The 102,444-nt window shown below is 25.9% G+C and overlaps 12 protein-coding genes and 1 pseudogene across 27 annotated transcripts; 7 read left to right on the top strand and 6 right to left on the bottom strand.

Moving 5' to 3' along the window:
• Window positions 1–1,560: 1,560 nt before the first annotated feature.
• LOC122861190 lies at window positions 1,561–6,444 on the bottom strand. 4 transcript variants are annotated; one of them, XM_044165415.1, is made up of 10 exons: window positions 6,313–6,444; window positions 5,956–6,103; window positions 5,363–5,479; window positions 4,975–5,174; window positions 4,476–4,685; window positions 3,092–3,336; window positions 2,863–3,022; window positions 2,638–2,778; window positions 2,439–2,552; window positions 1,561–2,352 (listed from the first exon to the last, which is right to left on the bottom strand). In XM_044165415.1, exons 1-10 carry the CDS (start codon window positions 6,384–6,386, stop codon window positions 2,127–2,129), a joined length of 1,635 nt encoding a protein of 544 aa, XP_044021350.1. In that variant the 5' UTR covers window positions 6,387–6,444; the 3' UTR covers window positions 1,561–2,126. The 4 variants fall into 4 exon arrangements, with proteins under 4 accessions (XP_044021350.1, XP_044021353.1, XP_044021351.1 ...); XM_044165418.1 differs by lacking the exon at window positions 4,476–4,685; XM_044165416.1 differs by lacking the exon at window positions 5,363–5,479.
• A 421-nt stretch (window positions 6,445–6,865) lies between these two features.
• Window positions 6,866–8,153, bottom strand: LOC122861189 (HIG1 domain family member 1A, mitochondrial-like). Its single transcript, XM_044165414.1, has 3 exons — window positions 7,885–8,153; window positions 7,393–7,524; window positions 6,866–7,329 (listed from the first exon to the last, which is right to left on the bottom strand). Exons 2-3 carry the CDS (start codon window positions 7,484–7,486, stop codon window positions 7,136–7,138), a joined length of 288 nt encoding a protein of 95 aa, XP_044021349.1. The 5' UTR covers window positions 7,487–7,524; window positions 7,885–8,153; the 3' UTR covers window positions 6,866–7,135.
• Window positions 8,154–8,259: 106 nt separating this feature from the next.
• LOC122861188 (protein transport protein Sec24A) lies at window positions 8,260–14,360 on the top strand. 4 transcript variants are annotated; one of them, XM_044165413.1, is made up of 5 exons: window positions 8,260–8,279; window positions 9,253–9,443; window positions 9,672–12,946; window positions 13,022–13,125; window positions 13,219–14,360. In XM_044165413.1, exons 2-5 carry the CDS (start codon window positions 9,275–9,277, stop codon window positions 13,328–13,330), a joined length of 3,660 nt encoding a protein of 1,219 aa, XP_044021348.1. In that variant the 5' UTR covers window positions 8,260–8,279; window positions 9,253–9,274; the 3' UTR covers window positions 13,331–14,360. The 4 variants fall into 4 exon arrangements, with proteins under 4 accessions (XP_044021348.1, XP_044021345.1, XP_044021346.1 ...); XM_044165410.1 differs by lacking the exon at window positions 8,260–8,279 and adding an exon at window positions 8,346–8,598; XM_044165411.1 differs by lacking the exon at window positions 8,260–8,279 and adding an exon at window positions 8,707–8,899.
• Window positions 14,361–15,039: 679 nt separating this feature from the next.
• On the top strand, window positions 15,040–39,128 carry LOC122861186. Its single transcript, XM_044165407.1, has 9 exons — window positions 15,040–15,111; window positions 31,850–33,116; window positions 33,256–33,335; window positions 33,616–33,738; window positions 33,960–34,102; window positions 34,228–34,388; window positions 34,529–37,913; window positions 38,007–38,980; window positions 39,060–39,128. The coding sequence occupies exons 2-9, from the start codon at window positions 33,008–33,010 to the stop codon at window positions 39,071–39,073; spliced, it is 4,989 nt and encodes a 1,662-aa protein (XP_044021342.1). The 5' UTR covers window positions 15,040–15,111; window positions 31,850–33,007; the 3' UTR covers window positions 39,074–39,128.
• On the bottom strand, window positions 39,087–42,010 carry LOC122861187 (annotated as a pseudogene).
• A 1,304-nt stretch (window positions 42,011–43,314) lies between these two features.
• LOC122861185 (sulfotransferase 1C4-like) lies at window positions 43,315–44,893 on the top strand. Its single transcript, XM_044165406.1, has 6 exons — window positions 43,315–43,580; window positions 43,657–43,756; window positions 43,898–44,096; window positions 44,176–44,302; window positions 44,387–44,481; window positions 44,549–44,893. Exons 1-6 carry the CDS (start codon window positions 43,457–43,459, stop codon window positions 44,825–44,827), a joined length of 924 nt encoding a protein of 307 aa, XP_044021341.1. The 5' UTR covers window positions 43,315–43,456; the 3' UTR covers window positions 44,828–44,893.
• Window positions 44,894–46,470: 1,577 nt separating this feature from the next.
• On the top strand, window positions 46,471–59,026 carry LOC122861183 (serine-rich adhesin for platelets-like). Of its 7 annotated transcripts, none has more exons than XM_044165400.1 (10): window positions 46,476–46,667; window positions 48,150–48,294; window positions 48,433–48,561; window positions 48,659–48,825; window positions 48,939–52,191; window positions 52,275–53,687; window positions 53,779–56,160; window positions 56,253–56,382; window positions 56,455–56,771; window positions 56,938–59,026. In XM_044165400.1, exons 2-10 carry the CDS (start codon window positions 48,288–48,290, stop codon window positions 56,994–56,996), a joined length of 7,857 nt encoding a protein of 2,618 aa, XP_044021335.1. In that variant the 5' UTR covers window positions 46,476–46,667; window positions 48,150–48,287; the 3' UTR covers window positions 56,997–59,026. The 7 variants fall into 7 exon arrangements, with proteins under 7 accessions (XP_044021340.1, XP_044021335.1, XP_044021334.1 ...); XM_044165399.1 differs by having other exon boundaries at window positions 46,476–46,848; XM_044165404.1 differs by having other exon boundaries at window positions 46,476–46,848; window positions 56,874–56,989.
• Window positions 59,027–61,241: 2,215 nt separating this feature from the next.
• LOC122861180 (1-acyl-sn-glycerol-3-phosphate acyltransferase gamma-like) lies at window positions 61,242–65,563 on the top strand. 2 transcript variants are annotated; one of them, XM_044165394.1, is made up of 7 exons: window positions 61,242–61,583; window positions 62,824–63,061; window positions 63,131–63,303; window positions 63,388–63,549; window positions 63,633–63,971; window positions 64,058–64,277; window positions 64,364–65,563. In XM_044165394.1, the coding sequence occupies exons 2-7, from the start codon at window positions 62,881–62,883 to the stop codon at window positions 64,447–64,449; spliced, it is 1,161 nt and encodes a 386-aa protein (XP_044021329.1). In that variant the 5' UTR covers window positions 61,242–61,583; window positions 62,824–62,880; the 3' UTR covers window positions 64,450–65,563. The 2 variants fall into 2 exon arrangements, with proteins under 2 accessions (XP_044021329.1, XP_044021331.1); XM_044165396.1 differs by lacking the exon at window positions 61,242–61,583 and adding an exon at window positions 62,579–62,744 and having other exon boundaries at window positions 64,364–64,851.
• Window positions 65,552–67,165, top strand: LOC122861181 (1-acyl-sn-glycerol-3-phosphate acyltransferase delta-like). The gene is made up of 6 exons (XM_044165397.1): window positions 65,552–65,710; window positions 65,781–65,953; window positions 66,022–66,183; window positions 66,263–66,598; window positions 66,742–66,961; window positions 67,053–67,165. Exons 1-6 carry the CDS (start codon window positions 65,572–65,574, stop codon window positions 67,088–67,090), a joined length of 1,068 nt encoding a protein of 355 aa, XP_044021332.1. The 5' UTR covers window positions 65,552–65,571; the 3' UTR covers window positions 67,091–67,165.
• Window positions 67,160–68,149, bottom strand: LOC122861182. Its single transcript, XM_044165398.1, has 4 exons — window positions 68,126–68,149; window positions 67,626–68,057; window positions 67,410–67,549; window positions 67,160–67,325 (listed from the first exon to the last, which is right to left on the bottom strand). The coding sequence occupies exons 1-4, from the start codon at window positions 68,141–68,143 to the stop codon at window positions 67,160–67,162; spliced, it is 756 nt and encodes a 251-aa protein (XP_044021333.1). The 5' UTR covers window positions 68,144–68,149.
• A 544-nt stretch (window positions 68,150–68,693) lies between these two features.
• LOC122847883 (probable serine/threonine-protein kinase dyrk1) lies at window positions 68,694–69,878 on the top strand. Its single transcript, XM_044145741.1, has 4 exons — window positions 68,694–68,756; window positions 68,859–69,106; window positions 69,184–69,361; window positions 69,570–69,878. Exons 1-4 carry the CDS (start codon window positions 68,700–68,702, stop codon window positions 69,876–69,878), a joined length of 792 nt encoding a protein of 263 aa, XP_044001676.1. The 5' UTR covers window positions 68,694–68,699.
• LOC122861179 (IST1 homolog) lies at window positions 69,802–71,933 on the bottom strand. 3 transcript variants are annotated; one of them, XM_044165391.1, is made up of 6 exons: window positions 71,835–71,933; window positions 71,407–71,722; window positions 70,868–71,321; window positions 70,646–70,789; window positions 70,495–70,548; window positions 69,802–70,369 (listed from the first exon to the last, which is right to left on the bottom strand). In XM_044165391.1, the coding sequence occupies exons 2-6, from the start codon at window positions 71,673–71,675 to the stop codon at window positions 70,193–70,195; spliced, it is 1,098 nt and encodes a 365-aa protein (XP_044021326.1). In that variant the 5' UTR covers window positions 71,676–71,722; window positions 71,835–71,933; the 3' UTR covers window positions 69,802–70,192. The 3 variants fall into 3 exon arrangements, with proteins under 3 accessions (XP_044021326.1, XP_044021327.1, XP_044021328.1); XM_044165392.1 differs by lacking the exon at window positions 71,835–71,933 and having other exon boundaries at window positions 71,407–71,834; XM_044165393.1 differs by lacking the exon at window positions 70,495–70,548 and having other exon boundaries at window positions 69,808–70,369; window positions 71,407–71,835.
• Window positions 71,934–77,383: 5,450 nt separating this feature from the next.
• Window positions 77,384–80,044, bottom strand: LOC122847882. Its single transcript, XM_044145740.1, has 8 exons — window positions 79,763–80,044; window positions 79,278–79,434; window positions 78,836–79,000; window positions 78,513–78,668; window positions 78,249–78,353; window positions 78,002–78,103; window positions 77,654–77,833; window positions 77,384–77,492 (listed from the first exon to the last, which is right to left on the bottom strand). The coding sequence occupies exons 1-8, from the start codon at window positions 79,938–79,940 to the stop codon at window positions 77,384–77,386; spliced, it is 1,152 nt and encodes a 383-aa protein (XP_044001675.1). The 5' UTR covers window positions 79,941–80,044.
• Window positions 80,045–102,444: the final 22,400 nt, after the last annotated feature.

The raw sequence follows: 102,444 nt of genomic DNA, 5'->3' as shown, positions 1-102,444 counted from the left end.
TCTCTATTTTTTTTTCTGAATTTTCTACGCTATTCAAAAATTTCTGTGCCTAAAAAAACATACAAAACCCGGAGAATATGATAAATCATGGGAGAAATTTCTATGGCTTGGTGCGAAAAAAAGTCGGAGAAATATGTCTTCTACCAAAGAACACTTTCTTTCACAAAATATCTATTGTTATACATGATAATTTTTTATGTGATATTTATTAAATATATCTGCATGAGTGCAGAAAAAGCATATTTATTTTTTAAAAATTAATTGTCTGCAAAAATTACTATTCAAGTAATATTGTCAACGTTTAAATTAATCTGGCACCTGGCATATTGTTTGGCATATCTAAATACTGTTAAAAATAATGTGATACTTTATATTAATTAATTAAGAATATTTTTGAGACTAAATTAATTTACAAATTTTCAAGAATTTATACTTACAAAAAATATCATAAAACAACATACGCAAATGAAATTTATTAATCCAAATTATTTATCTCTTAATATAAAACTAAGGTATATTTTTATTGTTGAATAATTTTACCAAAAAAAAAAAAAAAAACTATTGTTTTTATTAATCCTGATAATTTTGCTTTAATAATACCTTAATATTCTACCATAAAAAAATGGTCCCTTTTCTAATAATTTTCGAACGTCATTGTCCAGTCAAAATTATTGTGAATAATTTTAATATACCCAAGTTTTTATCAAAAGAAAAGTAATTGGATTTATTTGTCGATTAGATAAATTGATATTTGCTAACTACATGATAGTCTTAATACTCGAAAAAGTGTATCTCACACGATATAAAAAAAAAACATTTTTGGCCTTTTGGAATTTTTTTTCTAAAAATTGATTTTCATTTAAAAACAGCTCCTGCTATTATCTATACAAATCTAATTTCTTTATTTTTTACAAAAGTTAAAGTTTATGGAAGATACGATTCTGATGGGAAATACTTTAGCTTTAATTAATTAATTTTTTTAAATATTATTTAGCTCAAGGCTGCTAACAGAAATTTATTTTTTTTATTTAAAAATTGATTAATAAACTACGAGATGTGCATCTATCTCAAGAAAAATGATTGTTCTGGACAAGTTAATTTGGTATATTTAATTTATTACATTTTAATAATGAGCAATGATTTTATGTTGTGATTTTTTTTTTTTAAATTTAACTATTGGTAAATTTATAGTCAAATAAAAAAAAAAATTGCTACAAGTTTAATACTAGTATTTATTATTATGCACTTAATGTGCTTATTTAAATTAATACCCAAAATATATTATTATCTCTCTTTCTTTTTCTTATTGAATTTCATTACTTTTTTTTTTGTCAGTTGCAGAAAGCTATCTTAATACATTTTTTTCAGCCACAGCCCATCGTTTATTACTTTTTATTGAAATACATTGATTTTATTTTTCATTTTTTTTCTTATTAAAAGGCAGGAATATTATTAACACGATTAACTAGCCCTATTAAATTTACTTTTTTTTTTTTTCTTGATGATACTATATGAAAATACTGCATTTGTACATACATCAATATGAAATACTTATTTATAATGTACAATTCTTTTTTTTCTTTTCATTCGTTTTCTTTTTTTTTTTTTTATCGTGCATACCATAAGGACGTATTGTTAAGTATGGACGTACGAGATTGATTTTTATCTTTTCCCGATAAAATTATTTCTACTTAAATCAACAAACACACTAGTTTCTTTTGTTTTTTTTTCTCGGGATAACGATTCAACTAATAACCTGAACAATTAACTAATTAATGAAAAAGACAATTATTTTGTTTTTTAAATTCTTAAAATATTAGATATCCGAGATATGTTCAAGATACCTGACTTTAAATTGCACATTAAACATTTATTTTCTTGTTTTTTTTTTTACTATTTAAACTAATGAAAAACGACAAATTTGTTTAAACACATAATAATAAAATTATTTATCTACATTAATGTAGATTTTAAAACAAGAAATTAATCAACAATAATGAGCATTTTTTAAAACGAATAATATAAAGAAAAAAAAATAATATAACTTTTAAATTTTGTTTAAAACATTTAGTTGTATTAATTTGTTTTTTGAAATAAATTCAAAAATAAAAACAATAACACATATCTCATTTACCACGACTTTCAGTATTAGCTGCATTTCTTTGCGAGTATATAGAGCCTTCAGCAAGTCCACGAAGTGGTCCTTTACGAAGTGAAGAGTCTGGGCCTTTAGCTAAACTTTTTCTTTCGTATATTATTGATGGATTTTTACCATTTCCAAGACATTTTGATGAATATTCTTTTTTTGTTAATATACTTGGATCTGGTCCTGCCCATGGTGCATAATCTGGTCTGTAAAATAATTTTTTAATTTAAAACAATTTATTAAATAACAAAAATATATTTCATTTGTTTTATAAATTAATAGATAAACTTACAAAAGTAATTCATTATTTGGACCTTTTGCATTATCAAAATTTGGCCCTAGAGGTTTTTGCACATAAAAAGATTTATATTCACTGTCTTCTGTTGTACTTGTTCCACGTGATGTTCTGAAAACACAAGAAGTCATTTTAAATGAAATTTGAAATACTAAAAGTAATAAATAATCACGTAATGTAATTTTATGTTTCTTACTTTGGAATTCCATTTTTATTTTTTGGCCGTTTAACTCTATCAACTTCATCTTTGGTAATTTTTTTGATTGGTGATGATGTTAATTTAATAGGCTCTGTTATTGGTGGACTATCTTTACGATCGTCAATTCGACTGCTACTACTGTAGAGAAAAAAAATTAATTTATTTAGATTATACAGTTATTATTAAATACTTATTGATAGATTCAAAAAATAATTATATTACCTGCGACAGCTTAAATCACGTTCTGGTGGTGTACTCTCTTCAGCAACCATTATATCTAAAATATGAGCAGCTTTGTCTTCATCATAATCAACACTTTCCATTGCCAAAGTAATAACACGCTCAGGTACTGATTTATATTTTTCCATTAAACGTGATTTCACTGAAATATAAAATACATTAATAAAATATTTATAATAATCAAATTTATTTAAATATAAAAAAAACTTACTTTTCTTTTTTTCTTCTAAACTTTTCATTCGTGGTGGTTGTGCAGGCGTAATTATAGCATTTTTTAAACGTATTTCTTCATCTTCTTTAGCTCTGGCAATTGTTTTACTTGGTGGAACAGGATTTCTTTTTTCATATCCCTGTTCAATAAGTGTCTCTGATGCTTTTTGTACATTGTTATCACTCTGTTCTAAAATATCAAGTAGCAGGGTTTCTTCAACTTTTGGAAAGACATTTTTCAGGTACCTGCATTAATAATTATCATTATATTAATATCGATATAATCAAGTCAGTATTTGCATGTGACTAGTGCATTTATATATGGATGTACATATATATTATTTTGCATGATTCACATAAAATATTTACTTGCAATATGTAATCAAAAATAAAATATTATTGGTAACATTTAATAAATATTATTGATAAATATCTACGTTTCTATTTATCGAGCTATATAAATAATTTATTTTCTAAATTATTTCAGGGTATTTTCATGCTTTATAATAACAACAAACTATCTTCTTCAAAATCAAAATTTATGATAAAAAAAAAATTAATAATCATAGTATCAGTAATATAATTTTTCAATAAATCATTCATCGAATTAACGAGCATTCAATTGTTAACATGTTAATAAAACCGAGCCATTTGTTCATGCATTTTTTTATTTATAAATTATAATAAATCATGCCAATATTCTCATCCAAATAAAAAATTTTATTAGAAAAAAAAATTGTAAATTAAACTCCCCTTGTTTTTTCTTTTAAAATCAAACGTAAAAATCAAATAAAAAATCGAAAAACAATAAAATCAAATGAAACTGACCTATACTATTAATTTCCGAAATATTATTATTTTCGATAATTGAGAAAGAAATCAATTGATAACTGAAATTAAAAAAAATAAAATACATAAATGAAAAAATAATAATTAAATAAAAGTGTTGAGTCTGTTAAAATAAAAATAGGCTTGCAGGTGTTTTTGCAAGTGAAAAATAATAATAATTATCTTGAATAATAATAAATTTATAAAAATAAATAATCAATGAATTAATGTGTAAAATATCCAAGTAATGCAAGTTCATGTATATTTTTTTTATGTTATTTTAAGAATAAAAAAAAAGATATTTTCATTCTAAAGAAAAATTCTAAGAAATTTTTATGTTGTAAATTTTGAAAAATTAAAAATATACTTGAGCTTATAAACAATTTAACAACAACAAATTATTCTACATCTATGCAGCATTGGAATAAAAATTAATCTGCATTTGATATTAAATAATTTTTTAAAAAATAATAAATGAATAACATCACAAATTACAAATGGAACAAATTGACATCTAGCATCCAGGGTTGCTTGTGTAACTGAATATTAAAATAGACCTAAGTTTCATTTTTGGGGAGTTTGGGGCAGGCTTCGATGAACGTGGTGGACTGAGTGTTATTGCAGCATGTATTGCATGACTTGCCATACGCCATCTGGGCACAGCATAATTTGAATGCACACCAACTGGTGTGCATGGACCTGGTGCACACAATAGATTCTTCTCAACTTGTAGAGCACTCACAACAAGTGCTGAACTATTATGATATCTGAAAGAAATTTATCTAAAACCTCTGAAGACAAATTGTCTTGTAATTTTGCCCTCCCAATTAAAATGTACAGAAATTTTTGTTAATTTTGTTAAACATATATGTTAAATTTTGCCCCAACTTGTCCAGATAAGTAGAAAAGAAAAACATACTTATATTTCTTATTAATATATCAAAATAAATTAGTTTAATATTTTCTTTTTTAAATTATTATTTTAATAAACCTGCCAATTGATTTTTTCTATTTTTAAATTTCATTTTTTAAAAAAAGGAAAATGTTTTTACTTACTTTTTTAATAATAGACGAATATGAGTTTCAGATACTGTTGGAAACATTGCATTAATTTTGGCAACTTGTATTTCAGTATCACCACTTTGTGTAAAACTTGTTTCTACATTTCTAATTGGTGTTGGTGATCCAATAGTTACATCACCAAAACGATTTGTCATGCCACTTAATGATCTTTCTGACATTGGTGTTTTCATGTCCTATTAAATTTTTGAACAAAAAAGAACAATGAATAAATAAATAAATAACAATTAATAATTTAAATATTATTTACATGTGTGTATAAACAAATAGCAAGACAAATTTTTAACAACAACAATGGACATTAATGTGTTAGAATAGAAAAGTTGCATATAGTTATAAATGATTGAGACATTAAGTATCATACCTGTAAACTTGGGGGCAAAAATGCTGGTTGTGGATTATTATAGGGTGATGGATAAACTTGGGGTGCTCTGTGGGCTCCAGCATATACTGAATGTCCTCCACTTAAACTTCCTCCAGTCTGGATTATTTCCATTTACATATTTTATCATATTTTTTTGTTTTTATTTGCATTTTGTATTTAATCAATGTTTTACAACGATTTATCCACACGCAGCATGTATTCACGTATTTAAAAGTATCTTTTGGGTTATTTGTACATTTAATTAATTAAATAAATTATTTTTTTTTTAAATCATTTGTTGTGATTCATCATGCAGGTCACTGAGCGTACAATGATGTTTTGTTATTACGTGTGACCAATTTCTAACAAACAACAACCATAAAAAAAAGGATGATAGAAAATAATAAATAATGAAATTAATAAAATAAAATAAAGGTTTGATAAATAGTAGTTGGAATTGAGATAAAAAGAAAAATAACAAGTTAATGTTGATGAATTTAAATCATGACAATAATGGTTTTGGAATAATTAATCATTAACAGCAAACAAATACTAGGAATTTAAAATATTTGTTTTTTTTTTAATAAACTGACCTGCATAGGTATAGCTTCCTGTGAAGTACCAGTTGATGGTGAACTTCCAGCGACAGAATTTTGTCCCTGGGTATATTGTGAATATGGCCAGTATTTTGTTCTTGGATCTTCCCATGATGTAACTCGTTTTAAGTGATTTATAAAATACCTAATTAAAAATTAATAATATTATTTTCATTGATGAAATAAAAATATTGTATATGTGATTGTTTATGCATGCACAAAATATGTCAAAATAACAATGGAGGTAAGTCAAAGTATAAAATGTCGAACTTGTAAAATATTATTTTCAACATTTATTAAAACTTTGTTATTAAAAGTAAATTTATTATTCATTTTATTGAATATTTCACTCACGCACGACCACTTTTAACATCATATCTGCATTCCCAACCAGGCGGTAATTGGTTTCTATCACTTTCATCCACCATTTTTGTGATTCTTTTCAATTCTTTTGATGTTTCTTGTTGAGATTTTAGCGATTTTGGAGCAAAGTGCAAACGTAAATTCAAGCTGAAGTTGGCTGCTGATTGTTTCTCTATTTTTTACCAATCGATATCTCGATTAGTTTTCTTTACAAAATTGTACAAAATTATTAAAAAATACATTTTGTAAATATAATTATCAATAATTATTAATTAAACTTTTTTTTGCAACGTGATTGTACGTTGGAATCGACTTGTCAATCAATAATTGATTGACCATAAGAGTAGAATATTTCCAACAATTCCATAACAAGTTGTTTGTTTTATTTTTTTAAATATTTAAACTGCTCTTAAAAATACATATTCATTATTTTCTAATTATGATAATAATGATAATTAAATAAAATAGGTTCATGTAATAATAACATCATCATTTAAAAGCTTTTTCTTTAATAATTTTTTTTTATTTCTAAAAAAAAAGACGAGTTTAATAAAATAATTTTTATCATTCATTACATTGTTTAATTTCTCAAAATAATTTACTATTACAATATCATTTTCTCAACTGTTCATTATTGCTTTCTTTGCAATATTAATACTGCAAAAAAAAAAAAGAAAAAAATAATATCTCGATTAGACCAGCCATCGAGTCTAGTCAGTCTTACCAAAATATTAATTTCCTTTTAATAAATTATTTTTTGATTTAATATTTATTACTGGTTAATTATTTTGATTCCTAATGATGATATTTAATTTTATGTTTCTGGTTTCTTTTTTAAAACATATTCTTGAAACATCCCCCATGCCATTCCAACAGTTAGGGTACCAATAACAGCTGTTTGTGCAGCAACACGAAGTTGAACAAGAAATAAACCTGTTGACATTCCCTTTGGTCGACTTTTGTATTTATATGCACCAACTGCTGCTGTTACCAAAAATCCAGTCATACCTGAAAAACAATGGCTTGTATTAGCTCCTCTACATTTTCATCAATTTATTTAATTTTATTTACCAATAGCTAAGAAAGGATTATTTTTTATTCTACGTAGTGCAGCACTGGATCCAGACTCATCAAGAAACTCAATATCATCTCTTCTTTTATTCATTGTTAATGCTGGAAATTGTTCTTTCACACTCGGCTAATCTAAAACAAATAAATGACATAATTATTGAGCTTGTTTTCCACTCGATTGCATCATGTTACTTCACAAAGTATTAAAGTCTTTTCATATTATTTAATTCAACAACTAATTAACGAATCAATTTACAAAATAATTAATTTACCAAAATTAATAATTTATTTATCTCAAATAACAATTAAAAAAAAACAAAAAGCATGTGTTTTTTCGAAGGTCAAGCATGAACAAAAATTCCAATCTGACTTTGACCTTTTACTCCAAAAATTTTCCACAAATTTCCACTCAAAATATATTTATAAATATAATTTCAAGGACAATTGTTACTCATTGTTATGATATAGGTATTTATTAAAAATAAAACTTACATGATTTGTCAATAGCAGATTAATTAAACAATTTTTTTTAAATATACCTATAACAATTATTCAAGATGACAATGATCACAATTCACAAGACACTTGAATTATTACAGTTCTTTTTTTCAAAAAAAAAAATAAATAAATAAAACAAGGGCTTAGTAATTTGTACTGTCAGGTCATGAGCAATGACTGATCAGTAATACAATGTACGTCAATGCACGTGTGTTAAAATTCTCTTCTATTATTATTATTTTTTTTTTATTGCAAATTATATAAATGTTTTTTTTTTTTTATTATTATTTTTAAGACAGCACTGTCATGGCGGCCAGTATTTTTATCAACATGGCGACATAAACATTGTCAATTTTACAACACAGATGGCAATTTTTAAATCACAGTCGGTATGTCTATTTTATCAACAATGTTGACATAAAGTTGTTTTTTTTTTTTTTGACGTTTCCGGATTTATCCGTACGTGGAACTATAATGGCGCTAATAAACGTCACAACCACAAGGCTGCCACGTAATGCTGCATGCCGTTTTTAACAAGTTTATTTTATATTAAAAAAATTGATATTTTAATTAATTTTTTCAGTTCGTTATAACAATGTTTAAAAGTTTAATAGTTTTAGCAAATTGTTAAAATTCATATTATCTTGTTTTTTTTTTTTTTTTTATTTTATTTTTTTTTTTAAATTTATTTTACGTAAACAATTATAGGTAAGTTTGTTGGTTTTTTTTTTTTATGTGTTAATAATTTTTGTGGGGAGTTTTCCTTGATGATTGGCAAATGAATGAATTGGTTATTGGTGTGTCATGTGTGTTGTATGTGATACTGACTCTTGGACCAACAATATTCTGACTGTCGTCAGAAACTGTTTGACATAATGATGACGTTTTAACCTTTTATTTGTCGGTTCAATTACTGTGATTTTGCATTAATTTTTTGTTTTTTTTTTATTTATTCTTATTTTCCATTAGTTTTTTTAATTTTTGTAAAATATAGGATATAGATATTTTGGTGAGTTGGTTGTGATTTATGTCCGGCTATTAAATTTAGGTCATTTTCATTAATGACTGACACAGTTAATTGAATTTACAAAAATTCGTATCAATTGTTATTTGTGGTATTATTTAAAATAGTTTGACGTGTTTATCAGTGATGTGGCAGCAATATTATTATTGAGTTATTATTTTTTATTTTTTTAAATTTTTTTAATATATACCTACTATTTTTGTTTTCATGTTGTTGTTTTTCTTTTTTAAATATCTTTATTTATTTTTGTGTTGTTTACTCAAATGTATAAGTGAGTGTTTTTTTTTATTTTGTTATATTTATTAAATATATAAATCGGTTTGAAATTGTTATTACAGTAAAAATTAGAGTTTTTGTACGATGTCTCAACCGACAAGCAGTTATCAACAGCCACCTTATCCTGATGGTTTCAAGGCTAATAATCAATCAATGCCACCACCATCTTCTGGAGGATTTGTTAATGGTCAAATAATGGGAATGCAAAATATACAAAATGGAACACAGCTTCCGTCATCTTTTAATCAAACAGGTATGTTAAAAAAAAAATTAAAAATATATAGGTAGACATGTAGAACATAAACATGCATAAATAATTTTCCAACTTTACTCGAATTTATAATATGATATCTACTTGTTTCGTTAGTATTATTATTTGCGAATTTTTTAAATTAAACTTTTTAGTTATTTCGATATTTAAAATTGTTTATTTTGGAGTAAAATTAGATTTTAGAAAAAAACAAAAAATCAAATGTTCTAGGCACTCCTTCGTCCCAATCGTCACGTGATCCCTCAAGAGAACCATCAAGAGATCCATCACCTACTCAATATCTCCACAATCAATATAGACCTCAACTTCAGCGACCGCCAATGCCACCAATTAATGGTCAACAACCTCAACCACCCCAACAGCAACGATTGCCTTTGCAATCTCAACAGCAGCAATTGTCTCAACAACCTCAACAACAACAACAACAACAATTGCCTCAATCACCGCAAAGACAGCAATTGCCTCCACCAATTCAGCAACAACTGCCACCTCAGTCATCTCAAAAGCAGCAGATGTTTCAGCAACCCCAACAACAACAACAACAATCATCTCAAATGATGCCACCAAGACAATTTACTTCTCAAGGTCCACCACCTCGAATTGGAGCAGTTCCTCCACAAACTAGACCTGTTTTAAATGATACCAAAACAATTACACCTCAACCATCACAAAATATTAATAATCGACCACAAATGGCACCTCTTCAGTCAATGCCAAATGCCAATCAAACATGGTCGAATCAAGCAACTAAAGAAACTAATCAGACTACATTGGAGAATAGTGGTATTAATTCTAATACAAATGCAGCTTCACCACAATTTTTTCAACAGTTGAATCAACAACAAACACAACAGCCTGTACGACAATTACAAACATCTCCACCATTTCAACAAACTCCACCAATTGGAATTCAAAGGCCATATCCAGGTCCACCGATAGCACAAAATATATCACAACCTCCCATGCAAACTCAGAGTAATCAATTTAGGCCTCAACAACAACCACAACAACAACAAAAACCTGACTCTGTTGGTCAACCACCAAGACAAAATTATCCAACAAATATAAATGGACCACCAACACAACCAGCACCACCAACTGGTGGTAGTCAAGTAAATTTAACTAGTCCACAAATGTATAGACCACCACCACCCAATGTAAATTCATTAAAAAATAATCTTGAATCAGTGCCATTAATGCAAACACCATCAAATCAACAAACACAAATGCAATATCCACCTGGATCAGTATCATCATCATCATTACCACCACCACCAATGCAAAAAAATAATAATTTACCACCACAACAAAATTATCAAAAACCAATGTCAAATATACCATTGGATAATATACCAAAAAGATATCCAACTACATATCCAAATGCTTATCCAAATGATATGAATCAAATGACAAATCAAATGAAAACAATGAGTGTAACACAAAGTGGTTTTAATGAAATTTGGGGTAATCAAACAGTTGATTTATTACAATGTAGAAATTTATTACCAGCTGAAAAAGTTGAACCACCAAAAATTAAATTTAATCAAGATTTTTTTGATAATAGTAATTGTAGTCCAGATATATTTCGTTGTACATTAACTAAAATACCAGAATCAAATGCATTATTACAAAAATCAAGATTACCACTTGGTATATTAATACATCCATTTAAAGATTTAAATCATTTACCAGTAATACAATGTACTACAATTGTACGTTGTCGTGCATGTAGAACATATATTAATCCATTTGTATCATTTGTTGATGTTAAAAGATGGAAATGTAATTTATGTTATCGTGTTAATGAATTACCTCAAGAATTTTTATTTGATCCAGTGACAAAAATGTCTGGTGATCCATCAAGAAGACCAGAAGTTAAAACAAGTACAATTGAATTTATAGCACCAAGTGAATATATGCTCCGTCCACCACAACCAGCTGTATATTTATTTATATTTGATGTATCACGTCTTGCTGTTGAAAGTGGATATTTAAAAACAGTATGTAAAACAATTAGTGATGAATTATCAAAATTTCCAGGTGATGCTAGAACACAAATTGGTTTTATGGCTATTGATTCATCTGTACATTTTTTTAGTATGCCAGAAAATGTATCACAACCACATGAATTAATAATGCTTGATATTGATGATGTATTTTTACCATGTCCAGAAAATCTTATTGTTAATTTACATGAAAGAAATGAGTTGGTACTTGATTTATTAAATCAATTATCAACAAAATTTATTGGTACAAATGATACAAATTCAGCACTTGGTGCTGGTTTAGAAGCAGCGCTAAAAATTATGTCTGCAACTGGTGGACGTATTAGTGTATTTCAAACATGTTTACCAAATGTTGGACCAGGTAAATTAGAACCACGTGAAGATCCAAATACACGTGCTAGTAAAGATATACCACATCTTAATCCATCAACTGATTTTTATAAACGTTTTGCACTTGATTGTAGTGCACAACAAATTGCTGTTGATTTATTTTTAATAAATAGTCAATATAGTGATTTAGCAACGCTATCTGGTATGTGTAAATTTTCTGGTGGTTGTATTTATCATTTACCATTATTTCGTTATGATAAACCACAATGTAATATAACATTAGATAGAATGTTACGTCGTTATATTACAAGAAAAATTGGTTTTGAAGCTGTTATGAGAACAAGATGTAGTCGTGGTTTGAGTATACATACATTCCATGGTAATTTTTTTGTTAGATCAATGGATTTATTAACATTACCAAATGTTAATCCAGATGCTGGTTTTGGTATGCAAGTATCAATTGAAGAAAATTTATCAGATGTATCAAGTGTTTGTTTTCAAGCTGCATTATTATATACATCAAGTAAAGGTGAAAGAAGAATACGTGTACATACATTATGTTTACCAGTAACATCAAATTTAAATGACATAATATATTCAGCTGATCAACAATGTATTGTTGGTTTAATAGCTAAAATGGCTGTTGATCGTGCTGGACAATATTCATTATCTGATGCAAGAGATGCACTTATTAATGTTGCTATTGATGTATTAACAATATTTAAATTATCATCATCAGCAATGGTTGGTGGTTTAATGGCACCTGGTAATCTTAAATTATTACCATTATATATTATGGCATTACTTAAATGTATTGCATTTAGAACTGGTACAAGTACACGTCTTGATGATAGATTATATTCAATGTGCCAAATGAAATCATTACCATTAACACAAATGATACAAACTATTTATCCAGATTTATATCCAATTCATATGCTTGATGATAGAGGTGCTAAAATTATTGATTCTAAAAAATGTCCACAACCACCAAGAATTCATGTTACTGCTGAAAAACTTGATTTTAGAGGAGCATTTTTAATGGATGCATATGACAAAATATTTATTTATATTGGCAAAAATATTGATCCTATTTTTTGTGCAAATATACTTGGAGTACCTAATTATTCATCTATACCTGAAGAAATGGTGAGTCTATCATTTATTATTTTTTATTGTCATTAATTTATAATTGTTATTATTACATTTTTTATTATTTCACAGTATCAATTGCCAGAATTGGATAATGAAGATAGTGAACGTTTAAGAAACTTTGTTTTCTTTCTTCAAGAAGAAAAGCCTTATTATGCTCCAATGCAAATTATACGGTAATTTTATTTTATTTATTCTTGAATTTAATTACTTAAAGTTATTTGATGATGATAGATAATATTAATCATCATTTGTATTATTATTTTCAGAGATGACAGTCCATATAGAAATATATTTACTGAACGCCTAGTTGAAGATCGATTTGAATCAGCATTGAGTTACTATGAATTTTTACAACATCTTAAAACACAGATTAAATAAATTTTGACAATGGTGAAAATAAAAAAGAAAAAATAGTTATTCTACAAACATTAAATTAAAAGTGTCAGTTGAGTGTTTATTTAGTCTACTCAGTGTTTGATATTGATAACAAGTAATACGACACAAAGGTGTACTTGAGCATTGACCAAACATTATATATTTATTAGTGTAAATTGGCATTCACATTCGATAATTCTTGTGGTATTTGCAGAGCTATTCATAATGATTTAACACATAAAAGACAATTAATTAAAAAATAACACAACAAAGAAAATAGAAAAAAAAAAAAAAACAAGTAAATAATTCAAGTTTACAAGTATGAATCAAAGACAAGGTATATTCTTTAATTAATTTTAAAAATGTAATTATTATTATTACTGTTGTTAAACCTTGGTCATGTGTTGATTTATTATTATTTTTTTTTTTTCTTTTTTTTTCTTCAAATGCAAGACGTATAAATATTTGTAGGTATAGTATGTTTAGTCTATGAAAAAAAATGGACAATTGTTAAATTAAATAATCGTATTATCAATATGAGAATGTACATTTTCATTTAATAAAATTCATTGTATTGAATGATTTAAAAAAACAAAAATAATAATAATTATGCTATGAAATAGCTTCAATTCTGATTTATTGAAAAAAATAATAAATAATTTGTTGACACTCATTGTGGATTTGAAAAAAATTTAATCTTTTTTTTTTTCGTTTTAAACGAGATCTTTTCTTCTTTTTGTAGTAAAAAAAAAATAATTATGAGACAATTTTTTTATCGTCGGCAATAACAATGACAACTGCCTCGTGTTTTCACGAAAATCAATAAATAAAATATTTGTAATTAACCAATTAAATTGGTTAATATAGAAACATAATTTTGTATGTTTTTTTTTTTATTTATTTATTTGAAAAATAACGTTTTAGTCTCTAATGGAATATACGAAATATCTTTTTTCAAAACAATGTAAAAAAGAAGAAAATTAGGAAACGAAAAAAAAGTAATAATAAATTAAATCTATGAGAAAAAAAAAAATGAATAAAGTTTCATTGCAAGTTAAAAATGCATGAAATCAAATAGATAAATTTATATCTAGCTGAAATATTAATAAATAAATTATTAATTTAATTCTTAAATTAGATGTTGGTCGATAAGCGGCTTAGCGAATCAAGGGCTGTTTATTTTATGTTATTTAACAATTTAACAATTATTCTCAGTGACTTTATTACCATATTGTCCGCACAGCGGCAATTATGTATGTAAATTATATCAAATATATAAACTGGGTTAAACAAATATTTAAATGATTCAAATGATTTTCTATTTGAAAATAAAAAAAAAAAAAATATTCTCTAATTAATTATCAATGTCAAGTGTTTACTCGATAATTTTGCTAATTTTTTTTTGAAAGTAAAAAAAACAAGAATAATAATTGATTGCAAGCTTGACGGAGTTAGTACTTGACGTGCAAAAAAATTAATTGAAAATAATTAAATAAAATAAAATGAAGAAAATATAGATTTAAAAAAATCGAAATATTTGCATTTTTTTATCCGCTCGAGGGCGCTGACCCAGTCTCTCTATTCTCTATTATATATTTATTATGATTTTTCTCTTTTCTCTATTCAACCCCTTGATATGATTGGGGAGCTTTTTTTTTTCTTGTTAATTGCGCATGCGGTAATACGCAAGGCGGGCTTGAGCTTGCTTGAGCTTCTGTTGTGAATTGACAGTAGTGCCGAAGTCACCAGGGGTAGGTGATCGTCATCGGAGGCAACCCTGTTCGGTAAGAATTTTTAAAAATATTTCACTTATATTATTAACATTCAAAAAAATAAACTTTAAACCTTTTTAATATTTAATTTTTTACCATTTTATATGAAAAAAAAAAAAATAAGAGTTTTCATAGAAATCTAAAATTTATTTACAAAAAAACCCTCGAAATTTATTTATAAATTCATTAAATTTTTGTTATTATAAATTTAAAATTATATTAAATACAAAGTTGATGAAATTAATTCATAAAAAAATTAAAATTCTATATATTATTATCATATAAATTAAATTGAAGAATATTACTTGTAAAAATTATTATTGAATATATAAAAATTTAATTTATAAACTAGTGTATTTTACATCTGTCATGATTTAAGATAAAAATATATAAAACAAATAGAATATATTATTTTACCCTCGTAAAATAAAAATAATAATATGTCGATGCACTTGATTTTTCTTCATGGGCAAAATGATATGTCTTATTTAGAATTTTCCCTTTTCTAACTGTCCATTAACGTCTACAGACGTGACAGGTTCGAACCCTCGTCTGATCTACGCATCAATATATGCTTTCAAGGATCCAATAAAGTCTCAACCTATATATATATTATTAGAAATAAAAAATGACATATATATTTAACAACAAGTATAACTACTAAATGATTATTTTTTTTTTATTTTCTCATTTTGTTCATCAAAACAAAAAAAGTATATTATATTAATTTATATACATTTCTTTTTTATTTATTACTATTATTACCGTAATTATTTTATTGTTTTGACAGTAAACAACTAAGTCTAAAATAATGGCCTTCAACTTGCCAACCCCTTTCACTGTAAGAATGATAAATCAAACCATTGTGGCACCTACAAGCCTCGGGTAACATGGCTTTTTTTTATTTTTTAAATATTTTTTTTTTTTTTTACTATTTTCTTTTACGTTCTATTGTTTTTTTTTATTTTTTTCATCAACGGGCGTGGTCTCTCCCCTGAGTAATCAATTTTTAGCGATCTAAGACATGTGATTTCATTGTGTAATATTGACAATCTCATATCTGTTGATTTTTAAAATTTATTAACTTTGATTATTTTTTTTTTTTGTTTGTTGAAAAAGAGGAAAAAAAAAGCTTTCATTTAATTATACATAAATTTTTTTTTCTTCAAATGATTTTAAGTTGTATAAATCTGAAAATATGAAATCATATAAGCTTTTATTTTTTTCCTAATATTGACCTTTAAATATTGACACGAAGAATTGAATTTTATTGCTGACTTTTTTGGGTGTTTTTATATATAATCCTCCACATGCCTTTGTAAACAAGATCATTTTTTTTTTCATCTTTTATTTGAAAGGAAAATAAAAAAATATGTTCAAATAAATTGTGTAGGGTTGTGTAGGAAATTTAAAAAACTTACTTTGCAATTTGTCTTTTACATATAAAAAAATACAAGTAAATAAATAAAAATATATAATTTATAAAAAAATAAAAAGAAAATACTTGGATTGTTTAACTTTGACAATGACATGTTGCTACAAACTTTGAATTTCTATGTGATTCATTAATTTTGTCTATTTTTATTCAACTTTTTATCAAAAGTATCAAACAAAGTTTTCACAATATAGTTACAGTGACGGATTTGTATTTCGTTTAAATTCCAGCCAAGAATCATCTGGATTTTCTTCATCTTACGTTGCATGTTTACATTGTGTATAAACATCGCACGTAGCTTAACTCGTTAATGCTTCATTAACCCGTTGAAAAAAAAATCAACTTACTAAACAAAATAAAAAAAAAAAGTATGAAAAAATAAATTGAAAAGTTTTAGTAAAAAAAGTTTCACTTTGTGGTAGCAACATAATCATCAATATTGAGTTTCAATTTAAAATTTGTTTATAACTGAATTTGTTATTGATCAAATTAAATTAAAAACAAATAAATAAAAAAATATTTCATCACATTAAATAATTTAATTATAAAATTATATACGAAAATTTAATTATCAATAAATTTTTTTATCATTTTAAATACAATTGTCCTTCATAATATTATCTTTAAATATTAAATCGATAATAATCACTTTTTATATCAATTTAATTAAATAACTTTAAATATTAAATTCACAAAAAATTTATAAATTTTAATTTAAATAATAAACTTGAATTTCATTATATTCAATTTATAATTTTTGTGAGCTTTTTTTTTTGAGCTTTTTTTTTCGTTCTTTAATACTTTTTATAACTTTTCATAACAAAAAGTTTTAAACTTTTTATAAAGCACAGTATTTCAAAGTGTATAAAAACAAAACCATTGGGCTTTAAACTTTATTTGGTGTATCAATTCAACCTTACTGAGTGTTAATGCATACATGCAGGAATCGTGTAAGCAAACATGACACTGCAACATCAAATCTAATTATCATTAGACAACTAAATTTAACTACTTTTGAAAATACCATGTCCACATTAAAATACTTTTACCAAATTAAAAATAATATTTAAACTTTTTATAAAATAGTTTATTTTTATTTGTTTGACTATTGAATGCTGAATTCACATTTATTAATTGCTCGGGTATATAGAAAATAACAAGCATTGAATTTCCAGCTCGTAGAACTGAAAAAAAATATTAAATTAAATTAAAAGAAATAAAAAAACACTGATTGAATACGAGCAGATTGCATTTCCCGAATTCTATTTTTTCCATATCTAAAATAAAATTTAAAAAAGGTATAAAATAATTCAGGTTCATATATTTTTTTTCAATTATTACTTTTAATTAAAATAAAAATTAATAAAAAAAAAATATTCAAAATAACAAAGAACTATATAAAACCATGAAATACAATACTGGACAAGATAAAGTAATAACAATAATGAAAAAAAAAGAAAATAAAGTTGAAATAGTTTATCGATCAATTGGATAACATAGAAAAACTTTGGCATGTAATAGTCTAGTCATCCGCCCTAGACCAATATTATATAGTTTAAAAGGGTCGATGGAAATGACAACAAATAGCATGTGGTTATGTTCTGACCAAACCGCTTTGTTAAATTGTTTTAAAATAAATAAAAATATAAAAATTATATTATAAAATAAATATAAATAATAATAGTTGAATAGTTATTTAAAAATTCTAATGTAAGTAATATAAATATCCTCAAAGTTATGTTCAACCAATTAATTAATTAAAATTAATGCATTGAATAGCCGATGAAATCCGATTGAAAATCATCGAGGCATAAGCATTCACGATAATCACAATAAAACAAAAGATAATTTAACACAAAATTTTCACTCTAGAATGTATGCATTATACAAACATTTATGCATGTTCGTATTAACTATTAATGCATATATTTAATCACTTATACATTACCATGACGTGTTGAAATAATTTTCGTTTCTCGAGGCTGAATAATTGACAACGTATAATGCAATTATAAAAGTTGGCAGTTCATTGTGCACAATCTCTATACACATAAAAAACAAATAAAAATATATACTGGTTTTATTTTATTTATTTATTTTTAATTCAATGTGTCGAGAATAAAATAAAACAATAAATGGACAACAAAATTTGATGGTTCATTGGTTAAAAAAAAAAAAAAAAAAGATAATATCCATTGAAATAGTTGAATAAAAAAAAAATTCCCGGGATTTCAACGACAAGAGCTTTTTGAATTGACAAGGGGATTTATCAGGGATTTGTAAAAGCCTTTTTTTTTTTTTATTTATATTTTTTTTTTGTCTCTGTTCATTGGTGGGTATAGCATGCAACATGGGAGATATTGCAATTGGCAACATTTCATTTTATGTACTAACCATCTATGCGCTTCAGTCGCTATCTAAACTTTAATCTTCCTTGGAAACCTCAAATACGATGCAACTGGTAAATACAAATTTTCTCGGTCGTCTCTCTAGATTATTCAATTTTTTTTTTTATTTTTATTATTATGATTTTTATGATGATCGTTTCAATCTACTTACTGTACCTGTTACTGAGTGCTAAATTGATGGACTGATAATAATTCAATAATCTGATAAGGCTTTAATGTCGACAAGTGTTTTATTTATTTATCAAAGTACATAAATACTCAATTATTACTTTTAATTAAATTATTATTATATTGTATATTAAATTTACTAACGTATTATAATTTTTTTTTACATTTATATTTTATATATTGAAATTATTTTAATAAAAGTTTTTTGCGTATTAAGAGAATTGTAAATTTTAAGAATTGAGTCAAATCCAAGTTTAAAATATTCATATTTTATAAAAGTTTTAAGCACAGCTTAAATATATTATTATTTTTCATGAAATATTTTCAATATTATATTATAATAATAATAGTTTAAGTAAAGTTAAATTATGAAAATAAATGGGATTGTGAAGAGTAAGAAGTAATAGGGGTAGTCGTAAAAGAGTGACTAAGCTATATAGTAACGTGATATATATTATAGAAGATAGTAGAAAGGTTGATAGGTACATAAGATAAACGTACTTAAGGATCACTGTGTATAGGGGCCAAGTCATTCTGCTCTTTGGCTGACCAAACCTCAACCTACACTACTTGTTCCTGTCTAACTACCTAACTTGGATACTTTTTATTTACTTTTTCAAGTTTTTTAAAATACTAAAGCAACAAAAATAAATAAATAAATAAAAGATTAATATTAAAGAATAAATAAAATTTTAAATAAACATAAAAAATGAATTTTTTAAAAATTAAAAAAGAGGGATTATCGCAACCCGGTATAAATGTTTGCTAATAAAAAATTAAAATTGCTTATTAATGATGCACCACACCATTAACTGTTTAATTTATGAATTAATTACTTAAAGTTTTTCAATATTATTTGCCAAGTCATATGCATTCTCTACACTTGAAATATAAAAGATATAAATTTCAATTAACGGATATTTTAATTAATTAATTAAAGTTTTTTATTTAATAATATATTTATTTTTATATATGAGTTTTTTAATATGATAGATAATATTGTTTTGTAAATATTTAATTAATTATTATTAATTGAATTTTGGTCTTTGTTGTTTAATAGTTAGTATGCAGTTTAAATCTCGTATCCAGACTGGACCGTGTTTTTATAATATAATAACACAGAGTTCGTGTACAGCATGTAATCTCCAATAAAAATCTTATCTCTTCACATTCAGTTTATCGATAAATTATTGAAATATATTCTGGTGACAGCTCGATTTATCTGCACTTTTGAGGTCATCATGAGATGAATTATTGACGACAAAATGTGCATTGGAAAATCACGTAGATAAAAAAATTATACTTTGATTTAATTTACAAAAAATATTTATGTATTTAAATAATTTTATATATATAAAGAAAAAAAAAATTATACATCGCCTCAAAAGCTTTATTTCATTTTATTTTTTTATAATCTTAATTCTGTGCACGCAATGTAAAGCTATTTTTTTTTTTTTTTTATAAAAACTGCAGTCACATTTGAAAAAATAAAAAAAAATATTTAAAAGTTAAATACTTTTAAAACGCAAATAACAATAACAATAAAAACAAAAAAAAAAAAAAACTAATACAGATTATAATTTTTTAAATATCATCTAGCATAAAATATTATTTTCTGTTATCCTTTCAAGTCAGTAAAAAAATTTTTATTATTATATCTCGTTAAGATAATTTTTTTATATAACATTTTACAATGAGCAAGATATTACGTCTCACTTTATATCATTTTTTTTAATATTCAACTATCTTGCAAACTTTTTTATCATTGAAAATAAAAAAAGAAAATAAAAAAAAATATTTTCTTTTTATCTGCGTAATATTTAAAAATACATTTATATTTATATTTTTAGTTAATTAATTTATAATTGAAATAATTGATACAGATATATATTTTTTTAATTTATAAAAATAAATGTATTGTCATATTGACGAGTTAATTAATATAATTGCTGTAAATATTAATTAAATTGTAAAACTGTTATTAACGATACCAAATATAACAGAATATTAAAACCATTTACGTCAATATAATATCGTGATAGTTCGGTTCATTTAATTGAACCAGAGAGAGGGAGAGAAATCACTCAGCATACATACATTGTCCATCGTGTTTATTTGCATGCTGGTCTCTCTGCTCTTGCTTACCAACAAGCTCCGAGAATTGCCATTTCTGTACCAGTAATTTGCTGCTCCCTTTACTCCTCTTATTGAAAATTTCACCTCTAAGTTTCTCTCTTCCTCTCTCTTCCTCTCTTTGTATATATAACATAGCATCTTTTGTCCTTCTTGTCATTTTGTTGTACACTGTTTTCCAACTATTCGGTGTACAAGATAGGTAGGACAAGCAACCACGATCGAATATATTCAGCTTGGTCTTGCCCCACGTTGCAGGTTAGCCGGTGAACTTTTGACCTTACGCTGCCACGACCTTTTGCGCACCAAAACTGTCAGCAACAGCCCTTTATCACCCACATATATGTTATATACATTTCATTTAAAAGATCCCTCAATTTCCAAATTCAATGGCTTCAACTTTCATCTTGATTTTTCAATCATATATATATTTTTTTCTTATTTATCGATTTTAAGATTTTTGACTTTTTTTTAAAATGCCACTTTTTTTTATTTTATATGTATATTTTTGAATTTTTTTTCAACAAGTTTTTATTTTTTTTATTTTTTAAGGAGTTATTCAAGAGGAATTTTGTATTTTATATATATTTTTTTTCATTCTTTTCATTTTTCTCACTCTCACTTGCCAGAGGGCTTTTTTGTTTTTTGCATATTTTTAGACTTTTGGAAAGCAGATATTACTTTCATCAGTTATTTCAGTGTAAATTATTCAGTCATATGTACTCTATGTTTGCTAGCTTCACGTCATCCCTGTTGAATATTCAAAGAATTTTTTTTATTTTTATTATTACGCATTGACATGAGAAAATCTCATTTATAGTTTGGTTCAAATGAAAATTTTATACAATTAGATATATATACTGGTATCGATGAATTTAAAAATGTATGCATAGCCAGAAAAACTTTCTTTCATATATAATTTGTTGTATATCTATTTTTAAAATTCAATATATTCTCTGTCAATTTTTTTTTATGATAAAATCTTTAGAGCTATTTTTTTATATTTCATTTAGTCTTTTTTTGGTAAAATTGTGTATATATTTTTAGTATGGAGTAAAAGCTCTTGTAAAATCGATATTCAGGACGATAAGAGCACCTTATGTTGTGCAATATATGAAACAAGAACTTAATATTCGAGATGTAAAAGTGCTTCATGTATGAAATGACATGAAGCTTTAATATTTTGGACCTATCGATTTTATTTAAACATCACATGTGTGATGGAAAATTTAAGCTTGTAATATTTTTCATACATAAAAAATATTAGCTTTTTAAATATAAAAATCATTTTTAACTGTCAAGATAGTAGATTTAAATATCCAGTTAAAAATTTGAATAAAGTTTATGTGATAAATATTTTGTGAAACGTGCTGGTATAAATCTTTAAGCCACAAACGTGATCCAATTATTTGTGAACAAAGGCACACTATACCACTTAACTATTTTAAATTTATATTTTATTGTTCATCACAGCTGATAAATAAGACGGCATGAAATCTTGATAATTCTTCTTTTTCCTTTTTTTTCCATACCATATATTTTATTCAAAAAATAATTTATTTTTCTACTCTATTTTTTTCTTTTAAAAAAAAGAAAAATCTTCTTTTAAAAAAGGAAAAATTTCCATTGAATATATAAGCATGAAGTTTATCTCTGACATAAAAGTATATATATACATTTCGAAATAATTTTCTCTTTAAAGGATCAGCTTTCACCAACTTGAAGTTTTGAAAAAAAAATAATATCCCCAGGGTAAAAAAATACAAGTAATACAAGAAAGTCGTACAAGATACGTCTTTAGTTGCTCCTAAGAGAATTCCAACCATCAACTGAAATGTCAATATAAAAGCTTTCATTTAGCTATACATAAATATCATTAAACTTGGATTTCTACAAATTTAATACTCTAAGTAATGAAACAAGTATTTCAACCATGTAAATTAAAATACAAAATTCAAAATTTATATAATCATTAATCTAACAACAAAAAAATATTGAAGAAAAATTCAAGTAGATTTTTATTTAACTCAAATTAACAGTATAATTAATAAATTTATTTTTCTAAATAAACATTAAAAGTTTTAAAGACACGATGAAATTATCAAGATGAAAGCAAAAAACAAAATAAGTAAATAAAACACCTAGCTTTTTGCTGACCATAAATTGACTTTAAAGTAGATAAATTTATCCTTTGACCAAGAATATTATACAAAAAAAAATATATATATTTTTTTTGAGCTATAGATAATAACTCACTTATTACCTTTTTTTTTTTTTTCTTATATTTATGTACTCTAGTTATTTAACAACCAACAAGGTAAATAACATTTTTAATTTTTTATAAATTTAAAAAGTAAACTTTATCATTAAGTAATTTTTTTCATTATATAATTTAAAACTCCATTATTATTATACATTTTTAATGTAGTATATTATTCAACACTCGTGACAAAGTAACAATACTTTATCCAGCATTTTACAAACTTATTCGCAAACACGTAATAATTCCGAATAACTAAAACTTTCTAAAAATACCAACAACATTACTCGAAAACAATCCTTGATAATTAATAATTTTAAAAATAAATATTAAACAATTAAAATAACAATAAAAAATAAATAAAAATAAATATTAAATTATTTTTTTCAAGGTACTTGATTCAATAAAGATTTAAAGATAAATGATAAATATAATTTCGAAACAAACAAGAAAAAAAATTTACGATTTAATTGAAAGATAAAAAAAAAAAAAATTAATCAATAAATAAAATAAAAATATATGACCGATAAAATAATCAGTAAATTGAATGGCGATAATAATATATCATCTTGAGTTAGTGTAATTTCTGCACAGATGCATTTATAATTAATTCCATTGAAAGCCATTTTGTGGTGAACCATATTATCCTCATGTCTAACACGAACAATTATCATCATCCAAAGTATTCAAGTTATGATAATATAATAATGATAATGTCACCACTCATACACACATATATAACCATTTACAAATTGAATAAAAATTAATAATTCATATATAATGTTGATTTTTCTATCAAATAAATTCAATAGCATGATGTAAAATAATTATCATGTGTGTAGCTCTATAATCATAATTTAAAATGGCATATATATCTTGTCTATTATTGAAGACAATGAAAGGTATAATTACCTCATTATAAAATATATCTGATGTATAAATAATACGGTGTTCTATAAATTTTACAAATGCGTATATAATTTAGTATATATGACATAATCTACCCCGCATGTTAATCCAGCTAGTTTTAAAGATAAGTGTTCTTTTGTCTCTTGAATTTTCAACAACCCTTGTTGGATATATATTACACAAAAATATTTTTATTTACCCGCAATATATTTTGAATGTATAAATTTTTTTTTTTTCATAATGACTTGAAAGCTGTTCTTGAAAATATTTTACAACTCTTATTCAATGAATATAAATCATTTATTTACTTTTTATTTTTATTTAAATTTTTTGAAAAAAGATACAGTAGCTTTCAGTTATATTCTTGAGTAAAATGATGGAGAAATAAAAAATCTGTTTCACGTTGAATTGAATTGTCAATTCACAGGAGGTCGATAAAAGAAAAAAAAAAAAATGAATAAATAAGAAATGTTTCTCGGTTAGATGAAATATTATATATGATATTAGATAATACATATTCGAGATATTTTATTTCTAGAATTTTTCACTCGGTTGAAATTTTTCTTCAGCTTAAAATTTGGCCTAGATTCAAAAGTGATTAAGACAGCAAGAACGCCATTGTCTGGTCGACTTTTTTTTTTTTTTTTAAATTATTTTTACCTGGCTATATTACAAAACTATATTTATTTTTCTAATTTTTTTTTTTTATTTCTTTCGCTTATTTATTTCTTTACAATTTTATTTTTATTTTATTTTTTTGTATATATATTTTTTTTTCCGTCTAATTAATTAACAAAATTTATGATTATTATTTTTAATAATTAAATATATTTTTAGCATGACGTCATGATTGATTTAAAAATAAATAATTTAATTAAATTTTCAATAATAATTATATTTCGAATTTCGTCATCATCTTAATTGACCTATTTATTTTTTCATATATATTCTTACTTTTGACATTGTTGCCATGTTAAGACTTTGCTTGTATTTTCAATCTGTAGGGGGTGATAAAAATATGAAACTAAATTATCGTCAATTGAATTAAGTCAAGCATGTCATCTATAAGGCAACTTGTCTACGGTCAAAGGAAAAGTTTGTGTCTTTTTGTTTTTGTTGTTGTATATCCACTGCATTATACATTTATGCATAAAATTTGTATTTTAAATATAGCTTTGAAATATGTATTAACAAGTCAAATTGTGTTTATATATAAGCAACTTGACATACAATTAAACATATATACAATGTCATTATGGAATACTCTTGAGCTTTCAATTGAATTTTATAGGTTTGTGTGTATACTCGGGGTTCTAGTCCCCTTATATTTTGCAATATACAAAGATACATAGTTGACTGAAATTCAATGGATTTTATATATGTAACACATTCTGTTACATTCCACTCACGTTTCTCATATAAAATTTCAATTTACGACGACATTGAAGATCATCTTGCTATGAGATTTCTTTTGAAATTTTTGCTTTATAGTTTGAGAAAATAAAAAAACATTGAATACAAAGTAGAACATAATTTTATTTGATGAAATGAAAATTTTATTTTTGTAATTTTAGTATTAGTGATACCAAGGAGTTGTTCTTTTAATAATTGCTCCAAGCTTTTATTAAAATTTAAAAAAGTAATTTATTTATTTGTAGAAAAAAGAAAAAAGTCAAACCTATAATTGGTAAATTTTAAAGGGGCCCGATCCTTAACTCCTATATATAATCAATTATTATTAAAATAAAGCTATCCTCGTAATTTTTTTTTTATTAAATTGTTTAGGATCTAAGCTAGTTGAAGAAAAAAAATGGGAATTTTTGAAATGGTCAAAGAGGGGTAGGGGGTTGATTTTAATTGTTTTTAATTTTTTTGACTATGACGGGGTTGAGCTATCCTCGTAATTTTTTTTTTAATTAATTGTCTAAGATCTCAGCTAGTTTAAGAAAAAAAATGAAAATTTTTGAAGTGGTCAAAGAGGGGTAAAAAAATTAAAAACAATTAAAATCCACTCCCTACCCCTCTTTGACCATTTCAAAAATTTCTATTTTTTTTTCTAAACTAGCTTACAATCTAGACAATTTATTAAAAAAAAAATTACGAGGATAGCTCAACTCTATCATAGTCAGAAAAATTAAAAACCCTTAAAATCCACCCCTACCCCCATTTGACCATTTCAAAAATTCTCATTTTTTTTTCTAAACTAGCTTAGATCCTAGACAATTTATTTAAAAAAAAATTACGAGGATAGCTCAACTCTATCATAGTTAAAAAAATTATTTAGCCAACAACGCTAACTTAGACGCTATATAGCTTCAGCGTTATAATTTTAAAACGAACAATTGAGGTCAGTGAAATGAAATAAACCTATTTTAATAATATATACGTATATAACAAGATCTAAAGTTAATAGAGCAAAAATTTTCTTGAATTTTAAATTCTAAAATGATCAAAGAAAAAATACAAATTGTCATTGATCTTTGTGATAAATTTTTTCTTATATTATCCAATTGAATAGACATTAGAGTTGATATAAAAAAAGCATCACAATTTTCTTCTTTATATTTTCCAATACATATATTTCACTTTGATTTTTCAATTTTTTCTTGAGTAAAATTTGTTTTTTATATTTTATTTATTTACAACTTGTTATAAATTAAATTAACTAAAGTATAAAATTTTTTTCTTTTTATCCGGCTGACTAGATACTGACATTTCCACTGATTCATATTTATTTATATAATTTTTTTTCATCTAAAAAAATTTATTTTAAAACTTTCATTACGCGAAAGTTGAGATTAACTTTATATATATTTTGATGGAACTCATTAACCGAGATTAAATGTGAAAAAATAATAATAATAAAATAAAAACTACCTGAAAACGAGATGAAATAATGATGATAATATTTTAAGAGGGATATATGAATTGATGAAATTCAGTGATATATAATGTCATATGGGATAAAGACATGAGGATTGGCTCACGTGGTATTCGCTACTTTTTATGACAATTTTTACAGCTGAATATAAAAAAACCAAACATATGTATAAAGCATGACCATATTTTCTAGGACATATAAACACACGGTCCAGTCATAAACCAAAGCTCATAAAATTTTTTTTTAAAAAAGAAAAAAAATAATATTTATTATTAAACCAATCGAGTTTAAAAATATACATAAAATTTTTTTTTATTTAAATTTTTAATATGAATTATTTTGAGATTATTTCAATAGTATTTTCACCTCAAAATTTAAATTCATAAAATATTCTGAATATACACCTGAAGCATAGAACCAATTCAACATTCATGAATTAAAAATAGAATTAAAAAAAAAATAAAATAAGGAAAATAAATGAAAAAAAATTGTTGCAATTTAGGTGATATTAAATATTTTATATTCAATTTTTTTTTACAAGTCAAGAATTTTAAAACCGACTTGTGTTTTTTTTTTTTTTTCTTTTTATAAACTTGAAAAGTGGTTTGTTAAATTCGTATCCACTTATCTTTAACATCGTTAAAGTGATGCCCCAAGCAATGTCAAACTTTGGTCTATCTTTTTCGACCCTCTAAATTGACTTTTGGTAGAATATGTATATACCAAGTGTTGTTAAAAACTAAAAAAAAAAAAAGGCAAAATAAAAGATAAAAAAAAAATAAAAGCCTCCAGAAGTTGTAGAACGACTGTAATCCCTCGTTTTCCTTAGGGATTTCTTAACTTTATTTCCTCGACACGTATAGTCAGTTTGGCAATGGTTATGTTAAGCCAGTTGCACATATTTTATTTTATTTGTATCTCACTATTTTTTATTTTTGACCCTCTCCTATATTATAAATTACAAAATATTCATGGTTAAATTTAATACTACTATTCTATAATTAAAAATAAATAAAGAATAACTTCAAAAAAAAATACGTTAAGCTTTATAAAGCTGCATTTTTCTTTGGCATTTTATTTTTGTTTATTTTTTTGTTCTACTTTAACAAATAATAATAATAATACCATTGATTTATTGTTATTATTATTTATTTCAGCAATCAATTCTAACTTTTTTTTTTTTTTTTTGGTTTTTTAGTTTTATAAAGGCATAAAGTTTTTCCATCAATGAAAAAAACTATTGCAATATTTTCCAATAAATTTAAAATTCTCACAATACTTAAACACACATAATATAAAACCCATAGTAAAAAAAAATAAAAAATACAATTGCACCTATTGAATATGAAAAATATTTGTAATATATTTTTTGAAAAAAAATAAATATAAAATTTAATACAACAAATATTTCATATGTTGACCCATATTTTTATATTGGTACAATTCTATTATTATTACAAAAATAAAATAAAAAAAAAAAAAGCTCTATAATAGAAAATAAAATGTGGAAAAAAATTAATAAATAAATTTGACACATTTCAAGATAGCATTCTATATCGGTTTGACATCAGTGCATATATGTGGAATAAAATTTGATGTATGACATTCAAGTATGATCGTCAACGAGTATGTTGGTGATATATAACATTTATGAATGTATGTTTCTGATGGAGGAAATTAATCAGACATTATATATTTCGAGCATTTAATTTTAATCAATAATTTAAACTTTTTAATTTAATTATTATACAAGTACCACAAATTTTTTTTAATTATAAAAATTTTTAAATTAAATTATTAAACGATGTATTTAAGCTTGATAAATATATTTTTTTATTTTTCTAAATTTCTCAGTACATGGAAAATTAAAAATATACAGTCAAAAAAGAAAAATGATTATTAACTATTTTTTATTTTAGTATTTTTATTTTTTTTTAAATTTACTCGTGTCAATTAAGTTTTAAATCTTCAGGGTGTTAATGAAATTCTATAGAAAGCTAAAAATAAAAAGAAGCTTTTTCACTTTTGTATTTAAAAAAAAAAAAATTCATTTTTTTAACAAGTTAAGTGACGTCAAAATGATGTGCATTACGTAAATTAAATATGCTGTTGAAAGCCACTTGCGCTTGATTAAAAAAAATATATATATATTTTTCATCAGAGTCGGCTTCTAATACATTTTTTTTTTTTTTATCTTTATAACCTATTTACATATAATATTTGTGATATTCATGTGTACATGTTATCATGTACGCATATACATCAAACACAAAAATAAACTCAAAAATCAATAGTTTATGAATAAAATATATTACAGTGAAAAAATTTTTTTTATTTAAAACAAAGTAATTATATTAAGTATGATTTTGTCTGATTAATGAAACATAAATTTATGAGATACGAATCGAGATTGAATTTTGAAAAATGGTTTATCATATCCATAACTGTTCTTACTCGTGAAAACGTCGATAATAGCTGGGTATGAGAACTCATTTTGCGACACCCTCTTCCCTCATTTTCTCAGCATTTTTTTTTTATTTTTAGTTTTTTTTTTTTTTTCTTTACTTCTGCTTCGCTTATTTTTTGTTATTGAAGATAAAGAAAAATCCCAAGTTCCAGGGACGTTGATGATATAACCGATGAGAATTTTCTTTTTTTAAAAAAATGTCAAAGTAAATTGTGACCATTCTTCAAATTCCATTCTATTCATTTTTTTTTTTTCATAAAATTGTCATGCTGATAGTATCGAATCAATTTTTCATCTATACATTTTTTGAATGAACAAACTTTCAATTTAATTTTTTTTTTTTCTAATAAATATTGCAAATAATAGTATGGAAATTTTTTATTATTTTTTAATTTACAGGAAAAAATTGACTATGATAATTTTTATAAATTATAGAAATAAATTGAAAATTATTATAAAGCCATAAAGTATAAATCAATGACAGTGTAAGACTAAAAATTTAATGATAAAAAAAATTAAAAATAAACACACCACGTATTTCAGTAGTACAAGTCAAGCACTGTCAGACTAGCATATTTTTTTTTTCTATTTTTCATATATAATTAACAAAAAATTATTGCATGATAAAAATAATAAACTAAATTATTTATTAATTTTGCTTTTAATTATATTTAATAGCTTTTCTTGGAAAAAATTGATTGTTATTATTTAACTTGATAAAATTAAAATAATAATTTAATTAAATTATTAATAAAGTAGTTGGTAATCACAAAATAAATTTAAAGTGACTCTTGATTGACACAATTTCTCAAATAATACATAAAAAAAAAACGGTTGAGTAATGTATGTCATTGTCTTTTATAATGGTAATAAAATAATTGATTAAAAGGCTGAATAATTTCATGAACTGTGCTAGATTGTTAAGATAAAATAAGAAAATAAGAAGGGTGGCAAGTTGAGGGTCGTCATTGTGATCGTTACAATTTCCATCTTGTGACTTAAACATTTTTGGTAGGAGGATTTGATTTAATGTCTCACTATAATCCGTGAGATTAAGAAAATAAATTTATTCTTGATGAGAAATTAAAGTTATTATTTTATATTAAAATAACTCTTGAAATATTTTTCATTTTTAAATTATTATCATGATAGTTTTTTAACTTTATTAAAACAATGTGTTGTATGATGTAAGGCATTGAAATTTTGTCTGTTCAACAATGTGAAAGACGAGATGACATGGTTTTCCAACAACAATAGCATGTTATCCTAGGTCAAGGGTTTTTTTTTTTTTTTTTCGTTATAAAATTGCGCATCAGTTGCTTTTACAATTTTATATTCAATTTTATATTTTAACGAGAATCTACAATTGTTATTTTACATTTAAAAAAAAAAAGCATATGTATATGTCGTTAAAAATAATTACAACTTTATTCATAAGAGATAATTTATTCCATAAATTTGAATATATATTATTTTTTGATGGTAATAAAATATTTTATTCCAAGGTAATTTTATAAAATCAATTAATAATACATACATGACAACGAATAATAATTTCAAAATATTATATAAAATATTTTTCAATTGGAATCAATTTAAATTACTAATAAAATAAAAATAAATGCATTTATATTAGTATAATTATATTAAAACTTTATCGCATTCACGATGCATATCAGAAAATTTCTATTGCAATTTGAATTTAATTTATCCAGTATGAGGAATCTTTGAGTACCCATTTAATAGTACAGAGAAGAGATCGGTTATCCTCGTTTTGCTCGTGTGCTCAATATCAGTAAAAATATATATATCATATATACATAAAAAGCGTGGTTTGAGATAGATATAAAAATGGTAAAGTAGAATTGATGGGGAGCTTGAGAAAAGAGCGGGATAGAAAATGAAAAAAGTAAAGATTTCAAGGGTGACTCTTATCAGTTAAACTACAACCACCAGCAATCTCATTCACCTTATTTTTTATTAGACCTTGTAACTGTATAAATATATATACGACTAACATGCATTACCACATTGTTATACTTGTTAAAAGTTTTAAAAAAAAATACCTCTTGCATTTTTATTTTTTCAGGCAAAAAAAAAACCCGAGAAATGATTTCAATTTACAACAATCACAATCAACATCTACATCAACTGAATAAAACATAAAAAAAAAAGGAATATTATTAAAAATACAACAATAATATTAAAGAATTTTTAAGCAACGAAATTTATTTATAAAGAAAAAACAAATGTTTCAAATGTTAAATGTTTAATTAATATAGCAATGTTATTATTCGTATTTAGAATTACAGATAGAATTAATTAAAACGAATAGATAAGAATGAAACATATGAGATTAAAAAATAAAACGAAATAATAATTAATTAATTAAAATTATAGATAAAATATAATTAATATTTATTGTTACTATACACTTTATGTGAAGACAATCCCAGTTACCAAGTTACCTAATTAGAATAATAAGAGTAATATAATTCAGGTATTCTGTACAATAAAATTTCAATTGGAAATAATTTAAATGCAAAAAAAAAAAATAGTAACTTTCAAAAATTGTTGATTATAAATAGATAAAAGTTTTTTGGAGTACAATAAGAATCTATAAATGTAAAAGGTTAACATATCTTGAAGAAAATTTTATGTGTGAAGCTGGTATCCATCAATCAATGTTGAACCAGGAAACCTCTGAATAATCGTTAAAAAAATATATAAAAATTCGTGTTGATATTGTTACTTGGATGTTAACTTGTGTGAACAAAAAAAAAAATAACATATGCGACATTTTTATGTACTTTTTCTTCTTATAAAAAAAATAATAATAATAGAAATAACGACAATTATAAATTGCATAGTCTTTGTCTGAAGTATAAGTCTCTTCTTGGTCAGACAACCGTAAAAACTTCTGAACCATTCTACATTCAATCTTTATATCTTCCGTTGAAAATAAAAGAAAAATAAAAGCGAAAAAAAAAAAAATACAAAGTATAAAATAAATATGTAAAAAAATACTGATAGCATTTTGCAGCATTATTAAAAAAAATAAATATTTAAAAAGAAAAGCAGTTAAAAAAAAAAAACAAAATACATAAATAAAATTTACGAGAAATATTTTTATGCTAAATTGGGAATATAAAAAAAATTATTATTTATCTATTTTATTGTAATATTATTCTTTCTTTTTTGTTATCATTAAACATTGAAGTAAAAAAATTTACTAAATTATAATAAAATGAATCTCGAAGTTGAACTGATTGCTAGTGTTGTTAAGGGTCGACCACCCCCAGCTCATTTGCCAGCACCAAGACTCATTAAAATTTTTATTGCAAGCGAACGTGATGGTGAGTCAGGTGTTTTCATACTTGAATAAATATTTTTTTTTATTTTTAAACAATGTCAAGTTAATTAAGCATAAATTTACAATTTTTTTTATTTTATAAATTTGTCATTTTAATGTTTTAAAAAAATATATTATTTCAGAATTTTTTGAGGAGCGTAAACAGCTTCTTGAGTCAGTTGGTCCAGAACTCCAGTCAATTTATGATGACATGGGAATTGAGGTTTAATATTATTTTTAAAATAACAAAAAAAAATAATTTTAATTAAATATTTCATATTAAATTGTAGTTACATGGAATAATATTATGAAAAAGTTTCGACAAAAAATAAAAATAAACACAGTATTTAATTGCAAGGAATAAACATTATAATTTATTATGACAAAAGCATAAGTGGCTTTTCAGATAGCTTATTAATGCCACATGATAACACAAAATGTTTGAAATTAATTAAGTTATTTAATTAGTAATAATTATTATTTAACTATATTAAATATTTTAGGTGCTTTTGGTGGATATGCAATATGGAACAATTAAAAATCCTGATGATGATCCCAGACTTGCTGAATTATTTATTGAAGAAATAAATGCTTCATATGGACACTCAAGAGGATGTTTTCTCATTGTAAATATATATTATTCACAATATGATTGTAGCATTCATTATTTATTTTAATTGGTTTATTATAACTACTTCTACTTTGATATTCATTGCTCAGTGTTGGTAATTTATTATCTCTTGAATTTTATTTAATTTCAATGACACATGTTGAATCTTTATTTATCTTTTTTTTTTTGCCAACAAAATGATATATATATATTACAGTGTTTATTTTTTTATTTTAGCTTTTGGTAGGAAATGAGTACAATGCTGGATGGATACCAACAAAATTTTCAGAAAGTACATTTATCTCTTTGGCCACCCACTGCTCGTCGCTCAATGAATTTTATGAACACAAAGGCCATTGTTATATTTTGAAAGCGACCAGGTATAGAATCACAATTACATTAATAATCAAAAAAAAAAAATAGTGTCTCTAATTTAAGCTAAAAAAAGCAAGCTTTTGAAGTATTTTTAAGAATAGATATTTTTATAATTTATTTGTAATTTCAGTGAAGAGACAGCACAAGATGATTGGCAAAAAACAAATGGAATAAAAATACGTGGATTATTAAAAACAGCTGCTGAAAATGCAGTGAAAAATAATCAAAATGACAATGATATTTTAAATGTATTAAAAAGTACATCTGAAAGACAATTTGAATACGGTTTGAGTAAGTAATAATTTTTCGAAATTGATATTCAATTGGATATCAAATATCTCAATTTATTTTACTCCAGAAATAATAATAAAAAAACTCTCAAACGAAAATATTATTTTTATTATTCCAATATGCTTTTATACTTTTTTTAGACCTTGACCCTGAGGGATGTGGAATAATTTCCATAATTCGTGAATGGAAAAATGCTGAACAAATTGGTATCAAAGACCAATGCCAAAGTTTAAAGAAAAAAATATTATCATCACTACCAAATGCAAATATAATAAATTTCAATGTTGAATTTAAAAACAATAATAATAATTCAGAAATCAATGAATCATATGAATTATATTTAGCTGATTTACGTAATCAAGTTGTTGAAAGAATTCAACAACTTGTTAATTCATCTGTTGAAAAAAATCCAGAAATAAAAAGTCGTAAAAAAATGGTACAAGAAATATATTCTGAAAGTTTAACACATTTGTCATTACTTCGTGAAATAAAACCATTAGAACAAACAGATGAAATAGTACAACGTATTAAAAAATTAATAACAGTTGGAACAAAAAATAAACATGGTCCAATATTTATACGTGGTGGTAGATTATCTGGTAAATCATCAATATTATCAACAATATATAATAACATTGATAATTGGTTGGATAAAACAACATTAAAAATTGTAAGATTATGTACATCAACACCGCGATCAGCTTACAGTGTTGAATTATTACGTATTCTTTGTCAACATATTGGTTTTTTGAGTGGTAATAATGATGGTAATTTACCACGTGAAGCATCATTTAATCCATTACATTTAAATAATTGGTTTACACAAATATTACGTGGTATTGAAGAACAAGATAATAGTAATAACGGACAAAATATTGTAATATTAATTGATGATCTTCATCGTTTACATACACTTGAAAGTGAAATAATTGTTGCATTATCATGGTTACCATTACAATTACCACCTGGTATACATTTTATTGTTACAACAAGTGTAACACTTGATACACTTAAATTAACACCATTACAAAAAGAAAGATTTAAAAGTCATGATATATTAATTGACATTGGTGATACAAGAAGACGTAGTAGTGCATGTAGTCCAGGTGTTTATGCTGAGTATGGTGAATATGGTGATACTGCTATTAAAAAAAATACAAAAATTGATGAAAATACAATTGAAGAATTTGAAAATGCATTTGATTATATGGAAAAACTAATTGGTAAAAAATCAGCAACAAGAATTGGTTCAATACTTGCTGTAACTGAATATGGTTTATCAGAAACAGAAATATTAGAATTAATAATGCCAACATGTGATGATGGACCATTATTATTAAAAAATGGACAATTTAATTTTTCAACATGGTGTTTAATTAAAAGAAATTTAATTAATTATTTAAAAATACGTGTATTAAGTGGTAAATTATTATTTTCATGGAGATGGATATGTAAAGATTTAGCAAGAAAAAGATATTTAACAACACTTGCACAATCACGTGCTTGTCATATAGAAATAGCAACAACATTATTTTTTTTTGATGGTGAAAATGAAAAATGTGAAAGTGAAGAAGATAATAAATCAACACCAAAAAAATCAATGTCAATCATATTGGTACAAGATGATAATGAAAAAGAAAAAGAAATAAAACAAAACAAAGACAAAGAAAAACAAGAAGGAGAAAAAGAAGAAGAAGAAGAAAATGATAATTTTATTGATCCAAATTTAGAAGCAATAAAAAGTACACCATTTCAAAGTATTCCACAATCACAAGATATAACATACACAATAAGACATGTTGAAGAAGCATGGTTACATTTATTACGTGCTGGTGATGTTGAAAAATTAAAAAGACTTGCTGTTTGTGCATTTGATTTTTTATTAGCAGCTGTACAAATGATATCTGTTAGTTATTTACGATGTGTACTTGAACATTCACGACAATATTTACTTGAACGTGATTTAGAGCTTGTTTATTATGCTATAAGAAATTCAAGTGATGCATTAACACGTGATCCATTACAATTAGGTGGACAATTAATATCATGGTTAAGACCAGTTGTTGAAGATGGTGGTGATTTAGTTAGTATAATGATAACAGCAGCAATGGCATGGTGTGATGGTTATGCTGCACCATTATTAGTACCACTTAATGGATGGTTACAATCACCATTACCACTACAAATAAGAGCATTAACATGTCCACAAGGTGTTAAATTAATTGAAATAGCACCATCTGGACAACATATTGTTATTGTACCATCAGAGCTATCAGCACAATGTGATGCACAACTTTGGCATGTTATGTCAGGACAACTTGTACATACATTTAAAGGACATTCAAATCCAATATCATGTCTTGCTGTTACACAACAAAGTCAATATCTTTTAACTGGTTCTGATGATACAACAATTATTGTATGGGATATGAAAGAATTTAGTATGAAAAGACGTATTTGTGAACATATTGCACCAGTATTATCTTTAACACCAGCATTAAATAATTCAGTTATTGTTAGTGGTGGTGAAGATTCAAGAATAATTGCAACAAGTTTATTAACTGGACAAGTATTAATGAAAGTTGATCATCATCGTGGTCCAGTAACATCATTAAAAATTGATTCAGCTGGTGAGGTACTTGTATCAGGATCAGTTGATGGTAATGTTTGTTTATGGTCATTGGAAAATTTTAAATTATTAAATACAATTGTATTATCATCATCAGTTAATACACTTGATATATCAGGTGATTCAGTATTTTTACTTGCTGCATGTGATGATGAAAAATTATATTTACGTTCACTTGCAACTGGAACTGAAATTCATACACTACGTGGTCATCAAGGACCAATTAAAAGTATATGTTTAGCAAAAGATTGTCGTCGTGCTGTTGCTGGTGGTATTGATGGTTCAATATCTGTATTTGATATGCATTCTGGTAAATTAATAAGATCATTATCAGCAAATTTAACAGCAGATGTAACATCAGTTAAAGTTACTGAAAAAGATGATTTTCTTGTAACAGCAAGTGGTAATCGTGTTATTTATTGGAGTTTTAGAGATGAAGAATTAAATAAAACAAGAAATCATAAAAAAGAACAAACAATACAACAACATACTGCATCAATAACTTGTATTGATATTTCACGTGATGGTGCAATGGCTGTTACTGGTGGTGTTGATTCACTTGTTAATCTTTGGCAATTAAATACACATGAATTAATGCTAAGTCTTGAGGGACATATTGCAAGTGTTACTTGTGTTACATTTTCAGCATCTGGTTTATTTGCTGCTTCTGGATCAGAGGATAAAACTGTTAGAGTTTGGGGTTTAACATTGGGTTTTGTTGTTGCAACATTTCGTCATCAATCACCAGTATTGGCAGTTATTGCAATGTTAGATGGCAGAAGAGTTGTCAGTTCAGATAGAGGTGGTAATATTAGAGTTTGGGCTGCTGATACTGGAACTATGATACAATCTGTATGTGGTCCAGGAAGATGTTTTGCTGTTACATCTGATATGAGGTTTATTTTTTAAATTTATATTCTATTATTATCATCATTATTATTATTTTATTATTAATTTAATTTTTAATTTTTAATTTTTAATTTTTTAAGATATACTGTATGTGGAGCTGGAGATAATCAAGTACAAATTGTTAGTCTTGGTGCTGGACCTGAAGAAAAATATAAAATATCACATTCACAAGAAATAACATGTCTTGTTGTAACACCAGATTCACAATCTTTAATAACTGGTTCAAGAGATATGAGTCTTAAAGTATGGCAATTAACTGGTGGTAAACTTTCACAAGTACTTGTTGGTCACAGTGATCATGTAACATGTGTTGCTGTAGCTGTATTAGATAAAAGTATTGTTATATCAGGTTCACGTGATGCAAATTTAATTGTATGGGATATAAATACTGGTGATGATTTACACACATTGACTGGACATTTGGGATATGTAACATGTGTTAAATTAAGTGGTGATGGTACACTTGCTGTATCTGGAAGTGAAGATAAAAGTATATTTGTATGGGATACTAAAAAAGGAACATCAATTAATGCAATAATGTTACATGTACCAATATTTAGTCTTGAATTATCAACTGATTGTTCAAGAATTGCATTACATCTTTTAGATCAACAATATATGCCAATTTTATGTTTACATAATACACCAGCACAATATGTTAAATTACCATCTTATGTTGCACCAAGAGATTTGAGACCACCTGGTCCAAAAAGACCAGCAAGACGACTATTGAAAAAAGAAGTATCACTTGATACATATACATGGCAAAAAAAATATGGACATATTACATCAGGAATAATGGTTGCTGCTATTGATGATAGACTAAAAAGAAGATTCAGTGTTAGTGCATCAATGGAAGAAATAAGTAAAGCCGGCTTGGCTGATTCACAAACAAGTCTTGGAAAATCTCAACAAGCAGCACTTGCTCAATCACAACACTTTGATCAACTTGAAGCTTTGTGGAATAAACAATCACCACCACCAAGACCACGTAGAACACTTTGCAAACAAAGTTCATTACAAGCTCCAAGAATATCTGACTCTGATGAAGAAGGTAACAAATATTCCTATCAAATAAATTATTATATATTTTAATTATTATGTTAATATATATTTTTCATATTATGTTACAGATTTTCCAGGCTAATGCTAATAATCTCAACAAATACTTTCCCTCAGTAAAGAGATCTTACATAAAAAAATAAAAAAATAATAAATAAAAAAACGATTAACATCTGGCTCTTCATCTTTCACTTAAATGTATATTTTCAACTTTCACCTAAAAAAATCCTGTTACATTGATATCTCTTGCAATAAATAATGTTAAAAGTTTTATTGTTATTTTCATTGTTAATTTTATATAATTTCTAATTATTAAACAAAACAAAAAACTGAAAAAAAAAAAAAACCCCAAGACATGTATTACATGTCTCATCATAAAAATTTAAATGTAATTATTATTATTTGTTAAATTTTTGTAAAATTCAGCAAGTATTTTCCATGCACTTGGTGCCATAAATCCCTCCGGTGGAGTCTCTCCTGACTTGGCAAGTCCTGAAATTAAATATTATACATTATATATTTTTGTTATGTTAAAATTAATTTGAAATAAAAAGTAAAAAAAATAATAAATAGCTAAACAAACCTCGCATTTTAGTACCAGATATAAAGTCAAAATCTTCTTTTCTATTATGATCGAAAAATGCCATAATTTTTTTTTTAGTATCATAAGCAGCAACTCTAAATGGTATAATTTCAAGATTATGAAGACCAGGTGCCATTGAAAGTACTTGTGAACCATGCATTGGATCATAAAGATTACCATCAGGTGTTGATGTTTTAATTGGATGTGGAATACCAGCTGGATCTCTACCAACAATATAAAAATTTGCACCAGCAGTCATACGAGTTTTAGCATGCCATTGTACCTCAGTTGGACCAGCATACATCATTGGACTTGGAAATATTGCCAATAGTGTATCATTATGAAGTATATTTTCTTCAAGTACAGCTTGATGTTGTTTTATTCTTATTTTAAGTGGTACATCATCATCTTTTGTCCATCCACCCAATGGATGTAACAATAATAATGGTTTTTTATATCCTCTATCTAAAAGTTTTTTTCTTGTATCTTGCATCAATAATGCATGACCATTATGAATTGGATTTCTCAATTGAAATGCAAATACAGCATCAGCTTTTATTTCACAACATTTACGACGTATTTCATTTGGTGTTAAACGATAATTATCAAGTCCAATTCAAATACTTCAAGCCACTACTTCAATCACCTAACTAACATCAATGATCTTTGTACCAAATTGACGTGAACAACGTTCTTCTTTACGATGATAATAAAATTCTGGATTACGCATTATTGCTAAATTTTTTCCTTGATATTTGAGAACAATTGATTTTTCATTTTTTAATGATTCTTTTAATTCAGTATTTATTGCCAAAACAATTGGAATTGATTGATTTATTGTTGCTCCATTTTCAAATAGACAATTAAAATGTAAACTCTGCGTAAAAAAAAACAATAATTAATAGCAAATTATTACATTGTAATTTGTATTATTTAATTTTATAAATACCTGAAGATATTGTTGTTCATTCATAAATCCTTTTAGAGGTGCAGCCCAACCTTCACTTAATATTTGCAACCACTGAACATCTAATTCACTTAATTCCACTGGTTTAAGTGTTGATGCTTCATTCTTGACAAGTTCAAGTCTATCACCAGTGATAAATAATTCATCAACAAAATTATCTTGTTGACTTGATAAATTAAAATTATCTGGTATGATTGATTTATTTTTTAAAAATTCAATTAATCTCATGCAAGATTTTTCTAAATTTTCTGTTTCTGTGTCAATAACAAGATCAGGATTATTTGGTATTTCATAAGTTTGATCAATTCCAGTAAAACTTTTAATTGTTCCTTGTCTAACTTTTTTATAAAGACCCTTGACATCACGTGCTTCACAAGTATTTAATGATGCATCAACAAATATTTCAAAAAATGGTAGATCAGCATCTTCATGAATAATACGTGCTAAATTTCTATCATTTGAAAATGGTGATACAAAACTACACAATGTAATATAACCACTGTCAGCAAATAATTTTGCAACTTCAGATACACGACGTATATTTTCTTCTCTATCTTCTTTTTTAAAACCTAAATTTTTATTTAATCCAGTTCTCATATTATCACCATCTAAACCGTATGCTGGTATTCCATTATTAACAAGATATTTTTCAACTTGAAATGCAATTGATGTTTTTCCAGCACCTGATAAACCAGTCATCCATACTGTACAACCACGAAAACCAGGATAACATCCAATTATTTGACCTCTTTCATTACGAGATAAATCCTTTAATTGTTTTGTCACATTTGTTGCAATATTTTTCTGTAAATTTAATTTAACAAATTAATTTAAACTAATTATTAAATATTTTTTATCTTTTTTTTTCGATTAGATAAATAAATATTATATGTATATTGTATATATATTTATAATTACGCGCTAGTATTACGTATAGCTATTTTTATTTTTTATTTTCTTATTTCTAGGTATATAATCACAAGGAATTTTAAGTATGGAGGAAGTTATCTGCAAAATATATACACACGTGTTGAAAAATCTATGTCAACAAAAAAGAAAGTTTTACTATTGCTATAGAAATATTATTATTCAACTTGAAATGACTGCAAAAAAATAAAAAAAAAAAAAACAATAAAGATAACAATAAAAAACCTGGTCGTTTAAAAAACTATTTATAATTATTTTTACTTTTTCAACTCGAACAATTATAACTGAAATATTTTAAACAAATAAATAATTTTTTAAATTGTAATAATATATTTACCTCTTCTTGTTTTGGAATGTCTCTTACAATAATACCCATTGTCAAGAAATCATTAGCACAAATTTAGTAAAAATAAAAAATTAATTAAAACCTCGATAAATATTAAATATTAAAAATTTATTTGCGAGTATTCACTGAGAGCCAACTGAGAGATAACTGAATTTCCATATGTAGGTTTTAGCTGTTTATTCGTTCACTACGTAAGCGAGAAAGTGTAAAGAAAAAGTCACTTTCATTATACCAGTTATTATTTGAGTGAACGGATTGGTTGATGGTTAATTTACATTCCAAAGATATATTAATTTTTTTTTTATTTATTATTTTCTTATTTCGATTATAACACACAACTATATTACGATGGTCAATTGCGTTTTATTCTGTATTATGTACAATTTGATTTTTACTATAAATAATTTTGTTACCAATAAAATTTATTTATTAATTTATTAAATTAATATTATATTTATTTTTATTATTTTTATTAGAGTCATGTTATAAAAGTTTATAACATTTTTTTAAACTAACAAGTTATTTCAATTTATTTTTTGATCAAATATTAATTGTTATTTTGTTAATCAAATTTTATTAAGTATAAGTACTTTTTTAAATTTTTTTATATGAGAATATATATATAAATTGTAATTAAATTCAACGTTATTTTTCGATGTAAAGTTATTGAAAACAAATGTTGAAAATACACCGTTAATCGAATAGATATGTTATCAATAATTATTGTTATACAAATGAGTTACCTGAGTCGTAAAAAAAAAAAAGTATTACGTATTTTATATATTTTTGTCTCTATGTAATTATTTACCTATATATAAATTTATTTTCTATTCAATTTTATTTTATTTTATTTTTTCAATATTTAATTTATAATTTTATTAAAATAGATAACTTATTGTAATAATTTCTTTACTATTTATTTTTTATAACAAGGTCTGTGTCATGAATATATAGATGTATAAAATAAAAATAAAAAACAAACCTCATTAGAAGAAGCCTGAATATTGTTGGATAATCCGTTCGACATATTGAATGAAATCATAAAAATTTAAATAATTGTTAAATAAAATACTTTGTTAATAATAAAATAATATAATTTTACTGTGTTGCACTGACGACCAAAACGTTCAATATTTATCAATAAGCTCATTAATTCCCCTCCTTTTATATGTTAAAGAGTACAAACTTTGCTCAATTATAACGATAAAAAAAAGAAAAAAAAAAAAACAATAGAGATAAAAAAAAAACGTCAGATAAACGACAAAATTTATTCAATTCAATATCAGCTTAAATTTATAACACAATGACAAAAATAAAAATAAAAAAACAAATGTCCTTTTTTGTTTTTTAATCTCGTCAAGTGTCAGAGAAATACCTGTTCATAAAATCAATGATAAAGACAATGATAAAAAAAAGATATTAATCTTACAAAATGATATTGAATTTATTTATCAGATATAAGATTATTGTATTAGTCTTATCATTCTGTAGATATGCGGATATTTACGAGTATATAAATATTAATTTGATTTAGTTTAATAATTTTATTAATAATTTAATAAATCAAACTAACATCGATGAATTAACATGTGAATATATTGACGAAAAACTGCTAAGTCCAGCTTTCAATTCACCTTACAAAAAGATGGTATGGGCTGGTAAAAAAACTAAATATTGTTTAAAAGCACCATGGATGGAACAGGGTGAAGGTTTTTATAACTTTAAAACACGTCCTGATGATGTTTGGGTTGTCACTAATACAAGATCAGGTAAAATTAATTTTTTATAAATTTTATTATTGAATAATAGGTAAATAATAATTGAGTTTTAAAAAAATATATTTAGGAACAACTGTTACTCAAGAAATGATTTGGCTTCTTCAAAATAATTTGGACTATGAAACAGCAAAAAAATTCAATTTGTTTAATAGATTTCCAGAAGTTGTGTGAGTTCAAAAAAAATATAAGTATAAGACTTATAAGATTTATAATAAAGTTTTTTTTTAAAAATATAATTATTGTTGGTTTTTTTTTTTTTTTTTTTCGAGTTTGATGATGTAATAATAATAATAATAATAATTTTTTAGAGCAAGTTTGTATCCAAAAATGTGGAAAGGTGCTGAAGTTGTTATTCAAGATCAAAATGATAATAAAAAATTTAAACTTATAAAGTGTGATGATAATAAAACTTCATATGAATTTTTTTCAACATTGCCATCACCAAGACTATTTAAAACACATGTTCCATTGAGTCTTCATGGAGACATACTTGACAGTGGTTGCAAGGTAATTTAATTTTATTTTTTAAATAATATTTTAGCAATTTAATAAATATATATAAATAATTAAATTTTTTCATTAACAGATAGTTTATATTGCAAGAAATCCAAAAGATAGACTTGTCTCTGGTTATCATTTTGAAACTTCTGGAGATAAACCGTTCTTTCATGGTGACATTACTCGTTATTGGAATTTTTTTAAAAATAATCTGAGTATGATAAATTACAATGTATAATATACAATAAATATATTTAATAAGTATATCAATAAGGATTAATAATTATTTTTATTTACAGTTCCATATACTCCATATTTTGAACATGTTAAAGAGGCCTGGGCTTTGAAAGATCATCCTAATTTATTATTTTTGTTCTTCGAGGAATTGCGAGCAGTTAGTGATAATTTTAATTGACACTTATAAATAATGTATGAAATTTAAAAAATAAATTTTTTTTCAGGATTTACGTGGTACTATTAATAAAGTTGCTGATTTTTTGGGAAAAAAATATACGGAAAAAGATATTGATGAGCTGGCAAATCATCTTGATATTGATAATTTTCGTAAAAATAAAATGGTCAATGATTTAAAAGGATTTAGCAAAGTAAAAAGTGTTTTTATCGGAAAAGGATTAGTCGGTGGATGGAAAGAACAAATACCACCTGAAGTAGAAGCTGAAATTGACGAGTGGATTGCTGAAAATCTTAAAGATAGTGATCTTACTTTTTCAGTTATTTAAATAACCGCACGTCTATGGAATCATTATTATTAATATAAAATGTAGCCCACAAGTTTGAATGACAAAGGCATGTATCAATTAATTAAATAAATAAATAAATAAATAAATAAATAAATGAAAAATTATTTTACACAATTTATTGTTACTTGTTCAAGAACAAAATCATAATGAATAATTATTAATAATAAATAACAATAGTTTTTTTTTGTAATTTAAATAATAAAAATCATCTAAAAAATATTTTCAAGATAAATAAAGTTACAGTGTATTTTTGAATTCAAATTTGTCGCGGTCATTATATGCGGCCATTTTATTAAGTCGGTAAGCTAGATTACAATTATTTTTTTTTATTAAAAAAAAAAAAAAATCATTTGCTCCATACTTCGTGTACATCCCTCTAAAATAATAATAAAAAAAAAAAAAAAAAAAATATTACATCGACATTCGTCAAATACACTTTCGTAAACGGCCCAGGGTCATAATTATTTTCACCAAAAGTTGGAGCAAATACTGATATCAAGGTAAATTAATTAATTATTATCCAACCGAGTGGTTTTTAAATATATAATTTATATCAGTTTACAAATATATTATGTAACCATTTGTCATTTACTTTTTTTGGTTAGATATAATTTTGGATATTCTAATGATTCATTTAAATTATGACAATGATAATGTTTATGTATTGTTAAAAATTGATTGTTCAAAAAGAAATTGTTATTCAAGTAATTATTCAATGTAAAATAATATTTTTATTATGACCTTGTTTCAGATGACATCAGGACCTATTCCAAAACCAGTGTTGAGAGGTTTTCTTGCTAGAAATATTAAATTTCATCTTGTGGGTGCTGTGTTAAGCAGTTGTTCTGCTGGATTGGCTTTCAAACTTTTATATTGTGATCCACGAAAACGTCGTCATGATGAATTCTACGCGTAAATAATTTTATTGATCAATTATTTAAATAACTTCATTTTTAAAATATAACATTATTCTAATTTTAATATGTTTTTTTGTTTGTTTATTTTCATAGAACTTATGATGCTGAAAAGCAACTCAAAATCATGAATGAAGCTGGTCTTATGCAGTCTTGTCCAATTTAAAAAAGAAATGAAAAACAAAAACAAATATTTCAATCTTATACAACAACTTTATCATGTAGAGATGAAATAGATAATTAAGTTGTATATTGTTGAGGAATCATAACAAATAGCTAAATATTAATTAATATAAAATACAAATTCTTCAACGACATTTGGATTGTTTACTTGTTTTTTTTTAAAAATCACCTTCAAAAAATTATTTTACCTATCATCAAATTGAATAAACAATAACAATTAAATTCTTATGTTAAATAAATTTAATTCAAAAATTAAATTATCAACAATTATCCAATCTAATATTAATAAAACATAAAAAATATAAAATATTATTTTAACAATCGAAAAGCTTTATAATAGAAATGATTTTTCGATAAAATTTTTCGATTGTTTATTAACACTCAATTGTTATTAATAATTATATTAACAATATAATAATTATTGTAAAAAAAAAAATAATTATAATAGAGGTTAAATAGTATTATTAATTATCACTAGATGTCGCATAACCGTACCCCAGCGTGCCCCGCGCGATTGATTTGCGCATGTCAATTTTGTGCATTGCAAATGGCGACTTCTTGTTATTGTTCATGGCGTTTTATGACTTGTCCCTTTATACTGCCGATTATGACAAGTTTTTTAGTGACTATCAAAACAAAGTGTGTATTGTGTATGGATTAACTATTTTACATTCAATTAATTGGATAACACAAGTGTCAAAGTGTCGTGTTAACAGACAAACGTAAGGATTAATAATAAACGGATGAAGAACGAGTTAGCAATACCCCGCAATCCCAAAGTGTCGATGTGTTAGTTTGTGTATGTGTGTGTGTATTAAGAGCAAAAAAAAGAAAAAAAATTTATAAAAAATTGAAATATAATTATTTATCAAAATATAAAACAAAAAACAAAAATGAAATGGGGTAAATTTTCATATTATCTTTACTCCTAATTCATAGGATAACACAAATATGTCATCTATATTTATTTATTTTTATTTTTTTTAATCATTTTTTTTTTTTTTTTCGATTGAGTTTTTTTTTTTTTTTTATGTGTGTGTGTTTGTGTATGTGTTTGTACTTGATATTTTGGTGATTATTTTTTTGAAAAAAAGTTGATAATTTTTATGGAATTATTTAGGTGTATTTGAATTTTCAATGAATTAAAATTGGAGTAGATTGAGGCAATGTATTGTGAAGTTGACGGAGCAATCGTGATTCGTGAGCATGCTTGAGCCCACTTCACGTTCACCTCCCCCGACTTACAAAATGGTGGCCCCCCAATGTCCAACAATTATTATTTATTATATTTACATATAACAATATAATATTTTATTGTTTTCTTATAACTTTATTATTATTTTTATGTATTATTAATTTTTTTATTGCAATATATTAATGCATTTGCATTACATCAAATGTATAACCTTATTTTTTTATTAAAAATATTTTATAATTTTCCCCTTTTTCTCTGATCAATCCCCCCCCTCCCTCTTTTAACGTCATATAGTGTCGCTGGAAACGAAGCCGCCTTACTGGTCCGTCCCCAAACTGTTAATTTCTCAATATATCATATTAAAATTCAACAATTGTTATTGTTATTATAGTTTTATTTTTTTTTTATTATTTATTTTATCACCCCTTTAATTTTTATTCTATTTATTTTATTCATTTTTTTATATTAACTATTTTATTTTTTTGAATTATTTTGGCTAAAATTTATTTATATTTTTTAAAACATTCTCGTTTTTTCCTGGACATTTATCGGTAATTTTCGGAATTATTTACTGGAATATTGGCATTAAATATAACCTAGAGTTTTCTGGCGTTTTTTAATCAGTGTTTTTATCATTTTTTTTTTTTGATTGTTTTTGTTGACTTTATTATTATATTTTTATTTGTGTACAGTTGGATTATTTATTTATTTTAATTATAGTGTTTTTATGCATTTGTTTAGAAAAGAGTGTATTGTTGGTTAGTTAATTGTTTTAAATTAATTTTTTCTTTTTTTTTTTTGTTGATTTTTTTTTTTGTTTTTCTTTTGCTTGTAACATGCAAGGGTCTCTCTTTGTTGACCTGTATGTTCGACATTTTATTTTATTTTTTTTGACTTGTATACTTGGGATGTGTTTTGTGGAGTTATAAAGTGTAATAAAATAATAAAGTTTGTGTTATCAGTGATACAAAGATTTTAATGTGAGTTTTATAATTTTTTTTGAATATAGAGAACGAATAATTTGAGAGTATAGCCTGTGGAGTTTGGGACTGTCGGCTTGGGACCAGTGGACAGATATTCCATCAGGGAAAACAATTAAATTTATACCCTGTGACGTCCCCAGGCTCCCCGGGTAGTTATGTGATCAATGATTGGTAAGATATTGGTTCAAATAAATATTGTGTACATATTATAAAAAAATAAAAAAAAAATAATGACCATCAATTGAATTAATTAACTTGGTGGGTTTTTTTTTTTGGTGTTTTTGTTTCATGATGATTATTTTGATGCAGTCATGGCGGCAGATAGTGATGGTGATCTTATTGAGACGGTGGTAACCTGTGAAGGTGATTTAGGTGATCCAGAATTTCCACACAAGTTCAAGGTCATTGTTGATCGTTTAAAATATTTACTATCAAAAGGTACTTAATTATATTTTAATTTAATTCAACATTTTTTTTTGACGTTTGAATGGTGTTAATGTTATTGTTTATATTTGTTTTGTTTTTATTTAAATAGAAAAAGGTGAAGGATTAAAAGTAAACAAAGTAGAACCATGGAATTCAGTGCGAGTGACATTTTCAATACCTCGAGAAGCTGCATTAAGATTAAGAGAATTGGCAAGCGAAGGTTCACCAACACTCACACAACTTGGTATTTTATCAGTTCAAGTAGAAGGAGATCAGGTAAATATTCAATTTATTTGATCAAGACAGTAATGATTGTTTTTTATTAATAATTTTTAATTTTTAAATTTGAGTTAAATGATGAAATTAATAAATTATATATTTTTACAAAGGTGATATCATTAAGAATCGCTGGTCGATTTGGCGGTGAAGCACAAGAAATTGTACTTCATACTGGGCCCACACAAGAGGGTCAAAAATCAACACGTGATACATCAAATGGTGCATCATCAAGTGATAATAGTGATACAATAGGTCTTGGTAATCCAGGACCAAGTAATCCTCTTAATAGTATAATAAATTCATCATTAACATCACAATTATCAACGTCATCAGATCAAACAAATGATAAAAATCCGCAATTTCGTTCACCAAATGTGGTTGCTCCAACAGACTGTGATCCAATACCTTCATTTTTAACAAAACAAATTCAACCACAAACAAATACTTCTGGTATATCAATAAATCAACAATCAACAAATGCAAGATTTCCATTTACAAGTATGGCACATGCTGCCCAAACAATTCATAGTAGAGAAACACAATCAAGTACTGCTAAAAATACAGGACAATTTAAACATACACAACCACCACCGCCTTATCCAAGTACAGAAACATCACAATCAATATTATCATCATCATCATCATCATCATCAACAACAACTACAACGACAGCAGCAACAACAATACAACAATATAAAACATCAAACAATATATCAATGCCATCAACAAGCACACCAGTTGGTAATCAAGTTGCATTATCAAGTCCATTACTTGTTAATTTATTACAAAATGATGGTGGTAATACACATCAAAATGTATCTGGCCAAAAAATGCAACCACCATCAATTGTTGATAATAATATATTAAATCGTATTAAACCAACTAAAAAACCTAATGCAAGAAGGAAAGATACATTAAATTCAATTGATTCACCACCAAATTTAGATGCAATACGTACTGAAGATTTAATTGGTGGTACAACAATACAATCAGCATTTGCAACTGTTAATGTTAATCAACCTTCAACACTTCCACAAGGAAATTCACAAGTTCAACAAGTACAAAAATTCCCAGTTAGAAATGAAATATCATATAGACCAAGAGAATTATCTGTACAAAATCAAAGGACGCCAATAAATGGACAAACACAAATTAGAACACAAAATCAACGTCAACAAATTTTAATTCAACAACAGCAACCACAACAGCAGCAGCAACAACAACAACAACAACAGCAACAGCAACAACAAATATTAACATTACAAACGCAAAATGTTTCACAATCAAGTTCACAAATTGTTACAAATAATCCTAGTAATACACAAACAATTGCAACAACATTAACTGTTGCACAACAAAGATTAGGATATTTAAATAATCAAAGAACTTCAACACCACCGCCTTATCCTCGACAAGGAACATCACAAAATACCCAATTACCACAACAACAGCAACAGCAGCAGCAATACCAGCAACAACAACAGCAGCAGCAACAACAACAACAACAACAGCAACAACAATCACCTACATTAAATGTGCAACAACAACTTCATCATAATCAAGTGAAAAATATAAATGTTAATACAAGCCAGAGTAATGACTTTCGATATGGTCAAAGTCAGAATATGCTGAGTAGAAATTATCAAGGTTCATCAACAAGTGCAAATGGGACCAACTGGAATCCAAATAGCAGTAGTAGTAGTAGTAGTAATAGTAGTAATAGTTGTAGTAATAACAGCAGCAGTAGTAGTTCTATTCCACAAAAAATGCCCAGTCAATCCCTTCCAGGTGCCTTTCAACGTACTAATAATAATATTTTAACAACAAATACAATATCAACAACAACAATGACAGCAACAACAACAACAACAACAGCAACATCATCATCATCTTCATCAACAACAACAATTGATAATAATTTATTATTATCAAATAGTTTATCGAAAAATGATAAAACAATACAAGATATTAAAAAAGAAGAAGAAGAAAAACGTGAACCTGAATATACATCAAGAGGTAAAGTGCGTCAATTTTTAATAAATCCATTGACAGGACATTTAGAACCAATGCCAAGTGAAAGTTCTGATTCAGAGCCAGAAAGTGCTGTTGATAATCAGGATGATTTTTTTTCATTTCCCTCGCCGTCCAATGATCGATCAAACTCAATATTCTCAGACGATGATGCCGACAGTAATATCTCAAGGCGTAATGACACAACAAATACCGATCAATCAGATTCGGAAACAACAGGAAAATCGACGGGCAGCGAGGGAAGCTTAAAGCATAGAAATATTAAAACATCAAGAGATAGTCCAATGCCTGGTGAAAAAATTAAATTACGTTTAAAATTAGAAAAATCAGAGCCAATACCATCAGCATACAAAGTTGATGTTTCATTTGTAAATACACCACAAATTAGAAAAGCTGATAAAACAATTAATAAAATTTTTACACAACAAATTAGTGGTAGTGGTGGTGTTACTGCAGGTATTGGTGGTACTGGTGCTAGTAGTGGTTTTGTTGGTGGTAATAGTGATGGTGGTAATAATAATAATAGTAATATTGGTGGTGGTAATTGTAGTGCAAGTGGTATTACAACAACTGGTATGACAACAATTGGTGGTAATAATAGTGGTGGTGGTGGTAGTGGTGGTGATGAACCAAGAGTACCACCACTTCATATATCATTAAGAGGTAGAAATGCATCAGTTGTACATATTAGAAAAAAAGAAAAGAAAAATATAAGAGATGATGATGTTAATCCAGCAAATCCGGGAAATATAAAAAGACGTGGAAAATTGAAAAAAATAAAAGAAATAACTGATGGTAATAAATTATTACAAAAGAAAACAATTAATATGATTGTTGCTAGTTCAACAACAAGTAAAAATTTACTTGTTAATTCAATTGTTAATAGTGCAAGTGGTGGTGGTGGTGGTAACAGTAATAGTAGTAGTAGTTCTAGTAGTTCTAGTAGTAGCAGCAGCAGTAGCAGTAGTAGTTCTAGTAGCAGTAGTAGCAGTAGTAGTAGTTCTAGTAGTAGTAGTAGCAGCAGTGGTAGTAATAGTGGAAAAATTCATAATTCAACCCAAGGAATTGTGAGTAAATCAAATGCCTTAAAACAAGAAAATACAGTGGTAGATGGAACAAGATTAGGTATTGTAATGAAACCATCATCAAGTAAACCAAGTGATGTTGATGATATTCCATTGAATAGTAGAATACCTTCGCCTTTAAAACAACAAAAGTCTGGAACAATATCACAGATACCAAATAGCCAAGTAGTAACATCTTTAATACAAAAACAACCACCAGTTGAGACTGAAATACAAAATCATATAAACGAGCATAAAATTGGTGGAGGTAATATTTATATTTTTATTATTATTATTGATTGATTGATTGTTTGATTAATTAATTAATTTTTTTGTTATATTTAATTACAGGTAAAACGAAAAGAAGAGATTCAAAAAAGAAATCAGAATCAGGTGAAGGTATGCATCGTGAACAAAATTTATTGTCTGGTGGTAGAATTTTAGACAATCAAATTAAATGGAGAAAGTTGGGTTATAAAGGTGAACCAGTTCAACCAATTAAAAAATCCGAATCACATTCAAATGATTCAAGTATATTAAATAAAAAAGTTGAAGTACGTCGTACAAGTGATAGTGATATTGGTAAATCAACAACATTAGAAAAATCTAATACAATAAATACATCAACATCATCGTCATCATCATCATTACGTGTTACCGAAGTAAATGGTGTACGTAAAGATATATTAAATCAAGAAAAACGTCGTAGATTGAGTTTAGTAGATGAAAAAGATTTTCACTCAACAGAATCTCAAAATACAGATACAACAACACTACAACAATCAACAACTGGTATAACAATAAATTCAAATACTTGTGATAATGAAAATACAACAACAACAACACCACCAATAACAACAATTAAAAAATCATTATCATTAGTTAATCAAATATCTGTTAAAACTGATAATAAATTAACAATTCAAAATATAAATGAATTATCATCAAAAAATATACAAATAATAAATAAATTAATTCCAATTAAAACTAAAATTGATAATGATGGAAAAACAACAATAATAACAACAACAAAAGCTCAAGTTTTGCAAAAAATTAAAAATAATAATTTGCCTAAGACTGAAATTTTAAAACATAAAATTGATAATTCAAGCCATAATAAAAAAATTGTACAAAATCATGATATTAAAACAGTAGTTGATAGAACAACAAATATAACAACAAAAAATGAACAAAAAACCGATAATAATATGTTAAAAACATCAGTACAAAATTTACCAATATCAAGTTCAATTGATAGTAATAAAAAAACACGTGTAGATACATTAATTTCAAATAAAGATTGTAATTTAACGAGTGATGAAAAAAGTGAAAATATAAGTGATATTGTTGGTGTAAAACATACATGTGTTAAATTAATTGAAACAATTGGAATTGATTCAACAAGTGATTCGAGAGTTAGTAATAGTAATGTTGGTAATGGTGGTAAAGACTCTGGTGGTGGTGAAGACTCTGGTATTGAGTCAATGGACGCTTTAAGTGAAAAATCACCAAATCAAGGTGAATCACCACTTCATAGACCAATTACTGAATCTGTTGGTCAAACTTCTGCTAATAAAATTATAACACAAATTGATTTACCATTACAAAACACAAGTAACAAGAACAACGTGCCTTCTACGACAAGTGATATGTGTTCAAATGTTAATTCGGAAATTTTAAAACCCGGTGATTATGATTCAAAAATATTGTGTCCAGTTACTAATTTTCTTGATACAAATAAAAGTCATGAAGAAAAAAGTCCAGGTTAGTTATAATTTAAATTTTTTTTATCTATTTTATTTATTTATTTTTTTAAAATTAATTAAATTAAAACTTTTTAAAATATTTATTACAGAGCCAAAGTGCAAAACCAGTGAACCAGTATCATCAGATGTTACAGAAAAAATTGACAATGAAAATTTAAATCAATCAATTTTAAAAGAAAGCATTATAACTCCTTCAGATGAATTAATAATTCCTGATAATATAGATGCGACGATAGTGACTGAAAGTGTCATTTGTGATAGAAAATTATTAGATATGAGTTATAAAGAAACTGATGATAATGTTGTAAATAAAACAAATAAATCTTTACTACAAAATGAAATCGAAAAACAAATAGAGCCCGTAAAATCTCAGCAGCCATTGACAGAAATAAAAACAGATAAAAATTATGAAATTAAAGAAAAAGAAGTCATTAAAAATGATGATACTTTAACAACGTCAATAATTGATGACAATAAAAAAACGATTGAACCACCTGAAAAATTGCCCGAAGTAATAAAACTCGAGGCCAAAGAATTGGAAAATAAAGAATCATTTTTATTATCATCATCATCATCAACGTCATTATCATCATCATTATTATCTGCTTCTCCTCTACCGCCTTGTTTACCTTCTTCTTCGTCTCCTCCTCCTCTACTGCCTCTTTCTTCTTCTTCTTCTGTATCTCATGCTGCAGATATTACAGATGATAATAATAAACAAAAAGCTAATAATCATCTTCCTGAAATAATTGATGAAGAAAAAGAATCTAAAATAATTGATGCAATAGAAAAAAAAGTTGAAATTGAAATACAAGCTAAAGCTGAAGTTCCTATTCAATTAAAAATTGAAAAAGAAACTACACCACCATCATTAAACAATGATAATATTAAAAATGAAATAAAGACTGAAGTAACTCCAAATGATACGAGGCAAATTTCAGATAATTTGACAAATGAAAAAAAAACAGAAATTATAAAAATTGAGTCAACATCAGTTGTGGAAGAAAAAGAATTAGTCAAACCATCATTAACAACGGTGAAAAAAATTGTTGAGCCTGTTACTTTATCAACAATAAATGAAACATCTGAACAATTGTCAGTAACGAAAAAAGAATTGCCCAAACCAATATCAACAACTGTAAAAGATAATGTTAAATCATCACCAATAGCTACAACAAAAGAAATAGTAAAAACTTCAACAATTGTGAAAAAAGAATCAGATGAAAATTCATCACCAATTGTAACTGAAACTGTTGAACAAAAACCAACAATTGTTAAAGAAGTTATTAAACCAACATCACCAATAATAGAAAAAATTGATACAACTGCTGTAGAAAAAATTGTTGAAACAACTAAACTACCATTAAATGAAACAATAAAACCATTAACAACAATAATTAAAGAAGAAATTAAACCAGTAATAACAACAAACGTAGTTGTTGAAAAATCATCATCAGTAGAAGAAAAAATTAAACCAACATTAATAGTAGCAATGAATATTGTAGATGAAAAAATTAAAACAAAAGAACCAACAATAAAAACTGAAGAACGATTAGTAAAAAAACTAGATAAAATTATAAAAACAGAAGATACAATAACAATAATAAATGTTGATGATACAGATAAAAAAAATACAAAAATTGGAATAAAACGTGAATTAAAAAATGATGAATTAAATAAAAAATCAACAATTATTGAAAAAAAAGAAAAAGAAACAGATATAATAAGTGTTCCATCACCTATTCCTGATGATCCACAACCAATTAGAATAACACCACCATTATATACATATTCAAATCCAGTTGTATTAAATCGTGATGATACACCAAGTCCAGCTGCTCAAAATATTGACATTGAAATAACTGAAGTTGATAATATAAAACGTAAAAGAAGAAGAAAACAAGAACTTGAAGGACGTCATGATATTTGTCTTGATGATAATGATGATTCACATTTTGTTGAAAGATTAAATCCAATAAATTCTGATGAATATGTTAAAAGATCACAAAAATCATTATTAGAACAGTTATTAATTGAAATACCAAATGATAATATTGAAAAAAGATCATTACGAACGAGATCACAAAGATTAAATAGTCCTGATATTAAAACACCAAAATGTAGTCCACATGGTACTGCAAGTTGTAAAATTAATGAAGAAAGACGTAGTATATCACCATTTGCTAAAGCAAGTCCAAAACTTGGTATGCCAAAATTATCACCAAATACAACTGGTACAACTGTATTAAAAATTGGTAAAAGAAAAAGACAAGAAAGTGAGAGTTCAATTGCATCAAGTACTGCTGATGATACACAATCACGACCAGGAAAAAGAAAATGTTCTGAAAATGCTGCTGAACTTATTAAGGCTTGTATGGGTGTTGAAGAAGGAAGTCATATGAAAAAACATATTGGTAGTAAAGAAGAGCAAACAAAAAAAACTTATAATATTTTGACCAAAGCAAAAAAAGGTTTGTTTATTATTATAATTATTTTATAGGTATATTTAATAATCATTTAAAAGTTTAGATTATTAATTTTTTTAATTTTAATCTTTTAACAGTACCAGGTCCACTTTTGGTTGATTTTGAATCATCAGATGATGAACCTGTCATTGATATATCATCAAAAAATAAAATGAGACTAACAGAAGAAACAACAGCAGCTTCATCACCAAAACTCAAAGATCAAAAGTATGAATTATTTATAAATTTTAATAATTAATATAATGTTCAACAAATTAATTAATTAATTATTTTTTTCAGAGCTTCATTGAGTACACCTGTGACAGGAAGTCAATTAAACTCTAGCAATGTATCAAATTTTAATGTTTCAAATCGAGTCCATAGAGAGGGAAGATTATTAACAACAAAACAACCAGGTAATGTTAATGCATTATCAATTGTTAAAGAAAGATTACGTGGTACATCAGTGTCAAGTAATGAATCAGTTGGTGAAGTTACAACAAGAAGATCAGTTAGACAAAGTACTGTTTCACCATTAGCAACACCAGCAAGCAATACAAGAGGTGCATCTAGATCAATGGAAGATGTCAATAGAAGAAAAACACGAAGTGGTGCTGGTGAGTAATTTATAAATATTCTAATATCTTTTTTAAATTATAAAATTCAGTAGTGATTGATGTGTGTGTTTTTAAATTTACTTTTATTTTTATTTTTTTTAGTTTTTTTTAAATTTAATAAATAAACCAAAAAAAAAAACATTGTACAGTGGAATCGTTGTTTTAGTGACAGCAGAGACAGCTGAACAGGCGAAACGAAGACGAATATCACGAGAAAATAAATGACCTTCGGGAAGCGACCTTGACAGTGATTAGCTACCGTCGCAGGTCAAGGCCAAATACTTATGGTTTTTATGTCAAATCTCGATGGTTCATTGAATTGCCATGTGGCTGGACCCCACCTGGTAAATATCCGTATGTGTTTAGAAAAAAAAGAAAATAATTATTTTTAAAAAACCCTTGACCTTAAAGAAACAATTAAAATTTAAAGAAAATTCAAACAAAGTTATAGTATCCAAAAATTATATAAATAATAAACAAATGAAATTACGCACAAGTTAATATTCATTTGAAAAAAAAAAACAAATTAAGACTATGAAGAAAAAGAAATGTAAAAATAATAAATAAAAAATATATATTTATATTTAATTAGATTTGAAATATAATCATTAAATATATTTTTTTTTAATTTTATTTTCTTTTTCTTTCATATTAATCTTAATTACGTGACTCAAGTTCAACTAAAAAAGAAAAAAAAAAATAAAATAATGCAAAAATTGTATTTTTCATTTAATTTAATTTATTTGTTTTTTTTTTTTCTTTTTTCAATACTCTGAGAAAATACATATGAAACGTGGCAATAAAATTAAAAAATTAAATTTAAAAAAATATAAAATTATAAATCAGATGAAAATAAAAATAATTATGGCCGTGCAACTACTTGATTGCATGATAGATTTTTTTTTATTTGTATAAAAAAATTAGTAATTAAAATGAAAGTGAGCATGACTGTCTAAGTAACTGTCAAAAAAAATAGATTTTTAAAAATTGATTAAAAAAAAAAAACAATCATGATGACTGGTGATCTATTGAAGATTGCTACCGAAAGATTTTGTCCGTTTTATCACAAATGTCTATTTATTTCTATCTGTTTTTTTGTTTATACCAATTTGTAGTATATTTGTTTATCCATCTAATCGTATATTTATATAGATAGATATATACTTTTGTTGTTAAATAATATTGAAAATAAATTTTTGTTTTTTCTTTTTTCCTCATAATATATTATATTCTAAAAAGTGACTGTTATTTAAAAAAATATTCTTGTGCGTAAATATTTTTCTGTCAATAATTATTAACTAATAATGTCATAAGTTTTGCAATTAACTCAACAAAATCTTTCGTCTCGATGCTTTAAATGTGGAAAAAAGCAAAGATAAATAAAAAAATGTCTGTCGGGTTTAGGGTTATAATTTATATAAAAAAAAAAAAAAAAAACTAATAATGTTTTATTCTATTTATATTGAAGAAAAAATAAAATTAATTAAAAAATTTTTGACATCAAAAAATTGTGCATAAATATACAAATGATATAAAAAAAAAAAAAAAAAAATTAAAAACAAAATGAATACAATGTTAATTTGATAAGTAATATATGAATAAATATATTTTGTAAATAATTTCTTGTAAAGATTAAATAAGCACTTCTTATTGTACATATAAAATGAAAAAAAAAAAAAAGAAAAAAAAAAACACATGTGTTTAAATTTTTATTAAACTGAAAAAAGGATAAAAAAAAATATTTTTTTTTTTCTAGTGCTTAGTTCAAAAAGAAAATTCATTGTGCAACTTTACTGTCATTTTCATTTAGTTTTTTCATTCTTCATTGTATTCGTAAAATTATCTTTATTGTCATCTTCCTCTCTAGCACACATCAAATTTAAAAATAAATAAAAATATAATTATATACAACAAGAATCTAGTTTTGTATTGTGTATAAAAAAAGAAATTTAAAAAAACAAAAAAAAAAATCATTAACATTGTAAATTATACATTATAAAAGAATTGTTCTTAACTATCGGCTATAGCCATCCAAAAAAAAAAATATTAATTCGTTTGATATTTGCGTTTTTATAAAATGCTCAACAACAAACAATTCAAAGAAAAGCAATCGTTAATTTAAGAAAATATTTAGTTGATTTCACATATCCGTGTTTTTTTTTTCTTCATCACAATATAAAATTGTTAATTGATTTTTTACACGAGAAATTTGATTAATCAATTTCAGGCACTGACGGGCAAAAACAAAAATATGACAAAAATAAAAAAAATAGCATGTAAAAACTATCAAGTCAAGTTAATCAATGTTTTCTTTAATTTTTGTCTTTGTTTTTCTATATACAGCAATATAAATTATATATGAGATCCTAAATGTTTTTTGCTTTGTTTTTTATTTGTTTAAGTATATAATTATTTTTTAAAACAATCAAATAATTATATTATATTGTATATAGCTTCTATATTTTATTCAATTTAATCGATAAATATTGTACATAAAAAAAAAGAAAGAAAAAAAAAAAAAAAGCAATGGATTTATTGATCATATAAACAAAATCAAGTGCAAAATTTCAAAAATTAAATAATTAATTTTTCCTTTGTTCTTGTTTCTGTTGTTGTTGTTGTTTTTTTTTTTTTTTTTTCTAATTATTTCAACAGAAATTTAATATTTAATAGCAATTAATTTTTGACTTGAAAAAGTTTAATGGTAAAAAAAAAACAATTATAAAAATGCAAATAGCATTGTCATTTTCAATGTAAAATATTCCGTTTGACATTAATTAAATAGACTAGTACCATCCTATGTTATGATATCATTATTATTATGTTAATATTAATTAATAACAATTGTATAGTTATATACATAGAGTAAATTCTTCATGTGTAAATATTCAACAATAATTATCACATAAGTGTAATTTAAGCTGCTCATACTATCAAGGGGTTCCATAGTATTTTTCCTCTTTTTTTTTTTTTATTATAGTTTTCATCATGTTTTACCTAATATATTAAAACCGAAATTTATCGGTATGCATTTTGTGTAAATTTTCTATAAATAATACTAGAAAAATAAAAATTTATTAATAAAAATACTGAAATTATTTTTCAGTGCATAAATCAACCAATCAAAATCATAATCATGAAAATTGTAAAAAAAAAAAAAACAAAACTGATTGAAAGTCTTAGCACTAATTTTCTTTTTTTTTTTCGTGTAATTTACAATCATGCACAACAATGTCTTCATAAGCCCCTTAATTTTGATGACAATGCAACAAAACAAAAGAAAATAAAAAAATTATAAATAAATGTTCTATAATAATATAAAAAAAAGAAGAAAAATAATAAAAAAAAAATTATATAATAGGAATATATTAAAATAAAAAAAGAGTTTTAAAAATTCCAAATATGGTATTTTTGAAATTTGCGTGCAAAAATAAATAAATTAAAAAATATTTGTATTTTTAGTATTTGATTAAAATGATATATAAATAGATAATGTAATGGTAAAAAAAAAAAATATTAAAATAAAAAATATTTAATAATAAAATTTGAAAAATAAAAAAAAAAAAAAAATTAAAATATAATATGAGAAATAATAAAATGGTTGATAATAACTTTTTAAAAATAAATTATAAAAAAAATAAAAAAATTTTTTTAAATAGATAAACATAAAATAATATCGTATTATATTTGTAAAAAAAAAAAATAATGAAAATTAAAATATGATGGTCAAATACGTGATGAGAAAAACAAGAGATTGCGTTATTATAAATTTTGAATAAATATATAAAAAGGATATATATATATAAATAAAATAAATATGCATATATTACATATGTATATATAATAAAACATACATTATTATCTATTATTACACGAAGCGAATACACAATATAGTTATTTGCTAATTGTACCTTTTAATGATTACTGTAGAAAAACATTAATGAAGAAACATTTTTTTTTTCTTTTTTTTTTCTTGTTATTAATTAATTACCATAGACTTATCAAAACAAAAAAATGAAAAATGTGTTATAAAAAAAAAAAAAAAAAAAAAAAAAATGATTTTTGTGTGTTCATTTACAGTTTCCCTTTTTTTTTAATTTTTTAAATTATCAATTGTGTATTATTCAATTATTTATTTATTTATTTCAATTTCAAGTTTAAAAATTAATTCATAATTTTACAATCCAAAAAAAAAAAAAAACAACCGGCAAGTTATTCAAAGATCTCATTTTTAATTTATAATTTTTATTATTTCTAAAGTTGTTAGTTTTTTTGAAAAATTTAAACATTATACTTTGAACGACCCTGGTAATTAGTAATTAAATAATTAATAAATAAAAATCATTTAGAGAATTATTTATTTTGTTTTTAAATTGCGTCGTTTGTAGTTTTGTGTCAACGCGCATGTGCTAGTAACTAATAAATATTAATTAATGGTTTTTATGATGATTCCTATTTACAGGTGTACACACATATGTACGTTATCATATTGAGTCATATATGTGATACACAACAATACACATATACTAAATGCAAATGAAATCAACCGATGATTCGATGAACGTGTCAGTTTTTGTCTAATTAAAGTTGGCTTGATAGTTTGATACTAACTCGCACGTTTTTTTTTTCTCTAAATTTTAATAATACCTATATTGTATTGATTTTGAGAAATTAGTTTATATTTTTTCAACAAGTGAAAAAAAGTGTTTAACACTGGATCATTTATTTATTTAAATAAAAACTAATGATAATTAAAAACAAATTTTCTTTTATTTAATCAAGTTAGGACTACTTGTGTGCATTTGACGAAAGGTATGTTTATTTAATTATAATTGTTTTATTTTTTAAATGAAGCAATGTAAAAAAACTTATTGTACTTGTATATTTTTGTTTTATAAACACCTTCATTTAATTTTTTTGTGTTTTAATAATATATTTTTCTATGTTTTTAAATATTTTCAATGACAAGATCTAATCAAGTCACGCCATATCTATGCTTGCTTTCATAACACTTTTTTTATTTGTCAGTCTATTATTAATTACTTATTTTTCGACCTCATTTAAAATATTTTTTTCTTGTCTGTTAATTTTGATTTTGTTTTTGATGATGATGTAATTAAATAATTAATTGTTTATTAAAATTAACAAATTTGTAAATGATTATTTATGTTGGTCAATTCTAACCTGTCAATTTACTTGAGATTTTTTTGGAGATAGGTATTATTTTTATATTATATATTAATTAATAAACTAAATGACAGTTTTACCAATAATAAGTATACCTACATAATTTTTTAGACATGTAATATTTCTCTAATATTTTTTATTGATAAAAGAGCTTTTGGTTAATTTTATTTTATATTGTTGTAAATATTTAAACTAATTGTTATATTCTAAATTCATGAGTTATTTAAATAAACAAAAATATTATTACCTAGTTTTTTTTTTTTAAAAGCAAAATATACAAGTTAATTAGAATAATTACATAATGAAAAATAAGACCTTGCACTAAATTCATCATAAGTCATAACTATCGAAATTTGCAATGCACAGATAAATATTAATGTTAACTAAATGTATTGAAAACAAAAAAAAAAAACAATAACAACATAAAGAACAACAACAAGTCAATGTAAAAAAACATGAATAATACCAGCATACAATTTTAAATGTTGTTAAAACGTAAAAACACAAAAAAATGAGTTGAAAAAAATGTTGAAATAGAATATGAAACCAAAAATGACAAATATATATTTTTAGTTATTAAAAAACAATGTTTAAATATTAAAACTCAGTAGTTTAAATGCCATTAAAGAAACGAAAAAAAAAAAATTGTCTTTGTATGTGAATGTATATTAACAAAAGAGACTTTAGATCTTTAGAAATTCAACTTGATAAAATCAAAGTCCACCTCAGCCATATACTGTGTAATTTCAAGTACATGTCTTGATAAATTTTCCGTTTCTTTACAAGGTGTTAATACGTTTTTTTTTTTCACCAATTCAATGTATGAATACAAAAAATTAAATAAGAAAATTTTCATTTGTTACAGATTAAGAAAAAATATATAATCACGCACATGCCTAATTGATAAAAAACAAAAAACAAAATGGGATTTGTGAAGTCATTTAAAAGATCAACAGTGGTCCATTTGATGTTTGCTACTTCATTTTTTACATCAGGAATTATTATTAATGTATTTCAAATAATATTGTATTTGGGAGTTAAACCATTTTCAAAATATTATTATCGTAAAATTAATTATTATTTGTGTTATTCATTTTATTCACGTAAGTTATACATTTAAATAATAATTTTAATTGAATCGTTTTCTCATTTTGTTTATATTTATTATTTAGAATTGGTATTTCTGGGAGAATGGTGGTCAGGAAGTACCATTGAAATTTGGATTAAAGAAGGTGATTATGAAAAATATTTTGGCAAAGAGCATGGATTTTTATTGATGAATCATAGCTATGAAATTGACTGGCTTGCTGGTTGGATATTTTGTGACAGAATACAAGTATTAGGTGTAAGTGTTTATTACATTTTTTTTTTTTCATTAATTACTATAATGTATGTAATAAATTTAATGATGATTTATTTATTAATTTAGAACTGCAAAACATATGCTAAAAAATCAATTCAATATATTCCAACACTTGGATGGGCATGGAAATTTGCAGAGAGTATATTTTTAGAAAGAAATTGGGATAAAGATAAGGATATAATTAGACGTCAAATAAAAGAACTTGCAGATCATCCAGATCCAATTTGGGTGAGTTAATAATAAAAATAAATTAATTAAATAATCAATTGAATAAACAAAAAGTTAAATTATTATTTATTTTTATTTTTTAGTTATTATTGTTTGCTGAAGGTACACGTTTTACTCCAAAAAAACATGAAGTAAGTGAAAAATTTGCAAAAGAAAAAGGACTTCCAGCTCTTAAGCATCATTTGACACCAAGAACAAAAGGATTTACTGAAAGTCTACCACATTTGAGAGGTAAAAATGCTGGAGTATATAATATACAAGTTGCATTTGATCCAAATGCCACTGTTAAACCAACAATATCAAATTTATTAAATGGTGAAAAAGTACGTGCTGTTTTTTATATGAAAAGAATGTCTATATCAGAAGTACCAGAAGATGAAGAAGGAGCTGCTGCATGGTTGCACAAACAATACGAAGAAAAAGTATTTATTTATTTTATTTATTTATTATTAATTATCAAACAGTTTATTTGTTATTAATATTGAATTGTTTTTTGTTTTAATTGCAGGATAGAATTGCTGAGAGTTTTAATAAGACTGGAGATTTTTTTGCAACAAGTGGAGTTGAAAGAACAAAATTGTATAAACCTAAAAGAAGATATTTTTCATTTATCAATACTTTATCTTGGGCAGTAGTTACTCTCATACCAATGTCGTATTCCTTTACACAACTTGTGCTCTCTGGATCGACATTATACGTATCAATTGCAATAGGAGTTGCATCATTCTGTAAGTTATAAACTTTAATTTTTAATATAAATATACTGCTTTAAAGAATTTCAATTTATAATGTATTTTTTTTTTTTACTTGACAGTTTATGTGATGATGAGAAAAGTTATTGCAATGTCAGAAGTAAGCAAAACATCTTCTTCATATGGTACAGGAAAAAAAACAGACTAGCGGAATTACAAAAAAAATATATTGAGTTATCGACTCAATTTAATTTGGGGAGATAAGCAAATAAAATTAATTTGTCGAATATATTTGTCTGATAAATTTTTTTATAACTATCATTAGTCTCAATTGTTTTTTTTTTTTTTCTCTACAATTAGCAGTTTTGACAATAGACTGATTGTCTAAATTAAATTCATGAAATGTATTTTTAAATTATTGATTAGAGAAAAAAAAAATTCCATATTATTGACATTATTTAGTTTATTTTTGAATGAATATTATAATTTTTTTGTGACATACTTCTTTGTTGAACAAAATAAAAAATCTCATCGCTATTTGTACAATATTCTTGTTGAATAAATAGTCAAGAAATAAAGTACTTAATTGTAATATAACAAATAAATAAATACACTTGTTATTTTTTATTATTATGAGAAACATTTTCTTTTTTTTTTTTTTTTTGTAAATAGATACTGATGATATTTACTACACTAAAAGTAAAAAAATATAATGTTTATTTTGATAAAAATAATTACTAAATAATGTTCACCAAATGCATAGAATATTATTTTATTTTTTCACCGTTTTAAATTATCATTTAAACTCAAGTAATTATTTTTATTTTTTATCTTTTATTATTTTGCAATGTATAGAATGTTTATTGATGTTTTTATGTCAATTTTATATATTTAAATTGATTTTTTATTAATATAATAATTAAGCAATGAAAAAAAATTATATTGTAAATTTATTTGCTTTATATTTTTAAAGATGATAGATCATAGTTAATTTTTAAATTCAAATAATTCATTATAAATATACTAGTTGGTTTTTTTTTTTTCTACTCACATTGTTTATCTTTATTTTTCCATGCCATTGAGGGTAATAGATTGCAAGTTGAATGCTCAAACACCGATAAGATAGTATTTTTTTTTTACTTACCTATTTTAATTTTGCAATTATCCAATTTTTTTTTTCATACGATTGTAAGTCAACACAACGTTTTTAAAATTTTTACATTCTACACTGAATAAAAAATAATTATTCTTTCTTTTTTTGTTACCTTGTTTTTGTTTTACATTTTAAATGGGATTATTTGAGGTAATAAAAAGATCATCTTTGGTCACAATGTTTCTTGGTATAATAATTTCTACATCTGGATTAATAATAAATATCATTCAAGCTATTTTATATTTTTGCCTAAAACGTTACAACAAACATTATTATCGTAAAATTAATTATTATCTATGCTATATAATTTATTCACGTGAGTTTATGTTTTATTTATTAAATTAAAAATGTTTAGTTAAATAAAGTTTTTATTTATTTATTTTTAGAAGTAGTATTTCTTGGAGATTGGTGGTCAGGAAGTGAGTTATCAATATACATGAATGAAGATGATTATAAAAAATATTATGGTAAAGAGCATGGATTTGTGTTGATGAATCATTGCTATGAAGTTGATTGGATTATTGCTTGTATGTTATTAGACAGAATGAAAATATTAGGAGTAAGTAATATATTTATAATATTTTATATAATTTATTATTGATATTATTTGATTTTTATTTTCATTAGAATTTCAAATTGTCTGCAAAAAATACTCTTGAATATTTTCCAGTTCTTGGATGGTTATTGAAATTTGGAGAAAGTATTTATTTAAAGCGTAATTGGGACATTGATAAGAGAATAATTGGACCAAAAATTTTACAATTAACTTCCTATTTAGATCCAATGTGGGTGAGTAATTAAAAAAATTGCTTAAAAATAAAAAAAAATAAATAAATATACAATTAATTTTTTTGTTTGAATGTTTTAGTTATTGTTTTTCGCAGAAGGTACTCGTGTATTACCGAAATATCTGTTGGAAAGTCAAAAATTTTCAAAAGAAAAAGGACTTCCAATTTTAAAGTATCACTTGACACCACGTACAAAAGGTTTTATTGAAATTATACGTTATTTGAGAGGTAAAAATGTAGCAATTTATGATATACAAATAGCATTCAATCCAGATGATCAAGTTGAACCAACAATAATAAATATATTGAGAGGAAAAAAACTTCATGCTCATTGTTATATTAAACGAATTCCATTATCTGAAGTACCTGATGAAGAGGCTGCTGCTGTTTGGCTGTATAAAAAGTTTCAGGAGAAAGTATGATGTTTTTTTTTTTTTTTTATCTTTTCACTCTTGTTCTGATTGACAAGTGATCCAATACTAATTTCCTTACTCTCCATTATTTCTACAGTTGATATTTTAAAAATAAATTAAATAAAATTTTTTTATTTATTCAACAGGATAAAATGGCTGATAGTTTTAACAATACTGGAGATTTTTTTGCAACAAGTGGAATTGAAAAAACATTAATTTACAAACTTGATAAAAGATATTTATCATTGATTAATGTTGTCACTTGGGCTTTGTTGATTATCGTTTCAATGCTTATTTTTTTTATTAAACTTTATTTATTTGGAAGCGTTATTTGTTTATTAATTGCTGCAAGTTGTTTGGTAATTCGTAAGTATATTGAAATTATATTTTTAAATAGAAACATATTAATAATTAAGTACATTTAATTTAATAATAATTATTATTTATTTATCAACAGCTTATGTAGCCATGAACATAGCTATTTCACTGTCATGAGATATTAACAAGGCTGTCTCATCCTTTAGAAATTCAACGCTTATAAATTATTGTATTAAAAGAATATGGTCAACGAGAATCACTTGTTGATATGGGTGGATCTTCTGTGTATCCAAGTGAAGGCTTTGATGAGTAAAAAATTTTTCTAAGTTTTCCACGAGCATCATAATAGCCATAGTGACCAGTTACTGTACCATTTTCATGTCTTTCTTCCATTCGAAATTGTCTGTTGTCTCTGAAAAAAAAATAAATAATAAAATAACCATTAAAAAAACTTTAATACGTATAAAATAAATCAGAAAAGAAAAATTGTTTTTACCCATCTCCAGTGTCAAATCCAAATATATAAGTATCTGGTCCTTCATGATTATGAATATGAAAGTCAATTCTATTTCTTTCAGGCTCTTTTTCTTTGTCAACTTTGTAGTCATCTTCTTTCGTTTTAGTTTCACTTGTCTCCTGTATAAAAAAATATTTACAATTTCTTTTAGCTTTATTATTATAAAAACAAATAAATATACATATTTTTATTTACCTCTTCAAGTTGTTGTGATGGAGCATGATCTCTTTCATAAGCAGGACGAATTTGTTCATTTTTTTTATCATTTGAAGTTTCTGTTGTTACGTTAACATTGTATTTTGATTTTTTTTTTTTTTTCAAATGTAATCGTTTATTTTTTTTATCTTTTTTTAAAAGTTTTGGCGGTTCCAGATAAAGTGAAGGAGAATCAGGTAATTTTTTATATTTTTTCATGAGCTTATTTGCTGAGTGTGGTTTGTGGTCATTGAAATTTTTTATATCACGATAAATAGTATGTTTATTTTCCTCAGTGAAACGTATAGGAATGTTATTATGTAATTTTAAATTACGAGTTAAAATTTTTGGTATAAAAATTGGATTTTTTGAGTATACATAAGTTTTTCCTTCAATTTTTGTATCCAAAAGTGTGATGAGTCCTAAAAGACACTGTAAATTATCAAATAATAAATTTATTAATGATTAATTTATATTTTTAAATAAATTTAACAACTCACCAGACAATTGACGCACATCTTGTCTCTTCTGATTGTCAGTTATAAATAAATCAGATTAAAAACTAAAACAACAATTGATACGCTTCTCCGATCAATAAACTTTCTACTTCCTTCTATTATTTTACCTTAATATAAATTTAACAAACTTACCTAAATCATTTTTTTTTATTTCTTATATATTTGATTTAGCTTTTTTTTTCTAATGACACACTTTTACTTGTTAAATAATTTTTAATATATATATTTTTTTTCATTGTGATTGTAATGTTATTTACATAATGAGACTTTGAAATATTTTTGCAATTGATTTGTATACACATTGTTGTTGTGTCAAATAAAATAATATTTACAATAGCATCAATTATTTTGTCATATTTTTAAAATACAAAAGAAGATTTGAATTAAATAATTCAAATATTTATTCAATGTATCAGTTCACTCAAGCATAATTTTGTATAGAAACTATGATTGACATTTTATTTTTTAAACTGACATTGATGAATAATTAGCTTGTTTATAAAAGACTGTATATTAAAATATTTTATCATTATTCTAAAACTTTTTTTAAATCAAGATGAACACTGTTAAAATAGCTTGTGTATTTTTACTTTTATTGATCCACCAAATTCACGTAAATAATATATTTTTAAATAACATTAAATAAATTTAATGAGTTTTATTTTTATGGTATTTAAAATAAAAAATATTTACAGCTTTTGTTTAATAATTTTAGACACTGAGATGTCGTTCAGGTAATCAACAGATAAGCAATGAATTTCGAAGGACAATGCAAAAATGTAAAAATCATTACAGTGGCTCAAGTAGAACTGGTGATGATAATTTTTCATCAAGCAACAATGATAATAGCTCAGATGAAGATTCAAATTCTGATGAAATATTATTTGAGCATGATTTTTTTACTGGATCAAGAAAAAACGACTCACAATCAATGGGACGAGATGAAATGCGCAACAATCAAAGGTAAAAACAATTATCAATATCTTAATTTTAAATAATAAATTTTTTCTAATTTAAATAATCTTGTCTTTGATTCAAAGAAATGATCGGAATAATCGTAATAATTTTTCGAATTCTCGAAATAATTCAAATATGGGATCAAATCGAATGTCAAATGGCAATTCAAATAATAATTGGAATGCGAAACGAAACAATCGAGATATGGAAGATGATGATAATAGTAATAATGGTCATTCTGGACAGTCCGTAAGTTATATAGTTTTAAAAATATTTATCTCAGATAAATTGTATTTTAAACTATGTAAAAAAAATAATTGATAATATATTTTAATTTTTTTTTTTAGTGCAGCATTCAATGTTTTTTTAATGAGCTAAATTTAGTAAGCATTTGTTATTTAATTATTAATATATCAATTTACTTTTTTATAATAAAATAATATTTGTTAAAAGAAATTTTTTTAAATAGGTTGATCAACGTGGTTACCCAGAACGTTCAGCAGTAACAGGCACATTAATGAGAGGTGTTCAAGATCCAATGCTTCGTGATTTTATTGAAGAATCAATAATGGAATGTTTCCATTTTGTTAGCTCAATTATGAATCAAGACAAGTGTAAATTTTCTGAACGTTTATTTACATGTTTTGCTGAAAAAGGAAGAGAGGCAGGAGATTTTAAAAAAAAAATGATCCAGTCATATATTAATTATTTGAAATTTTATGAATTTTTATTTTCTTACTTTTTTCAGGGTTGTGAAGATTGGGACGAAAACTACTAAATATCAATGAATATTTTTTTCATGTACTTATTTTTATTTTCAAATAGGGATATTTGAAAAAAAACATTACGTTTATTAGGTATTTACTTTAGTATTTTTATTTGCAAATTTAATTAATTAATTTTGCAAAAAATTCACGATTAAATTAAATAATTGATAAAGGCACTAACGTATGTAAATTTAATTGATAATAATATTATTATATTAGCAAAATATATAACGAAAAAAAAAAAAAAAACTTGATTACTAATTTTGGAAGAATATTAAATCACAATAGAAAAAAAAAAAGAACAAAGTAATCAACAAAAAAAAAGTTACTTCCTTTTTTTTAAATCCTCGAATCTTTTCATGAGATCATCAAAGTCTATATCATCATTTTTATCAGTCGTTCCAGGTGTGTCATCATCAGTTGGAACTGCTGGTAATTCTGGTAGTTGATAATCATTCATTGTAACTTTTGATCTTGGTTGTGGTTTTGGCTTATTATTTGACTGAAAAAAAAAATAAAAACAAATGAAACATATATAATATTTACAATGATAATTATCTGCATTAAAAAAAAAAAAATACAAAAAATTAAATAGCTATTTTTAATGAATATGAATTTTTAAATCACTTGTTTGTTAATGTCTGGTGGAAAAGAAGAGTAAGGTGGCGGCAAATCACTCTCCTGTGAAAATCATAAAATTTATAAAACTATTATTATTAAATATCGAATAAATAATTAAAAAAAAAAAATAGGAACAACTAAAAAGTAATCAACATACAATGTTGTTTGAGTTGGCATTATCCAGAGGAATATTGTAAGAAAATGCAGCTGGATTGAATGGAACATTTTGATCTTTCTCAGAATCTTTAACACCTGGTGGAATAAATCCCATTGCAAGTCCATTGCTGTTTCTTCCACCTCCCTATAAAATAAATAAATTATAATATTGATGAACGACAAAACTAAATTATAACAATTAATTATAATAAATAAACTATACCATTGCATTTTGATTTGACAGAGGTTGTGGAAGCAATGGAGCTTGTGGAAATCCAACAAAACCAAGTGGTTGTGGATTACCTCCACCACTTGCTCCTCCACCAAGATCCAAGTTATTTGGTAAATCTCCACTATTACCAATTTCAATTAAATTTGTATCTTTTTCTTCAGCCATAACTTGTGGATCAGGTTCATAATCAACATTATAATTTTTAGCAATTTCAATTAAATAATTTTCAACCAACATTTTTGCTGGTGATTGAACACTCATTTTGTGTTTTAATTTTTCAGATATTGTTGGAATGGCTTCTTCTCTGCATGCATCAGTATATTGTTTACCATATTTTGATGTTAAAATATCACCAATGACTTTCATTTCTTGAACATCAGCTTGAAGTCTTGGTGCTGCCCAGATTATTGTTGATATTGCTTCAGCAAGTCCATCATCTAGGTTTCTATAAAAATAATAATATTTAAAGTTATATATTTTTTTTGTTTATAATTAAAAATGGACGACAGTGTCATGATAATAAAATTTACTTCATTTGTTGAATCAATCCAAATCTAGCAAGCAACAAGTCACAATACATTTCCAATAATTCCATAGCTTCAACCATGTAATCCTCTCTGATAATATGTTCAACACGAATTCTGGCTCTTTCAACTTTTCCAGCTCCAATGTAATCAGCAATTTCTTTTCTTGCTTTTTGTGCCAATTCTGTTTTCTTTTTTTCCAGCAATTTTAATCTATTTATTGCAAGTCGTAAATTTGTTTTTAATTTTGTATAATTTGGTCCACTTGCAAACATTTTTGTTGGCTTATTGTTTACTCTTTATTTGTTATTAATTGTTTTGTCTGTAAATTAATTAAATGATTTAACAATGCTCAACAAAATGGTATGATAATGAAAAAAATAAAAATCATAAGAAGGCTTGGCAGTATGATTTTGATAAAAATAAAAACTTACGTTGACAAATTATTATTATGTTTTTGTAATTGTAGCTCACTGATTGCTGATATCGTCATTCGTATACATAGAACTATGTGTCATATGACAGTCTCAGCCATTTTCTTGGAAAAAAAAAAATGATAAATAAAATGCCGGCTTGTCTTATGTCGGTAAAATAATTTCAAAAAAAGGTTTTCAGACAAATTTGCTAGGTGGCGTTCTCAGTTTGTCTAACGGTTTTTTTTTTCTCTTTTTATTTATTGTTTTTCTCTCATAAATTATAATCATTATAATTGTGTGATCATCCATTACAGTAGCGTCATTATTATTATTTTTAATTGTTAAAATTATCATTTGTTTGATAAATTTATATTATTGTGCTATTAAACGTAAGCTCCGATAATTATTGAGTTAAAAAAGTGATTCAACAATCTTTTCTATAAATATTTTCAAGGAGGTAAGAAATATCTTGTTAGCATCTTTTCACAATTTGTTTTTTTTTTGCTCACCGGTGAATTTAATAAAAAGTTCTTCGATTATTTTATAATTACAGGATGAGAAGTGATGATTGTGATAAAGGTCTGGTTTTGGAACATAATTACCTACCTAAAAATCATGGGAAATTTGAATTTCCGGTGGATCTTCATCCCATTGACAAGTCAAGGATGAAGGACCAGACGCTGGTGATGAAGTCACTGAAAAACTTTCATCTGGCATGTCGTGAAAATCACTCAAGGATATCATGTAAGTACGTCAATTTTATGATATCATAAAATCATCATATAATTATTATCATTTTATAGTTTTTTATTTTTCTTTTTCTAGATGAAAAATTATTTTACTCCAAATTGACATGGTTATTGTCAACACCACACGATGATCATTGTCAACAGACTCGACTTTTAAAGGTAAAAAAATGACTCTATTTATATATAAATGACTATATTTATTTTTCTAACATAAAGTTAACTTTACACGAAATATACGCAGTTACGATATATAAACAAACTAAATACTTGATAAGAAAAAAAAGAAAAAAAAAAAAAAATTGCAATATACTTATCGTTTAACAAGCATAACCAGGTTGCCTATTTTAAACTTTATGTATAAACATGCCTCGTTTTCCCTCGAGAAATAGCCTGCACTCGCATATACAAAGGTATTTTTAAAACAGAGGCATGGTCCTTGGAATGTTATCGTAAAGACACTGAGCACCTTTATCTTGTTGACTATACTTACTTAGAAATAGTTTTAAAATGTTTTATAATATTGCCCTTGGAAAATTCGAGTTATTTTTTTGATTTTGTTTTTCGTTATATAAAAAGAATAGTTGACGTTAAAATTAAAAGTAAATATTTCAAAAATAAAAAATTAAATTAATCACTTGCAACTATGAATAAGAATAGTATTTTTTTTTATTTAATGGTTAATTATGCTGTCACAATTTAAATTGACAGTATTTTTTTTTTTTGGTATTTTGATGTTTGTATTTATACTGATGATATGTATTTAGTCTTTTGTGCTAAACTCTGATTGATTGTAATCCGGATAAATTCAAAAAGAAAATTACGAAACCATTGTAATCCCCAAGTGGGGCTAATTCAATAGATTGAGAAGCTTGAAACAGGCGAGAAAGATAGATATTGAGTGAGAGAAATCTAGACATAGAATGAGGTTGAAATGTGAAGGGGGTGAAAGAGGGTCGATTGAAGTTCTCAGTTTCCACGTTCTACCCCTTAGCCTTTACGTACCATTCTCTGAAACGTGATTGCTTTATCCTTCTACAAGATAATCGAGCTAACCATAGTTCCATGACTACGATATCACTATTCTCGAAATTCCTTATTGACAAATTCACCTCAGGCTCAAACAGCCATAAATTTATTCTCTTGAAAATGTAAATTCCATTTGTCACCATACATAATACAAATTTTATTTTTTTTTAATTAGTTGAAATAATATTAATATTATCACAAACAATATATAAGTTATATATATTTTCAATTAGTATCTTGTGTAATTAGAAAGACTGAAAATTCAACAAAATCAAAAAAAAAAAAAAAAAAAGAGAACACTATTGTCACAGTGTTAAAACTTTTTTTGTCCTTGGAAAAAAAAAAAAAAAAATTGCAGACTTTATAACTTTGCTATAATGTTTTTTTTTTTTTTTTTTCCACTTCAGTTAATTTAAATTGTCCTTAGTTCATTTCTTTTGTATCGCAAACAAAAGAATTTTCACTAGATATAGTCTAGAAACAATAAAAAAAAAAAAAAGCGACGTGTGCCAATTAATTTTTATTTATTAAATAAACAATAATTACATTGAAAAAAAAATTGGTAATATTATCCAGTAGATATTTATTATTTTTTTTTTTTCATTTTTATTACGTTCATCAAAAGTTAAAATACTTGTGTAAAATCTTTAGTCATTAATAATGAATTTTTGACTTTTTTCTTCTTTTTTGTACACAAAATATTGTAGTACCTGTCTCGTTGTAAATATCTGTATAGAAGGATAAAATATATAGAAGAAGATTGTTCGGTAACTGAGAGAGAAAGAGAGAGTTCGGGCGGTAGCCACAAGTGTCTGCCCGAGCGCCCTCACTCATTAATTCTCCACCCTTGTTGCTTGTTAAAGAAGGGTGCAGTCTCCCTAAGTTTTTTCTCTCCATGCTATTTCTCTGCGCGCATAACCTTATACTGAGGGTTGAAAATGCTTTCTCGAGTACTCCAAGTATGAAAAGCAAAGCGAGGGTGCGAGCTAACAAAAAAAAAAAAAAAGTAAAAACTAGTTAGAAAGAAGCAGAAGTGAAGAAGAAGCCAGAAATAAAAAAAAAAAAAAGAAAAAAGAGATGAGACGATTGGAAAGATATGCCGGAAAAACTCGTACACTAGGCACTTGATGTGTGTAAAAAAAGGGCGGGTATATACACATACAACTCTTGGGGATTTGATGAATGTATTATATGTACAGTGGCAAGTCGAGAGGCCAATACAAGTCGAACGTCAATATGTGCAAGAAAAGTCATACATGTATTTATTATTTATATCAAAGAGGTACTTACTTTTGAAATCACTTGTTCTTTTCACTTGTCTTTGTTGAAAAACAGACTAACAGACTGAAAATCATTAGAATTCTAAAAAATCAATCTCAGAATTTTTTTTTTCACTTAAAAAAAAATGGAGAGAAATTTTAAATAGAAATATTTTTGTATTGGTAATATGATAATTTTTGTATGATTAATGGAGATATTAATGTTCATGGCAGTTGTACTTGATTCATACATTTGACATGATATTTGAGTGGGGTAATGTGAACTCTGAATATTTGAGCAATTAGCATGGATCAATGTAAGCCTCCGATTTACCGGGATTTCCATATATGTGCATAGCCAATCTAGCTTGCAACATATGAATATAGCTCTGGCTAGTTGTGCGTTTGAAAATCAGACGTGCAAGCCACCTGCATGAAATTGCAGGCATCACAAGCTCTCTCTATATATACGTATATATGTATACACCCAACCTCCCAACCAACCAACCCCTTTTACCAGTCTTCTCATTCTGCATTGTTCCCTCTTCTCTTGCCACTACCCCTTTCCTATATCATCACAGAACATCGATATTCATTGTCAAAGCATCCAGACTTTTTTAAATCCCTCGAAATACTTTTTTTTTTTTTGATTTTTTTTTCGTTACTCTTCTCTATTTTGCACAATTTTTTATCATATCTATTTTTATTTTTGTATACGTTTTGGCGCGTCCTTCGATATTTTATATAACCCCTTGCACATATAACGGGTACTTTGGTAGCTAAAAAGGCAAAAGCCAGTGTGATTGCATGTATATATCTATAGACATTGCATATATGATATACCATTGCCAAATATCGGGAGCATAACAGAGAAGCCGGTGCGTTGAATTAATTTGCGCTTCATCGATGCTACTGCTTTTTACTTTATATATACGTTTTCATTTTTTTTTCTCATTCTTTTATTTTATTTTCTTTGTTAATTCCATTTTTATCAAGTGACATTTAAATGTCTTTATTTAAAATTTGAATTATAATCATTATGATTTTACAAGTTTATTTTTATTTCTCTATATTGATTTGATGTTACATAATAATTTTAAAATAGTTTTTCTATGTATATTGTTAGTCTTTTCACCGACAAAAATTATGATAGACATTATCTCAGTAATATACATATAATTTCAAAAAATAATATAAAGTTAAGGAATAAATTTAAAAAATATTTGGAGGCCTTGTGTGTGAGATTTGTGAGATGAAAAGGTCTGCATTGAATATGAAAATAGGAAGGTGGAAAAGAGCGTTCGTGTCAAGATTGGCGAAACACCATTCATAAAACTTTTAATACGAAGGACCTTTAGAATGTTTCATTTCCCAGATGACTGTAAAGGTTTTCTATATGTACATTGTCTATATGAATTGTATATATGTATGTAGTCTCGAGATAGTTTACTGAGGGTATGTCAAAGCTATATGACAAAGCGAATGAGACACAGAAAGCGAGTGATAAAGAGTGAGAGAATAGAAATGAAAGAGGGTAGAATTACTGTAAATGTCAGGTCAGAGCCGCGTGAATCCGTTAGCCGGAACTACCCCATCTAGTTGAGAGATGCTGTGTGGTCCAGTGGTCAAACTATGCACAGAGAATCTTGATTCTGACTCCTGTCTGACTGGGGTCACCAACGGATGAGAACAACCGTTATCGTTTTGTCAACACTCATTCACTTCCTATATAAATATTATAATAAATATATACAAACTTTTGCCAAATTTAAATTTAGTCCTTTTACTATTTTTTTTTATTTTTTTTATTTGAAAATGAAAATTTCATTTTTTTCACTCGATAAAATTTTACTCAAATTTTTTTTATTTTATAAATTATATTATTATTTTTTTTTTGTTCATAAATCAATAAAAATTGTGTTATTTATTTCAAAATAAACAAAAAAATTATATAACTCATCGTCCAGAAGTTTAAATATTTTTTACCTACTAAACAAAAAAATTATATCAGAAATTAAGTCAGCAATAAAATGCAACACAATCAAAATAAGAAAGAAAACATTAAAAAGTATTTTTAATAATAATAATACTTAAATATTAATGACCCAATTGTCTTTTTTATAATTTTTAAAAGATAAAAAAAAACTGCGGGTGATATTTTTTTAAATTTATCTTGAAAATAAAACAATTTAAAGTATTGGACAAATTATTATTTAAATTTATTTAATGGAGATAATTTCATGACATTTATTTAATACTCATTTTGTAGGTACAAAGTTGAAAAATTATTGATTTTTCCAAACATCAAAAGTTATTTATTTTTACTTTTATAGTTCAAATATGAGTATGAATTTCATTGTTTATATTTTTGGTAGAAATGATCATTAATCGAATATTTAATATTATAATTATAGATCATAATCAAAACCATTAAAGTAATATGCCAATCGTTTTATTATAATTTAATTATAATATATTAAACAAAATATATATATATAGGTATATTAATCATATATTTAAAGAAAAAAAAAAACTACTTGAAATCGGCACCAAAGGTTGTTTTTAAATAAGGGCAAACAAGAAGAGTTGGTACTGCACTATCTAAGTCAACTTCAATGTAGACTTCTTGTTTTAATATTATACTGTAAAATAAAATATAATATTATTAATGATGGATTTTTTTTATAAACAGTTTATCAGAGAATTTTTTCAATTATGTTCATAATAATTAAAAAATAAATAAATTCATAATTTGAATAATAAAAGAAAAAGGTTCAAAATTATTAATTAATATTCAATTTACCTTCGATTACTAAAGTGCATTGGTTTAATCGATAGATCACCACTCTCAAGTCCGATTCGAAGTATACCAGCTTCAGCGATTGATGTAACATTTATTTTTTTATCCGAAAAAGAAACTTTTAAATCATCAGGTAAATCATCTTCAAAAGCTAGAATCCTAACTCTGTGATAGACAGTGAAACTGTGGAAAAAAAATATTTGTCATTAAATGTTTATTGGAGATATAAATAAATAATAAATGTTGAATGGGTCAATTTTTATCCCTTAATAGAACATTAATAATATGATAATTGGATAATTTTAATAAACAAAAAATTGGTTCAAAATTATTGAATAATATTTGACTTACGTATCATTACTATTTTCCAATTTTATCTTTTGTTGATTTTCAAGTGACACAGCCATTGGAAATTCTAGTTTCATTCTTCCAAAATTATTTGGAGCATGAGTTCTAAATAAATAATCAAATTTTAAAACTCATAATGGGTTATTTTTTTTTTTACTTAAAAATAAAAATATTAATAACAAATATTTTAATTAAAATATTTTGAAAAACAAAAAATTAATTCAAAATAATTGATTAATATTCGACTTACAATTTATCATTATCTTCTTCTTCATATGAAGTCTCTGTTAAGTCATCTCCGAATTCGAAAAATTTTTGGTAGGGTATCGGAACATTTACAGGTGGAAAAGTTGTTCTGTAAGGTAATAATAATATTATTAATGATGTATATTTTTTATCCAGACAGAGATAATAATAATTCTTTACTTCATAAAACATTAATAGTAAATATAATAATTGAATAATTTTAAAAACCAAAAATTCGTTCGAAATAATTGATTAATATTTAACTTACTCTGAACTGTTCGACAGTGTTTTTGATATTATTTTAAGGGGAGAAATTACAATATTAGAATCAGGTTTTTGTGGAGTGTGTAGTACACTACCATTCTTTGCAATTTTAGGTGGGCTCATGTGAGCTTGAACGTGAACTGCGTGTTTCAAAATAAACCTGTAAAATAAAAATAACAATATTAATAATAATGTATATTTGTCATCAACAGTTTATTAGATTCATAAATAATGAATTAAAACTTATGATAGGTCAATTTTTTTTACTTGAAAAAATAATAATAAATATATTCCATTATCAAAAAATTATTTGAAAATTTAACTTACGTTTTCTTACTATTTTGTAGGCGTAATACTAATGAATCACCAGCAAGTGATGCATTCCAATTACCTATTTCAAATGAAGTTTCTTTTTTTACATCAGTTTTATTGCTTTTAGGTTTAATTGATTCTTCGTTAAGTTTGGTGGTGAATTTCGAAGGAAAAATACAACTGTAAAATAATAATTATAACAATATTATTAATGACATATATTTTTTTATTTACAGTTTAATAAAGATATACGTCGATAAATTATCAGTACTTATAATAGGTCAATTTTTGGTCCAGGTGCTTAATAAATGTCATCGTGGGACAAAAATTTGAGGTGAAAAGTTGTTATAATTTTGTCACTCGATGTTAAGCACCTGGCCTTAATAATAAATATAATTATATATAATAATAAATATAAAAGAATTGGTTCGAAATTATTGTTTAATATTCCACTTACTTTTTTTTTATTTCTTGTGAAAATAATGCTGCTCTACTGCTACTAAATGATACCTCAAAATCACTAATATTTGATGTTTTTATTTCTTTCTTAAATATTGATATTATCTTTCCAGTAGCATGAATGATTCCCCAAAAATTAGTCAAGATTTTTTTAGCTTTAGAAAAATAATAAATAATAACAATTTAAAAACATATTTGAATTAAATATATAATAATACTTGTTGAAATTTTTTTTGTTTTTGTATGATTTAGAAATTTATGAAAATGGCTATTTATTAGTACCAATTCCGTCAATTTAGAATGAAAATAAAGTGTGATTAGAGTAGATTTAGCTAGTACAACGGACACCAAACTGTAGCAAAAACTTATCCAACTATATAAAATAACCTCAAATTCACTCTAAATCACAATTTATATTCAGGGTAAATTGTTCGTAATTAATACAGCCTTGTTTTCTTTTAATAATTTAATTTTATCCGTTACCTCGAGTAGCATGTGATATTTCTGATCTATTATCGTTAAAATTATTTGATTGAAGTAATGGCAATGAATGATTTAAACGATTAGTTGTGAGCATCATGGATCGTAGATATGTTGAATTATTTGTAGCATATTTTGCTGTGCCAACAAGACGCAATGTATTTCTTAAAATTCCACTCATTTTTTTTATTTTTTATTTTTGTTTTTTAAACAAAAATTTTTAACACTTATGAATACTAACACATAAAGTTTTTTGATGAAATTTAATAGATAACTTGTCGACGAGGCTCAGTATGACAGTATGGTACAGTATGGTATGATATCAGAAAGAATCCTACATACACTGCAGTGTTGCCACAGCCAAATGTTAAAGTGTACCTCAATCAGAAGCAAAAGTGTATCCTCATACATATATATTTAACAAATCCTCTGGTGCAAATCTATATATCTATATTTACGTGAAAAATCTGCACCCACTTTGCCCATCGCTGAAACAGTTTCCTGCTATTGCAAAATATTCTCACCCCCTTTTTCATACGCCCAGTTTATGCCCCGATAAACGCATTCCCGCGCCAATTACTCGCCCGAGCGGGGGCGGTTTCAGGGATTAATTGATTTTCAGATTTCACCCCTGATGAACAGAAAAAAAAAAAAAAAAAAGAAAACCAATTCTTTTGGGGAATTGATGGTTCAATTTTCTGTTTCTCCATTTGTTCAGTGTCTTTTTTACTTTTTTTTTTTTTTTCAAATTAGTATAATAGAGAGAATCTTTGATTGCCATTTGTTTCATTCAAATATGAAATTTTTTATTCTTTAAGCGATGTAAAAAAGAAAAAAATTAAAATTATAAAAAAATTATGTAAAGTTGATATAACTGTTCTTTCTCTTGTGAATTTTCTATCTTAAACTTTTTTTTCTTCAAGTAGTGAATTTTTTAATTATACATTTTTAAATTTTGGGTAATATTTTTTATTGCAGTTTGTAAAGATCATAATCGTAAATATGTTATGTATGTATGCGGGCATCGTTTAAAGTACCTTATTTTCCGTAGACCATCTTGAAGGCCAATTATCGCTTTTAACGATGCTAAGATCTCATCGTCGTTCAACCATCAACTAACGACAAATCTTTCCCCCAAGAGATTCAACGTCACACTATTAACTGTGATGATGAAACTATCATAGAGTAAAAGTGGAAAAGATGAAGAAAAGAGACAAGAAAATGCGGCAACATTGAGTGGTGATGGTGGTGTTGGTAAAAATGTTGAAAATGGGAAACGGCGGGTTGATGGCGCGGCAGAACTTGAGCACGGCTTAGCTTTTATATAGAGGGTGAGTTAGTAAGTGAGTGAGTGAGTGAGTGAGATGGGTTGCGACAGAATTGTAGAGGAAAGAGGAATGGAATTGGGATGAAAAAGGGTTGGTAGTAAGGAAGCCATGACAAGAGGTCGAGAGTGAGTAGAAATGGAAAATGCACAGCGTTGAAGAAACAAGAATATCGTGGTATACATTTTACTCGCTTAGACACCCTGTGGACGTGATCGTCTCGACGGTTTGGACGGGACGTTTTTCTGAATATGATTATTATGCATGAATTTCTCGGGCACTCGGCATTCAGTGGTTGTCGACGACTTGTGTTCCAACGTGTCGATCCATAACTTGACACAAAATTGACGAAAAAAAAAAAAAAAGTAGATGAAAAAAGAAAAATACATATTTATTATATAATTTTTCAAATATAGAACAATAATAATAATAATAATTGTATATTTTTGATAATTTTAAATACATTTATACAATTTAAATAATTATTATACTTTAATTGAAAAAATATATTTTCTGCAGCTTTTAAATAATCAACAAATAAATTGAAAATTCAGTGACTCAATTTCTTGTTGAGACATAGACATTTAAAGTTAGATTATAAACGGAAAAGGGCTAAATTGATTTTCAGCATTCACTCTCGAAAAACAAATCAAATGCTATACTAGAAAACTACACAAATTCAATAATTGATTATTTTTTTTTTTTTACATAGACATTGATTGAGTAAAAAAATAAATTGAAAAAAAAAAAACTTTATTAAACACTGACGTTTTATTTTTCAAAATTAAAAATAAACTCGTCATAACTAAATATCACAATTATATATCTATTTATTTAAAAAAAAAAAAAATCAAGTAAATAAAAAAATTAAATGAAAAAATAATATGAAAAGCTATATATAGATATATATGAAAAATAATGGATGAATGCACCAAGTTGAAGTTGATCGCAGGGTAGACAGGATGAGATTCATCTAATAACGGTAATGGCAGGGTGATCTGATAAGGATAGGGTAGTCAAAAAAAAAAAAAAGGGTGGAAACATGGCCTGAGGGATATAATCTCACTCTTTTACCGTCGTTCTTTATCGATTCTCTAAGACTCCTTAAAGAAATTTATATATATATTCAATCTTTTCAAGAAAGTGAAATTTTTTTTCCATATATCTTGAAAATTCAGTCAGCTTGTAAAATAACTTTTTGTTCACATGGAACATATAATATTTAAATAAGTCTAAAATTCAAACTTTTATTTTATATAAAAAATAAAATAAATCGTTCAATTTTGATTCAACAACAATTTCATGAATGATATTCATGTCTTAAAATTTATTGTCACACCAAAAAGTAAATAGATTCAAGTGTCTATTTTTGATGATTGTCTATCCCCTATGTATATGAACGTATTGTATTATAATATTACATATATATAGATACGTATATTGGGTTATCAACATAACCATAGGAATGTATCGATGGTATGAGTGAGAAGCTATTAGAGACCGTGAATGTGGTACAGTTTGCATCGCGGTTTATTCGATCTCCTGTCCCCTCATATACAGGACCTCTATACTCGAGAATGCATTAATACATGGACGTAATTGCGTAGCCACATGTATTTCTCAATACACATATGTATGTAGATATGTATGTATATACCTCAACCCCCTTATAGCCTGTTTTACCTCCCTGTTGAATGGTATTGCATGGCAACGCCAAAACCTGGGTGTTCTTGCGTTACCTATAATCCTGTTAGAGGCTTGAATCACCGAAAGCACGTTATATCCACGCATACTAGTTGGCCTTAACTCATCTAATTAATATAAGGGTTTTCCAAACTACCCAACTGACCATCCCATGTCGTTTTACCATACAAATATACATATATATGTGTATTACCAACAAAACCAACTCATCCGCAAACGCTTCTATACATAATCCGTAGTAACACCCAGTACAAACGTTTGTACGTTAAACCCCACTACACATTGCATATCCTTTGATCATTGCTTTAACTAAATATCCATACAGTTTATACATATACTTTTATTCTGTTGAAATATACCTTTTATATAAGTATATATAATATTTATCTTTCTGATTTTATACTCAATAAATATCATATCATCATGTTGGTTATATAGTCATCAAGTTTTATGATATATTTTTTTTTTTTTTTTCATAATTTTATATTGACTACAAAATAATTACGGAGTTGAAATTAGTTATTTAGTTTTCTAACTTTTAACTAAGTTAGAAAGTAAATCAGTTTTGCTCATCGTCTACTGCACAGCGTAGATAGTCTAAATTTTTTTCTAAATTCATTTGAATACATAGAGAGAAAAAGAAGTTTTAAGTAAAAAAGTCTGTGTATGTTTGATATTGTTTCTGCTTATTTTAGTGGCATGTTAAGTGGCCAGTTTTAACTGCATGCAAAATTACAGTATAGTACATATACACATACTGTATTTAATACATAATTATATAATCTACAGTGTGAATGTAGAGTTTTTGTGCAGAGAATCGATTAGTTTTTAGTTGGAAAATAAGTTGTAAAATAATTTCAGGTTCATTAGAATGATATGAAATCCCATCATTATTAACAGAATTAACTTTTAAGCTTAATTTCATAGAGATAAAAATAGATACTCATTGATACTTTTTTTTTTTTAAAAAAAGTATTGTTAAAATGAGTTAAATAAGCTGGATATTGTATAATACATAAATCTTTTGTTCCTTTGTCACTTGACGTTTTTGGCCTCTGGTGCCGGCAGCGACAGGCATTTATACGTTGTGGGTAACATACGCCAGCTAACCATGATATAGGTATCCGGGTGTTTCGTACACTATATGTATATATATAGCATATGTATATATAATACTGTATGCTGGAACCAAATCCAATATATATAGAGACTAACATTACGAACCCACCCTCTACTTGCCAGTGACTAGCAAGCATACTTTGTGTGTGCATGTGTGTATGTTCATATGAGTTGGCCATTGTATGCGTTTGTCGTTGTTTTGTATACGTGTTTCCCATGTCGTTGCGTCTATATATGTACATATATTCAGAAGCCAGACTCGTCGACAATCTCGTTTCACTCGACATACACGAATACAAATACAAAGTGTACTTGGTATAATATATATATATGTATATGAATGAGATGAGTAAATGTGAGTTTCTGATGCCAAACACACTGGGATATGTGAACCGTCAAAATGGGATGCACACCAAGAGCCAACCATCATTTTAATGAAGATGTAATTACGTGAGTTTCAACACCGGAAATCAGTTGTGTGTTGCCCACGGGTGTGCGGCGAAACGAGAGCTGTATTATTGGCTGTATTATATTGAGCCTGGTCCCGATGACTGAGTGTCATGTTCTTCAATTGCACATTTTTCTACCCCCTTCTCATACAGCGTACATATAAATTCACAACAATTGTATATGTATATACATTATTAACAATCATTTGATAGTTCAAATTATTTAGATTATTTAATCCTTCAGTAAGATATTTAATCTTTTTTTTTCTTACATCAATACTGGAAGCAAAAATTATTTATAATGATAATACAATAGTAAAATTCAAAATGTTTATTAATTTTTTCTTTTTTTTTTTTCTGTTTTAAGGAATGAAGTCTTTTGTGGAAAAGTTCACATATCATTTTTATCATTTCTGTGAATTAAGACTGAAATTTATATAAGCTCATACGCTTCATCACACTTCATGAGTCTTGTGAGAGCAACAAAGACACTCTGTCTGAGTCTTCGCAAAAACTTTACTGCAAGGTATGCAACTGACGCTATGATCTATACGGTACTCTTAGTGAGAAGGCACCTGGAGTCTTGTACGAGCAACTAGACGAGTGTTTGACTTGTTTTTGCCACTAAAAAAACAGTGGTATATTGACGAGTCTACTATTGAGGTCTTGATTTACAAACTATTAATTATATCGTAGCATCAATACTTCTAAAAGGATGCCTTCTTTGTTCATATCATACGACGGGATTGAGGCAATCATCTTTTTTTTCCATTCCTTGGAGCATCAAGGCGACCAGAGAAAAGGGTATGTTTTTTTTTTTTATTTAAATTACTTTTTCCAAGTTGTTTTGTTTTTTGTTTGTGAGCGCGCCGAAAGAGAATATAATTATTACAGATTGACTTCTACTAGTTAAGTCGTACAATGTTTTTTTTTACGATTAAATATTTAATAATCATTGAATCGTTAATCCGGAAAATGTGAAAGTTTTTTTTTTTTTTTTAATTACTCATTCTTTACCGAAATTTTTAAACATTTATTTACTGGAACGTAATTTACAAGTATTTTGTGGTTTTTAGACCACTTTATTATTTGTCGAATAAAATACATTATAAATGTAAACGCAATTGGCATAAATATATAAATTTCAGTTTTGACTTTTGATTGAACTGTTAATGGATAAACCATCGTGGCAGAATGAGTACAAACGTTACAACTGCAAATACAAAAATATTTTCGAAATATATTTATTCAACTAAAAAATAAATATAATATTTATTATTATATTTGTTGATTTTTTTTTTTTTTATTTATTTAAAAAAATGCGTTGAGTTTAGTATAAAGGATAAATGTTTATACGCAAAGGGTAACAAGGAAGTTGATGGGGGTGGTGTTACAAAAAAAAAAAATAACGTCGACAATAAGAGAAAAATAAAAAATTAAAAAAAATAATAAAATTGGAAATGAACGCAAGGTATAAAGGCAAAAACGAGTGTAAAGAGAAAGAAAACGAAAATGGGCTTGGTGCTTGTATATATATATAGACAAAAATAAAGAGTGTATATCGTGTACATGTATACAGGGTGAGAAATGGAAAGAGGGATCGATGCGTCGTGCCTCTCGAGTCGATGCATGCTCGCACTTCGAAACTAACGTTGATCCCGGGACGCAAAAAACCATGAGGAAAAAAAAAAAAATATGAAAAAATATATATAACAAAAAGAATAAAAAAAAAAAAAAGAAAAAACAAGGGGAATAAATGTGTGCAAAGCTTTGCGAAGGCTTGCTGGGATGCAGACGCTTTTTATCCGTCAAAACTCCCTACTTTTATATATGTGTATTGGAAATTTTTTATTCATCTATTAGTGCATGACTATATACTTGCATGTATGTGTGCAACTTTATAAAAAATAGTCACATATAATACGTATGATACACTGGAAAAAAAAAATGAATAATAATCCAGCTTGTATAATGAATAATTAGAATTAACAAATTGTCAAGAAATTAATTTTATTCCATTTATTTATTCTGATGTATATTATTATTTAAATACTTTGATATCACAGAGAATCAAATTTAAAAAAATTTTTTTTAATTAAACATTCTGTTTAATAATAGATTTACATTATTGCTCATTTAAAAAATTATCAGCACATTTTAACTGGAATTTACAAATAATCTATTATTATTTCCAAGTATTTTATATTAATTAAATATATAATTATTACATTGGTAATATTTGCATTAAATTAATTTTTTTTATCATCATCATAATCTGTGTTACAATTAAATATTTCATCGATAGTATTTTATCGAATAATCAATTCAAAAATACGTGCAAATTAGTTGTTATTTTAATAATATAAAAAAACAAAAAAATCTTTTTTTTAAATACATATTTATCTCTGGATTTTTATGACGTTATAATGATAATTATTTTTGTGTTATTATTTTAATAAATAGTTTGTGTTCCACTTGTTGGATGATGATTGAATAGAGAATTTCTAAAGATAAAATATTTATTTTATAATACATGTATATGTTAAAGTTCCAAGTGAAACGATACAGCCATCTGGTGAAAAGTAAATTCAACCCTTTTTGTAGTCTCATTTCATTCCACTCACCTCTTTTTCTCAACCACCCTATCGCGTTATATCCCCCGGAATTATATTATACCGAGCGAATTTCCGACGAGTACAAAATTTCCTGAAATTTTCTACCATCAGCCTGAAGCGGGTGTGCGTTACACCAAAGAATAAATTGGTATATAGAAAAGTATATAGTTAGAGAATAGCAGGGTCATCAAGTGGTGTACTTTAGCGAGCTGTACACACCAAAGTCCGGAAAACCGAAACCATGAAAAAAGAGAGAGAGAAAAAAAAAAAAATAATAAAAACTAAAATAAAGTAAAGTAACAATCTTGAGCAATCACATTTACTTTGTATGATGATATATAGAACATGTCTTTCCCCTAAAATCATATTATTTCGATTTATTATATTCTTTGTAGTATATACCATTGGGATTCACCATACCACAATACTTTTCATCTATTGTCTATTGCCGAAAAAATGTGAAAATATCAACTCACTGAGCATCAATTATATTATCAGCAATCACAATTGTTTGGGGACTTTAGTATTACTAAAAATAAAAAATAAATATTGTTGATATCCCTTGAGGATGTTCTATCAAAACATGAGTCATGTAATTATCCTAACAGCTATGAGTTTATAACTCACAGTCTTAAATAATATACTCTGCATGTAATGAGTTGTTTTTTTTTTTGATTTCCTAAATAAAACATAAAGCTCATTATCTAATTTTAATTCAAATAAAATTTAAATTGTTGTATTAATAACTGTGTGTTAAATACAACAATGAAATAATACTAAAAATTAATTTTTTGAATGATAATTATAATTAATAATTTTAATATTTTCACTGTTGAATTAATGGGATATACAGTGTATAATATTACAAGATATATTAATAACTTTTTTTTTTTTTTTATGGCCTAATTTAACCCGGAAAATATGGTCAGTATTATCGACCTCAGAGTATAATACAGTTTTATGTTGTGTGTCAAAGACAGAGGGTTGGGTTTATACTATGTGTTGAGAGAGTCTATCAGGACGTCCGGTAAACCATCGACGAAGTTAGATAGCACTGTGTGGCCCGTATAAAAGCTACATACATAGTCTCTCTTTTTCTCTCTTTTATTCTATCTCATTCTCTCTAAATCCATCTCTTGGTTTCAACGACAAATCCATATAGAACATTCAACACTCTGTATATCCTGTGAGCCAATGTATCTCAGTTCAAACGTATATATTTGTATGTGTAAATACATACGTCTATGTACAAGTAGTTGTGTGTATGTTGGTGTCTCTATTGAAGCCATTACACTTCTGATTTCATTACGGTAGTCTCGTTCACCGTATACATATAACCCACCTTTGCTTCTCGACAATCTCTACAGCAATTCTCTCGGTTCTATTCTTTCTTCTTTTTCCAACTATTGCTTCCGGCCTTTTTTTTTTTCTCTTCTCCAAGTATTATTATTTTGTTTATCTTGTTTTTTTTTTTTACAAAGATCTTTTACCCCCTCAATGGAAAAAAACAAAAAAAAATTTATTCTTCCCCTTGTATTAAATTACCGGACGACTAAAATCAGTAACAACAGACTGGGCATTTTATTTTTTTACTTTTTTTTTTTTTGTGTATGTGGCCTGTGATGGGGTTCCCTTGTTGTATATATATGACTTTGAAGAGCTTTGAGCATTTTAAGTGAAACAAAGGATTTTAAATTTTTGGCTTTATTAGTTATTTGTAAAAGTTTTTTGTTTTATTTTCAATTTAACTTAACGAAGAAAAAAGGATCAAGTAGAGATTTAACTTTTTTTTTTTTTTTTGAGGGATATACATATACTTTTTGTTTGTATATGAGATTTATTAAAGAAATTGAAAATAAATATAAAATAAAAAAATAATTTGAAAGACTAGTTGATTGTTGGAAAATTTGTCCATTCTGACAGTATTGAGAGTTTTCATCTGAATAAAGTTCAAAGAGAAAAAGTTCAAAAACTATATGAAAAAATTTTTTATATAAAAATAGTAAAAAAAAATTGCTGAACAGATAGAAAAAAAATTAAAATAAGAGTAAATATAACCATCGATCATTGATTGGCAGTATCTGCAACTCTGAAGCGTTATTCGGCTCAGCCATTACTCATCTTTTTCAATATACTTCTTTATTTTTCACTGGCAAATTTATCCGCAGGGTACTCTACCGGCAACTGAACAACTTCAGGCAACTATATATATTTATATATTTTTACTCAATGCCACACTATATGTATATTGCCTGATGGTTTTGCCATTGGCATCATTCCAGTAAAATGGGTTACGCGAATTCGTTATTTTTCTTTGTCTCTTCATATACATATAAACACTTTTTTTTTTTTTTTTTTTCGTCTATATAAATTTCTTTTCTACCCTTCTTTAAAACCCAAAATTCATTTCATCCCTTTTCTTCAATTACTTAGGATAACAACAACAATTTTCAATTGTCTCTAATTTTTTTCATTTTTTTTTTTTCGAACCCCCCTAATTTCTTTAATATATTTTTTTCTTTTTTTGTGTGACTTCTTTGTTGTGAACCCTTTTTGTATTACAGCATTTAGAAGTTGACATTTTTTTTTTTTTTTTGCAAATGTCTAGAAACTTTTAGTGAAAATTTATGTTAAAATTAAGCAGGCATAAATTGTATCCAAAAAAAAAAAAAAAGTGTCTTAAACAAAAATTAGTTGGAAATTAGAAGTTTTAGGTTATTGGTTGGATGATGGCGTTTGGTTGGACTTTGTAGGTATTATTTTTCAACCTCATGAATTTTAAATCATAATTTATAAAGAACTTACAAGTTCCCTGACTGAAAATTTTTTTATAATTTAAATTATATAATAAGATTTTTTCGCATGAATAAAATAAAATATTGTTTTATGATTTTTATAAATTATTTTTTATTGGATTAATTTATATGAGCTTTTGGCTGGATGATTGGATAATTGTTAGATTATAAATTGATTCAAATTCAAATATTTTTGGTCATTTAAATTAAATTGCATTAATAAAATATTCGAGATATTTTCAATATTTATGATTCAGTCAAGATAACAAAATAGTCTTCATTAATATTCAAATTTTATTATTCAAATTTTGTTAATGAATACAAAAATTATTTAAATAATTTAAATAAAATCATAAATTGGCTGATTGATAGAAAAATTATCGTTAAAGTTATCACCACAATATCAATGAGTAATTAAAGTAATTGTTGATGTGTCTTTTGGTGAATCAATTATTTATATACAAGTATATAAAAATTGCAACAGGTATAAAATACTTACACAACAAATACATGAGTTAAGATTGGTGGTCTTAATTACAGGTAAAATACAAATCAAGTCCTCCTTGAATGCAGTCATTTTACCAAAGTATTTATGTATATGGTAGGGTTGACTCAGTGAATTCAGTCTCGTCGACGTTAAACTCTCAGTTAATTACAAATGTTGAAGCGTGGTATGACTTACCAAGGGTAAATGAAATGAGATGAGGGTGATGGTGAAGTAAAGCTGAGTCTAAAGCAACGAAAGGCAAATGCTAGTTACTACTAACGTTTGTTTTAGAGAGGATATAGGTGAAGGTTTTCGTGTATGTTTGCAGCAATAAAAGACTAACTTTCATGGTGCCTTGGGATGTATATCTATAATATCAAGCTATGAACAACTTGTACCTTGATCTTTGATAATTAAAGAGGGTAATTAATACTTATTTGTCAGTAATTACGAAAAATACATGTTTGTGACATCGTTGTTTGATTTAAAATCAAATCAAATAAATAAATTCATCTGTTATATAATTTATAAAATATTTTTTAATTGTTTAAACTTGATTAAAATTTTATTATGTATATCTTTGATTTATATACAGAGTGAAATTTAATTTAAATAACGTTTTGTTAATATATATTTGGAAAGAAAAAAACAAATATTATATCGCGTGTTGAAAAGTTTAAATCTCAAAATTACAAAAAGATAGAAAATTAGGTTTAAAATGATCAGGTTACTATTTAAATAAAAGAATTTTTTTTTTTTTTATAATGAGGAAAAGTTTAGTGTACGAGAGGATAAGAAGTAAAGTTTGGTGAGAAAGTTTAACGATACTTATCAAAGTAGAATCGTGAGGTTGAACTAAATACTTTTTGCGTTATTTTTTCGATAAGATTTGATGTACCTTTCTTTCTTTCATATATGCTGAAGAATTTAAAAAAACACGAACAATATTTTTAGCAATCAGGTGAATTGTTTTTGTCAATAAACTTTATTATTGACTTAATAATTAAATTATATACTCACTTTGATTGTATTGGCATTTTTAAGTGACTTTAGTTATTATTTTTTTAGAATGAAATTACGGATTGAATTGAAAAAAGATTTATAAGTTGGTGACTTCAACTGCCACCACTATGAATGAAACATTTTCATTGTCATAATCTGGTTCTCCTTGAATACAGTGATTTTTATTTTTTGTATGGAATTATTCTTTCTAAGGTTGTGACACTTTTTTTTTTTTTTTTAACTTAATAATTGATTTGTTAGTTCTGTATTGAGTTAATCTTAATCAAATACAAAACGTGTATTACAGTACTTCTTATCAATAAAAATTTTGAAATTAAAAAAAATATTTCTAAATTTACTCTTTTTTAATGAGATTATTTATACCGTCTTTAAATGTTTGTACAGTTTATTAATTTGTAATTTTGGTACGTAAAATTACCATAAACACATAATGATAAAAAATTGAATAAACAAAAAATTGGGTACAAATTAGAGTTTTCAAACTGACATTTATAGTCATCAAAAAAAATTTTATACAATGATATTAGCCAGCAAATTATCTTGGGGTATGATTTTATTTTTTTTGTTGTTTTAAAAAATATATTATATAAATTTAAATACAATATACATCAATATTTTTATATTTTTTAGATTATTTATTTAAAATTCTTTTAATTCTAATATACTTACAACTGATAGTTATGACAACTGGACGAGTTGTCGCAATTCCGGTGAATTACCATAAGGAAAAAATTCCTGAACCTGTAAATGACATTGAAAAAATAGCATTGAATTTCGGTTTTACTCTTTCGGCAGGATAATTTTTAAACTAAAATATGTAAAAGAAAAAAAGTGATAAATAAATCAAAATTTATCTAACAACATTAGCGAGTTATTTAAATAATATTTTGTTCAATTTTATTTGTTTAAAATATTTTTTTTTTTCAAATATATTTTGTGTCTAAAGCCTTAGTTGTAATAAAAAAATTTTTTTTTGTTCTGAGAGATTACAATTACTGTGCAATTCATTTGTTAAATATTAATTTGAAAAATTGCTTGTCAATTTAAGGATGTAAATGAGACAACAGTTAACCCAAATTGTCATGACTTAAATATTTATTATTCAACTGATTCCTGGTTTATAAATAATTCTATAATCGTCAAATATATTTCCAAACGATGTGATTTACTTTCTTTATATCTCTATACCAACATGAATTAATAACACATATTCCAATGTGCATAAAATAATTACCCGAACAAAGTCAATAGACGTCATGCGATTTATTTATTTAAAACAACATCCCAGACGTCTAACCATGGAATTTTAATGAAAAAAAAAAAAAACTAAACTTATCAAAGGAATCGTATGTATATTAATATCTATAAATAAATTTATATTTTACTGCTTAATTTACTTATCCAAATTAAAAATTGGCAGAATTTTAAAATAAATATGCACTGATATCATATACGTGGGCATAATCAATTAAATATTAAATTTCAATTTACAAGTAATAAATATTTCAAAGTATATTATATAAAAATAAAAATATAAAATATATGCGTATAATAGAGTATTTTTAAATGATCAATAATTTCTTATTATTTTGAAATTACAAATTATTTCGATATCGGAACAGGAAAAGGTCAATTAACTCTCGATAATTATAATCATGGCTTGAAAACGCGTCTCACGTATCGTGGTGAATAGCCAGAACGTCGGAAATTGGCAAGCAAGGTGGTCAGGAAGGGAGAGTAGATCCGATCGACCCTTCCGATTATATCAGATGGTTTTTTGTGTTTTTGTATTTTTTGTTTTTCTTCACTTGAACTCTATCTCACTTTGTAGTATACTTGGTTTTTTTTTTTTTTTATTTTTTGTTATATGCCTTCTAACGTTCACGTACCAACCAACCAACCGACTCGTTTTTCATTGAAGCTTCCTATACCACTTTCGTTTTCATTTTATCTAACAGTATTTTCAGTCGAGTCATCTCCCTCTGTTTTTCTCCAATAATTTCGGCTCGAGCTTTTATTCCCGGGATTGGATTGGTGGTACGTGAAAATGGCCAACGCCAGTTGGAAGCTCTTGTGTCTCTTGTCTGCCTCATTTTATTTTCCAACTCCTCATTCCTCTCTTATGTGAAATTCAAATTCACTGAAGAAACGACCCTGTGTATTTTCCGGACCGAGCAAAATCCCGTTAACTTATTAGTAAGTGCTTTACTCCCTTCTTCAAACTTGTCTACATTTTCTTTCTCGATGTCCTTTACTTTTAACTTTTTAAAAATTTTTTTTTTCTGTCTTAAGAGTGTCAAGAATATACATAACTCAACATGTTTTAAAATTGTGTTACATTAATTTGTAATTTTTTTATAAATATTACAAAGTATTTACGGACAAATCTGATATTGATTTTTAATTTTGATAATTGAGCAACTTTCTGATAAGCCAATTAAACTGCTCTAAAGCACAGTCACATTGTTTAAAATGTCCTTAAATACTTCGCATGAATGAATAAAAATAAAAACTAAAAAAAAAAAAAATCACGTGAAATGTATTTGGAAAAATTCTTCACGGATAGAATCGAAATAAAATAAATGGAAATGAAAAAAAAAAAATGTACAAACGTCCTTGTTAACAGTTCATCGTCGATTTTCACCATCCGGCTGAATTTTCACGTTTCGTTCAACTCGTTTTTCGTATTTCTTTATATATTTTTTTTCTATTTAACAAAAAAATTTTATTTATTTTTTTTTTTAACGAAGGAAAAATATTGTTTTCCCAGGATTATACTCACTGAATCGTAGAGGCGACTGACTAACGAGTTGACGTGAGAAATTATAATTACTAGAGTCAATGAACCGCACCTTTATTTTGTGCTTTTAGTTATTTGCTTTTCGTAATGCATGATATAAGTACATGACTTTTACTTCGTTAATAATATACGATTTATTTCTCCTCGTATTCTCTTATATTTTTATACGTTTAAAAAAAATTTACGAAAAAATTTCCAATTGTTTAAACATAAACTTTAAATATAATATATAAAATAATTATCCTAATATAAAAAGGACAAACATCATCGGTCTTCCGGACATTTGATTGGTCATTGTTTTTTTCTCACTTACTCTCATACAAATTTCTTTCTATTTGCCTTTTTCTATTATTTTTTTATTTATTTCGTTAGCAACGAAAAAACAACAAAAAAAAGCGAGTAAACAAAATTTTTTTTAATATTTTTTATTTTTTATTTTTTAAAATTGACATATTAAGCTAGCACAACTTTTTTAATAATCATCGGATCTCGATGCAATTGGGCTTAAAATTTTGTGCGAATTATGTGTTTTTTATGTGTGAAGAAATAAATTTGAAAGAAAATTTTTTTTTTATTTTTTAAATTTTTTTTAAAAATTCAAATATTAAGCTAGCACAACTTTTTCAATAATCATCGGATCTTAATGCAATTGGGCTCGAAATTTTGTGCGAATTATGTGTTTTTTATGTGTGAAGAAATAATTCAAAAACAAAATTTTTTTAAATATTTTTTACATATTTTCTATATTTTTTTAAAAAATTCAAATATTAAGCTTAAGCTAGCACAACTTTCTCAATAATCATCGGATCTCGATGCAATTGGGCTTGAAATTTTGTGCGAATTATGTGTTTTTTATGTGTGAAGAAATAAATTTGAAAGAAATTTTTTTTTTTATTTTTCAAATTTTTTTTAAAAATTCAAATATTAAGCTAGCACAACTTTTTCAATAATCATCGGATCTCGATGCAATTGGGCTTAAAATTTTGTGCGAATTATGTGTTTTTTATGTGTGAAGAAATAAATTTGAAAGAAAATTTTTTAAAATATTTTCTATATTTTTTTTTAAAAATTGACATATTAAGCTAGCACAACTTTTTTAATAATCATCGGATCTCGATGCAATTGGGCTTAAAATTTTGTGCGAATTATGTGTTTTTCATGTGTGAAGAAATAAATTTGAAAGAAAATTTTTTTTTTATTTTTTACATTTTTTTAAAAAAATGACATATTAAGCTAGCACAACTTTCTCAATAATCATCGGATCTCGATGCAATTGGGCTTAAAATTTTGTGCGAATTATGTGTTTTTTATGTGTGAAGAAATAAATTTGAAAGAAAGTTTTTTTTAAGATTTTTTATATTTTTTTAAAAAATTCAAATATTAAGCTAGCACAACTTTTTTAATAATCATCGGATATCGGTGCAATTGAGCTCAAAATTTTGTGCGAATTATGTGTTTTTTATGTGTGAATAGAAAATAAAAAAGAAAATTTTTTAAATATTTTTTTATATTTTTTAAAATTGACATATTAAGCTAGCACAACTTTTTCAGTAAACATTCAATCTTGATGTTATTAGACTAAAAATTACGTGTGAATTATGTGTGATTTATGTGTAAATAAATAAATTAAAAAAATTTTTCGTCAATTTATTCATTCTTTTTTTTTTTTATTATAATACTTGTGTTTATAAAATCAATGAACAATGAACCTTTTAGAAGGTATAGATACAGGTGCGCGTAGCGCGCCAATGTGCTCGTATAAAAAAAAAAAAACATATACAAATATTATTTGCTTCACTTGATTTTAGCGAAATAATAATATATATACACTCGAAAGCTTTTTTATGTTATACGTTAAGCTTGACAAACATGAAATTCCACAAAATACAGTCAGTGAATTTAATACATGCATAAAAAAAACACATATACAAATATTATTTGCTTCACTTGATTTTAGCGAAATAATAATATATATACACTCGAAAGCTTTTTTATGTTATACGTTAAGCTTGACAAACATGAAATTCCACAAAATACAGTCAGTGAATTTAATACATGCATACCAAAAAAATAACTCAAATATACATAGTTATTTCATGAGGTTTTACGATAATTACCAGTAAATAACCAGACAGAAAAGTCAAAGGTTTATTGAGATGACGCTGTTGATTTGTGCCTTGTGTTGTTTAAACATGGTATGCACGTTAGTAAAGGAGCCCTCGAATTCGTTACCATGACACCCTTTCACGACATACAATATATATACCTATACACAATATATATAGCTAAAACACTTCCAATTATCCAACCGCTGTAAATCGGATCAATGCTTTTAATCGGTTTTAACGCTTACCCTTAATCAACACCAAAGATTGTTGTCAGAGTACTTTTGACTTTTATATAAATTGAATCAATACGCATTGCTTGATAAAAAATACTCGTTATAAATTATTTATTTATTTCGATGAATGTTTTGTTGCACAGGCCTAATTCATTACAGTAATATTCATAAATTCATATATGAATGATCACGTTATTGAAATAAGTAAACGATGTATATATTTATTTTATTGCATGTATATTAATAAAAAACAAAAAAAAAAAAATGACACATCATTTGTAAAGGGTGTTAAATTTTGTAGGTTAAAGTGTCCAATGATACCGTGGCAAATGAAATTTAATCGTTTAAATTAGTGTCGGTGAACCGTTGTGGGTGACAGGAAAACGTGGAACAATTGAATGCGTATTATCCGACAGAAGCCCCATGTCCCCATTCGTTTTCATACACGTGAATGCCCATTTATACATCTAAATGCTATCACCGTCAAGTCATTCACTGAAGCAGAAAGGGAAAAGATATGAGAGGAAAAAGAAGGGGGTGATATTAGAGAGTATATATATACATATTGTGAATCGAGGAGATATAGGGGGGCTCTTATATATTCACCCTTAAAATATACTTGATTTTTTTATTTTACTTGTGCATGTGGTCTAGCATACACACATATGTACACAGTAGATATTATATATATATATATGTACAAAGTTTGAGGATTGTTGGATCCGTAGTACAATGATCAACCGGGACATTTTGAGCTCGTTTCGAGGGCCGTGAATACGTGCCTGTATAATACCGAGTACATGAGGGGTAAAGAGTCGAGGACTCGTTTTCCCCAGAGGGTTACAGCTGTCGCGTATTCCGACACCGCATCTCCCTATTTCTTGTACACAAAAACCCATCATGCATTCAATCGTATTCTAATGTGCATTAATCAAATTAACGTGAACATTGAGATTGGAATATCTGTGGTCCACTCACTTCATGATCATTTGATTCTTTCATTTTTTTTTTGATGCTTTTTTTTTTATTACAAACTATTACATCGTTATAGAAAAATAAAGAGATTTTTCATATTTTTTTTTTGCACTGAAATAGAGATATTCCTTGGTGGATTATTACCGGATATAAAACTAATGGATGTACTTATATTACAGAATTTTTTTTTTACTTTTTCCTTTTTATTTTTTATTTCAACTCTGCATGCTTCATAAATTTTTTGTATTGATTTGAAGACAAGCGTATTTTCCACATTGATGGATTATAAAATTTATGTAAATTATTCATAATTTGTATGATAAATAATTTTTTAACATAAAGAAATAATAACGTAGATATAACAACACAATTTTCGAAAAAAAAAAAAAAAAAATTGCCGAGAGGTTTGAGTTTTTAAAGTGTTTAAAAAAAAAAAAAACAATTCTGAAGTTGACGGGCGTGGCTGTGCATGAATAAGAGGGGTGTAGATGTGTATATGAGGTCCGGAAAATTTTTCGCACTAAAGCGACTTTAATTTTGATTCATGGCGTAAATTCACACCAAGGGCAAACTGGTTAAATTTATATATATATGATATACAATCTAGATATATATATAGCTTAAATATTTTTTCCCTTTTTAGTTTTATATATAACTGAGAACTCGGTGAGTTCATGTTAGATCATTTTAGCTGGCTGTTTCTCGTCATCGGATAATCGAGGCTCATAAAAGACCCCGGATGTGTGCAATTTTCAAGTCCACCCTCGGTGGTGGCCAGCAACATGCTGTCTATCTTGTTACTCTCTGCAACGTTCACCACACATAGCCATTACAATTATTTATTCACCCAGTACGTGAGACATTGTACGGATCCACTAACAATTTCATTACAACGCAAAAAAAAAAAAGAAAAAATATTACTTACAAAGTATCCTAATCAAGTTCATACCAATTTTAAAATGAAAATATATTGTTTCATTAAATATATAAATGAGGTTTTTGATAATCAGATAAAGACTGTTGAAAAATAATAATGTAGTGTATATACTTGTATGGATTTTATTTAATTAATCTCATCATGTATCCATGAACCGGAAAATTTATAGTATAAACCACACGAGACTTTACATCATTCCAAACCAAACCTATGCACTTAATTCTCTCTCAACGAACATGTATGCATTTCTCAAGCCGAAAAGCATATCGGGCCAAAATATAGTCTGACTCTTAACCTATACATATATATACAGTTGTATGTATATGTTGCTTCCGTTTTACTCCATGTTTCTTCATGTATATATCCAGTGTGAAGGATTGCTATATATAGATAGTTATATATTGAGAAACCACTGTAAGCTTCAGTTGCTCAAGCTCACTTCCCACAAACGCTTACATGCCGTGAAACTATCACTGTCTTACACCGTCAAGTAGATTGATGGAGATAGACACATGTACATTGCTTATATATGTATGCACCTTTTAGTATATATACTCAAAGCCAACTGGTTAAACCACAAAATATCAAATTTATTTTATACAATATTTCTCTTTGTGTAAAGTTGATCAGACTTAATTAATAATTGTCAACAAAAAAAACTGCAATGAATAATTGTTGTTAATTGTTTTTGCATATACTGTATATATTGTTCGAGTTGTATATATTTTTTGTATTGATTTTTGTATAAAACAAATTATAAAACTTTTTTTTTTTTTCAAAATCTCATGGGAAGTTAGAAAAAAATTGTAATATTAATTCGAGTCGTAATAAAGTAACAGTAAATATAAAACTTGTTATTTTTTTTTTGTTTTTGGAAATCGCAAATTATTCTGAGTATATTCAAGACAAGTGAAAAGTTTGATTCAATTATAAGGGTTCAAATAAATGATTTTTGCCTGGTTGCATCAATGCGGAGATATTCTAATGGTAAATTCAGAACTCCTTTGCTATACGTAACATTCTCTCGTTCTGAACTCATTAGCCTGACGACTTTAGGTCTTCTTTACCGAACCCTTCTACAAGTCAGACCATATTTTGCACAGTCAAATTGGAATATAGTTTATGTATATATATATATTATTAGTGACAAAGTTTAAGACAACTCTATGGCCTATCTCAGAGTATATACATCAGACAAAATATATGTTTTATAACAAACTGAACTCATGTTTTTTAAATCAACGCTGAATTTCATGTTTTATGCATTATCAAGTAGACACTTCTGTCTCTCTGTAGAATGTCTTTGTATATTTATTTGAAGATTCAAATTCTTGAATCGAACAAATTAATTTTAACGTGAATAATCAGTTACTTGAAAGTCCGATCTTAAAATGTAATAGTCTGTAGAAAAGAAAAAAAAATCATAATGACCGAGGATATACATGATGAAATGAGGGAGAACAATCAAAAAAAAAAAAAAAATATATATATATTTCTTTTGAAAGCAAAGAAGCGTACAGTTAAAAAAGAGGTATAGAGATTGAATCAAAGGCGACAGGTTTGAATTGGGTTGAGGTTTATAGTCGAATCGGTAGTTAAACGTTGGCAATCTTCAACGACAAGAGTGGTGTTCCACTTTTCATCGTTGTATAGATTGAGGGGGAGAATGTAAAGTTCGTAGGATTTGCAAAACGTCACGATGAAAATACGCGCAATTGAACTTTTCAACCCCTCGAACTACGATGGTAAAGCATCCCGTTCTCGCTCTTTATTCAGTATCCCCTTTTTTTGTCCCTCTTCAACACTACTATACTCTACAGAATGCTATTTCTGGTTGGCTGACTTCAATCTCTACTACAGATATACATACATACATATATACATAGAATAAAAGTTGAACCACCCTAACACTCTTGGTCTTTCTGCCCAGTCCGCCCGCCGCGTTCCATTTACCCCGAGTCCAACTTCAAGAACTCCTGGTCCGACCCCCCGTCGTTCAATTCCTCTTTCACCCTGCCACTGTCGGGTCCTTCGCTCTTTTGTCACAACCACCCTCTTTTTTTTTTTTTTTTCGCGCTGTCCCACTCTATTTACCACCCTATCTTTTATCACCCTTTTTACCCTTGATACTTTTTTCCCCTCGTCAACATTTTTTTCTTTTTCTTTTTTTCCATCTTTGACTACGTTTATTTGCACTATTTTTTTACATATAAATTTCTTTGTTTTTCTATACGTAATCTATTTGTATATGTTTAGCATTTCTAAACTTTTTATTATATTTTTTATTTATCTTGGTTTTTTTTTGTTTTTCTTTTTCCAGCTTTTATACAACATCATGGATATATTTTTTTATTCTCGGAAAATTGGACTTGTTAGATGGCACTTTAACGGGTCAAATTGAGAAAAAGCCTGTTTTTCCTGCCTTCGTGTGATAAAAGAAAAGAGTAAGTAGAAGATAAAAAGAAAAAAAAAAAATCAAAAAGAAAACAAGTAAATTCAATGTTTAGGAAAGGTCGAATCTGACGGCCTTTTCTCACGCGATGACCACCACATCTCTCTGGATCAAACCAGAATCGACCAACAACCCCTTTCGATCTCGGGAGATTTCAACCCCTGCGATTCTTCTCCGTACTCTCGCGGGACCCTGGCTTGACCGTTGGCTAGTTCTCAAGCTATCTTTACAGTGTATATAAAATATTTTTCCCCTACTGGTACAGCATCTTTCAGTGTTTTATATTCGCCTTTATATATATATATCTATATGATTTTTTATCCCTCCATCATCAACAAAACATTTCCATGGTCATCTTTTTGAAATATCAGCTTCCGCCATCATCCACTTGCATTTATAAAAATAAATGATATTCCAAAAACTGGTCCAGATTGCCGCGAATTACTTGTTATCGTTTTATACAGAGGGGATTTTAGTTATGTGGGGATGAAAATAAATAAAATATATACATACAAAAATCAAACTGGACTTTAGTTTTTAAATATTTAAATGTTACTTTTGATGTCAGTGTTACGCGATTCTCCAAGCGTATAACATTATATTTTTTTTTTAATATAAAAAAATTATTTATAATTTTTTTTTTTCATTTATGGATATTGTGAATATAGTTATCAATTAAAAATATTATACAACAAACTAAAAGTGTTGATAAAAAAAAAATAAAAACTCAATTTGAATATTTAATTAGAGTGTGACAGTGATAAACAGTTTTATCAAGTGCTCCGTTTTAATTTACATCATTTATTTGATATTCGAGAATTTAGCAATTTTTAGCATATAAACAATTACATTAAACGAGGAATGCTTTCAAAATTGACTAAATTTTTAACGTTATACTGGCTATTGAATTTTTTTTTTTGCTTTACCACGCATGACACATTCAATATTGAATAATATCACTAATGTCAAAATCATTTATTTTATAAATACCACTTGTATTTGAATTTGATTCACTGTTTAATCCTATTTGTTGTAGTTGACTTATTCTTGTTGAAGTTTTGATAATATATTCATTTAGTTTAATATCTAGTAGTTCTTGAATTTTTAAGTTAAAAGCGCAAAAAAAAAAAAAAAAGAAAAGACAAAATCTAACAGCCAAGACGACAGTTTGAAAAATAAATCACTTCAACGTCAAGTTTATATTTGACAAAGTTACCAGAAAATTGTTAAAAGTCATATCAGATATTCACATTTTGAAGAGAATTTCTTGATCTGAACCCTTTTTATCCCTGCCATCACTAACCCAGGACAACGTAAATTCAACGTGCATGAAAACTGGTGAAACCTTCGTGAAGCATTCCCAACGAAGATTATCCGTTAATCTCTTGAGATTTGTCGCAAATCCTTGGGGTTGCTAGGCGGCGGTCGTTCGTGCAAAGATACTCACACTTTTGTTGTATTCAACTTCTCTACACATCCGACTCTCAATTCTCATTGAAAAGACGCTCAAAAGGCAACAAGCTACATTCACAAACTTCTTTAACAATACAAAATTATTATTTTTTTATTTTTATTACTTAGTACACTTTTGTTTCTTTTCTTAGGTACCAATTTGTCGCACGACTAGCATTAACAACACCCACATAAGTTCAAATAACCGACT

The sequence above is a fragment of the Aphidius gifuensis genome, linkage group LG1, assembly GCF_014905175.1.
Source record: "Aphidius gifuensis isolate YNYX2018 linkage group LG1, ASM1490517v1, whole genome shotgun sequence".
Lineage (NCBI taxonomy): Eukaryota > Metazoa > Arthropoda > Insecta > Hymenoptera > Braconidae > Aphidius > Aphidius gifuensis.
This window is presented reverse-complemented; position numbering and strand designations above follow the sequence as displayed.

Coding starts and splice junctions, on each gene's coding strand:
- LOC122861189 (XM_044165414.1), bottom strand. CDS start 7,486: ATGAATAAAAGAAGAGATGATATTGAGTTTCTTGATGAGTCTGGATCC. Junction 7,330..7,392: donor TAATCCTTTCTTAGCTATTG/GTAAATAAAATT, acceptor ATTGTTTTTCAG/GTATGACTGGATTTTTGGTA.
- LOC122847883 (XM_044145741.1), top strand. CDS start 68,700: ATGAACACTGTTAAAATAGCTTGTGTATTTTTACTTTTATTGATCCAC. Junction 69,107..69,183: donor GAAATGCGCAACAATCAAAG/GTAAAAACAATT, acceptor TTTGATTCAAAG/AAATGATCGGAATAATCGTA. Junction 69,362..69,569: donor GACAGTCCGTAAGTTATATA/GTTTTAAAAATA, acceptor TTTTTTAAATAG/GTTGATCAACGTGGTTACCC.
- LOC122861186 (XM_044165407.1), top strand. CDS start 33,008: ATGAATCTCGAAGTTGAACTGATTGCTAGTGTTGTTAAGGGTCGACCA. Junction 33,739..33,959: donor CAAGAGGATGTTTTCTCATT/GTAAATATATAT, acceptor TTTTTATTTTAG/CTTTTGGTAGGAAATGAGTA. Junction 34,103..34,227: donor TATATTTTGAAAGCGACCAG/GTATAGAATCAC, acceptor TTGTAATTTCAG/TGAAGAGACAGCACAAGATG.
- LOC122861182 (XM_044165398.1), bottom strand. Junction 67,550..67,625: donor CATCACAACAACTTGAAGAG/GTAAATAAAAAT, acceptor TTTTTTATACAG/GAGACAAGTGAAACTAAAAC. Junction 67,326..67,409: donor GGATTTGACACTGGAGATGG/GTAAAAACAATT, acceptor TTTTTTTTTCAG/AGACAACAGACAATTTCGAA.
- LOC122861185 (XM_044165406.1), top strand. CDS start 43,457: ATGGTATGGGCTGGTAAAAAAACTAAATATTGTTTAAAAGCACCATGG. Junction 43,757..43,897: donor AATAGATTTCCAGAAGTTGT/GTGAGTTCAAAA, acceptor ATAATTTTTTAG/AGCAAGTTTGTATCCAAAAA. Junction 44,482..44,548: donor TCTTCGAGGAATTGCGAGCA/GTTAGTGATAAT, acceptor ATTTTTTTTCAG/GATTTACGTGGTACTATTAA.
- LOC122861188 (XM_044165413.1), top strand. CDS start 9,275: ATGTCTCAACCGACAAGCAGTTATCAACAGCCACCTTATCCTGATGGT. Junction 12,947..13,021: donor CATCTATACCTGAAGAAATG/GTGAGTCTATCA, acceptor ATTATTTCACAG/TATCAATTGCCAGAATTGGA. Junction 13,126..13,218: donor GCTCCAATGCAAATTATACG/GTAATTTTATTT, acceptor TATTATTTTCAG/AGATGACAGTCCATATAGAA.
- LOC122847882 (XM_044145740.1), bottom strand. CDS start 79,940: ATGAGTGGAATTTTAAGAAATACATTGCGTCTTGTTGGCACAGCAAAA. Junction 79,435..79,762: donor AATATCACATGCTACTCGAG/GTAACGGATAAA, acceptor ATTTTTCTAAAG/CTAAAAAAATCTTGACTAAT. Junction 77,493..77,653: donor ATGCACTTTAGTAATCGAAG/GTAAATTGAATA, acceptor TTTATTTTACAG/TATAATATTAAAACAAGAAG.
- LOC122861179 (XM_044165391.1), bottom strand. CDS start 71,675: ATGTTTGCAAGTGGACCAAATTATACAAAATTAAAAACAAATTTACGA. Junction 70,790..70,867: donor TGTCAAATCAAAATGCAATG/GTATAGTTTATT, acceptor TTTATTTTATAG/GGAGGTGGAAGAAACAGCAA. Junction 70,370..70,494: donor CACCAGACATTAACAAACAA/GTGATTTAAAAA, acceptor TTTTTTTTTCAG/TCAAATAATAAGCCAAAACC.
- LOC122861180 (XM_044165394.1), top strand. CDS start 62,881: ATGGGATTTGTGAAGTCATTTAAAAGATCAACAGTGGTCCATTTGATG. Junction 63,062..63,130: donor GTGTTATTCATTTTATTCAC/GTAAGTTATACA, acceptor TTTATTATTTAG/AATTGGTATTTCTGGGAGAA. Junction 63,304..63,387: donor ACAGAATACAAGTATTAGGT/GTAAGTGTTTAT, acceptor TTATTAATTTAG/AACTGCAAAACATATGCTAA.
- LOC122861190 (XM_044165415.1), bottom strand. CDS start 6,386: ATGGTGGATGAAAGTGATAGAAACCAATTACCGCCTGGTTGGGAATGC. Junction 5,480..5,955: donor AGGAAGCTATACCTATGCAG/GTCAGTTTATTA, acceptor GAAATAATCCAG/ACTGGAGGAAGTTTAAGTGG. Junction 3,023..3,091: donor TTTAGAAGAAAAAAAGAAAA/GTAAGTTTTTTT, acceptor TTTATATTTCAG/TGAAATCACGTTTAATGGAA.
- LOC122861183 (XM_044165400.1), top strand. Junction 48,826..48,938: donor TTCAAGTAGAAGGAGATCAG/GTAAATATTCAA, acceptor ATTTTTACAAAG/GTGATATCATTAAGAATCGC. Junction 56,772..56,937: donor AAAAACACGAAGTGGTGCTG/GTGAGTAATTTA, acceptor TCGTTGTTTTAG/TGACAGCAGAGACAGCTGAA.
- LOC122861181 (XM_044165397.1), top strand. CDS start 65,572: ATGTTTCTTGGTATAATAATTTCTACATCTGGATTAATAATAAATATC. Junction 65,954..66,021: donor ACAGAATGAAAATATTAGGA/GTAAGTAATATA, acceptor TATTTTCATTAG/AATTTCAAATTGTCTGCAAA. Junction 66,599..66,741: donor ATAAAAAGTTTCAGGAGAAA/GTATGATGTTTT, acceptor TTTATTCAACAG/GATAAAATGGCTGATAGTTT.